The 121,896-nt window shown below is 37.4% G+C and overlaps 1 protein-coding gene across 1 annotated transcript; it reads left to right on the top strand.

The window, feature by feature from the left end:
- The first annotated feature begins 21,579 nt into the window (after positions 1-21,579).
- On the top strand, positions 21,580-121,544 carry ASXL3 (ASXL transcriptional regulator 3). Its single transcript, XM_058833632.1, has 12 exons — positions 21,580-21,638; positions 23,455-23,537; positions 54,012-54,120; positions 55,473-55,584; positions 65,204-65,325; positions 77,635-77,752; positions 78,674-78,793; positions 83,266-83,429; positions 106,937-107,033; positions 107,512-107,617; positions 113,525-115,466; positions 117,836-121,544. The coding sequence occupies exons 2-12, from the start codon at positions 23,482-23,484 to the stop codon at positions 121,517-121,519; spliced, it is 6,630 nt and encodes a 2,209-aa protein (XP_058689615.1). The 5' UTR covers positions 21,580-21,638; positions 23,455-23,481; the 3' UTR covers positions 121,520-121,544.
- Positions 121,545-121,896: the final 352 nt, after the last annotated feature.

Consider the following 121,896-nt stretch of genomic DNA (forward strand, 5'->3'; position numbering starts at 1 on the left):
GAGATACACAAGGTCCACAGTGTGGTTTTGTCCAGCCTCTTGGGGTTGCTAAGTTCTGCAGAGCTTGTCCCAAGTCTGTTATGTGAATGACATGTGCTGCTGCTCAGACCAACTACAGTCTTGCATTGGTCTTTGCTACTTGTATATAGTCACATGTTTGCAAATCACAATGAAAGATTGAAGCCGAAATTGCCGCTCCTTACAGTGTTTTATGTTAGGACCCTGATGGTTCATTATGACTTTGTTTTCTTGGGATACATCAATAATGTATTACTGCAAGGTTTGATTAAATCAATTTCTTTCCACAGATGAATAAACAATGGAATGATTGATATCTACTCACAAAAAATGACTCATGACTTACCTAGATCAATATGTTGTAAAATTGTGTACTGCTGAATTATTTTTAGGAAAAAGAGGGTGAATTAATGCATTGGGCAACTGTATGGATGTTTAAATTGTAGATTTTCTATAAACGCCTTTACATTGCAACAATATTAGACTTTCAAAGTGAAGTGCTAAAAAGTATGAATTGATACAGATAGGATTGCTGGCATTGCTTTATTGCTCCGTTGTTCATGTCCATACATTACAATGTACACTTTAAATTATGTACTTGCATGCCAGTTTCCCAACTATGTTAAGTTCACTCACTAGAGCTGCAGAATTTTAATTAAATTTTGTTTGTTTGTTGTGAGGTGCTGTACTTAATTTTTTGTACACCTTTCGAACAGTGCTGAAGCAGATTTTTATTTTGTGTTTCAATTGTACATACACAGCTATTATTAGCAGCACCCAGTAGCTTCCCAAATGCAAATGTTTCTATGCTTGCAACATGCCTATGAGGTTAAGTATTTTGACCTCTGCTTTACCCACGCAGAGTTGAGACATGGAAAGATTAAGTACCTTACTCAAAGCTGTTCAGGAAATCTGTGGGAGAGGTAGTTATGATACCAACAGCGTCTCTGTAGTAGTTCTGTTTCACAGTCGTAAAATCATCTTCCTTCTGTGGCTACACTTTTGCCTCATTCATTCTCTGTTACTACTTCTCTCACAGAAATGATGACAGAAATTGATATGGTCTTGTCTCTGTATTCAATCTATATTGAAACTCATAATGTACCATATAATAGTTATGGATATAAAGGAGCCCAAAAACTGGACTTGAGCCTGGAATTGTTTCACTGCACTCTGTTTCCCATATTCACAGTGAAAAAAGCAGAAGTACTTCAGAAAAATATATTACATGGAATCTTAAAACACATTGTAATATGTAAGTGCTGAGGATCCAGACTAACTGTCAGTGTTGTATTTACTCATTTTCAGTATTTGATTAAGGGGTCTTTGAAAACCTCCCGCAATGCAGTGTTTTTTCAAGCTGTTCTCTTAATTTCTAATGCATAAGCAGGAAAGGTTTCCCATTATATTAATCTCTTACTGTAAATACCACGTATGTGATACAGGCAATAAAGCAGGAGCCACTGGCATGCCCTCTATCAGAACTTGCATTTTATGGAAGAAGTCTCCTGCAGAGAGTCAAATCTTTCTGTCTGTGACACACTGCTTTTTTTCCTCATGCAAGTCTGCTTATCTTAGGGCAAGGCATAGCCCAGCTTACAAGCATTCCTGAGAAATGAACGCATGTGCAGGATCAATGGAATGGTGGCATACCACTAACAGTTCATGTTACAGAGCCCATTTTGTAGAACACACATTTTTATGGACAAAATTGCAACTTGTCTTTACAACCTGCCAAAGGGCATGTCTTTGATGTAGACCCGATATGTCAACTCACTTCGTACTTTGCAGCAGACTACAGCAGTGCTTATGTATGACCTGGGCATTATCTCCATGCCAGTTTTCTGCTTTTTGTGTCTGATGGACTAAGATAGAACACTTAAAGGAATGAGAACAAAAGAAAACCTTTCAAGGAAGGAGGAGAAACATCCTGTCTTTCCTTTGTCTCTTAGCCGTATTGTTGTTTTCTGATCATACATGGAACTCATTAAAATTGTATAGAAAGGTTAAACACTTGAGTAGTTAAAGCAATTTGTAGTGATTCATTTCAGATGAAAAATCTTCTATCTGTTTAGCTTCACAAGGACTCTCAAGCTATTGCTGAAAGTCCTGAAATAGTGAATTCTGCCTCTTAAAAAATTAATGTCATAAAACTCTGCATAAAAACTATTGAAATGAAAAATACTGAGAACAAAACATGCCCAAGGATACTCCGCCTCGTAAGAACTGATGACAGTTTTAAGTAGGCTGCAGTGATCTAACTTTTATCATTTGACTTCTAGAAATGATCCATTGTTATTTGTAGAACTTTGAACCAAAGGCCTGAACAGAATGAGAGGAGACTGGTCACTTTGGGAATGCAGAGCTTAGAAGCACCAGGCAGACCATCTGCCTTTGAAGGGTGATAGTTTATGGTAACATTTTAAAAATATTTTTTTTATTAATAGCTTGCCCTTATTATTGCGCTTTCCTGTAAGTGGTATTTTGAAATGTAGTTAAGCCTCTGCCACAAGCTGACAATAAAACAGAAGAAAATGCCAAGAATGAGTAGTCCTTGGTTATTTGTGTGCTGGTTCACCTCTCTAGTATTTTGCTTGTTCTTCTCCAAGTTTTATCTGAAAGAAAGGTTTTCTGGTATTACTGAAGACTTATGTACTTTACGGTTCTATGGAGAGTCCTTGTGGTTCAGGTGACATGTGCATGTCGGGTGAGTAATATTCGTATCTTAATTCATGTGTTTCTTGCAGTAGCCTCCTGACAGGATCCAGCTTTTAACTAAGAGCTGTTTGTTTCCTCTTGTAAACTTTAAGAAAATTATGCAAATTAATTAGGGAAACTGATGCTGGAAAAAAACATGAAAACCAACCATTGGAATTGTTAGCTTGCATGCTGCTGTTTAATGTGGCTGGCTGTCCAAAAGCTGATTGTTACTTCATCTGGTACGCCGAGATAGTGTAGTTGAAACAGATCATGTTGTGGGATGGAAGTATTTTTGTATTTCATCTTCATACTTTAAGACCACAAATGAAACAGAAAAGTAGAAGAGTAACTTCTGCATAGCTAGACCATTGATGATAATCTGTTTGACTTTTATGTTAACTCTTTGATTTTCTTACTATAAACAACATTTAAAAGCATTGTGCTGAAGGAGCTTCGTGTATCTTTAAAAAATGGAAAATTTGACATAACTTTGTTTTATGGTATTAAGGATTTCTTTGTTGTTGGCTTAACAGAGACCTGCTATTATTTCCATATTTGTTCTGAGTTAATTCTTTTTCAGACATGCAGAAACATTGTGGCTTTGGAAGTTCTGATGGCCTTTCCCTTTGATCCACAATCAATGCTGCTTTGAAGAGCTATATTTTAGTTTGGTTTGCTCTAGGGTTTCCTCCAGTTTGTTTTATTTAAAGTAATTCTTACAGTTATTAGACAAGATTGAACCTGCACTTTTTCTTTCCTACCTTCTGTGGTTTTAGTTGTCAATATTTTATATTGTTAGTGTGAAATACCATTAATAAGTGTGGGTTTAGTATTTTTTTTTACTTTAAAAAATAAATTAATAAAAAAATCTACAAACAATGTCATCTATTTCAGCTCACCATTTCCATTTTTCTATGAGATTCTTTATCTTGAGACAGCCCTTTAACCCTTGGCATTGCAGACCTTTAGGTAGGCAAGAACCTTACTCAGGAATGGGACCTGTTCTCAGTAATGCCACATTATTTCTGTAAAAGCAAGGTAAAATAGGAGAAAATCCTAACAGGAGCCTAAATGTGAATAATGAGCCTCAATGGTGTGAAGGTATTCTCATGCCTTAAGGTATGATTTAATGTTCCCTGTTACTGTGAATATTTCCAGTGTTTTCTGGCTTACCCTTCTCTGTAGAAGAGACAATATTTTTCTGACATACTGGATTTTCAGTTGAAGTAACTGTTCTGTCTTTTCTTCATCCAGGAGTAGATTTGGTCAGTTGCATGTGCAACCACAGCACAATGGTTTCCACTAACCACACTCAAGACCCTACCGCCCCTCACAGCTAGGTAGCTTTGGATTTTCTAGCCCAGTTCACCAATTCCCTGTATCCATATCGTGCCATTGCAGCATCTTAGTCTGGACCTGGAAGCATGCTGTTCTCCAGGTGGAAAGCCAAACTTCCTACACTTCCTGCTGGAGCTTCTTTTGTTCTTTATACTGTGATCAGCAAATTATGGTCATGTAGAGAATCATGTGCTGAGCTTGACCTCTTGACTTTGGAGTAATAGTTTTTCTTTTGTTGGGCTTTTTTTTGTTTTTGTTTTTAATGCTGTAAGCTTCAAAGTATTTTCTATTTTGCTGGGTTTGATGATTGTGGTCTTGCTATTCCCTGTAAATAGCAGTAACTAAATAGAGGCCTCCTTTTGTGCTGTCAAGACCTGGAAGAAGATGTGATTAGTAGAAAATACTTCATTATGGTTCCATGGGTTCCAGATGAAGCTGAGCAAATCCTCCTTCTAAGGAACTTGCAGCTTGAAGAAACCAAATATCTTAGCCTTCACTCTGGGTCAGCTTCCAATGCAAAGGCAGAATAAAAAGCAGCACATCCTGGTACAGGTCATTTGCTCATCCTGTGAGTTCAGCTAGTAAATCTTTGTGCTGCTCAAGCACAACAGATTGGTCATAAGTGGTTGATTTAATCACTTATCAACTTTGAATGACGATTACTGTCCCCTTCAAATTGTTGACATACTTGCCTTCTGAGGCCGTTCTCTGTTTGAGAAGTCCTGCCAGACAATTGCTGGAGTTCCTGTCCTGGGAGGAGATCTACTTGCTGGGAATGTAAAATGGTAGAGAGGTACCTACTGATTACTTGCAGCTTATCTTGGTTTGAAAGGATGACCTACAACTTTCTGAGTAGTGATAAGGCTCTAACTTATATGAATGTCAGGAGACAGATAAGCCATCTGGCAGTACATGCTGTCTTCCTGGAGCTTCTTTGATATCAGTGCACTGATTGTAGCTGGGGATGGCACTTAGTGTTGAAGGCATCTAGAGGAGCTCCACTAACTTCGGTTCAGTCAAGCTCTGGTGTTTCTGACATTGGAACAGGAACATCTGGGTGATCTGATGTTTTCATCTTTTGACTTAAGAGTTCAGCTCTGTATAACTTCTTGAGTTCAGCAGGACAAAATCTGTGGACCCTGGCATGTGACTTTCCACAATATTGGAGTGCTTTAGTTTTTTAACCTGTGGGATCCAGCTTTTGTGTTGCAGCTTGTGATTTATGTGGCCTCTTGTACCTCAGGTGTCGAAGATTTGCTTTGTAGCGTTGAGTTTTGTTGCTGTCTGATGGCATTTGCCAGGATCAGCAGCCACAGTTCAGTCTGTTGCTCTGGAACCATCAGACTCATTAGAGGATTGAGCTATAGTTCTGTGTAGAAGATATTCCAGGTCACATCCTATTGATTCACGATTTGTTCACGATTTTGGATCATCAGAAAGTAATTTATTTAGAAGGTATGTATTACATGCTGTGTTTTGACACTTGTCCTCCTATATGCATAGATAGGTCAAGACAAGCCTGTGATGAGAATCTCCTCACTGCTTGTAGTGGGTGAGCTCTGAGAATGTTATCCTGTGCATGACAGTTCCATCATATAGAACATAGTCTGACTTACAGATGACATCATTTCCTAAACCTCTACAATGTCAGGAGTGTTCCTTGAGAGACAAGATCCTGAACTACTAGGTTATTTGCTTTGGAGAACTCAAGGCTATTTTCTTTCTTTTTTGTGATTTTGCTTAGACCTTATAGACAGAATTAGGAATTTAATGAATCAGTCAGAGTTTATAATTGTTTTATTGTAGTTAGCTTCCTGTGTAACTTGACATCTAGAGAGGGAAGAGAGCCTTAGCTGAAGTATATATCAAACATTTGAAAGTCAAAATTTGATTCCATTTCAGCTGCCTCTTAGTGGCCTTGAAGAACCTCCCCGACTGTGTAGTGGTTCACATATTTGGTGAGATGCCTTGTGAAATGGTTAGAGTCTAGTAAATCACAGTCAAATTCATGTCCCATATGATTTGTTCCTACTTTTGTGACTTGAACCTTCTTTTTATATAAGATGAGCCTTTATCACTATTGTTTTGTTGCTAAAGTACTTAACTATTTTTTGTTAAGTGATACCATCTGGTTTGATTATTTATTTTTCTGTCCCATAAATTGAAACTGTCTTCTGATACCTATTTTTAGATAAATGTTAATTCTTTTTATGCCTCAAAATTCCCAGTTATCCATCACCTGCTGTCATTGCTATATTAGTAAAGCGTGTGACATTTCATGTCACTATGCCTACCTGCCAATATTACCTAGCAAGGGTGATGGGAAATTGTCCATAGCCTGCTGTCATCGTTCTGGACCAAGATTCTGGCAGCTATCTCAAAATCATTACATTCTCTGATCATACTAGCTTCTTTAATCTCATTTGGCATTTTTGTAATTTAGAAATTCTAAACTGGTAAGACCAATGAGAACCTCTTTGGAACCTGGTGTTTCAATTGAGAAAAGCATCATAATTAGAGCATTACTTTGATAATAATAGAAAGTGGAGTTAGAAAGCTCCTCAAGGTCACCTTGTCTGTTTACACTTGAAAAGAATCCTACAATTCAAGTTAGTTTTAGTTTTGTAAAATCAATAAAATTACTAACTTTTATTACTGATAGGAACTATGACTGGTCTGGCCTTTGTCAGAATCTGCTCTTTTAGTGAAAATTTAGTCTGATTTTAAAAATGGGAGAATGAAGAAAATAAATTATTAGGAAAAGTTGTCCAATGAGCATGATTTAGAATTTAGATGCATTGTGTTTTTTTTCTGACAGTGACTAGACAGAAAGCATCAATTTTCTAGTACAGATTGAGAATTTTGTATCCAGTTAATTCATATTCTCTGGGGTTTTTTTGAGGCATTTTGGGCTCAGTCTTTTGATTTTTTTGTTGAGAGTCTGATGCAGTGATGCTGCAGCAGGTTTGTACATAGAGCAGTAGTGCTTAATGCATTCTAATCTATTCCATAATTTGCTTCATTCATAATGCAGATTTTTGAGACATTTTGCAACTACACGTATTCTGTTTTAAAAATTAAAATGTAGAATAATGTAGTGAGGCTCATCATCTAGATGTGGAATAAGCTCAGATTTCACTGTGGAAGAAATCTTCAAATAATTTACTATTAAAGAGATGTTAATACCTTTTTGTTGCAGGTTTCAGGATGACCCTGGTATAGTATGCACCTTCCTGAAGATGCCCTGCTGGGCAACAGCTAAAGTGCTTTTTGCTAGAAATCCCAGGAGGAAATATTTGGTGGGAGGGAAGAATAAAGATTAAATGTTTTGATGCTGTCCCTTGAAGTCCTGACTTGCAGTCCGAATAATTCATATATATATATATATATATTTGTAGATTTTCAGGTATTGGGTTACTGGCCTGTGAAACTGACTGGGAGAATCACAGAAATAAGACTGCATGTCTGGACATTTGATCTGCCCATAATAAGCTTCAGCATCCTTTGCGTAGACAATTATCAATAGCAAGAAATCAATGCTGCTCCCAGCTCTCAGGTTGGTCCAGTTTTGTGGTTGTTTCATCTTGCAGTCATATTCTTTATGCTAAAATCCTGTTCCTCCAGTCAGTGTTCAGGGATCAACTGACTCAGTGCCAACTTCCCCCGTTGCTTTTGGAATGAGAGCTGCCCATCTGAGTGGAATGTCAGGGATAACCAACCCTATGGCTTTGTCTTGGACTGATGTCCCTTGTCTTTAGAAAAAGCCTGTTACTGAAATCTGTGGTTTTTAGAGCATGGGATTGGCTCCCAAGGAGCAAACACTGAAAGAAAATGGAATTAGTGCTTGGAGCCATCTTGAATGCTGCATTTGTCTTATGAGGAAGGATCTTTACTGCTCTTTGTAATAACAGTGTTCAAATGACAGTGAGCCCCACTAAGTGGTTGTGATGTTAAAACATGCTCTGGCTTGGATTTGTAGAAGCACTTTTAAAGTAGACGTCTGTGGCTTCTCGAGGTAGATTTGGAGATTTTTATCAGTCTGTCTGTGCAAGTTAGTGCATGCCTTTGATACATGTATCAGTGACATTTGTTGGATTTATTAGGTACCTCCACAGGAGCTTACCTGTGCTACTGATCAGCCCACTACAGTAAATGTTTGATGTACACCACAACCATTGCAGGCTGTTAATTTGGCCTCCCATCCCAGCAGCATTGGCACTTGAGGAGGAGGCTTCAGAACTCTCATCTGTCTTTCTGGGGAGTTTTCCTGTGAAAGGGAGTACAAATATGGGCAAAGTGTGAGCAAGCACTTGCATGACTGACTGAAGGATGCAGGATATGATACAAGAAAGTAACAATAATATGAGTGAGCAGAGTGAAGTGCCTTGAGAATAAAGTCAGTGTCTGCAGCAATTTTAGCCATTGTGTTTCATGAACTCCAGAAAAGTAGTCTTTCAGGTGGTCTGTGAACTACATGGTGAAAAATTCAATAAAAGATAGAAAACTATAAAAAACTTGGAGTAATGGAACAAAACAGTTGATCAAAAATGTTTTGTATGGATTTTGAAAGTTAGATCAGAAAAGTGTTATCTTACTGACTTCTAATCTGTTTAATAAAATCAACCAACCAAAGCCCAATCTAAGATACCTTAGTAAAAATAAATACAGTAGTAATAAAAATAATCTTTTTCTTCAGGGACCTGTTTTGTTTAGGTTTTCGGGGTTGGTTTTTTTTTTTTTTTTTTTTGTTTGGTTTTTTTTGTAGATTTATATTTAATTAAATAATAGCTATTTTGCATAATGGAACATTTCTGTCTTCAGCAATTCATAGGGTTAGCTACTTTGTTTGGAAATACTGTTTGACACATTATCAAACCTTTCTAATCATATAAGAAAAGGTTGCCTGGAGAAGTTGTGAATGCCCAGTCCCTGGAACTGTTCAGTGCCAGGTTGGATGTGACTTTGAACAATGTGGTCTAGTGAAAGGTGTCCCTGCCCAAGGCAGGGGTGTTGAAGCTAGATGATCTCTAAAATCCCTGTCAATCTAAACCATTCTATCATTTTATAATTCTCAGAATCTGTAACACTTCCATTAAATAAAAAAATAACATGAAAATAACATCTCTGTCATTAGTCAATTTTAACTGTCCTTGATGAGGACAGACTCAGTTTCATAGTGTAATTTTCTTGTGCTAGTTAATTTTATTAGTGTCTGAGCAGTTGGAAAATGTTTCAAGCTATTTAAAGTAATGTTAAATAGAGTGAAATAATGCTCCTGTCTTCATTTTGAGCCAGATCCACGAAAGTGGCAGCTTGGATAAGTGTGTCTGGTGTATATGCATGGTGGTTGGGAAATGCTTCTGAAAGAGCTGCAAAGAGAATAAAAGGTTTAAGAAAATTTAAAAAACACTGCACCTGTTCACTGTTATCTGCATTATTCGAGCTGATATGGCAAGAAGCTTCATGTGTGAGTTCAAGTGTTGTTAAATGTTGAAGTTAATTTTATAGAAAGATATGCATATGGAGGAAGAGGGAGGGGATCTGGGAAAAGCATTCTGAGAATTAATATTCTGAAGAAAAAATGAGGTTTTAAATGTCCCATACATACATAATAATAGTTATGAAGCTTATTACTTTTAGCACTTGCATACATTTTCTGGGATTAGTAGGAGAAAATGAAACTGGGTTTATGTATGTTGCCATGTCATGTGGTGAAAAGAGTGTGTGCCTGGGTGAGAGTTGTGTAATCCTGGGGAGAAAAACGATGGTTCTGCTTTGGGGAGCAGGGGAGAAAATAGAGGTGTTCTTGTATCAATGAGAAGTAGAATGGCAAAGATAGTTAAGGAAGTGAAAAAAAATAGGAAAAAGCCCCACTTTCTCAACTCAGTGATAAAATCACATATAATACCATTTCATTTAATTATATCATCAGCTAAAGTCCCCAAATTTTCATCTTTAAAATTTGAATTTTTCTCAGACTTTAAGGGTAAAAGAATTTCAATGAAACACCAAGATTAAAAAAAAAAAAAAGTCTGTCTTCTCCTCTTTATCTAACACAGGACCTTTGTCTTGGAAATAAAATACTATTTTTACATGATGTTACATTCAGTTTATTTTTAGAAAAAGTTGTACTATGGTCTATCTTGGCTAAATGAATGTTGTTGAAATTACAAGTAATGCCCATGAAATAATTGAAAAAGAAAACCAATTTATCATCTGAAATATTTTCTCATTCATTTGGTAGTAAGATCTCCAATTAGAATTTTCAGAATTGGTTTGAAATTACCTTGCCCCAATTAAAAAAAAAAAAAAAAATTAAAAAAAAAAATCTAAATTCTCCCATTGGAGAAATTCTCCTAGAATCTCCCACTGGAGACTCTAGGTCCAAGGCCATCTTGGGCACAGCAATCATGATATGATGGCGGTTTCACTTCTCTGCGATGTAAGGGAAGGGTTCAGCAAAACTATCTTGGACTTCTGGAGGGCAGACTTCAGCCTGTCTAGTACAGTGGTTCAGAGACTGTCTTGGAAAACGGCCCTTAAAAACAAAGGAGTCCAAGAGGGCTGGACATGTGCTTAAGAAGGAAATCTTATAGGCACAGTACCCAGCTATCTCTAGGTGTCAAACGATGAGCCATCAGAGAAGACTGGCTTGGCTGAATGGGGAGCTTTCGCTGGAACTTGGGGAGAAAAAAAAGAAAATAAAATATGACCTTGGGAAACAGGGGCAGACAACTCAAGAACATTATGAGGATGTCATCAGGTCTTGTAGAGAGAAAACTGAATTGGTGAAAGCTCAGTTAAGACTCCATGTGGTCACTGCTGTGAAAGATAATACAAAGTGTTTTTATAAATACATTGACAACAAAAAGAGGGCCAAGGAAGATCTCCATTGTTTATTGGATGTGGAGGGGAACATTGTAGCCAAAGATGAAGAAAAGGCTGAGGTACTTGATGCCTTCTTTGCCTCGGTCTTCCGCAGAAAGACCCAATATCCTCAAGGCAGCCTGAGTTGGTAGGCAGGGGCAGGGAGCAGAACAGACCCCCTGTAATCTGTGAGGGAGCAGTCTGTGCCTGCTGTCTCACTGGACACCCACACCTCTGTGGGGCCAGAGGCGATCCACACCAGGGTACTGAGGGAGCCAGAGGAAGAGCCAGGCATTTATCACTAGTCCTGCTTAACCAGGAGGGACCCAGAGAGACTGGCCAGTGTGATGTCCACCTGCAAGAAGGGTTGGAAAGAGGATCTGGGGAACTGCAGGCCTGTCAGCCTGACCTCAGCGTCTGGGATGGCACCATCTTATAGCACACACAGGACAACCGGGGATCAGGCCCAGACAGAACCGGTTTAGCAAAGTCATGTCCTGCTTGACCCAGCTGATTGCCTTTTTCTGACCAGGTGGCCAGTCTACTGGATGAGGGAAAGGCTGTCAGTGCTGTCTATGTGGATTTCAGTAAGGCCTTCTATACTGGCAACACAGCGTTCTTGTGCAGAAACTGTCTGCTCATGGCTTTGATGGGTGCACTCTTTACTGGGTAAAAACTGGCTGGATGGCTGAGCCCAGAGAGCAGTGGTGGATGGTGTTAAATTCAAATGGTGACTGGTTACCTGTGGTGTTCCCCCTGAGGCTCAGTTTTGGGGCCAGTACTGGAGCCATCCAGTTTAATATCTTTATAAATGATTTGGACAAGAGGATTGAGTCAACCTCAGTATGTTCACAGATGACAGCAAGTTGACTGGGAGTGTTGATCTGCTGGAGGGCAGGAAGGTTCTGCAGAGGGATCTGGACAGGCTGGATCAATGGCCTGAGGCCAATGGTGTGAGGTTCAACAAGGCCAAATGTCGGGTCTTGTACTTTGGTCACAACAAATCCAGGCAGCACCACAGGCTGGGAGGAAGAGTGGCTGGAAAGTGCCCCAATGGAAAAGGACCAGAGGATGCTGGTTGACAGTGACTAAACATGAGCCAGAGTGTGCCCAGGTGGCCAAAAAGGCCAATGGCATCCTGGCCTGGATCAGCAATAGTGTGGCAAGCAGGATCAGGGCAGTGATTGTGCCCCTGTGCTCAGCAGTGGTGAGGTCACACCTTGAATCCTGTGTGCAGTTCTGGGCCCCTCACTACAAGAAGGACATTGAGGGGCTGGAAAGTGTCCAGAGAAAGGCAACAGAGCTGGGGAAGGGTGTGGTGTACCAATCTGATGAGGACCAGCTGAGGGAGTTGGGGATGTTTACCCCGGAGAAAAGGAGGCTCAGGAGAGACCTTATTCTCTACAACCACCTGAAAGGAGGCTGTAACCACCCTGTATGTGGGGGATGGTCTCCCAGGACACCAGCAACAGGACAAGAGAAAATGGCCTCATGCTGCACCAGGGGATGTTCAGGTTGGACAGTGGGAAGAAATTTTTCACTGAAATGTGTTTAAGTATCAGAACAGACTGCCCAGGAAAGCGGTGGAGTCACCATCCCTAGAAGTATTAAAAAAATTCCTGAATGTGGCATTCAGTGCTGTGGTCTAATTGACAAAGTGGTGTTTGTTCAAAGGTTGTACTTGATGATCTTGGAGGTGTTTTCCAACTTCAATGATTCTGTGATTCTGATTGTTTCACAGGTAGAGTATGTTAGCAGTTACACCAGAAACCCAAGCTGAGGCACTGTAATTTTTCCTTACAGCTGAAACAGATGATTCTTCTGTACAGCTAAAATGTATTATTGTCAACTTCTAAAACAATAAATATAAAATTATGTGCCTAAACCCCATACACATTGAATTTATTTGCCAGTAGCATTTCCTAGAGCTGACAATTTTTAGTCCTACATTTGCTGATGAGATGAGACTTTGGGAAAACTCATATCTTCATGTGTACCTATGTTGTTTTTAATAGAAAAAACAAAGAACCCATAATAGAATATACTGTATAACAGCCATGGTTTACTCTCTCTTTGTTTGCTTTTCTTGGGTTATGGTTACCATCCTGTAAGGTAACAGTTCATCTGTTCAGTGTATAGTCAGGGGTCTTAGGATAAGAAATGCACAATGATGTTAGGGACCCCTAAAAATAGAAGCTTGTCTTGAACAGGAAGCCCTGCTCTATGAGAAGTCTCTGCATTTATATTCCCTTATAAAATCCTCTGTTGACTTTGCTGTGATTTTGGCATTTAGTGGTGGTAGTTGCATGATGTGTGTGGCTGATGGCTATTTCATACTGTCACCTGGTCAGTCCAGTCCAGCTTGACTTGGAGGGGTCAGCAAGTCTTGCAGCTTGAAATAATTCCTTTAGGCAGAGTCAGGAGTTTGGAACCTTCACAACAATTGCAGATTATACTGAACAGTTTCAGGTTGTACCCCCACGGGGAAAGACATGTTCTGTATTTTGTTTTGAGATCTGATTGCAAACTGTTGGTTTAACAATCAGCATTTTGCCTCTTCATGAACTCCAGCCCTTGAATTCACTGTTCACTTTTCTCCTTTATAGACTGGAGGTCCTATTGAATTTGTTCACCTGTGCCAAGTGATTGCTCCTATTGGCTTTAATCTCTAAGGAAAATCAGCATCCAGCTGGTAGACAGTTGTACTGATGAGGACCCATTGATTTTTCTCTCCTATCCACTTACCATCAATAAGAAATGTCCTTAGCTTTCACAATACTTTTTCCCTGCCATAATGTTGCCCTGTTACCTGACTGTCAATACTGGTCTCAGTTGCTGTTCACGTTGAATGTGGATGTGATTAACAGCCTGATAAAAATGTTTAAGTCAATATTTGAGAAGCCTAGATAAAGATAACACTTTATCATGAGAGCTTTTTAATAATGTGTTCTGTTTGATGTACACCAATGGTAAGGAATTGCTGTTTTTAACAAAAAAAAATTTTAATCAAGGAATTTCTTAATTAAGCAGTATTCAGAAAAGGAGATTTAAGAAAATTCAGAATGTTCATGTTCTGGTTTGGAGAAAAATAATTCTTCCATTTTTAATAGAACTTTTGCTTATCATGTTGGTGGTTTTTTTGGTTTGGTTTGTTGTTCTGTTATTCTTTTTTAACTACATTATTATTTGAAGTATTTTCTTCCATAAGAGGAAGCGAGCAGCATGTAAATAAAACATTCTGTGTGCATTTCTCCAGAGTGATAAGCTTTTGAAAAATTATTACTTTCAGTGTAGGATGGTCAGATTCTTTTACAAGGTCCTTGGGAAGAGGTGAGCACATAACTTCTCAGATCTTGAGGAAAGCTGTTTATACATCTTATACAAGCTTAGATACAGAGCCATTATATACTCTTAATAATCTGTGTGTGTTGTGACAAATATTTCTTGGTAATAGTTATTAAATAGTGTATTTTTTAAATCTTTAAACAGATGCTATGAAAAATTGATATAAACCAGCACTATGGACTTCAGTTTTACAGTAAATGATGTGTTTAAGAGGATGAGTGTGGGTGGACTTAGGTGATGAGTTGGGGGAAGGGACCGTGTGGAAACACTGCTTAGAAGGACTGAACAAATAAATGACACAAAGTGGATGTGAGTTAGTGAGCTGCAAAATATTCTCCTATTTTTGAAAATCTTAGATGACTAATTGTCACCCATGCCATATGTAAGTAATGTGGGCTTCCAAACTTGTGGCAATTAAAACTGCTTAGCATCCCACTCCAGCCCTGTATTATATTCTGTGTACAAGTCAGTACTGAAGACTAATCTCTTATGACATTAATCGTCTCACGAGGAGAGACAGAATAAATCACAGTAGCCCTTCCTCTCTTCACTCATGAAGATAAATGCCATAACACGATGGCTGATCTTCGTTATGACACTAACCATTATATATTTAACAGAGATAGCAAAATCTCACTGACAGCTAACAAAAGAATTCTCTCTTTATACATTCTTTGAGAAGGCTGTATTTCTTTAGTTCAAAAACATGACCTATCATATCTATTCTCAGAGCAATTTAAGCAGTAGATCTGGATTGTGCCAGTGAACTGTGCTCTGTACATAATGATGTCATGATTCAGAGTAATAAAACCTGATGTGAAATAATTGTGCAGGCTTTGGAAGGAAAAAAAAGGTGCATGACATGCAAGGACTCTTAACTGCTCTTTCCTATTTTCTCTTCAGACAAGAAAGAATACTCTCCTGTTTAAAACAAACAACATCGCTCCCACCTCCCCCCAAAACCAAGCCATTGCTTTTGGATCAAAATTTTTCATATTGTGGAAATTTTGATTTTCCATTTAACCTCAGTACTTAAACAAGTGGACTCAGGGAACTTAACTGAAAGTGGATTTCTATTGTATCTGTGATTGCAAGGAACTTCTATTTCTTTCAGCTTTTTCACCTGCTGTACATCTCTCAGGAATTTAATTCTGTGTTTTCCATGCATTAGACACATTGTAGTCTGTCTTTCTGGCTTACAATTATTAAGAAGGATTCTTAGTTATGTTCTGCATGTCCATTTGCTTATTATTTTGAAGGGTGTATCATCCTGTGAGTGAGGAACAGTCCAGACAAATGAGTTGTGAAGTTTATGGACTTCCCTTCTGAGGATAGGAGGATCAGTGTGACTTATCCTGGTTGTTCACCAAAGCATCAAAATGTGCTGTAAATTTCATGAGCTAGTTTCTTGCCTTCTATCCCACACAATTAAAATGGAAGTATAATTTTTATGGTTTTATGTTTGCTGTCATTAGACATTTTATAAACATAAATACATTCATGGGGCATCAATGGAATCAATATCAGTTGCAGCATTAAACTTCTCCTTTTAGTGAGTCAATTTTACCAGGATGAAACGTTTACAATGGTCAAAACTAATATGTAAGAATATTTATGTAGAATGCATAGTTTAATATATTTGTTTTCTATTTTATCTTTTTTGTTCTTTTCTTCTGTTTTCTTTTTTGCCTTCTAGAAGTCTTAGGTCTGTATCTTTAGGACACTGTCTAACAAGATAAGCTCTGCTAGTAAAGCAAAGGCAAGAAAATCAGCACAACTGTCACCTCCTGTTAAATTTGGTGCATTCAGAGAGTAGCCAGTAGGAATTTTATTTCTCACATTAAAAGTAACCCTTACATATTACGTTTGCCTGAGGAAAATAAAGTGATGAAAGCTTTTGAAACAAACATATATTCATTCTGTCTGATGATTTTTCTGTAAAGTTTTCTCTTTGTAATTATTTCTTTCATCCTACTATGCTGAAACATAAGTTATAAAGGAGACCTTTCAGTGCCTCAGAAAAAAAATCTGTATCGTCTTCCAGTAGAGAAAACGGCATACATTGAAACAAATATGTTTAAGGTATGGTGTTTCTTAGTTTTTTAGTGGATTTTTTTGTTCTTTTAATAGTGATGAATGTATTCACACTAATAGTAGTTCTTTCCTCTGTTATCTGTAATGTAAAGGAAGCTGACAGGGCACTGGTATCCATTCAGCTCCATTAGTTCCAGTCACCTAAGCAAGGTCTGTCTTTTCTTTTGTACCAAGTAGGTGCCAAAGGAGAATTTTATCCCTGCCACAACTAGAGGCATTTCAGGAAAATGGCCTGTGTGATCCCTGAATGAGTACAGATTTCAGTAACGCTTTTGGATGGTAGAGTTTTTTTTTACTCCTTGTCTCTTCTCTGAAATAATGATTTGTAGTTTTAAAAGCTTTTACCCAAGTTTTCCAGCTGTGCCAGAGCTGGTGAAACTTCTACTCTAAACTAAGTAGACAAGAGAACGTGGTCCACAATCCAGAGGAGGTCTGCATCACAATTTGTCCTGCCAGCACCTAAGAGCTATAGTGTTCAGCCAGCAAGGTACCAATGCTGATTATTACCTATGCACTTGTGTGCCTGTGTTCAGGTTTTGGGGCACCCATGGCATGAGCTGCATCTGTATGGATGCACTCACGTTTGAGGAAGTAGGGGACACAGGAATTTCCTGTAGGCTTGTACTGTGGTAAGGATTAGGGAAGAAAGGTATTTGGGTAGGGATATGGGAAGGTGGAAGGTATACAAGTTAGGGTTATTGCAAGACCTCAGAAGATGAGAATATCAGTTTAAGAGTAGGGAAGGGCTGGACACAGTGAGAGGCAATGGGGTATTGCAGCAGGAAGCAAGGAGAGGTATGGCTTGCATGGCTAAGCAGAACTGGCACTGAACGTGACACTGTCAGAACTGAGCAGTCTTTCAGGGAATCTGGGTGCTCCATTGCTTGAGCTGAAGTCGTTATTAGTAATCCTGCTGCTAATAGTGGAATCCATACTGGGAATAATAAGTTTGACACCATGCTCACTGGGGTATCTTTGATCCTGATCTTAGGAATCTGATTGGATTCTGTGTGCTCCCTGGGTTCATCCTGCAAAGTCACAGAGATCTGTCCTGACAGAGTCACATGTCACATGGATCTGTCCTGACAGAGCCTATAAGTGAAAGTTCCTGGTTGCTTGGACAGGCTGATTGCATTAGTAAAGAGAGGAATATAAAGGTTTCCATTTTTTTCAGTATGCTAGACCAGATCAATAAGTTATTATAATGAGTCAGTTGTTTAGAGCTAAAAACTTTACCCTACATTTTCTGTTGTGATGTATGAGACCATTAGCAATGGCAGGATGTCACTGCTGTTAGAGCTTGTGCCTTTTAAAGGAATAGCCCAACTGTATGTTAATTTTAACTAAATTGTAATCCAATTTCTTTTGAATTCAAAATGTCAAGAGTACAGTTTATCTGGATTTCCAAAGCTGCCTTTATATCCATTTGAAATATGACATTATAAATAAATTTTGAAAAGAACAATGAAAGTTTCAGACATCTTAGAACAAGCCTGAAATTATCCAGTTAAAGTAATGGCATGGACAAAGAAACTATTCAGCTTCTTTCTTGCTTTTTTCTTCCATTCAGTGTTTTAAGAGATGATGATAATGCCTTATGTATCTGGCAGGTTAGCAAAGCTAGATGGTTTCAGACCAACTTGCAGATTCTGTACTAGAAATTCTCTTGCAGGAAACAATTGGCCAGTTGTTCCCTATAGTTCACACTAAAGGAACAGTAAAATGCTTTTCACTGAAAGAGAGCTGCGGAAAATTACTTTATGAGTGTGCTTTAAACTGTTTGAGTTCTATTGGTCAGTAGCACTACCTCTGAACCTAAAAAAAGTGTGGACTAGCAAGTATGGACAAAACTGATGTTAAAACTTAATATATTTGATCATGTTATGGTGGTTTTTTATGTGTTCCTTTGTTATTCATGTGACATCTTTGTTCCTTTCCTTGCTTGATGTTTCATTTCTTGCTTATCTGTAGTGTCAAGTGAATTACAAAGACAAATTCATAGTATGGAGCATACTGAGAGTGACATGTCTTATGAAATGCACGTTCTTCTACTTAGTTCGTATCATTTCCTTACTGTAATTTCAACTGCTCAAAGACAAAAGTCCTACCAGGAGAATTATTACTCCTGTTTCAAGTTCTTTTAATATTTTAGGACCTGGAAACCACTATTTACCTTTCTCTTGATCACTATCAGCAAGAGTTCTCTGAATACCTGTTTGAGAACTTGTGTTAGAATAGGTCATAGTGCACCTACCCTTATAATCATCCCTCTTTTTCATGTATCATGTACCCCTTCTTGTTGTTTTCGCCTCTTTATCCATCTCTATGCACTTCCTTTCTTCCTCCCCTCTGTACCCTCCCCTCCTCTCCAAACCATTTACTCATCTTTCTTCACACAAAGGGCTTTGAACTTTTACTAAGCTGCTGCTAATTCCCCAATGACTGAAGCTGTTAATCAAAAATGAACACAAAAGATTTGAGTGGGGCATTTCCCACAATAGAAGTCAGTCCTTCTGTTAACCTCACATAAGCAGCTGTAGGAGACAATGCTGGATTTTTTCCAGGATGCTGTTATTTCTTGTACCCACTTTGATACTCCATCTTTCAATTCATTAATTTAGTAATGGATGGCTAGAAAGTAATTTATATTTTCTGCTTAGGAGAAAGAAAGTTTTTGGGGGGGTTTGTTTGGTGGTTTTGTTTGCTTGTTTGTTTGGTTGGTTTTTTTGTTCTTTTATTCACCCTGCTGTCTTTGGGCAGTAAAGATTGTCCATTGTGTAGTTCAGCCTGACTTGTCTTTTAGCTGATGAGTAGGAGCACTGGGAATAACTGTACTGTTCCCCTTTCTCCTCCTCCTCAGTTTTTTAAAATAATGTTCTAAGGAGAATTACTTCTGTTTCTGACTAGTGGCTCAGCCTATTTTGATAAAACGATGCTGATTTTTGTCAGCTACCTGACCTTCAGATGCCTGCCAGCAGCATCCAGAAGTGGAAAAAGCTCTGTCTGGTTTCAGACTGTTTGGTCATACAATCAGCAGCATCAAGCTCACTAGGCTGATCTGCTCACTGCTTTTGGACCACAATGCAGTATCAGAACACACCTGGTTCTTGTTTAGAAGAATTATTTACTGTCAGTGTGATAGGTGATAGCTGCAGGCAAAGCTTCCCACTTTCTGCAGGAATGTTTATGGATGGGAAGAGGGCCAGCTCTCTGGTTTGCCTTTCTTCACTTTGTCCCTCTGCTGTGCTCTCTTCAGAGTTGAAAATGCAAATGATTGAACAGATCTGATTCAGGTACTCATAAGCATCTGCGTATATAAATTAAATTATTAATTCCATCAATTAGAGAGAAGTCCTCTTCTGATTCTGTAGGCAAGCTGAGCATTCAGGATTTCTCTCTTATGCAAATCTGAAAGTTTTGACTCTGCACTAGTCTTCCTGCTAGACTAGTTCACTGGAAAGTTTTTTTTCTCTGGTGTGGCAACTGATTTTTTTTTGAGCAGTTATCAACACACAGATGATGATAGATGCCATGGTGAGAGAAGGAATTTGTATTTCTTCTTGTCCTGTGTAACTGACATGACTTTAACAATGAAACTGGGAGTACATGTGTTTGTGTGATTATTTAATGTCTCTGAGTTGTGAGTTGATACCTGTAGGTGACACAAATACTACAATTTGTGAGTCTGCTACCGTTTGTTGGGAGGTTTGATTTCCACTGTACTTGGTGTGATCTGAGCCTTCTCCTTGAGCTGTTAACCGGGGTTTGAATGAACACCAAGAATGTGTTCTGTGCAGTGACTACTTCTGTTCTCTTTCTGATTGTCCTGATGGGTATCACATTAAATGTCCCAGTTATTTAGCGGCTGTCCCTTTTTAAGGCTATGGTTGAATGGCAGGAATAAATAGAGCATATCTGATCCTCTGTGATAGAGGCTGCAGTCAGTGCAAACCATTCTTCTGCCATTGTCCTCCTTAACAAAATGTATTGAACCACTCATGTTCTTCATGACAGTGCTTTGATGTGCTTTAATTTCAGCATTATTAGTCACTGCCCATATATGATACGCGTGTTGGTGGATGGAGTGGGAGGAAGAAGAAAGATATTTAAAACAAAATAGAGTTTTTTCCCCTGATATGCATTACTATGTCTGACCATGAAGCCTATGACTTAACTATTCCTTCTGCATTTTAATATGTTGTTTGCCTTAAGGCACAGTTAGTTAATTCAGCTTGAATTTCTAATATTATTTTTAAAAGTCTGAGAAATGCAAAAGGAATTGCAGGCTTTAGCAGTGTTAGTGGTAAGATACAGAGGCAAGAGATACTAGAGTAATTAACAGTTCAATGTATCAATTAGCTCACAGAATCTTAAATAATACTCTGATGCTCTTTTCCATAAGTGAGGGAAGAAAATTATATTATCATTGAATGGTTTTTGCAGGTAATTATTTTTGTATTCTTATTGTGATAAATGATTAGGCTAAAACTGGGAGGAGGGGAGGAGCATCGATGAGGATGGACAGTATGGTGGGAGGGGCAGAAAAAATGCATGGTAACTAAGGTTCTCAGCTACTTAATCCTTGTTATGATAAAGAAAACTTAATCATGTACATAATAACAGGATTTTTGACTTAAGCAGTGTTTAAATTGGAGAATTTATGCTTTTCAGTTAGGGTATGAACAGTTCTTTAAATAACAGGGTTTAAAGGGTTAGATGAACAGAACTGAATCTGTGGGGTGTATGAACTGCAGCCCACGCTACCTGTCCAGTGCAAAGCAAATCCGCACAATGGGCAATTATTTACTCCAGCCTAACAGTCTGCATTTCAATTTGTCATTATACCCTGAATGTGTTCACTTCATACTGTGGTATTTGAAATCTGCCCTGTGGGTTTAATTGAAGTTTCTGTAGTGGCGTTATGCATCCTACTTGTCGGTTTCATTGTTGCTTGATGAAGATGATCTTCCGTATCCGTATGTCTGGCCATTGTTTCCACAACCAGTTCAGTGCAGCTTCCTCAGCACAAACTGCTCTCCCTTCTCCCATTGTCCAGGACAGGGTGACTTCTGATGTTTGCTTAGCTTTATTTTTTTCTTTCTCATTATTGTCAAACTCTCATGGTAATACTTGGCACTTTTACTAACTTTATAGAGTAGGATGTGATGTCGTAGAGAAGGGGACAGGGCTACCCAAATTTTCTCAATTGCAGGGAGGAGCTGCCCAGGTGTGCTGAGGGGACTGTACTCAGGAAGAGAAACAGGGAATCCTCCACAGTGAGTAACCCCGCTTTCAAGTGCACACAGTTTCCTTCATAGCCGTGTCCAGTACAGTGTAGCATCCTCTCCTGTCCTTTCCAGTTTGCCCTCTGGAATGTTCCCAGTTTGGTTCTCTTTTCCCTTTATTTTGGTGTATTCTCATTTTACCTTGTACTTTGTCTTCTTTCTGAAGGTTAAAGTTTCCATTTTTGTCTCTGCACACCATTAATCTTTTCTCATCCTAGTCTTGCTCTTTATACGCATTGTCATTTTTCCAATGTGTCATTGTTGTTCTGTCACTAATACATCATATCATTTCTCTTCCCTTGTGTGCAATGGCCCTTTTCCCAGCCCTGCACAGTTTCTTCTGTCTTTACTCATTGCTCTACTTTTACTCTTTCCAACCTTCTCTTCTTTCTCCTTTCAAATTACCTTTTGGTTTTCTTTTCCTGATGGGTCCCTTTTGAATCTTGCCTATTGATGTACACAAGATAAGCTCAGTTCAGCTCCCTGACCTTTCTAGTGCAACTTTCACCTATACCTTTTCCTTTGTGGAACTGAAAGATAAAGGATACAAAGCTCATATGTAATAAAGGATTGAAGGATTTGGTAAACTGCGTTTTGGCTGTGAAAGAGAACAGGCAGGAAATCAGAGCAGTAAAATGGCAGAAAAGGGCTGAGCTGGTCAAGATGTAGTGAATAGGTAGTCTTTGGTTTTAGGTGAGCTGCTGAATTACAGCGCTGGCCAGCACCCTTCACAGTTTGACTTGTGTGATATGATCTGGTGGTGTCTCTAGTTCCTAGTGGGCAGGTATCCACATAGTGGTAGCTGCTTTCACAATTGACATTATTTGCTAACTACTGCAGAGAAGCTCAGGATGATTTGAATTAGACCAAACTGATTTCATAGTTACAGAGGGTAGAAATGCGAGTTTTGGCTGAGATATGTTGGCAAGATGCTCTGGGAAGCTTGATTGCTGTGGCCTGTGCCGCACCTTTTACTGCTGATTGAAGGGTTTCGTTTTCCAGGGCTGTCAGTCTGGCATTTTACAGGAGCAAAAGAGTGGCTGTTTGTTTAACAGCATAAAACTGATGGGGACAAAAAGGAAGTGGAAAATCAGAAAAATTCTTACAAGATGGTTCTATCTGTAAAGAGGACTGAGTTACTTTGGGCTCAATTGGAAAAGGCAAAGGAGTGGAAAACTGAGCTGAACTGGAAAAATATACTGCACTCTGTCATGTAGCATCTTGTGTGCTGTGACTGTTCTGACTGATTCATTTTTCATCGTTTTTAGAATAAAAAGGCATTTTAAAATTTTAACCCCACTGTGTCAATTCTTACAGTAGTTCCTGGTCTACAAATGGAAGGTTTTAGCCAATTTTTCTCTGAGGTCGTGGCAAAGCAAAGTGTAGAATAGTCAAATGACCTCAAAGTATTCTAAGGTAATAAAAGTCAAAGAAAGTGCTAGTGGGTTTTTTTTATTTATTTTTTTTCCCTTTGGCTCTCGTGTTTTATGTATTTCCCCTCATGCCTGAATGAAAATCTGTTGCTGTGTCATAAAACCAGTTGTGTATTCCAACTCTTTTATTTGTAACCTGGTAAGAGTTTTCCCAGGCAGATGTAGCAGATGATGTACAAAAGCAGCAACTAAATCTTTTCCTTGCTGCAGTTTCCTGGGTTGTATCAGGCCTTCCAACAGACAGAGGACTCCAGTCTCAACAATATCATTCCCTGCCTTTTGCAAATGACTGCATAAAAACTGCATGATCATGTAACCTTTCAGATTCACAGGACAGCTGTGCCTTGTCACTTACATTTATTATTTCTTTTTAGGCGTTGGAAAAGTATCCGAACTCACCAATGACTGCCAAACAAATACTGGAAGTCATTCAGAAAGAAGGATTAAAAGAAACAAGGTCAGTGTTTATATGTTCTGTATTTCTGCTATCTCTGTGAAAACAATCGAGGAATGGTGTATAATCTACAAAACTTCAAGTGCTGGCTTCATTGATTTCCAGTGTCAAAGTGGGAAATACAGTTCACGGGTTTTGATTGTTAGATCAAGGCTTTTAAAAGGGCTGGTGACTGTCTTAACTCTGTATCTTACCAAAGAAGTCTGTGGGCCAGCTCCAGTCCAGTGGCCTGTCTTTAGAAAGACAATGTCATTTGCTCAGACAGCGCAGTGCTACGTCTCGTTTTTGCTTAAGGACTGAAGGGTCCTTCATCGGCTGGGTTGCCCCTGCCACTGAGTGCATGGAGAAAGTGCAAGATGAACTTGGTGCACTTCTCACTTGGGTTTATGGTCTGGCAATTAAATCACTTAGGACTTGCTGGTGTTGCCTGTGGTGACAGAGATTGTGCTGATGAAGGACTGGGAATAGGAGAGGGAGGTTTGGACACTGGGAGCTAGTCTGTGTCTGCAGAGCATGGATGCAGTCACTGATACAGAAACTCAACTTGCTTGATAACAGCATACTTTGGGTGTAGATTCAAGTGTTAATAATTACCCTTTTAGAGGATAGATGTGCTGTCTAGAGACTATGGAAATCAATTAGTTTTCTTCCATTGCTGTGTGGTTCAGATGTACATGCAGCTTTTTATTTCTCAAAGGTGACTGTCTACTTGCTAGGTCCTCTAGTGACCTTCAAGTGCAAACTTGGGCAGGAAGTGAAAATAAGGAAAAAATGGTTGGCTGGTGGGGGTCTCCTAGAAGATCCAATTGCCTCTTCAAAAATTATAGTAAAATTTTTTGTTTTAATAAATTAGTACTTGTTGCTATCTCAAAGCACAGGGAGATGTGCTTTTATTTTAACTATGTTCTTCCAGTGTGGAACTTAAGGTTCAGAGCAAGAGAACTTCAAAGTCCAGGTAAAGGTGAACCAGAAGTAACCATGGGACATATTTTTACTGAATTCACTGTTGTTCCTAGGAAACAGAACAGAACACAATCTGTGTGATTGTTTGCACAGCATAGCCATGCACTTCTTTTTTGGCAGCCTCATAACATGCTCATAATAGCTATATTTTGATAAAATTGCAAAAGAGATGATATGGAAAGTAAAACTGAATTTGCCATCTTTTACGGATTTAAAGTGCTTTAGTTCCTGTCGAGAAATTGCTTTGAGTATATTTGGCAATGATTCCAAGGAAACAAGGGGCTGAAAACTTTTGAAAATGAATGTCCAAACATGTGTTATACTGCAGTGATTTGCATACAACAATAACAAAAATGCAAGAAAACACAGTTTTGAAAATCTGTTCTATTAAGATACTGTTTCTCACAGCAGTGAATGAAATCCTTTCTTCTTATGTCTTGTGATATGAGACAATTGCGTGGGGGGCTCTAATGCCTGCTAATAGCATTTCTTTGTAATTTTAAAAATTCTTGTTTTTGCGATCAGTGGATGAATAAAATTTTGAGTGAAAAACATATGGAAAGGAATGAAGGCAATGTTTTATATTTAAAATATAGAAGAAGTGAAAGCCCTTTTTAATTGCTGCAGAATGAATAGTAAGAGAAAGATTCCTTTGAAGAGGTTCCAAACTAGATGATCTTTCATTTCTTCAGTTACTAGGAAACTGAGAATTACAGAGAAATAGGAAAAAAATTCAGATTCATTCTGATTGTTATTCATGGTTTTTGCAGGTGTATGTGATGGTGTACTAGGTTGCAGGATGGTGTATGTGGTCATGAGTTCTACAAAACTGAGAAGGATAAAATTCAATGTTCTTTATACTTGAAACTTTTTCATCCTTAACTCCTTAGCCTAAACATTCTAAATTGTGCAATTTTAAAATTAAATTTAAAATTTTAAAATGTTGAATCTGTATTGATTTATAAGTATCTGGATTTTCATTTAACTGCTGATTTAATGTAAAAGTTGTGTTTCTGCTGCATTTTAATATTGATTAGGGACAAACTTTCAGAGTTACCTGCGTGCCTAACTCATAATAGGATCCAATAAGGGGTTTGACTTTATACACAGATTTGTTGGTTGGGCCTCAGCATGTAAGTAATGTTTGGTTTTCATAGTACTTGAATTTAGAGTCTTCTGCTTGCTTCATCCAGCTCTGCAATTTCTTTCAGTACCTTCCTGCCAGTTGGTGCTTTTGCTGTTACTAAAGATGGTCTTTCCTGGTCTCTGCTGCAGCCAGCTAAGATGAGCAAAGGATGTAAATTTATGATGTGCAGTCACCTGGCCATAAGCAGCAGAATGGCACTACCATATTTTATTCTGTATCGATTTGTATATTCTTCCAAGTCTGAACTTGTGCCAGGAATATATTACTACTCTAATACATTTTACTTATTCCTTTATACAGATTGTCATTGTCAGTAGAACCTTGGCAATTCTACATTAAGTTCTTAAAAATCTCTCCTCTCTACTCTTCCATTTATAGATGAATGAGGTTAATTGTTTTAGTAATTTTTCATATATATTGTAGCATTAATTAATCAAAAGCTTTTTGCTGTGATAGTAAATCTGAAAGAATAATGTATGATTTTCAGCCATCTCATTGTCATTATGTGTAATCTTTAAAAAAACACCGTGACTATTCAGCCTCTTTTTCTTTTTTTTTTTTTTTTGCCATAAAGACATCAAGTTGCATGCTTATTTTTGTATTACTCATATAACTAAATACAAAAGGATTAAATTCCAAATTTACAAAGCAGATATATGTTAGAAAATAAACCAAAAAACTCTGCTGATATACCCTGTGAGAGTTTTTTACATCTTGGGGAAGAAACAACTCTTTTTTTTTTTTCTTAAATATCTTTCCTGTTATGCTGGTTGTTTGGTTGGTTGGTCAGCAGGCAGGCAGTTCTGCTACCCAGTAGGAGTAAAAAATTTAAGGCAAACCTTTCAGGGATATTGAAAATATATGGCCTTCTACTGTGCCTGATGGTGGGGAGGGAGAAGTATTTGCTTAACATTTGTGCCTTTGCTGATGGTGAAGACCAACAAACCTGGACACTGAAATCTCTTTACAAGGAAAACAGACAGCAGTTCACTTCAGGGCACAGTACGCTGGGTTTTCTGTCCTGAAAACATTTCCCCATCCTGCTGTAAATTTCAAGGCTCACCACCTGCTATCTATATACCATAACATGAGCTTTTGCTGATTTTGCTAGTGTGACACAGACTACTAGTCAGAGTATGATCCACTCTCGCCTCAGTGCTCCTTTTCCCCTGTGCTGCTGCCTCACTAGTTGTTCTCAATCTTGCATTTCTTTTGTTACTTATTCTTGTTAAGATCTAAAATTTCCCATGCTGAATTGTATTTAGGTCTTCTGCAGACTGTTTATCAAATTCAATGAAATTACTTTAACGATATACTCTTGTAATCCAGCATGCACACAGCTTTTACAAGCTTTAGTTGTCATCTGCTAAGTAGAACTTGTTTTCTTTTGTAGCATTATATTTCTCTTTGCTTATGGAAGTCTATGGGAAACAGTGACCAAAAACTTTCTAGGTTGGGCTATATGATACCTACTGCTGCTTCTCCAGCTACAGAGTCTGCTGCAATGTCACAAAGAATATTATGATAGATTGGAAGTTCTTGACATATACATTACTCAACTTCTTATACCCATAACATGTACTCAGCAGTATATATTACTGAACTTCTTATCTGCCAAATACTTCCAAAAAATTTTTATTCTGTATTTTGGGGGAATTGAAATTCAGTTGCTGTGTCTCTACTTCTTTGGACCTGTCTTTTTTTATTTTTTTTTTAAGCTAATTACTGAGTGTTTTCCATTCTTTTGGAATCACTGATATCCTCTACAAATTCTCAAAAATTATTACTGATAATTCTGAGGCTGATCCAGTCAGCTGTAATTACCTATGGTGAATGTCAGTACATTTGACTGATGTGAGAATACCTAATTTATTTAATTATCGTCTAATCAATTTTCCCATGCTTCTGGTGTTGGTTTGAGCAGCTGTCTAATCATAGTCATGTTTCTGATTGGGCATTAAAACTCCTGTGCTTTGAGTGTAAGTACTGAGTGCCAACCCCTTCTTGGAAGAGCAAGTCAGTTTCCTCTCTGCTGGTATGCTTACAGAAATTTCTTTTTGCATGTTGTGTGGGTGAGCTTGCTGAAGTTTAATTTCCTGAAGCCCTTTTTCTTCTCTTTGTATTCTTCCTTTTTTTCCTAAAAATGAAGAATCATCCCTTCATGAACACTCAGTGTTTTAGCTGCTTTTTCCCCACGGGTTCAAGTCAACCTAGTAAAGTTCCAGAAATTTGCCAGATGCTTTTCTGTCCCTGTCTCTTTTCTCTTGATTTTGTCCTTCTTTGTCATTACCTGGAAATTGCCTGTAGAACCAGCAGAAGTAAGCTATCTCTTCCATTCTGTTTGGAGCATTGCACCTTTGTGAGGAATAGGACCAATTGAAGACCACTTAAAATTATTAGGGAGATAAAAATAAGGCAGAGCTGGTATGAATTTTAGTTGTTTGGATTGAGGAAGAGAAGACTGAGTATAGCCATAGTAAATCTTCAGCAACACAAAAGATAGAAAAAGAGTGAATGAGTAAGTTATCTTGAATGTCTGTTATGGACAGAACAAGAATAAGGCCTTTAAACTGTAGAAAGAGAAGATGCCAATTAGAAAGTACAAAGTGTGTTGTTTTTTTTTTTTTTAACAGGAATCATTAATTACTGTCACGAGCCATGGAAGAGATGTTGGTAGGTCTTACCACAACCCAGTGTAGCGATGTGTCTGTCAGGAATTATATAGATTTGGTTGATCCTGCCTTGAACTACGGAAATGAACTAGTATATCCTTTGATCCAAGTTTTTCTATGAATTTTTCTAGAACAGTTTTCAGTACTTGGGCCATACACATTGTTTGAGTCCTAGGGGAGAATATCCAGCCAAACTCTGATAAATCTTTGATGCTAATAAGCCTAGATTATGTCTTGGCTTTCTGTAGTTCCCTTTCTCTTTTGCATGGTGAGGCTGGGAAATTGACTTGTCTGGATAAGATTAAAGCCAAAGGCTCTCAGTACAAGTTAAAAGCCAATAAACTTTCAAAATGGGACAAGCTGCTTAATTTCTTGGAGTACAACTTCAGCCCACAGCTATGCTAGCTATTTGCTTTCCTTCTCCATTAGACTCAGGACTGTGAATGCTGGATTGGGATAATTTCATAGTGTTTTTGCTATTCAGCTGGAGTAATTGACTTCTGTATGGTCAACTAACTTGACCATGGCATTATTCTGTTCAGGTAATTCATAGAAGAGTTTTTTTAAAAGTTGCTTTGTCTCACTCTGTTTTCCATTTTCCAGTAGGAATCTTAAACTTCTTTCTCTTGATGTTTCTTTGTGGTTCTTAATTTCAACTATGGGAATCAGAGCATCAGTCAGATCTCCTCCTCTGTTTTTTCCTCTGCATACTTTACCTTTTTCTTTGCAAGACTAAGCTATCTATTGATTTATTGTTGTGACAGTAGTCTTTCAGAAGACTAAGAGATGTTTGCCACTGGCACTGGCAATAGTGCTGTTTCTTCTGCACTCCACTGTGTTGATAATATTTATCATGAATGATATCATAACACATTAAGTCTTCTGAGCCTAGGAAAGCAGACCAAAGTATGACCCTAATAAATCTCAAAGACACTCTTACTAGATTTACAGTCTTTGTGCAAAAATATGAAACTAGTGGGTTAGCTAGAATTAAACCTACTTTGAACTGCAGAGTGGAGTCATCAATAGAATAAAACACATGATCCATGCAAGGTCTGTCTTTAGCTTTGAAGTTAGAGGGGACTCCTGAAAATATTACCATCACTTTGTGAATCCTTTGATCTTTTTGACAGTGTCTCTTTAAGCTTTTGCATACTTCATCCTTAGAGCTATTGACTTAAAAAAAAAAATCCCTTCTGAATGCTGCTGTTTCTGTAAATAAGCTAAATGAGCTGGCAACTGTCTTCTGTTGTTTATCATTTTCAGGTTCCTTGTTTTATTGTGTGCATAAAGACAGAGAATTTTTTACTTTCCTTATAAAGTCGTTTCAAGATGTCATTGTAATTCATAGTTATTAAGTCACAGTTTTTATCCTTCACTTAAGAAAGAAAAAAATGCTAACTGCCCTGCATTTACCAAAAATACTCTAAAAATTTAATTGAAAGAACCACAGTTTTTGTCTTAAGGCTGTGGTTGCCAACGGAAGAGCACAGACAGTTAGGAGGCTTCTGTGGTTGTATATGTCTGATAGAATTTATTTGGGAGCCTCTTCAGCTGAAGCGAGTGTATTGTTTTGTCTGAAAATAGTTATTCCCTGCAATGGACTGAAAGGAAACTGTGATGAGAAGAGAGGGAGAAAGCTATTCAGATTCTTTTGCCTGGCACTATTAGGTTGATTTTCATGCTTCTAAAGATGTGGCTTTTGGCTGTAGAGCAGTGAAAGAAACAAACTTTCAGTACAACCTGTCTTTCTGCATAAATTCACTTCAGACTTGTCTTTGAAATGCTGTTCTTTCCAGTGTAACAACAGACCACCTAATTTGGTAGGCAGTTCTGATAGCAACAATTTGGCAGCTGAAAATCTCAGGCTTGCTCATTCTTGCCTAGACAATTCCCAGCATTGTTGTGCGTCGTGCAGTTTAACCTGGTAAAAACCGGTGGGTTTTCTATATTGCATTCCAGCACTGGAACTGTAACTTGCATAATCACACCTCTGTCACCTCTGTAATAATTATTTTGGTTTTTGGTAGTTATGTAGCCCTAGAACAGCTAAGGTATTAACTCAAGCCCAAGATCAGGGTTGTGAATTCTTGATTGCATATTGCTGCATTGTGATTACCCTACTGTTTAAAGCTTGCCTATATCTAAGCAGTAATCCCACCTTTGTATTGATTTGGAAAACTGGTTTTGAGTGAGATGTAGAACAGATGTAAAATAATAAAACCTCAAATGTTTTCCCTCAGTAAATTGCGAAGATGGAAAAATTTTTAGTGATGGTAAGTCTTCCATTATATATAAGATATACCTATATTTCAATATAAGACATTTAGCTACATGGAATGTAATTTTTTTTTCCTGAGCCACCATTATCCTAATTTTTTCTCCATATTTTAGTAATTTAGAAATTAGCTGGAGAGTTTTATTTGTTTTAGCGCTGCTTTTCTTTCCTTCACAGGACAGTGGAGTCTCTGTCTAGGGACTTTAATAAACAGTCCAGTAAAATCAGTCTGCATGTCAGTGGTTCTTATGAAGATTATCTTTATAATTAAGGTGTGAATTTAATTTTGAGTTTCAGATGATCAATGACATAGCTTAAATTGTAAATAGCTTTTACGTATGTCACAGAATACTTTGGAGGATACTGTTCTTACTGATAAGAGTATTAATTGAGCATATGTAAAAAGACAGTGGAGACAGAAGCTAAGTAATATTTATCAAAGCTAAATGTAGAACTGAGACTATAAACTGGTCTTTGTCTCCATCACTCCCAATGTCTCATCCATTAAATTGGTGCTGCCTGTGCAGTATCTACTAGTTCCCATCTATACGCAGTTCAGTGTCCCACGAATTTCTGCAAGATGAATCTTCCTGCTTTCTCATACAGGGTCACCCACCCCATGGTCTCCAGTTACCCTGATCTGCTGTCATCCTCTCTCCCTTTCTTTGTGGACTCAAACTCCTTTCCAAGTGCCCGAAATTTTATCAAGTGTTACTTGTAAACATCCCATTATTTATTTCTTGTTCTGACTTGGGGCCAATCAAGCATTCGTCCTTAGTTTGGTTTCAGGACCGATTATGAGAAAATAGAACAGCTCTATTTTTTGCTGTGTCTGGGACCTTCAACTGATGGTTTGGAAAAGTTCATATGGTTTCCTCTTTTGTACTTAGCCCTTGATTTGTCATCATGTTGAAGTTTGTTCCTGCATTCTTGGGTTAACTGAGATTTTAGAACAGTTCATTCTCTTTTCTATAAGATTAGCATGTTGCTGTTACTTTTCCATATGCATTTTTGCCCATTTAGTGTTCAGGACTTCTGTTTTCCATTTGGTACAATATTCTTCTGTATTTGGGTGCTAAAACATACTTGGTAACCAGCTTTCCTTCCTTCATGTAAATTCTAGGAAATAGTCCTGCTTGATTTTTTTTTTAAATATTTTTTGAAGATCTGCCATAAACCTTTTTGCTTTCCATCTATTAACAGTTCTGCAAAATGTATCTGCAAAGACTGGGAAAACAGGGATCTAGTCTGTGTGACACACTTGTCTCCTAGGTGCTATTAAACTATTTTTATTTTACTTGTGCTATTTAGGTTTCTACTCCTTCCACACAAGCTTAAACTGTGTATTAAGCACTTTATGAAGCTTTTTTTTTTTTTTTTGGTTAATGCTATCCTGGTAAGGGGAGAGTGACCTGTACGATTGTTAAATATTCAAGTTATAGTAATTCAGAGGATATTTTAAAAACTTTAAAGTTTATTTTTTTTACCTGTAATAGGAAAAATTATGATAGTTAGATTTTGTGATGTGATAAGCACTTCAAGTTCTAAAGAACCAGTTACAAAAAGTTTTCATGTTTAAGCGCACCCAGGTCTTCCATATCACAGCCTAATATTCTGAAATTAAGACCTCCATTAATTTAATGTTAAAGATACTCCTTTTTTTAATACAAGTGGAAATCCAGCAACTTAAATGTAACAAATAATGTACAGGAGTGCAGATCTTAAGAGATTTACTACTTTTGTGCAGTCATGATATCACTTCCAATTAAAGGTTGTTTTATTTTGAAGTATGAGGTGTACATCAGCTGTGACTAAGTAATGTAAATTTGTCAACAATTCCTGTGTTGCTTTTTCATAGTGAAGTGATTCCTGTAGCAATGTATTTTTTATGTTTAATGCAAGAATTTAAGTTGCATTGCCTTTTTCCTATATTGTGTCTCTCAGTGTAGACTACTATGGAACAAGACTTAAAAGCAATGATGCAGTTATGGCTGATGAAAAGAGAAACCATCTATTTCTAAATTTGTGTTATCAAAAGAGTATATTGTGTCCTATCTGTCTTCTCATATTTCTCCAAGACAGTGTAACTGTACTGTATGCTACAGATCTTTTTCTCTTTAGTATTTTGATATTTTGAAGAGTAATTCTGCATTTAAAATAGTGTCTCTTTCAAAAATAGAAATTAAATAAAGATATCTAAGAGACCTAAACACAGTCAAAACAATCAGATACTCTCTGAAGTTATGTCAGGAAAGTTTCACCATATCTTCAATCCATCCTCCCAGAAGTGAAAGTTTTAGGGTTGGTTTACTTGTTTGGGGAAGAAGTTTTATTTGGTTTAGTGGTTATTTTGTTCTCTGTGTGTGTAGTATGTTTCCTATAGTGTAGTGCATTAAGCCTCAATTTTTTAAAAAAATGACTGAAGAGATGCAGTTTTTCCAATCTGCAGCCTGTTTTCTTTCCTCTTTTCAAAGTCCGACTGCAGTTGTGTAAGCCTGAATATGTGAAAGGTAGAGTTCATTGGGATTATGATAGGTAGATTAAATGCATTCCCTGATTTTACAGCCTTAATTGGATTGTTTTGCCGGCATCACTTTAAGAGAAGCAAGGACATTGAAGAGCTTTCAAATAATAGTTGTCCATTGTTGTCCAGACACAAAATTTTCAAAAATATTATAGGGAAACTGAAAGTTGAATGTGTTTTTCTTTCCAACATTGTCCTGAAGATCTACCACATAGTAACACTAAAGTACTGAGATAATAAGCCAGTGGTTTTGAAATAAAAATCAGGAGGAAGAGAGCTTAATATCAGTGCAGTTGATATAACAGATATAACTGATGCTGGCTAGGGGCAAAATGTAAGAATCTTGCTGAGTAGCCAGTAACCTTGCTCAGCTCTCTTGTGTTTGGAAAAGGCAAGACTAATCTACTGGATTTATTTCAGGTAGTTTTTGGACAAATGCAATTCAACACATAAGCTTGTCAGGACCAGCCATATATATAAAAATTGCAAACACATAAGGATACAGACAGCTAGAAGGAGTCACCTTTTGAATGTACACTCCGGTAAAATATGCTTAGGAGAAGAGTTTAATCTGTTGAAGTCTTAAAACCTGCATTGAAAATTGAAGTCTGGCTGAGAACTTGAAGACATGCCTGCATTTAATGGATTTATGAGCTTTTGTTGCACTATACAAGTAACCTAAGAAGCTGCTTTTCCTTGCAGGTGTAAAATGAATTACTCTAGGTTTCAACTTGCTAGTTGCTGATTGAGATTTATTTGTTGGGCTTGAATTTTTTTGGCATTTGTTTTGTTCTCTGTATTTCCCTTTTGCATTGAAAAGTTAGTATTTAAGCCTTTTATTTATTACTGCTTTGAATTTCATTTATCCCACAGCTGACTTTTGTCTTTATTTCTAAGCATTCTGTCTTAAGGGACATGCACAACATCCCACAAAATAGTATAATCTTCTTTATGCTATTTCTAGTATTCCATAGCAACTGAGGGGAAAAAAAAGAGACTAAACTGAACACTACAACACAGGCAATTCATTACAGATTTTCCGCTTAGTATTCAGTAAATTGTCAAGTCCTTATTTTCATCATTAGCATATTTTTCACAGAGCAGAAGCATAGCCATTTCTGGCAGACTGAATTAAATCTGTTTTACTTGAATGTGAAAGAAGAAAACATTGTCAGGCTTTCTATGAAAGCATCATTTTCTAGTAATAATTTATTTCTCTGGAACAGTTTGCTGTGGATGTCTTTATGTTTCTATAAAGATATGGGTGTGTATGTTTCAGTCTACCTGTAATTAAACCATTCCTTAGCTGTAGGGGAAAAAACAGAAAAATCTGTGAGGTATTTTTTGGGGGGTTGTATTTTTTTTGGTGGTTTTTTTTTTTTTGTTGTTGTTGTTGTTTTGGTTTTTGTTTGTTTTGGAGGGGTTAGGTTTTTTGTTTGTATTTTGTTTTGTTGGTTTGGGTTTTTGGTTGGTTTTGGTGGGATTTTTTTTGGGGGGGTTGGGTTTTTGTTTTGCTCCTCATATTGCACGAGCTGAGAAATTTACTAGTTCTCTGTTAGGAAGATTGATGTCTATGCACTGGCACATTTAATTTAAAATTTTGTAGTACATGTTTATAGAATCAATCCCCAAAAAAGCCTCAGAATTTCACTGTCAGCACAATGAAAAAGATCAGGTATAACTATCCAGAAAATTCTTTACATACATGAATTTCTTTTCTTTGTAAGGCTAACTCATAGCAATTCCATTTTATTCAAGTCTCATAGATAGTCTTAATTACTGTGAAATTAAATTACGTTCATCCTTGTAATTTCAAAACAGAATTTAAAAAGTGCCTGAACATATTTTGCTTGCTTATGTACTGTCATGTGAAGTAAAAATGTTTTATTCAAGATCTGATTTTTCTTTCAGCAGTTTAGAAAGCTGTCTTCTATTCATAATCCCAATGAACTCTGCATTTGTCATCAAGTCTGTTTTATGATAGCTGTATGCTAGAACAAGTCATTGTGTGGCTGACAGATATTTACAATATTAAAAGAGAACTGGGGACCAAAATGTATATCTCAAAGGAAAGTATAAATAAAAGAACTTAAAAACTGCATGTATGAAATTGTGTTTTATGGGCTTGAGCATATAAATAACACCTACAGACACATTACATTCACAAAATTATAATCAAATACATCCTTTGCTCAGTTATTCCAAGAGCTAAGTATGGGAAAGAGCTCAAATGATCCTCAAGAACTGTTTTGCCCTCAATAGCTAAAAGAGGACAAGTTGATTTCTCCCTCATTTCCTTTGGTTTTCATTGTATTTGTAATATGAGGAAAGGAAAATGGGTATAGTAACTCTTTTCAGTAAGTACTACCTCCCAGCAAGAAAAAAACGTGCATGTAGCTGATTTGCCCTATTTAGGATCTTGCAGCATTCATAGCTACTGCTGCATCATTAATGTTTCAGTGAGGTTCCTTAAGATACAGTTATTTGCTGTCAGAATCCACAGAGATTCACTGGCACACTTATATATTTAATTAACAAATAAAATAAAACAAGTGTGGGATCCAGACAACTATTCTCTCTTGTAAATGGCCCCTAATTCTTGCTATTCCTTCCGTTCTTTTTTTTTTTTTTTGATATTACTAATACAACTGGAGTTTTTGTTTTCTAGACTTCTAAATATTTTAGGTAAGCATCATCAAACAAGAAATCATTGTATAAAAAATAACATGTCCTCTATAGTCATTGCAAAGGAAAAAAAAAATCTATGACCCATAATTGATAGTAAGGAGGTTTTTTGAGAAGATACCTTAAAGAATATATGACAAGCAGGAGTTTTTTTTTTTCGCTTTTATTTATTACTTTGTTTTGTTTAAGACTGCTTGTTTTCTATCAGGGAATCTTTCCTTGGCCAGTGAAAATTCAGTGGTTTCAAAGTATATTTGTACTCCTAACTGTCTCTCCCCTTCATCCAAAGGCAACACCACTAAACTCAGTCCAGTCATTGACCTTTCTCTGTTTGTACTGGTAGCTGATAGAAATGTAATCTATTGCATCAAAATACCATTCAGTTAAATGATATACTGAACTATATAAACTAGGATTATTTGTGCCCAAACTACAATCCAACAATTAATGACATGATTGATACTGTCAATTAATTTAATATTCTACTTCTCATTCAATTTGTATTGAAAACAGAAAGCAATTTTGGCCTACGACTGAATTGTTTTTTGTGATCCGCATTATTTAAGTTTCTTTGGCATGTGTGGCTCGGCTCCTTCATTCAAAGGGACTTTAATAAAGACTTCAGCAAGCTTCCTTTCAGGTGGAATGATGTGGCTATCAAAAATGGCTAGTTTGAAACTTTTATTTTTGTTATCAATGCTATATTTTCGAAAAATATTTGATGGTCTCTTTTGTTATAATTTGAGAACATTGTATGTGACATTTTGAAATTAGATTGACTTCTATTTATAAGTTAAATAGAAACTTAAGTTTCCCAGTTCCAGACTTAAGGAGCTGTCTTAAGTCAAAGAATAATAAGGAAATCTACTAATAGACTAATTTGCAACAGCTGGCATAAGTTAAAACACAAAATAAAATATCTGCTTGGTCCTTTGAGGGAAGGAAAAAAAGTTTTACTATGCTGTTTTGCCAAGTTAAACTCCCTTACGTACTACAAGTATAACTTAAACATTTCACATCAATTCAAATATTTTAATTTGACACAATACAATAAATCATACATTGCTGTATTTTTAAAGGCACAGGGTGTACTATGGTTGCCCATTCTGTGTTTAGGCTTTTCTTACAGGCAAGGGCTCTTCACAAATATATTTTATGCACATAATTGGCATATATTAGTCAGCAAAGTTGTAGTAGTTATATTTATTTTAATGTTTAGGGTAAAAGTATGGTCCTACTTATACAACCATTTTTCTAGGAATAAGTATTACTAGAAAACAATAATCTGGTTCAGATCTAATTTTATTCATGATTACTCCCAGCTTCGTTACTCTTTGTATCAGTTTGATTTTTCTGCCTGTTTTGGTGATTGAGTAAAACATTCTCAAGTTTTGATTGACTCTTCAAGTACAAAAAAAGAGAAAAACCTTCTGTAAGGAAAGGAATTATTCTTTTTATTAATTTATTCTCTCACATTACATGACAGACTTTAAAATTTATTCTTTTTCAATTGAATGTGAATTGCAGGTGTAGAAATAGGTTGTTCTTTTATGTCCTAGGTTTCTCTTTTTTCTCTTTTTTTGATTGGTTGCAATGTTTTGGATGTTAAAAATAAACATGTGGCTTCTGCACAATTGTGCCAGAATTTGACATTTAGTTTTCAAGATTCTGAATTCCTTCAGTTAGAAGTTATGTCCTAATTGAAAACTGGAGAGAAGGAACAAAGAATCTGTGGCGATGTTCCTGAACTTTGGTGAACAAAAAGGCATAGGATATGGTGCACTTTTGTTGGTTTTGAATGGAAATGGACAAAACTGAAATTAAATTTAGGGATTTCAATTGTTCTTGCTTCATAAAAAAAGGTTTATTATTATTTTCTATTTCTGCTTTAAAACAAATATGATTCTTTTATCAGAACAGTAAGTTACAGGATGAAGGTACGGACAGTAGGAGAGAAAGAGAGAAGGCAGAAGAGTAAGGAATAGAGAAGAGATAGGAAGCAAAGACAGAATATGGGAAAGTAGAAAGATAAAGGTGAGAGGAAAGGGAAATAAAAGATGATGAAAAGACAGAAGTGTTCATGCCAATGCTCTGGCAATGTGGGGCTGCAGGGCCAGACACAGCCTTGTGGCTGAAGTAGTGGTGCCTCTGGGGTAACATATTTAAGAAATGCACTCAGGCAGAAGAGGAGGGTAAAAAATAGAGTGTGGAACAGTGATGTGAACACCAAGGCCAGAGAAGAAGGAAGGAAGGAAGGAGGCGCTCTGGGCACCAGAGCAGAGGATCCCTTGCAGGCTGGGAGGGCCACAGCAGGGCAGATATCTGCACTGCAGCCAGTGGAGGATGTGATGCTGGGACATTTGGCTGTTTCTTGAAGGAGATCTGCCCTCAGAGAGTCCAGGCTGGAGCAGACAAACTGTGAGGAGGAAGCAGTGGCAGAGAGTTGCTGGCAGCTGTGGACTGAGTGTAACCCCTATCCCTCAGTGTGGGAAAGGTAGAGGAATTGGGAATGAAGGAGGAAGGTTGACCCTATCAGAAAAAAGCTGTTGTTTTAATTTCTTTCTTTCTTTTTCTTGTTTTGTCTTTATTTCTCTCTACCCAAATCCATTTTAATTGGCAATAAATATATTTTCATCAAATCAATTCTGTTTTGTCTCTTACTGTAACTTTTAAGCAATCTCCATGTCTTTATCTCAACCCACAGGTTTTTCATCCCCTCTTCTCCCTGTTTCCTGTTGGGGAGGGGGAGGGAAAGGCTGGGTGGGCATTTGGCTGCTGGCCAAGCAAACTCACCGCAGGAGGAAAGAAAGGAAAAGCAAAGAAGAAAAAGTGATAAGGTAAAGAAAAGAGAAATGAGAGGAATAAAGATAGAAGGGAAAAAAAAAGTAAAGAAAGGGGAAGGAAAAGAGAAATGAAAAAGAAGAAAGAAAAATAAAACTGAAAAAAGAGAAAATAAGAAAACAAGGAGAAAAGAGGGGTGAATGAAAAGAGAAGAGAGGAAAGGAAGAAAGAAAAAGATAGAAAATAAATACAGGAAAACAAAAGAGAAAACAATGAAAAGTAAGAAAGCAAGTAGAAAAGAAAGAACAGAACACAGAAAAAGAAGGGAGTGAGAGAAGATGAAAAGGAAAGAAGAGAGAAAGGGGAATAAAAATGAACAGTGGGAGAGAGAAAAGAGAAAAAAGTGAGGAAGAAAAATAGAAGAGTGAGTAGAAAAAGATAAGGGAAAGAACTGAAGAAAAGCAGACAAAAAAGAAGATAAGAGCAAAAAGTAATGAAAAGGAATGAAGTCCAAGCAAGTTCACTTGTGGTTGAGGAATCTATAGCTGAATGCTTTTAGCAGCAAAGTTAAAATTTTTAACTGACAGAAGGAGTTCATATGTGGTAACCAAGACCCTGAAAATTATTTTCCGTCAAGTGGTAAAATCCCTGTATTAAAATAACTCAACTTTGGTTTCAGCATTGCTGTTTAATGGACAGATACATTATTTCCAGGTAAATTTTTCCAAAGAAATTGTAATAAACATTAAGAACTCTCTTACTGATTTGGACTGATTACTTGGGTGGGTGGTGTGGCTGAAATGGCATAGTAAACTCTGGCAGGCCAGCATGTTGGTATGCATCACTTTTTAAGAAGAGGCAAAGTTACTGAACCAGTTTAATTGGGATCACTGAATAGGATTTTTGATAGTAAAAAAAAAAAACAAAAAAGGAATTCAGTTTAAGTTCAGCATAACAATTTACTTAAATGCTGTTGTTTCTATTAAGGAGGAAATATTGTTTAATAAAGTAATGTCATATTACTGCCTGGTAGCTCAACATTCAGTAACATATTAAAGATTTAAAGATTTCTGATATGAAAAAATAAATCCATAATTCTCATAAAATATAAAGAACAGTTTTAAACTGTGTAGTACTTAGTAAATTTCTTTATATAGTACTTTGCTTGGCAGTACTCTTTTATTATTTCCTTAAGTGGTTAAATCTTGGCATAATTTAAACGTTTTCACTGACATACATCACATGCCTTTTAGAATTTAATTTGGGTATGTCTTAACAGCATGTTGTTCATTGCCTTTTGTGTTTTGTTTTCATTACTGGAAGAAGGTAAAAGGAGATGTATGTTCATAGGCCCATCTTCCAGTTTTACAACTTTAGTTGCAATTGGTTTTAGTGGCAGCAACTGGGAAATTGCACCAAAATCAGGTGAGAGAGCCAGGAACATGACAAAAGGCTCCAGCGGAGGAACATGTTGGCGTGTGGGGCTCCATCAAGCTTGGTAATTCTGCTTTCCCTCAGCAGGGTGGTACTCCCGCCTCTCCCCTCCTCTGCGTCCTCTGGCGCCAGATGCAGCAGCCCAAGGGGTTACGGCTGAGGCGAGCCAGCTGCATCTGGCGCATAGGTTGGGGAGCGGCTGGAGGGAGCGCGGTGCCGTAGCTGACAAAAGGTGAAATACAGGCCTTGCTCTGAGGAGTCTGAAATGGGAACCACTTGTGTCAGTCTGAGGCCATCCTTCTCCAGTTACTGTAAACCAATATTGTAGCCGAAAGAATAATCCTGTTTCTCTCCAAGCTGCTTTTCCTGTTCTGGGCTGCCCACCTCCCTGGATGCTGGCACAAGCATTCACATGGCTTTTGGGAGAAATAATCAAGTTTTAAATAAAGAAAAAAGGGGTTTGGGAGGATGAACATGTCATGGAGATAGGAAAATGTGGTCTGCCTTATAGGGAAGCCATTCAAGCTGCTATTTTGAGTGGCAGAGCTGATAGAACGTGACATGAGTCCAGTGTTAGTCCTGGTGTAAACCTTGCTGGTGAAAGCAGAAACTGCTCTATGGCCTTACAAAAAGGCACAGAAATGCACTATTGCTGCCATAACTGCAGGGTGGTGTCTTGTAACCATTACAGCTGTGGTAACAGAAGTCCCTGCTGTGGATGATAAGAAAGGCTGGAAATTCTTCTAATCAATCAGGGGAGGAGTACGGCTGGAAGCTGTGACTTGCATCAGGATTATGGTCCTGGTATAGCATGATAAAGCAGGAATCCTACTCAGTCTTCTGAACTAGGCCTGGCTCACAGTGGTTTTCTGGCAACACTTTGTTCTTCCTTTTTTCCCCTTTTTCATTGTGCAACTGAGTTAATGAAGCCACTGTCAGATGCTGCATGGGCTTCCTCTGTGGGTGGTGCAGCAGCTCAGAAGTCCTGTTGTTCTTTTGCAGTATATTTTGTCACTTTGTTGCAGATCTCCAGCAGAGGCAGCTAATCAGAGAAGGAGCAGTTGCTGCAGTTTCCAGGCTTCTTGAGCGAGCTTCAGGGAAATGCTCAGGTGACAGAGGACACATCCATCAAGTCCAAGTCTGGCTGCATGGCTGGTGTCAGAGGCAAAGCTGTAGCATCCCCTTTGAGGAAAAACAAATACTGAATAGGGACAGGATTCATGAGATGGAGCGTGGCAAAGGCATCTTTGCTAACAATCTGTCTTCTTTTCTGGAGGGCTTTGAAGCAGCTACTTAATGTGAAGGTTGCTGGAATTTGAAGAGAAGTAAAGGCATGGGGAGCATCATGGAAGGGTCTGGGGAAAAATATAATCAGAGAAATGTACTTTCTTTATGCAGTCTCCGCACACTTTCAGAGCACCTTAGGGTTACGAACACAGGTAGAGCTAATGCGCACAGTAGGATGCTCCTGTGCATAGATGCAGGGTTGCAGGCTGACAAAGAAGGGCAGTGCATGCAGGGAGGGTTGGGAGTGCACAGTACTTTGCCCTGGAATGAGTACTGAGCCTGAGGCAGAACAACACAGCTAGTGCTGGGGTAAACATCTGCTGCTGACCATCTGGCCAAGAAGTAGATGGGGCCTTAAAGTAACTGCTGGGTGCCGTGCAATTATTGCAGACCATGGTAGTTGTGGGGGATGCAAGCAAGTCAGGATGTTCCTGAAATACAATTTCTTGATGCAGGTGGTGGACTTGTTACATGTGAGCAAGGAAGGTCTGGTTGAATGTATGAAGCTTGGTGTTCACCTTGGCCAAACTATGGACAAAAGGGTCCAGCAAGGCTATTTTATCTTCCTTAGGGAATGAGAATGGTTCATTATAATGCACAAAAAACCTAGCAGGTGTGGCAGAAAGCCGGTAGGAGTGAGAAGAGGCAAATCATGCCCAGCCAGCCTCTTCACCTTCTATGTTCAGATGACTGGTTCTGTGCATGAGACAACAGCAGTGGATATCTTTTACACTGACTTCAGCAAGACATTTGGCATAATTTCCCATAATATCTTAACAGCAAATCGGTGACATAGGAACTTGATAAGTGGACAATAAGGTAGATGGAAATTTGCTTTGACTTCAAGCCCCAAAGTGTTTTGATCAAAGGTGCTAACTCCAGTTGGTGACTGGTTACTAAGTGGTGTTCACACATTGATACTGAGGCTGTTACTGGTAATGCGGCTGTTAAACACCTAGAATATGGGACAGAGTGCACATTTAGCAGGTTTAGAGAAAGCAGTCGGTACACTGAAGACTGGGCTGTTGTTCAGAGAGATCTAGACAGCAAAGAACTGTGCTAACAGGAGCCTTGTGAAATTCAACACAGGCAAGAGCAAACTTCTTCATCTGGAACACAGTAATCTCTGGTGGTGTAGGCTGGGGGCTAATAGGGCAGGAATCAGCTTTGCAGAAAATTACCTGGGTGTCCTGGTGGTTAACAAGGCAGCTATTAGTCCATCAGTGTGCCCTTGCATCAAAGCAGGGCAAGCCCATGTTGGGCTGTGTTAGCAGGACTGTGGCCAGCAGGCCAGGCGAACTGGTCCTTCCCCTCTGTTCAGCACTTGTGAGACCACATTTGGAGAGCTGTGTCTGGGCCCGCTATTCCAGGAAAGAGGTTGATACATCAGAGTCCAGTGTGGGTTCACCAAGGTGGCTGGAGGCTGGGGGATATGGCATATGAGGAGAAGCTTGTTCACACAGCAGAATAGAAGGCTCAGGGTGATCCTGTGGCACTCGTCTGCTAACTGATGGAAGCGTGTAGGAAAGACAGATCCACACTTTTCTTGGAGATTGCATAGTGACAGCACGAGAAGCAAAGAATGAGAGGCAGCAGACAAAATGGAACATGAAATATCCTGATTTGATACTAAGAAAAATACTTTCCCAGTTAGAGCAGATAAGCACGGGAGGGAGGAAGGTTGTCCAGGGAAGTCTCCATTCTTGGAGATTGCACAAAACTTGAGTGGACAAGGCTGAGATCCAAGTGGCCCTGCTTGGAGCAGAAGGTTGGAACTTCTGGAACTTCTGGAAGTTCCTACCAGTGTAAATTATCTGTGGGCATGAAACTTGGTGGGACTGAATGTTCTTAAAAATAGCTGTAACTTTTTTTGGGGGGGTGAGGAGGTGTGGGTGGGGTGGGGTGGGTTGGCATGTATTTTTTATTTTGCATTTGACTAACCAGTTGTATATCAGTAACACATACACACACACAAGATATTCTTAAAACAGGGAAAGTTATGGAGACTGGCCAATTAAAAAGCCAAATTAAACAAGAAAACTTGGGATAATTTCGTACAGGTCCCTTGTGTAGAGTGATTAAGTTTTAGAGGCCAAAAGGCATTCAGTGATTATTGACTATGTCTTGTTCAGCATAGTCACTTTACTTTCCACCTTAACAATTTTTTTTTCCTTGGGGAGTAAGCTTCACCCACCTTGAAGCCAAGAATATTTAGAAGGGTGGGGTGTTTTTTTTCATTTTATACATTGCACATTTTGTGGCAATGTTTTTCTTGGGTTTAGTACATTTTTGACTGTAGCACAGTCATTACTTCATTTTTCTAAACATATGTATTTAAAGCCCACAAGGGTCTGTGAAATCGGATACTAAAATAAGACATCGTATATATAAAAACCATGGTTTCTTTAAGAAAGCCATTTTTTAACCTCTACTCCAGAATTCTTTTAATGTGGTAGGAATTAATTTTTTTCCTTTATTTATAGTTTTGTCCTTCATGGTGATTATTGATATTGGAGTAGAAAATGAAAAATGTACTACTGCATTTTAATGAAATCAGTGAAAACTATTAAAAGGAAATATTTTATTAAAAGAGAAAAGGACAAAAGAATACATTCTTTAATAGGAAATGGCTGTCAGAGAGAACTGTGTTATTTAACCAGTAGAAAAAATTTGTTACACAAAAAAAAATCAAATAGTTTCTTTTAAGTGGTGTTGAATGAGGAGGGTGTTTTCAACCTAGCTAAGGGACACCTTAGCTGTCGTGACTCCCACTGACACATGCTGATTTCTTGTTCTTTTGGATGATTTTCTTTCTGAAACACTTTTCTTTCAGAATGATTTTAAGGGGTACTCTTTAATATTTGCCTGTGTCTTTCAACAACACGTTCAAAGTGCCCTTTTTTGTTAGCATTGCTTTTTTTCTTGTATTATTTGTACTACATCTAATGAAATGTTAAGGATTCAAAGTGCAGAGATGCATTTACATATATCCTCTCTTTGAGATTTTTCTTCACAAAGAAGAAAAACCTGGGGTTTTCCCAGGTGTTAAAGAGCACAGAGAAGTGTAAGCATTTCTCTATAAAACTTGTATTCTCATTTCCTTTCTGGTTGAGGAATGCTTGTTGCCATATGTGAATATCATTTAAAGAGGTGTCATGGTTTTCAAACATACTTTACAGAACATTCAAAGTATTCAAGGAGACCTACTCAAAGGCAAGGCTGGCAATGGGTAATCAGCAAAACTAATGGCTAGGGGTATTTGAATTTCAGAAAAATTCTTAATATCCTTCAGTCTGTAGTATATAATGTGACATTGGTAAGATGGGTTTTTGTGCTTTTTATTTTCTCTTCTCAAGTTTACCTGCTATACTGAGAGTATCTTGTTTTCAGATACATTACAAATGTTTTCAGGGGAAAATTGTAACAGTAGCTCTATAAAATTCTTTTCAGGAACGCTTAAATTTTACTCAGGTTCTGGAACTTTTATAAATAAAGGCTTTCTTGTGACAGAAAATTATTAAAAAAAAAAAAAAAAAGGGAAAAAGCCTGGCTTGCTTAAGGAGTACTGAGATTTGCACTGAACTTTAGTTCACAGGGCTTTTCATTTTATTGTTTTAGTAGAGTCAGAATAAAGCTCCACTTTCAGCATGGATGAACTCCATTTGCTGTTTTCTTCTGAAACATTACTGTGGCTATTGTCACTAAGTTTGACATCATCAGTTTTCTCAGGCTGCCAGAACCATGAGATAAAATAGATTTTGCTCTAGATGACAAAAAGATTCATTACCAGTGTTGTACAGTATCAGAACTTCATCTACCTTGGCCTCAGACCACAGAGTGCTCAAAAGGTAAGGTTGGAAATGCCAAACCTGATTGAAATGTCTGTGAAAGGCCATTGCACAGAGCAGAGGGCAGGATCAGATGTGTTTTTAGTAATCTTTACCCCTGAGGAAAAAAAACAAAACACCAGAAATACGATAGTACTGCAGTAAAGCTAAAAGGTGAAAATATGCCTAAGTCAATGCCATCATTTGTAAAAGTGAGCCAAACTCTTAGCTACTGAGAGTGAATTACAATTAAAATATATGTGTAGCCATACAGGAGAACTTTGCTTTCCATGAAACATCTTTGACTTTGTGGTCATTTAGTCACTTGTGACTGACTGTGGGTGAATGCAGCCAGTCTGGCAAACTCCTAAAGAAAAAAGCCACCTTTTCTTACCAGTATCCCCTGTCTTTCTGTCCTGTTTGCCTTCAGCTAGCAGTTTCACTCACTTGTCCACCTTAGTTTTGATATGATGATGTATGTCTAGAGGTTTATTAAGTTTGTGCTTTATTGTACATGTTAATGCCCTGTAATCACTGCACACAATGACTGTATCTAGATGTACAAAAGGCCCAGAGGGAGATTGCTTCATGCAAGAGGATCCCAGGATTAGTAGAAATAGGTCCTAAGGGTAGTGGCATAAGCTCCAGTATTTGTTTATTATGTGTATTCTTCACAGAAGTACAAATAATATTTGTACATCTCCCTTTCAAGGAGAGACGTTTAATGCTTCAAAGGCATTTTGGTAATAAGAGTGAAGAAACCTGTTCTGTGAAAGCATCTTCACTTCTTACTCCTTCCCTGATTCAAGTTTGGGTTAATTCAAAATGTAAAACTAGACTTAGGTGAGTTTGTAAATGAGATTTCCTGCTAAGAATGCAAAAAAACCCAAAAACCTTTTCGTAATACCTAGCTTGAATTTAGGATCCGGATTGAGTTTTTATACATTATTGCTACAGATCATTTCCTATTTGAAGGATATTGATATGGTTCAGTTTCTTGGTGATGTATCACTTTAGTTAACTGTGACTCCAGCTGCTTCTAACTCCCTCAAAGCTGCAAAGGGCATGGTTCAAGTTCATTGCTAGATTCATCTGGTTTAGAATTTGGGGGTCAGCACTTTGGTGTAACTTCAGTGAAAACTGATAGGTAAATTCTGCTAGTTTGTGAGACAGACATGGGGTATCTATGACAGATGTGTTACATCTGTGTACGTCTGGACTGGTCCTTGTTTTTTCCATTGTGCTACCAATAATTGTTCCTCTGTCTCCATCTGATATAGAAAAACAAGAAATCTGTATGACAGTTGAGGATGAGGCAATGTCAGTAGTAAAAATAATAGGTCTGTTTTTCTAGCATGTTATGGTAGTTATTTGCAGTCTGTGAGGCTGTGGACAAATGAGCTGTACTGCTTTGCCTTGTTGCCTGATAGCCTGGCTTATTTGCTACACCCAAGAGTAGTAGCCCTGTTGGTGATAGTCAAAGGCTAAAAGTCAGGTACCATGAGTGAAGCATAAGTAGGACGAGAGATGTAAAAACTTTCTTCAGGGTGCTGCCCAAATGAGAACAAAACTGGTGTTAATTCTGGTTAATGTGGGAAAAAATGATTGAAAATAAATATTGAAAATATTTTAAGATTTGTCTTTTAATCCTTTAAAAGACATTTAAATATTCAAGTGGGAGAGCTTATGTTAGGAGTAAACTTGAAGTATGATTTATTCAGACTGTATAAATAGTGTTCAAACTGAATGTACTTCAATTCCTATAAAACCTAAGTAAATAACTTAAGGCTTAAGATTTTATTTATTATGACTTTATTATTTAAATGGTTAAGACTTTAGAACATAAACAGTTTTGACAGTCATGTCGACTGTTCATATTGAGTATTCTCTGTAGTTCTCATTAGTAGTCTCTTTAAAATTAAAAAAGCCAATTGGAAGCTCAAAAAGAAAAATGCTTTTTTTATTGCTCCAATTTATGAATAAGAACTTTGTGTGAGAGGCTGAGATCTTCCAGCTCTACAGTTTCACTAGACTGTATATATAAAAATAGTAGATGGTTCCCTAGCTACCTACTACCCACATATTAAGAGATGGTTTTATTGTTTAATAAATCATGTTGGATATGTGATATTTTGGAAAGTCTCTTCTTTTTTTCCTTTTATATCCCACACATCTAGTGTACTTTCATTCAGCATTTAAAAGTCAATCTCTTAATCAAATCAAGGTTCTTTCCAGAAATTATTTGATAGAAATAAGTACACTTGTAATGATTTAGTAAATATGGTGTCATTGCTGTTTTAACATTGGAAAATATGACATGGATTAATTTCAGTACAATAAGTTAGATAATTGATGAATGCATTTATAGTCTCTGAATAAATAAAAAGTGAGATTACATTAAAGCTCTTTTTATTGGCTGATTGGGGTATTTTAATCATTTCAAGCAATGAATAAATTAACCTTGCAGTAGGAAAATAAATGGCAAAATTCAAAAGCAAGATTTTAATTTATCGTTCAAATCAAGTTTTCTGTTTGATAATTTAAATTGGTTTAGTTTGGATTATCATGTTTAGTCTTAGGATTTTGCTACTGAAATAAGGATGGCAGAGTGCAATTGTACCTGGAATCCATAGTCTGTCGATAACATTGGCTGAGAAAGCAAATATACTGCTTGCAGTCTTCCTGTGTGTTTTAGGTTTTCATGGCCAGGTTTTGATAGTGGGGCGTACAGGGGTGGCTTCTGTGAGCAGCGTCCCTCATGTCCGATGGAGCCAATGCCAGCGGCTCCAAAACAGCCCCACTGCTGCCCCAGGCCAAGCCCATCAGCTGTGATGGTGATGGCCCTGGGGTAACAGAGCCAAGGAGGGGGGAAAACCCCTGCACAACAGCAACTGCAGCTGCAGAGAGGAGTGAGAACATGTGAGAGCAACAACTGTGCAGACACCTGGGTCGGTGAAGAAGGAGGGAGAGGAGGTGCTCCAGGTGCTGGAGCAGAGATTGCCCTGCAGTCTGTGGTGAAGATGGTGGTCCTGAAGGACTGCACCCTGTGGAAGGGACCCACCCCAGGGCAGAGAGAGAGTGTGAGGGGTTCCCACCCTAAAGGGATGAGCATCAAAGACAATGTGTCATGAACTGACTGCAACTGCCATTCCCCATTCCCCTATGCTGCTGGGGAGGAGGTAGAGAAAATCATGAGTGAAATTAAGCCAGGAAGGAGGGAAGGGAGGAGAGAAGGAAGGTGTTTTAAGGTTTGGTTTTATTTCTCATTTTCCTAATATGATTTGATTGGTAATAAACTCAATTCTTACTTCCCCAAGTCAAGTCTGTTTTGCCCATGGTGATTATTGCTGAGTGATCTTTCCCTGTCCTTACCTCGTGATCCTCTCCTTGTATTTTCTCTTCACAGCCAGCTGAGAAGGGGAGTGATAAAGCAGCTTTGGTGGGCAAGTGATGTCCAGCCAGGGACAAGTGGTTGGTTTGTTTAGACTAACTTGATGCATTTATTGCTGAAAAAGTTGTAGGTGGTTGGCAGGAAATCTTGCACTCAACAACAGCTTTGTTTTCTACTATTTACATGTGCTCTCTGCTTCCCTCTATGCCAAGGGAAGGAACCTGTGCTGTTTAAATATATTAAAATATCTGGGTCTTTTAGTCAGTGTTCAATTCACTGGACATCTCCTGGTTGTTTCTCCTGTGCCCAGTCTGGTAGAATGTGCCTTGTCCCCAGCACTAACTGCTACTGCAGCCCTGTCTGCTTAGTCAAGCCTGGCTGTGGGAGGAGAACAGCTTTAGACCAGTCAGCAGCAGTTTGCCTGTCATCTTCTTAAATAGCACAGCTGTCTTCTCATCTTGGTCTAGCTGCTTAGGTTCCTGGTGGTTTTCTGTGTCACTCCTGAGCTAGGTCACAGGCACAATCTTGTGAGGCAGGTTGGGACATTTTGCTGACACTTGACAGCAGGACTGTAGGAACATGGATCCTTGAAGATTGTGGGAGAGCTTTTAAGAGGAAGCCAAAGGGCTTCGTCACACCAGGCATGCAGTGCTGCGTGGAACACTTCAGCAAACAATGCACACCTAGACATCAAGTCAATTTTACAGCATTTCTAGCTGCTGTATATGTTGGAACAAATATACTTAGGGCATGTGATTAACCTCAGCCTTAACCAAAATTTTGATTTATTGAAGAGATAAAGAATCACAGGTTACAGTGCTGGATGGATGCTCAAGAGAACATTCAATACAAACACTGGGACAGGTTTCAGTCTGTGTATCAGCTGGGACTGGTGTGTGTATTATCTTCTGATGAAGGTCATTTTACAATCTGCCCTGCTCTGTTCTGGTGTTGATTAAAACATCAGCAGCTACATTCACACTTTTAGGCTATCCATGAACTTTCTTTTTCTTCCTCCAGTGGCCATGAAGAACATTCATCTCCACTGACATTTTATATATTTCAGGAAAATTACAATTATGCCTTCTTTTACTTTTCTGTTTACTGTACCATACATGTGGGTTTTCTGCAGCCTTCCCTCATAAGTTTTATTTTCTTTATCTGTCATCACTCTAAAATTGGTGTAACTTACATGCATTATGGACATATTGTATTCTGTGTGACTTCAAATCATGCCTAGAAATTAGTTCTTAAGCCTTTTGGTTTTACTTTGTTTCTAGTAGTGAGTAAAATTTGTTGCTCCCTCGTGACTGTTTTGGATGTGCATAGAAAGAGCAGATGATTTCAAACAAATAAATACTGAACAAATTAATGACACCTAGGTGCTCCTCTTGTGGCAGTCATCATTAGATTTGGGGGCATGTCAGGAAGAGGAGGGGGTTACACCATGTACAGTGGTACTGAGTGGCTGCCGTGTCAGGGAACTTTCACTGTCTGCTACCCTACATTGCATGGTCAAGGCAGTGTTGATTTATTTTCCATATTTAAGACATCTCTCTCTTTTTTTTTTTTTTTTTTTTTTTTTTTTTTTGCCAAGATCAATTTTTGTCTCTTGGCGAGCAGTCTAGCAAAGACCATTAGAATTATATGTATAACCACAGAAGTTTTCTGGGTTTTCTGACAGAACCAAGTGTTTGAGAAGTTTACAACATAAAAATACGTAACGTGTTTTCTGATTTTTTTACAAATTTTTAATAGGATTTTGTGGAGGGTGACAGAGGAGGAAGTAACTGAAATCTGTACTTCCCCTACATGTTTTAGCAGAGATTGGTGTGTGTAAAGTCTGGCATTTCGATTTAGGTAACACCGGCTGCGTGACCAGTAGAGGGAGCCCAGAATCACAAAATGTTGGAGATATTTTTGACTGGGGGAGTTTGGGGTGCAAAATTTGATTTGATGATGTACAAGAATTTTGAAGGGATGCACTGAGTACTACCAGCTTCTAGTGATTTTGGGGAAGAGAATTTATGAAATAAGAAAATGCCTGATGTCCTATAAATGATCAAGTTGTATTAGCAGCCTTTGTACTGGAAGGTTAATGAGTGTTTTCTTTTCTTTTCTTTCCTATGTTGCTGGTTGTTGTAACATCATAACATCACTTTTACAGAAAGTAAGTAACTTTTCACCTTTTAAACGTTTTTTAAAGTGTGTGGGGGTGTATATATTTCTTGTATATGTGTATAGATGTATACATATATAAAATAAACACACAAGCAGAAAATTACCAATCTTAAAGATATATTGCTACAGATTGTAACTTCCATATATGAATGACTTCTAGAATACCACAATGGTTTAAAGCAGTCTCACCCAAATGATGATAAATAGTATGAAAGTTCTTCATCTGAAGACTGTAAATGGTAAACATATTTCTTGTGTGCAGACTATGGCAATAAAACTTGCAGTATATTGATTTTAAATATATTATGGCTCTAAAAATTCACAGATATCAAGTTACAAAGTAGAATATTATTGTATCCAATTTCATTTAACTGAATCAAAGTTGAACTGATTTGGAGTGTTTCAAGAACTTAGGTCAAACTGTGCCATTTTTGATATTCAGAGATACTCAGTCTTATATTGGCAGGCCTTGACTACTGTATTAATACATTCCAGGGGCTCTGAGCAGAAGGAACATGTCCTCAGGCTGTAGGAGAATTTAGAAAGCATGAAATAAGTAGTACAGATCCCTCAGAAAGTGCTCTATGATTCAGACATCAGTCTGCATCACGGGATCTTAGACTGCTGGCTTTTTGAACCACACTCCCATGTGTTGCAAGCATTTCCAGCGTCAGTTGTGTGTAACATTTGGGATTTTTAATACAGTGTTTTAAGGATGTCAGTGCTGACAGAAGAATAGGCAAGCCATTGGTTGACATGGGTCAAAGCAGCACTGACAAAGGACACCATGGAACTTCAGTTATCTCTTAGCTCAAAATAAATCCCACCCCTCAGTGTTCCCAGATTATTTTCATTTGCAGCTTAAGTGTGTTCTGTGTGGTTTGTTTTGTGCTCCTTATGGACACACCCACGTCCACTTTTCAAGAGGGGTGGATATGACCCTTAGGCTGCATGCCATTAGGAGTTGCAGATATCTGTAAGAAACAAGCATAGTGGTAGTTAAAGTGCTTCTTGGCTCAGTAGCCAATACGGATTTCTTTCTAAGTCAGAGAGTAGTTTCTGTTGTCCACCTGCCAGTTGTCTAGACTTTGAAGATTAAGATATCTGCTGTGAGCACAGTAGTGATCATGAGATGTTGCCAAATCCTCTATTTTGGGTTCATTCATCCTGTATCATTTTAATTGGTTAATGATATCTAAAAATAAGTGTGGAGTCCAGAGTATTTCCATCAGAATAGGAGAAGAATACAAATTGTGCATACCTGCACACACAGTTTTGTTTCTTGTTGACATACCAAGTTTGTGTTCTGCTGCAGAGTCAGCAAGTTCTTTCTGTCTTGCAGAGAAAGCCTTAATCGGTGATAATGTTTCACTGAAAAGATCCAAGTCTGAGAGAGTTGAAATTGCTTCACGTTATGTATGTTAACATATGGAAGAAATTACACAGCCATAACTGCTGTATTTAATGCTTTCTGTCTTTGCTTGTCAAGCATTAATACAGTACGGACAATGTGTAAAGAGAAGTATCCTACATCTTAAAAAAGTGTTTAAATAATCGTTAAACTCAATGAACTCTCTTAATGTCTTCTGCCCCACTGCTAGCAGTATCATTTTATTTCCAACATATTTCAGTTTGTATTTTGTTAAAGTATTATATGAAAACCAAATGTAGAGCTAGTTTTATTTGCAGGGAAGCAAAAGAAACAACAAAAACTTGTCAGAATTTTCATATTGCGTGATCGTGTTTAGAATACCCATAAAATAAGTACCTATTGACTAACTGATGTGTTTATCAACAAGGAGCATTTTTACCTGCAGTTTTTTTATTTTACATGTAGTAATATGGTACATTAGGTGACCTGTAGTAAATAAATTATAATAGACAGGACTTCCTGGCCTGAGGACACTTTATAGTGTCTTCAAGCCAGGTTTAATTTATACCAGAATTTTTAATTACCACATTATCAAGGTTGCCATTAAAATAGTGATACATGTACAGTAAGGATGAATTTTGTAGTAACAGAGCCATGGAAATCAACAGAAAGCATAACCATATGAAGTACAACAATTTAAATCCAGTTTCACGTCTTTAAAAAAAATCAGACATGCAATTTTCAGCCAAGATTGGATGTTGTGTTTTAATGCCACAGAATAAAGAAGAGTAGTTTCTGATGAACTTTAAAGCCCTGTTCCTGGTTTATAGTTGAGTATATAATTAATCCTGAAATACTTTGCAACACATTTAATTTAATGCACAGGCATTGTTCCACTTAACCAAGTGGAATTTATTTACGTGGCTAAAGATAAGCGTGCGTGCAGACTGGGGACCCCAGGGAAGAAGCACAGTTTCAGATTCAGTCCCTGAGTACACCGTGTACAGTAGCCAGCAAATGGGGGCAAAGATGTGATAGTATATCTACAGATCTTGTACTTCAGTTTTCAAATTAAAATTAAATAAAATAACTTACAACTGCCTTCTTCCCCACCTTTTTTTAGATCAACTTTTCAGATTAGTATACATCTAGCTAGGGTAGAAATCTTTGCTCTTTTTCTGATGTAAACATGTATATGCTACAAAGATATCCCTGTCCAAATACTCATTTTTTTCTTAATGTGTTGTGTTTCTTTTTAAATAGTCCTTTAACATGCATTCCACAGTGGTGTTAAAATTATTGCCTTGAGGAGGTCAGTCTCATAATCTCTAAAACAATCCTAATTAGAAAAGATAGTGCTTCATAAAAGGCACAAATGTGCTTATATTTTTCGTATAATAATGCATGCTGACCATGTTGAGCCAGAAGAAGGCTTTACTATATATCACTTTTAATTTTAAATGTGTTCTTTCTGGGCTCTTTATTATTCTTTTGTTGCCTTTCATCCTATGGGATGCAGCTGCCCTTGAACTTGGTACTGTTTTGATCATTCATGTGCAGCAGCCACATTGTCTGTAACATTTTAAAAATGAGGCTTCATGGTGTTATTTATGAAGTAATTTCACATAAATATTTGGACTTTGGTTCTTTCAGAATGTGGAGCTGGTTGCTGTATGAAGAAAAGCATAATTATAATTCACAGACTTTTTGCCTCAAGCCTAGGGGACAGATGCATATGATTAAGTTTGAAACTGGCCTGTTATTGTAATGTAGATGTTTTCAGGGTTGAGAGAATTAAAAAAAAAAAAGGGGGGGGGGGGGCAAAAAAAAAAAAAAAAAAAGCCAGGCAAGCATGAGTTTTTTTTAAAAAAATAGACCAAGGGAATAGTTTTACAAGAGGCACTCAATCTTAGACTGCACAATTTTATTTTTCAGTGGAACCTCTCCATTAGCTTGCCTGAATGCAATGCTTCATACTAACACTCGTGTAGGTGATGGAACATTCTTCAAAATCCCTGGGAAATCAGGACTCTATGCTCTCAAAGTAAGTTTAAATTTTGTATATGGATTGTACGTGCAGCTATTAATCCATTTTATGAATGTCTCAATAGATATAAAGGTAAACAGATTAGATTCTTTGGCAAGGAAATGACCTGATAGTCCTTCTAACTGCTTTCAGATGTCTTTTAAAAGGATTTATAATGAAAGTAAACATAGACTGTTTTATCCTAGAAAGCATATACGTATTCTTGAATTTGGCACATGGCATAAAAACCACGTAGCTTAGTTAAAATGCTGCTTTTTTGGAGTTGTTCACAGTAAGGCCTTTGTTTTATGAGTAGTGAGCTCAAGGGGATCACTGACTTTCTAATTAAGTAATTGTACTAATGTTTGATTTTTGAATAGTGAAAAATTATTTGCAAGTCTAATATAAATCATCTTTTAATTCAAAGGTTGCATCATTGCTTTTGAGAAGCAATATAATTATAATGATAGAATTTTGCCTTTATTCTATTTATATTCCTTTTTCTTTTTTTTTGTTTTGGTATGAGAATAATGTTTACTGTGGGTGGAAATTTTTTCTTGTACATGATCAAACTTAGAGGGCTTTCACAATAGAAATGAAATAATGTGAAGCAGAGATGAGAAAATAGAAAGTGAGATTATCTGCTTGGCAGTGTAAATGTAGTCAACTAAAATTTTGGGCTGGGGGGAGGATCTTTTGTAATTTATGACAGATGTATTTGATGTAAGTGTATTAAAACATAAAAGTATATAGATTTGTCTTGTCCTGCTAACTAAAAATCCTTTACTTGAAATTGAATTAATAGTTTTCAGAAGCTGTCTTTCCTAATTTACTAGAACAAATGCTGTTGTTTTTCTTTAAATCGGGAGATATTCTTGGCACAATTCCAGGAATTCACAATCACTCCCATGCTTGTGAGCTCCAGGTTGCTTCAGCTATTTGAATTCAGGAAACAGGCAAAGGCAGAAAAGAAACATTAAAGGATTTGTGTTTTGCTGCAGTGTTGTAGACACTCAACTGGAAAACTAGGATTTTTAACAGCCACACAAGTCTGGTTTTGTTAAAAAAAAAAGAAAGAAGAAAAAGTGGAAGATCTTGCATTTTATGTGACTTTTTTGGTTTTAAAAAGAGCATGTTATGACCTCACAGAACAGCTTTTTTGCTTTTAGTTTGCAAGTTTTTTCATGAAAGTCTGTTTTTTTTATGGGTGTCTCTAGAGTAACTCACAAGCATATTTTATTTTGTTCTTGTTTTTTCTGAAATGTAAGTATGAGAGTACATTGCAGTAATCTATTTTCGGAGATGCAGCAGGATCATGATTGATTTTTTTTCTTATTAATTTTATTTTTATTTTTATTTTGTATCTGTAGAAAGAAGAATCAACATGCCCTACTGATGGAACATTGGATTTAGGATGTGAATCTGAGTTAGATGGCACTGAAATGGCTGAGACAAACAATAATAATGGAGAAGAAAATGGTGGTAGGTGATTTAATCTCAATATTACAGGGCATGTTTTGGGAAAAGAAAAAGTATTGTTTTCTTCAGATTTTCAGATTTTTTGGTGTGATTTCTAAACAGTATAAATAATATTTTGTGGAATATTGAATATTTGAGTTCCACTCAGTGGAACTATTTTGAGTGACTCCCTCTTTTTTTTGGCCTTATGAAGGAATCAGAAACACTGAGTGTCTTTATTTGACTTAGGGTTTTAAAAGACAAAGAACAGTGCTGTTTGGGTGTGTTTTCAGTAGGTAATTTTTTGGCTTACAGTTTTTTTGTTTAGGGCCCAGAGCTAAAGAATAATTTGCCTTTACCAGGCTTCAGACTTGGCAGTTGTCAGATTCAGACATCTCATTGATTTCAGTGTGGACATGCGGGGTTGGTCCCTCAGTAGAGTTCTGGGTAGAGGACAAAGGTTTGTATTTTTTTTTCTTTCAGGCAGAAGGGCTCCTGTTTGCCATTGTGGCATAATGACATCTTGAAATATCAAATGCTGTGCATTTTTTTTCCTCTGAGATAATGGCAAACTGAAACATAGAAATAACTCTAAAATGGCAACCTTAGAAATATTTTTTTTCCTTCTTGAGACTTAATAGTTAGTCATAAAGAGAACATCAGTCACCTGAAATTACTTTGCAAGTAACAGGAGTGAATATTACTATAACTACATTCATGTAATGATTATAAAGGAAATGCTTTATTTAAAAAAAAAAATAAAAAATCTGACTTTCCAGGACTCCTGAAATAAACCTTTCCTTGATCAGTTCTCTTCTGCTGCCTCATCACAACCTGTCCCACTGCTGGACTGCAGCCTGCTGTTTTGACTTGGTATATGGTGAGACGATGTCCTGTTTACAACTAGGACTAGCTCAGCTCATGTTGTTGTTCTGCTACAGACTTCCTTTTTTAACTTGAGCAACTTACTTAGCTCCCAGGCTGCACCTTTACAGGATTGATGCTGCAATTTCTGTATTGCTCTCCAGCAGCACTGAAAAATCATAAAGTGTTCAGTGATAGGAGTAACAGAGCTCTCCAAGACATGTTGTAAGTCTGTCTAGGACTGAAGTTTTGGAGCTGTGTGGAAACAGAAGTCCAGAGTTATTAAATGCTTCTTCATTTGCTTCTTCATTTTCTTTGATAAGTCTCTAAGTTAACATACTCTGCATGTGCAATGGTTTGATGTGTATGTAGTATATGCTGTGTATGTAAATGAACTTACGTGCTTGTAGTTCTTTAACAATTCCTGTTAGATACTCAGAAAATTTGTTGATGCGCAATACCTGAAACTGCAGGAAGAACAGAGCAGTAAAAAGCAGTGTAAATACAGTTACAAATACAAAGTTGATGTTACTTGTTATAAACAAATAAAAATAATGGCAAAAAACCACGGGCAATTATTTAGGAGTGTTAGGATGCAAATAGGATATTACAGAATGTAAATAGGATGTCATAATTCCAGAAGTAGAAAATTGCTGGGTTTTGACTGGGAGCAGGCTATATACTATTTTCACAGTAATAAAAATAATTATAGCACTTGTGGTGACATAAAAGGGAAGCTGCAAAAATTTAACATTTTGAAATAAAGCATTAAATTACACCTAGGTTGATTTTAAAGCTGAGAATTTTCTGTCATTTATCATCTTTAAAAAATCTTGGATAACTGCAATATATTTAACGTCTTGGCAAAAAGACATTTTAATTATTTTTTGTCCTGCAATGGATGTCAATGGATATATTAAAAAAAAGTAAATGGGATGGCAGTGGTGAGTCTCTATAGCATATAGAATGGCGAATGCTGGATATGATCAATTAAGAATTAAATTCAGCTTGTATTTCATAAATAGCATGTCAGCATATTAGCATATCACCTAATACAGAACATAATTTTCCCAAACATGTTTGATAATAGATTTTCTTGAGGCTGCAAGTTTGTTGTTAAAGATACCATTTATATACACTTAGAAATCTGGTTTTGTTAACAGTATAGAAGACTTGCCTTAAAAATAGGACCATGCCCAAAAAATACATCCAATTTTTGGTGGATTGAAGTTACAAATTATTTAATCTGCAAAGGCATAGGAATCACTATCCACAGTAGGCATTTTGCTCTGAAGGGTGTGATTTGACCATCTTCGTTCAATATTTTTTTTTGTCAATACTTTTTGAAAACTATGAAATCTTTTTAGCTTAAATGTATTGGTAATAAATCATCATTTTGAGACTTCTTTTGATTGCCATGTAAATTATTTGAGTTGAACAGCATGAATTTTTTTAGACTTTCAAGCAAAGAAAAATGGTCATATTTATGCAGAAGAAATATATATTCAATAAATCAGTATATCTGAAAAGCATTTAAGGATCACAACAGAAAATAAATTGAACATGAATGAGATGCTTTTGCTAATTAGTCCAGTGCAGTTCTTAGACTATAATTCTGATAGTACTGATTAAAGAATATAGGCACAGATTTTCCTTTGGGTATAGCACTAGCTAAATGATTACCAGTGTATTGCATTCATTATAGCTGTAAGAAGGAATTAAGGTAAACAGGAAAGGATTTAGAAAAGATACATAAGAAGTCCTGAGTGAACAAATACCTCCTTTGTTCTAGGAGATTTAATAGGGCTGGTCTCATTATGTTTATGAAAGGTGAGGTGGTGACTTGATCGGTTTGTAAATATTTGAGTAAAGTTATTTCTGTAGAACATATTTGGTCTAACAGACCAATTACATTTTTCACACTAAAGCTGGGGTGTTTTTTTTTTTCTTTCCAGGAAACCATTCTGTGGCATAAAAGTAGCATTTAGTTCAGTGCAAAAAATGCTTTATTAAATTCTCTGACTTGTGTTTTAGAATATGTGCAATACATGAGGATGGGCGTTGCTTGTACACTGAATTCTTAATTGCCCAATTAATTGCATTTTTATTTGCTCTTTTCCACTCTGATGGAAAATTCTGACCCAATTCTGACAGAGTGATCCGAAGTTGTTTAGCAAGAGTTTAAAAAATGCCTCTTTAAATGTAGCTGGAGGCAAAAGGATGAAACTGTGAGCAGCAGCCTCAGCCCATTTGTGCGCTTTTACACCATAGTCTTTTGGAATAAAAAGTACCAGCTGACACTCTGACAGAGAAGAATCACATCATTCCTCAGCAGGCACATTTTTTGCAGTATAAATGCAGGCTACTGAACAATTTTATTCGCATAATAATATAAAAATTCGTAACCATTATAAACACATGACTTGGCAAAAACCATTACACCACATCAGTATTACTAAGTGGACAAGTAGAATGGTCACACCTCAGGATTTTGCAGATGCTGTGGAGAATTCTTCTTTCCCCACCTGCTCCAAAGGCATATGTTAAAGAAACTCTTTATGCTACAGTTGATTTTGTTTGGAATGGGATTTCTAATAGAAGCTCTGTAGCAGTCCCATATCTTTAAAATTCCATTTTCCTCAAATACAGGGGTAGCATGTAAAGATGTGGTGGGTAAAAGAATTAAAATCCCAATTACTGTTGCCTGGGAAAATGATGACTATAATATCCTTTTGCCCATCAATAGGATATTCAGTTCTCAAAAAGCATTTGTCCCTAGGGTTTCTGAAGCCGGGGCTAATCCATCAGCCACAGAGCGCAGTTGATTGAAATTTGTCTTCGTGCAATCCAATGGAATGCACAATGATGTAAGTGTGGAGGAGACAGCAATTCCTGCTATAGCATGACTTCCCTCCCCACCTCAGCCCAACGAGGGCTTCTGATGTGTGCCCAAAGTCAAGCAACGTATGTCTCCTGAGACACTTTGGTTTTCAGCACTTCCTAGAAGTGTATGTTCTTCATCTATGAGCATGAGTTCATAGCTGAGTTAGCAGAGCTAATAGCAGAGTTAATTCCTTGGGCCATTTTCGTAGACATAGTTGACAAAATGAGGGACAGCAGAGGATCACATTCATGATGAATCCTGAAATTTTGCTTTGTAGTTACTGTGTTTTTGAGCACCTTGTGCTTTTTAGACTAGGAAACCCTAGGATAACTCTGTAACAAGGAGTGTATATTCACCACTGTTTGAAACCTGAGTCCACATTTGGATATTCAATTCCTTTCCAGGAATGGAATTCCTGGCAATTCAGTGAAACCTGTTACTATTAGCATCTTGTCTCTTGGGAATAATATTGGATGATTCTACTGAAATGTTTGTCACACGTGGCAACATCTGGATGTGAGATAGATTCCTCTAAAAGCAGAAGAGCATCAATGGAGTAGCAGCTCAAACATAGAGTTTTGGGTGACACATCATCAAGAGGTAGTTTTTCACTTTGCTTAGATTTTTTTGTGGTTTTTTCTTTCATCTTCCTGCAGCTATAAAATAAAAATATGGTACCTGGGATTGAGCTTAACTTCTTTTGTTTCATTATTGTTTGAAGGGAGTCATAAGAATAAGAGAAGATACTGTGACGCTTGAGGATGTTTCTCATCTGTTTGCTTTTTTTTTCCTGTACTTTTTTTTCCAGTAGTTAATGAGGTCTAAGAAATTGGTGTCTTAGTGATGACAGGCTGTATATTTTTAGTGGAAAATGTTGACTTACTTTGGAATAAGGATTCACAGTTTTCTAAGCTTTGTGAAATGTTTGGGCTCAAAAACAGGCTGTTAATATAATGGGATTCAGTGCAAGCTACAAAGCTGATGTGTTACTTGATGTATTTTTCCAAAAAATACTATTCAATACTATTTATTAATTTACAATGCTAGTATTGCTTTTTAGAAAGAATATTGCAGTCACTGTAGTACCATTGATGTATACATCTGTTTTTGCTTGCTTTGGCAAACTCATACAATTAACTAACTCCCAAACTGGTTTTCATTTTCAAGAGCTGATGGCAACAGCAGAGTTCTGAATTATTCACTTTTGGCAAGTTGGGCTCTAGAGATCAAAGAGTGACAGAGGTGAATTGCTCGATACATCTGTGTTGGCAAAGTGAAACTATTTATGTCAATACAAGTATAGATCTGTGTCACCCAAAGAAAATATTGAATTTTATGGATATTTTAGAGAGAGAGATTGTGTGTATGTTTTCCTAAGGGAGTTCTCTGAAATTTCATATCTCCAGAGTGTGTGCATACATTTTATGCTTGAGGTAGACTCTAGTCTTTAGCATATGGTAACAATATTAATTTATGTTTTGTAATGTGGCCGTTAGTAAACAATCTTTCTCATCTATTGCTGTTTCTTTAAAAAAAAAGGGAAGTGGACTGCTGTTGATTTTGCTAATTTGATTTTAAATCAATATGATCTGACTGAAATCAAAATTGATTGTGCTGTTGATTTTGGGAAAATAAGCCCTTTACTGGACAGGAATTTCTCTGTCCATCTAGTTATATAAATCTGTTTACAGTTACTCCTAATAACTTTCGGTGGCAAGGAGACAGAATAATTTTTTGCCGTATTCCTCCAAAAATTGTTTCTTTGAAGAAACATGTCTTCCAATATGTTTTACATGGATGGGGAAGGTAAAAGGTAATAAAAAATAACAGAGATATCTTGTAAAATTTGAAATTCAAAGACAGCATTGCTGATTTTTATAAATTATAACCTTTCATAATAATTAACAAAACTAGTTTTGGACAAATGGAAGAGAGGAAGTTATTTTAAATGGAGTTTGCCGAAAACATTTTTAATATACTCCTTTTGCTAAGTAATTCTAATTCTGTGGTTCATGTTAACAGTCTCTGAACACTCACTGAGGAGGTCTTATCTCCAGAAACCCAGCTGTTCTTCCAGCTCATAACCTAACAGTTTACGGCTTAATAGTTGCTTTTTCTTTATTCCTTCACGTGGTCCTGGCCCTTGCAGAAGCTGATTTAAAGAATGGAGCCTAATTATTCTCCACTAAATGAAGATGCCTCCTGTAGGCTTAAAACCACTCTTGTTTCCTTTTTCCACTGTAGCAATAATGGTGAATCCTCTTTATTTGTTACCCAAATATTTTCCCTTTATCTGTCACATTCTCCCAGGGCTTTTTTTTTTTTCCTTCCCCAGTACCCAGTTTATTTTTAGCATTCTTTTCTGATACAATTTTCAAGTGAACATGGATCTGATAATATTCATGGATCTTCAGTGTTTATGGAAAAAGTGGTTGCAGCTTTCCAGAGTTGTATATACATGTACAAAGAACATTAAATTTGTTTTTCTGTTACTGTGATCTTTAGTTTCCATAGGAGAAATGCCTGTTTTGTTCTTAAGGCATTGTTTTTCTCAGTAGGATCATCAATGGTGACTTCACTTATATATCTTTCTGTCTTATTTTTCCCTTTTTTATGTCTGGCTCATTCAGAGAAAAGCAGTTGGACTTCATCCATAGAAATTAAGAAATCTATCATGACAATTTTATGTGGTCACATGCATCTTAATACAGTCACACTTTGTTACAGATTGATTTGAGTTACTAATAGCAGAACATGTTTTAAGAATTAAGTTTTTTCATTGCCTCATATTTGTATTTAATTTCCTATAGAAAAGACAATTCATTTTGTTTTTAAACAAAATCTTGATTATCCTCTAAATAAAGCCTGTATGTCAATTTTATTATTATTTTTTGCTAATAAAATGAGTAGACTGTATAAGTTATTAAGCAACTGTATAATTTATCACATTGTATTTAGATTTTTAATGCTTGTATCTTCTGCTTTTGGAAAATAGTCAATGACATCTCTTATTTACTAGATGGTTAGGTTCATAGCCATATTTTGTATCATGCTGGTTTTAAATGGAAATGTAATTAAAACAAAAAGTAACATTTAAAATATTATCCTACTATCTTACTATTTTAAGCTACAAGATATATGAAGAAAAAATATAATGTACAAAATAAGTTTTAGAAAGGGACTATCATTTATTCTAAATAAATTAGGCTGAGTTTCTCTAATCACAGTGTCATTTTAAGCAGCAGATTTCAACCTCATGTATCCATTTCTTTAATCATGGACTACAGGAAAAGTCAGAGGTTTTTTCAAAACTCTGAATAAACTAGGTTTGGGTTGCACTAAAGAACCAGCCTGAAGTGAGGTATTTTTTCTGTATCTGTAGGACAAATTACAGTGATGGAAAGCTATTTATTGTCTCAGTGGCTTTCAGTTCAAGTTGTTTCACCCACTGGAACTGTCCCTATTTCTTGAGCAACTTTATTGTAAAAGATTCAAAGGAACAGAAGCAAAATAAACTGATAATGTTTTATGCAAAATTAAAGAAATGATAGAAATAAAATGTATGGCCTCTTATAAATTCTGTCACAACTCCAGGTTTATTTTTAAAAGAGAAATTAATGAAAGTACAAAATTAATACAGAGCTATGCTTATTTTTATTCCTGCTGTATCATGACCTTGATATTAATGGCTGTATTGTTGAGTATCATCAGATAGTTGTCAAACCTCTTCAGAATGAACTTTATCATCAAAATAAATAAGGGTGTAATAATATCCTAGATCACCATAAAGAAAATCTGAATTTCCCATTTCAACAAGAAGGTAATAGGAGTTGCAGTCATTCTTGGTAAGAGGAATAGGTTTATCATGACAGTTATGTTGTATCTATCCTGTTTTAGGAGGGGCACTTAAGTTTATCAATTTCCACTCTAGGGATTTTTGAATGTGTTCTCTTCTCCTCTTGTTACCTTTGGGGTTTGTGTGCACATGCAGTTTCTGGGTTTTTCTTCAATTCTTTGACTCTCAAAATTTGCCAGAACACTATAAAATAAAAAAAGTTTCTCTGAAGGGGAAGACAAAATCTGGGCAATTTGAAATGTCAGGTTTTTATTTTGGTGTAGGTGTTCTTTGTCTCAGGAGCTTAGCTGTTGCAGTGATTTGGATTATATAAACCAGGTATTGTTTGTTTTCTGCTGACACTTTGCAGCCCCTTTATGTTGTCTTATTTGATAGTAAGCTTTGCTGATCATGTGGAAAAGATTGATCCAAACCAGGTGATTCTGTCAACTCAGAACCTGTTTTGTGTTGCAAGTTCTTTTTTGAAGAAAAAAGAATATTTTTAGAATATAAAAGTATATTTTGACAAATCCTGCAACTATACGGAGGTGGAAAAACAAATAAAAAAATAAAAATCAGTTATAAATCTTGTGACAAAATATCATTTCTCTTACTTGGTAATGAAAAATTTTAATCTAATATGCCAGTTATCTTGGTATAACAAGAGTGACATAGAGTGTATTCTCTCTTAATGAGGTAAGTATTAATCACTTTTTCTTCCAGTGCAAAAAAAAAGTTTACTATCATGTACATCTTATGATGGCCATTAATTATTAATAGCTAAATTGTCTGTGTCGCTTTTGCTTACAAACGCAAATTAAAAAAAATTACAATGTTTAATCTAAGAAACATTGCTAGAGGCACGGGACTTCAGGTGTCTGCTCATCCCACTGAAGGATGGGCAGAGGAAATAGATGAACACTGGGCTACATTATTTCTGGCACATGTCTGTGCAGCTTCTTTGAGTGTCTTCAGACTATTCTGGTGTTGTGCAAAGTATGGAAAATCTTGGAAAACCATTTACTGCCACAAAACTTTATAAAGAAGGTATGCCAACACACAAACCAGCTTTCAACACTGCTGGAAGGCAGACTTGAACTGAGTCAGCAGAGGAGAATGGAAGAAAAGCTGCTTTACTTCTGGATCCGTGCTAACAATGGTTTAGCTGGGTAGTCTTAGGTTACTAGTGAGAGTAATAGTAATGCAAGGCATTAAGAGTGGAAAGCTTTCTACAGCCCTTTTTAGTTGAGTTTGCTGACCACCAAGACTAATAGGATCCTTCAGCTATTCTCACAGCTTTCATATCTGTTTAATAAAGCTGCTTTTAAAAAAACAAAATAAATCATATTTTCAATTATTTTTAACCAGAAGACTTTTTCTGTGTCACACAGAACATTTGTTCAAGAGGCTGTTTAATGCAAGTGCTGTAGTATTTGTTTATTAAAGCATGTATTATTTAGAAAGCTGACAAGCATAGCAACATGTATTACCTGACAGACCAGAATTCATCTTGCAGGTTATTCCAGTCTCCTCATTAAGCAGCAAAGTCTGTTCTTAGCTTTACCAAGAAGTACTTGTAAAATAGGTGAGTCTGGCTCCTAAGAAGACATTACAATCTGGTATGAAGTAACATATGTATGAATCTTTCTAGATCCAGGGGTCATCATTGTCTCTTGTATAAATGCTCATTTAGATATCTTATAATCCATTAAAATGTGTTGATGAGGAAGATAGTTTTTATCTAGCTTCCATGTGAAATCTGTTGTTAAACAATTTCAGTTGCCTTTTAGAACCTGAAAGGCAAAATATGCAAGGCCTCCTGAACTGCATAGAAAGGGTGTGATGAGGTACAAATATTGGTGAAGCGGTGCATTTACTTAGAATATGGCTGCATTTTCAGCTGATGTGGACCTCAAGATGAGCTGAATTTTCTACAGCAAGCTTTTTCATTTTAAGGCATTTCCTTGTATTGGTTTATTTTTCCATCCTTTTGACTCCTAGAGAAATAGGAAAGATAACCCCCATAACAGTATTCTGATTTTTTATTTCTTTTTATAAAGTTTGCCCAAAGCAGACATCTGAGGAAATGTCTTCCAATCGTGATTCAAGCCTTACTAATGCACCGGTGCAAAGCAAGCTAGTATCTTCCTTCCAGCAGCACACAAAGAAAGCACTTAAACAGGTAAGATTGTATTGACTGATCATCAGTTGGCTTCCCTTTAGCATCTCTGTCATTCCTATGTGAATGGGATGTCAGCAGAATTTAAGGAGTCTTCTAAAGGTTTTTAGTGCTATGTTTAGTGGCATTTTATTGGGGGTTTTCCTATGTTTTTAGCAAGGGTGCAGTCCTACTTTTAGTGAGTTTAAAGGGGTTCTAAGTGCAGTAAGCACTTAAGTCAATTTCAAGTAAGCAGAATTCTTTATATGATATTATATTATCACACCCCTATGTGAGCATTTGTGTTGAAAACTTTATGTGAAGTTAAAAATAAATTTTAAAACATTTTGAAAGAAGTGCTGCAGATATGAAAGAATCTAGGTATACTTTTTCGGTTTTTCTTTATGATCTATTAAATATTTTTTTTTCGTAATATATTTGCTACTACAGGGTATAAAAATGGAGTAGAGTTATTTTTAGAAAAGAACCTTATGATTTGGATGATTTAGGTTCCATGATAAGTATTAAAGCTTGCAAAAGCAACTGATTATTCGGTCACCTATTAGCTGAAAGCATGATGATGTGAAAATTATTTTCCAGCATTGACAAATTAATTCAGCTTACAGCCAGAAAAATGAAAAAGAAAAGCTAAAAAACTAGAATTCAAAAAAACCCCAATCATTAATTCTTCTCCATTTCAAGTTGTGACTTTTCTAAAGTATTAGGATAGTGAGATGATTTTTTAATTTTTCTCACAACTGCTCTCCTAGCTGTGGTTAATGGAGATCTTGTATTTCAAGGGGTGGTTTATTGCTGAGCTCTTTGTTAAGGCTTACATTAAGCAAAACCTGTCCACATCTCCTCTAAACACTTTAGTTTTTCATGAAGGCTAAGTTTAAATCCAGTAAAATTAATAGATGTTTATCATTCACATAAGGTTATGTTAGGCTTTGAGAACTGAAAAGGATTATTAGATTGAGGTCTTACATGTGTTTGTTCTTGAACAGTGGGAACAAAACAGCTCATTAAACATTAGGATAGTTGTGAAAATTTACACTTTTTGGAAACTTCTCTTTTGTGATCTGTGGACTTCCTGAGGGGTGGAGAGACTGGGTGAAGGGAAAGGCGAAGGGGAAAGAAGGGAAAAAAGTGCAAAGCCACAAATATTTGAACTTCTGTAATTGTTTAAACTCTACCACTTGTCACTTAGCAGATATGCAGCATTGAGAATAATTTTAAAAGGACAAATTAATCAGAATAGCTTAATTAATATAAAAAGTCATAACATTGATGTGAATCTTTGAAAACATTCCCTAAGGCAGTAGGGTTAAAGCAACATCAGAAAGTTAAGTAATCGATAAAAAGGAATTAGTTTTAATTAAGTTCATGGTAATTAGGACCTGTACTTCAAAGTATAAGAGTAGCATTACAGCTATCAGCAGAATGTTTTCTCTATGCACAATGGGAGACAAATGGGCATTTTTATGATGAAACAGTAGATTTTTGCTTTGTTTTCTCTTAAAGTTTCAGATGTTGGCTACTGCCATATATACACACTGCAGGTTTGATTTGGTATTGTAGCAGAGGTGAATAAACCTTAACAGTGATTTTATTTATAAAATTGCTGGTTTATATTTATTATTTGCCTTCCAATCTTTCAATTGCTTTTATGGATGCATAGTACCTAAAATTCATAGAAAGAACCTGTCAGACCTTTGAATACAGAAGAATCTTTTAGATACACTATGCAACACTCTTACAACTCATACAAACTTACTGATTCCATGCTAAAGTAACAGAGGATGAGCCATCATGATACTCACAGCAACTGCTTATAATATATAAATGTATATATACTGTATATAATATATTGTAATGGGGTCCTCCTTAGCTATTGCTTTTTATCTAGTGTGAAACAGTCTTCAAAGAATGAAAACCTACAAGATAGTTTTCAGTTTCCTACTCAATTTATTTAAAAGCAGTGGGTTCTTTACATTACTTTGATCTTGTGTGTATTTGTTTTGTAACCTCTAAAAATAAAGTGAGAGGGAAGTTGATAATGTGCAATTCTGCTTGAAGATCTGAGCTGGAAATAGAAGATTTTCTCTACTGTTTATCTACTTATTAACCACTCATATGTAATTCTCTTTAAATTATTATGTGCTGGATTTACATATTATTTGCTTTTTAATGAATTCTGGAGATATATTTGTGGGTTTAGATTGCAATCTCATATTTGGCTTGTAGCAGCCAGCATTTTAGGATATTCTTATGAATCAAATTAGTCAAAATGCAGCATTTCTTGAGCTCTGCAAGGAGTGTGGAGAAAAGGACATTTTTTGAGCCCTGGCTCTTGGTTTTGATTTCTCTCAGGTAACAGTGGATTTGGGGTGCTCTGCAGGGACTAAGAAGGTTTGCAGTTGCAGTGGATTTTCATAAGGTCTGTGTCACAGATCAGCCCTTATGTCCTCACCTTTCAAAGGCTGGGCTGCCATTTTGGTCAGATTTCACCTTCCATGGTGTCCTTGTTGGGAAAGAGATTTTGGGAGTTTTACCACTGGGTATGTTTCGTTCTTCCCTTTGGTTTCTGACAGAGTTTCAGTTTCTTGTAAAATGCTTACACTTTGCTCTGAATTTCAAGTCCCACAAACCAGTTCCTGTTCATGAGGGTATAGACAAAAGAGCCTATGGTATAGAGCTGCCTTTTATGCTTGGCTTTCTGATGGCAGATTTTACAGATTTCTGTTTCCCTTGTGCTGTTGGAGGTGCTTGGACATGTGTGCCCAGCTGTTGATCTTGTACCTTTGAAAAGAAGGCTTATGGCACGCTGTCACATGCTGATTTCCTATCAGTACTGATCAGTTCCATACTGGTTTACTTCATTTTCACACTCGAGAGTTTTGGCATACAGACCCATGTAAGGACTTCTTCCTGGGAAAGTACTGAACTACACCTGCATCTGCTAGCAGTGGTACATGGTCACACTACTGTGTGCATTATTCTTGCTCTGGACAAGGCTAACTCCAGTATGGACATCAAGTCATGGCATAGTATCTACATGCTTCTGTCTGGTCCAGTTTCTGTTCCATTTACTTGAGGTGATACTTTTTTGTGGAAGTCTTCGCTGTATACAGATTTATCTGTATCTATCAAGATGTTCTTGGAACATTTCTCAGAAGAAACGATCATACCTGCAAACTGGCCTCATATAGGTAACACTGAGAATGTGTGAATATCCAGGACATTGAGGTGGTGTTAGTGTCTGTTGGACTCTGATAGCCAAGTGTAAGAGCACTTTGCCCGTCAGTGTACCAGGTGTTCCCTGGTTCAGTACCAAGAGAGGAGAAAGAACTTGAAGATGCGCTATAATGGTGTCTGGGATGATAATAGACTTCCCAGACATGGAAGAAAATCCTGCCTCCCTTTTGGCACTTTGGAATCAGCACCAAGAAGGGTACCCATAAATTTTCTGTTGGGAGAAGAGAAGGATACTCCATTCAGACTCAGGATCTGAATACAGAACCAGGACATGTCTGAGACTGTGCTGGGCATCCAGATCTCTTTGTAGAGACAGAAACTCCAGAGACAGCAGCCAAGTGGGTTTGGGAGGAGAGAAGCTCAGGAAATAAGGGAATCAACACAAGGTATGTCACTGCCATGGTTTGTTTTGTTTTCCTTAACTTTGGGCTTTGTCTGCATGCTTGGTGGCTGGGTTCATATATGTGCCACTATTTAATTCATAACGTGGGTAGATGCAGTTTATTAATGAGAAGGAAGGCACCCATTTGTAGGATTTGTTCTTACAATAGAAATGGCAACTCCACCCTTTTTATTTTATGTTTTGTTTTTTTCCTGTGGATGCTGTCATGCCCCAAGCAGTAATAGAGCTATGGGGAAATTATGCTTTAGCTCATGTGTTGCTTCTGAATTGTAGGACATTAGACCTATGCAATTCCAAATAACATTTCAGGCTGACATTTCTACCACAACTGTAATTCTTATTAGAAACAAACCTACAAGAGACTAAATTTCAAGATGGTTAACACTGTAATTTAGACCTGATTTACCCAAATTCTTAGACCTAGTTTATCAAGATCTCTATGTTTGTTTCTTTTTTTTATTTTGGACACAGGTGTCCAAGTGCCTAGGTTGGCACTGAAGGTAGAATCCTGATCTCCCATGATGCTGGTGTGAATTTGCTTTCCTGTCTTCAGTTCACATTGCTTACCTTTCTTTAAGAGAAGAGCAAACTCACCAGTCTTGCTCCCTCCACACTCATTCCATTAGGACTTCTTTCCTTGACTACAGCCAGATGCAGGTTATCTTGAAGCATTTTACTGTCCATAGGAAGTAATCCAGTATGAGTCTGTCTGTCGTGTCTCTCCTTTGACTCATTTGAGCAACTGCTCCCTCACATGCTCCAATATAAGCCTGATGTATTTGCCTGCCCTTCTTTCCCTTCCTCACCCCAAAGAAGCAAAGGTGAAAGAGGAGATTGTTATGATTTTGTCCTAATCACTTAGAATTTAAGTGCAGGGTGTCTTCCTGAAAGGCTCTGAAAATCCACTGTGAACTGAAAGGTATTTTTTGTACTGTATTCCTCATTATAGAGAGTTTGCTGTGGTTTCTCAGTGTCTCTGTTAACCACCTTCTTATGTTTCATTTCAGATGCAACAAATGTACCAATGCCACAGTTGGAGAATTCTGGCTCCCTAGCTGAAGCATTTGATCAGATGTCTGGCAACATAAGTGATGATTCTTGACAAATTTTCCTGACAACAAATGGAAAAGAAGGAAAACATGTTGCTTTTTGACTTCTAGAAAGACATGGGAAGGGACACTGGAGTTTACAAAATGCATTCCGGAAAATGGAAGTTTGAAGATGATAAACTAAACTGATTTTCTGATTGCCAAGACAAGTCTAGGGAAGAGGACAGAGAAACTATGGCAGGGAAACTGCATAATGGGGAAAAGAAGCTGGGAGAGCAAGAGTTCCAGCAGAAGCTGTTCAGGGAATACATGCATTGCCCGAAGGCTGGCTGCACGGTATGTCCCTCTAAAGGTCCCTATGCATGGGCAGCATGTACCAGCTGCTCAACACAGTGCTTTGGTAAGACGCAAGACTATGTTTATGAGACTCTCTTCTGGGTCATCCCCATGGTCCTCAGCCCTTACCTGTGATGGAAAGAAAGGGAAAGGAATCCTCACAATCCCTGCTTTCTTTTTGTACTGCTTTTTAATACCTACATCCCAGCTGCTGGAGCGTTCTGCTTGTTTCTCCTCTGGAGTTGTTTGCACAGCATGCTTTTTACAGCGCTCCTACACCTTTTCTGTTTTAATAAATTTGTTTCACAGAATTTCTTAGTCTGAAAAAGAATTTTAAAGCAATTTTAAGTGTTGAAGCATAGTTGCCCCTCTTCCTCAGTGTAGGACAGTATTCCTCATTTAAAATATGTCCTGGCATGAGCATTACCTTTGTTTAAACTTACCACTGCAACATAGTGGAATCTTCTTCCCAAATATAGGTTGGAAGTTCTCTTTCTTCTGTTCTGTCGATGCAGTTTCTTTTTCCAAGTTTCAGGTAATCAAGCTGAAGATAGCAGCCTATTTCTAAGCATAGCATTTGTCTGATAATGTATTTATTTAAGTAGCCTGTCTCTTAAGTAGCCTGGGGAACCATTTCAGATGGATTGGTCATTGCTATTGCATTAATGAAAATATAATCGCTAGAGACTGGAGTCCCAGTTAAGCTTTTCCAGTGGAGTTACGTGATTTTTCCTTATAGTGGCACTGAATATCTGAATATCTTTGGGCCATGTTAAAAGAACAGCTTTTGATTTGAATAGTTTGTAACATGAAATTATAGCCAGTTCACAATGAATCATGCCTTGATTTTGAAGTGCATCCTAGAAAGTGTTGGCCTTTTCAGGGAAAAGTAGGATTTGGAACAGCTCACAACTCTTCAGAGCTCTAGGAAGCCTCCTACAAAATGTTGACAAGCAGTTATCTACAAATGGTATTCCAGGAGCTGCTGGGTAGGTCCCCAAAGTGTGCTCAGGATGTGTGGGAAAGTGGAAGTACACAGGCTGAAACAGAATGTCAGGCAGAAAGACATTACACTGATTACACTGGTGCAGTGTAAATTCTCTGAGTGGTAATATGAGAAGATTTTTTTGTATGGGGAGTCTAGCCATGAAGCCACTGCTGTATGCATTGGCCCCTGTGCAGAGTGTGTTTGAAAATTTGACCCCATGGAAAGTGTTGATTACTGTTTTAAGATTTTGTATTGACACTGCTGTCTTTATATTAATTTGTTCTTAAACTGCTTTCTACAAATGTTTCCTTACCTATATGTGCTTTGTTGTGCCAAAGAACAGATTTCCCCATAAAACACTTTTTAGCTGATGGATGTTGTTAATTTAATACTAAACAAACCATTAAAAAACCACAATTCTTCTCTTTGTAAAAAAGCTTTCACTGAGTTGAGGCATATGCCATCATCATTCCCAGTCACATGCAAGTCAAAACAGACATTGAACACGTCACATGTGTTTTTTGTCCTTTTTTTCTGTGCTTGGGAAAGCACCAAAAACATTTACTTTGCAGTCTGTCATGATCTGCAGCAACTGTAGCTGTGACTGGATTATTGTAATCCCGTAGAAAGTGGTGCTGGCTCGCAGGTGTACAGACACACATGTGAGCAGACAAATCTCCTTGCCTCTGTCCCACAAAGGTCCAAGCCCTTCAGTTCAGTCTTGGTCGGTACACAGGTAAAAGTTCATTGTTAATGTGTGCTGTAGTCCTAGAGAAAGACCCTGAGCCCTACTGAGACCTAAAGAACAAATCTGCAGCAAGACAAAAATTTTATTCCAAATACATCACGAGGTAGGAGGATGGCATGGGACAAGAGCAGATACTTATTTGAGAAGGTATTAGCATTTGTTTGAAAATAAATCCCAGGTTTCCAAATTTCCATCCTGCTGATTCTGACACTACTCTTCATCTCCAGATGACCAATTGTGTACACTTGGCACCATACTGACATGTTTAGTGTTCTAGTCTGGTTGGAAGTAAATTAATTTCCTTTGGAAACAGTACTGTGTGCTTTGTAGTTGTTTCCATAGGACATCTTTATTGTGTTTTAATCGTATGATTGCATGCTTATAACGGAGTGCTTTGTTTATGTTTCATGTAAGAATTAGTGGCAACCAGGAAATAATAATGGGTTTACTCTTCGTGATTTGTGGTGCTTACTGTTTTAGTTTAACTGCTCTGTCTATCCGTGAAACAGGTAGCCACTGAGAAATTTTAATTTAACCAAGACGTGGGAATTAAAGGCTCTTAGTTTTACTAACAAAATGAGGGTGAGAGAGAAGACAAAGACTGAATTTTATGGTGGTGTTAAGTGAATCAGTGATAAACCATAAACCTGTTTCATCTTTGTCATTTTGGGATCCATAATCATGATGTAGAGTTGTTATTTTATTTTGTGCAAGACACTTTGCTCAGTGTATCATAGCTTGTGTTTTCACATGGCAGAATGGAGGAATTCCATAGCTTTACTTTTCTGATCCATAATGTGTGAAATTTCAAAGGTTATGTTTCATTACATGAGTTTCAGAATGTAGACTTGACATTTATGGAACAAGTAGAAATCTGGGACGATGTTGCTTAATGCAACGAAGTGTTACATGTCTTTGTTGATAATAACTTAATTTTTAACATTCTCAGCTTGTCACGCATTTAAGCTCAAATGAAAGTGGTTTTCTGCATTAATGGTTTATCTGTGTGCTCCATTTTTTCATTCTGAGTTGAAAAGATGTGTGGAAGAAAAATAAAAAAAATTGCTGAGCAGCAGTAAAATCAGAGCACAGAAGCTGACATTTTGCTTCTGGTGCTCTTTTGGGGGAGGTATTTTGCCCCCATCTCCAGTTAATTCTTAATTTATATTGTTTCCTTTCATTCTTGCTCGAAAGATGACTTTATGAGTTTTTACTGAAGACAGTCAACCATTGTGTCACATGGGTGAAAAAGTCTTTCCTGTGTTAAGATCAACTAAACATAAAATTATCATTCCTGAGAGCATATAATGGCATTCATGAAACCTCCAAAATACTGCTATACTCCAGTAGGGATAAAAACTCACTGAAAAAAAGAAGGAACCTTGCTCTTGTCACCTCTTTATTAAAAGAAAAGAAGAAAAGCTTGGAATTAGAAATTCACTGGTAATTTCATGGTGTTTTTCTTTTGCCATTTATTTTCAGAGTTTGCTTTCTTAATTCTCATCTTTTTATTTTATTTTGAATTCTTTGGATGAAAATGGATGGATAGTTTACTTAAAGATTTTGGCAATAAAAATAACTTCATTAAACCAAATAATTATGCCAAGCACTGTATAATGACCATGGCAGTGTTATTCAACAGATGGTCACAGGTTCATTTTTATGAATGGGAATACTGGGAATTCTCCATACTCATTATGTGCGAGAGATTCACAGATGTCCTTTGCAAATCTGCTTGTGAAAGGCTGGATGTAAGTATTATATTTTGGTAGTAATTTTAAGAGAGCTTGTAATGTTTTAACTTGTATATTACATGAACTTTCATTTCCTTTCATTTTTTTTTTTTTACTTATTTTTTGTACAAACAGGATGGTAGTAACGTCTTACAGAATACTTCAACAGTGATCAGTTCTAGGTATTTAAAATGTGCAGCTTTTTTAACTCAAGCATTTAGCATGAAGTGATTGAATGCATTTCAAATGTAAACATAGAGAAAAAGATATTTTCTTATTACAGAAAAATAATCTTTACGTAAGCTATCATATGTGCTACATGTGTTTTTCTCTAATTTTCTATAGCGAAAATGACACCTTACTACTTGATAAAATCATCATCTGTTTCTTGTAGTTCTGTAGGAAGTCCAGCTAGGAGGTTATATATCTCTAAATATGGATGAGATGCAAAAGGCTGTGTCGGTAAAAGATGACAATGCAGTATGTGTTAGTTACTGTTTCCGTATCTACAGTGATAGCTGGAACCATTTTTCCGTGGAATAAGTTGCAACATTTCTCATTTTCTTCAGTGCTAGTTATAAATTTGATTTATTTGGTCGTGATGACTAGGAAAGCACTAAATTAGCTTGGCACACTAAAAGCTCAGTATAGCAGGCATTTGGTGCATGTTTCACTTGGAGTAATCTCATTGACTTCCCAGCTAAGTAGAATTAATCTTGGGTTACAAGATTCTTGTCTTATCCTACAGTAGTCTTGTATTCTAAAATGAATATCCCTCAGGCTAGGTGTAGAGAAGTTATATATTTGTCCTCAGCGGAGACTAAAGAGATTGTCCTTCGTTTAAACTTAACTCGTTCTAATGTTTGGCTTCCCTTGGAACTGGATGTCAGTCAGCAGTTTCTCCCACTGCTGGATTGCTCCTAGGGTTGTCTTGCAAAGCCTTGCTGTCCAAAATTTCAGATCCTGCAGCTTTCAAATTCAGAGGAGAGTTTAACACCAAATTTTTGTTATTAGGTGGGCATATCACAAGAAGAATGTCTGTGCAGAATCTCAGCCATCTCTTTACCCTGTAAATCATATGTTAGATTATTTACCTGATATCTTTGTACCCTCTTCCCCTGTCTCATATCTTTCATTTGACAAATGAAAAGACAGAGAGGCATGGGGAAGATTGTGTGTCTATTCTCTGTACACAGGGTAATTAATTGGTAATTTTTTAACTTTGTGTTAAAAGTTTTACTTAGATTTAATGTCCACATTGTGGGGGGGTTGGGTTTTAGGGGAATGTTGGGGTTGTATTTTTTTATTTATTTTACAGCCTGTCCCTCAGGTGTGTGTAGCTTTACTATCAGCTTGATTTTCAGACTTGGGCCCTTATTGGTGATCAGTTCCTTGCGCTGTGAAACTGAGGGACTGGCAGTGAATGCATGTTAGGGAAAAAGAAACCCTGAAAAGCAAATGTTTGTCAAGGAGAAATGGTGTCTTTAAGGTTTGTGCTTGACCCTCACATATAGAGGTGCTTAGCCTGTAGCTTGAGAAGTGTGCTGTGCCTTAAAGGAAATAGTTCTGGTAGCTTTGTCTGCTCCCAGCTGTATTTCCTCATCTAACTGTCCAGGGAGTGTCTTGCGTTAGTGCCCCATGGGCATGAGTTGGCCTGTGTTTTTACAAATGCCCGATCAGTTGCATAAATGTGTGCTTAAGGATCACAGGGGGCCTGCCAGTAACAGAAAAGAAGGTAAGTGGTGCTTCTGACAAATACTGGGTACGGCTGCCCTCGCTCCAGCAGCACGCGTGTCACCTGAGGTGTACAAGCACTGCATGCCTGTCACTGGTGGTGGATACACCACTGCTTCCTTCCTCTCCTTCATGGGATTTCAGTCTAAGCATTGAGAATCAACTGCAAGGCTCGACAAGAGTCTGCCTTTGCCACAGTGGCTGTATAAATCGTTAAAATAGTATTTCTGTATGGATGCTGGCAGCAAGGCTATGGACCCTTGGTAGAGGTAGACATTTTCTTGGAAAGTCAGAAGGAGGCAGGAGGAGAACATGGAGCGTTGTTTGGGCTCTAACTATTTGCTTTGGGTGGAGGAAATGAGGATGACATGAGGTAAATTGACTGTGGGGTACCATGATACAAAGTTTGGGTTGTGGTCATATGGGTGTATTGGTAGTGCAGACATTGCCAATCTTTTCAGTTAATTTTTGTGAACTATTTACCACTGTCTCAGGAGTATTAGTGTTAACTAAGAATCACCTGATTTGACGCTTAGGTTTGCAGGGTCATTTTTGGAAATTTGAGGGATTTCTGAGAAATGTTAACACTTCAGAATTTTCTGTCCACTAGTCTGGCTGTGCTTGCTCGATACCAGTATGAATTTTCTGTCTCAAAAATGTTTGAGGTATAGGCTGTACTTCATGGTTTTCTGCTGCATCTTTGGTTCAGTGCAGATCTGACCATCTTCCTCTCTTTGTCTGATTTCAAGTGTTCTCATTTGCTTTTCATTGCACAGTGCTTATGTGTCTTTTAAGAAGTACAATAAAATGGGTTAATCCATGAAATAGCTTCTATGTGGCCTGGTGTATTTTACATTGTGTAGAGTGTTATTTAGAGGAATAGACCAATATCGATTTCTTTCTTCTCAGAGGCTTTTTTTCCTATTATTTAGCCATGTGAACAATTTGGAGAGTTATTACAATCCATTAAAGTTAGAGACTCAAACCTTATAGGGTATCAGTCATTCATGCTCATAAACCTATAGGGATAATTCATATAAAATATGTTCCTTGTTGATATGGTATTACTTTAATAAATCCCCCAAGTTCAGAACACAAATCACAATTGTAAAAACAGAGTGCACAGTAAGAATGGAGAAAAATAGACAGGAGGCTAGGAGAGATCTGTATTAAGCCCAGCCCATTCTGATTAATTTCAGGATTTTAATGCTTGCAGATGTATTAAGTGGCAGGTATTCATATTTGTATGTTTTAAGACCTTTTGAATGAGATATCATTTTCCATATAAAACAGTCTGATGGGTATTTGCTGTTTCTAATCTGTAGATATTTTATATTACATTATCAGCCCTGTATTCAATACATTTATGAAACACAAAGCACTACCATTTGTAGAGATTTATTCGTGTATCATTTTTCCCCAGATTTGCCAGAACACCATCATGTTCGTGTTCTGAAGGTTAATGCCCAAAGTCAAACAGACAGAAGCCAAATGCTGCAAGGTTTCCAAGATTAGGACTGATTCCCTTCACGAAAATAAATGATTCCTGCCATGTTCAGTGATTTTGTGCAGCACTACTCACGGCTGAGTGAGTGCATCAATACTGTAGTCCTTACATGCTGTACATACTGATGACACTCTGTGTTAACTTGATTGACTGAGCAGTATACTGGAGAGGATGCACCTGCGAGAGATGTGCAGACATATATGTTTTTGTTCTGGTTTTGAAACAGTTTGGGTTTACTTTTTTTTTTTGGAAATCTCAGTTTCACATTTCATGGGTTATCACGTTGTGCTGTTAAGGTAGAGAAAACAGTTATGTGCTTCTTTGTTGTCAAAACTGGATTGGAAAATGATCTAAGGTGCATCTTCTTTCTCTATAAAAAAAAGGAAAAAAAAGCCTGATTTTGTATTTTAAAAGAAAATGACATAAAGAGGACGAGTGTGAAGTCTGGCAAGTCAGTAGCTGTGTAAATTACGCTTATTTTAAGGGATTCAGTTTAATGGTAGAGAAATGTCATGTGTAATTCACTTACAAGCATTGTTTTTTGCTACAGTTTTATGTTTTGTTATCGTTTTTGTAGGCTTTGAGGCAACAGCAGAAAAGAAGAAATGGAGTCTCAATGATGGTAAACAAGACTGTTCCTCGTGTTGTTTTGACACCATTAAAGGTGTCCGATGAGCAGTCGGATTCACCTTCAGGTAAATAGCTAAAGAATTGTTTGCAAGATCAGCTCTAGTCACAGAGCCTTCCACTGAATCAGATGTGTAGCATAAAGAATTCGGAATTGCTGAAATAATATTTCCACTGGGTGGCTTTGTTTAATGTCTTTATTTCCTTACCAAGACTTGTGTCTCAAGGATGGAGATTTTTCTTTAATAAAGAACTGAAGGCACACAGTAAAATGACAATTGGTAATAGCAGCAGCTTTAAAGGAATGCAAAGTAACATTTTGTTTGGCTCTGGAGCTCTAATGGAGGACCACATGCTGGTATTCAATGCCATAAAAAGAGGCGAGGGGGGGAAGGCAAGCTTCTCTCTGAATGTGGATTTGTGTCTCAGTTCTGCATTGCAATACTCAAATCCTTTTGTTAGCTTTTCTTCTTCTTATACCATGCTTATCACTGCAGCATAACCTTGACCTTTATCTCTGGTGGTTAAGTTGCTTCATTTTAAGAGATTTCTGTGACTATGTTTAACACAAATTGACAATTGTATTTCCAAACATATCTTTTCTTTAAATGTTTCTTCAAAAAGAAATTATCTTTTTTCAGCCTTAGGTTGCTTTACTGCCTCATAACTTAAGGTTAAAATATTTTTAAAAATAGCTCCTGGGCATTATAGAACTATGTTATTTTTATTAGATCACTGAACAGTTTTATTGACTTCAGTGTTCAGTAAACTTTAGTTTTCAGCACTTAATTGATTTATTGAGCTTTTACTTCCAGTTCCTCTGTTGAGGAGGAATTGTATTGTGACCAGAAAAGTATATTGCCTTTCAGCAAGAAGATGTCAATTTTTTTTAATCCTATTTTTGTTTTGTTTATGGTGTAGGGGGTGCTGAGGGGATTGTTAGTAAAAGTGCAAAAGCATCATATTTGAGGGATTTTACTTTTTCAAAGGATCGGAATCTAAAAATGGTGAAGCAGATGGTTCTGATAAAGAGATGAAACATGGGCAAAAGTCTCCAACTGGAAAGCAAACAAGCCAGCACTTAAAGAGGTTAAAAAAATCTGGTTTAGGTGAGTAGGAGTGAAATAAATATCTTACTTGTAATATTGATATTTTTCTAAACTCTGTGTTCTTTTGGAAAGTTTTATTTTTCTGTTTACCTCTCCGTTTTTCAAACTCAACAGCTGACCCTTTCTCAAGAAGACATCTTTCTGTCTAACTGAAAAATCCATGGTCAATTTTTTTCCATCCTCAGTGGTTGCTTTTTAAAGTCTCACAGACCTAAGCAACCACAGTCAGAAAGGTGATTTAGCAATTAGATTCTGATTGTTATGTAATGACTTTTGGGGGGATGGGGGTGGTGTGTAACAGATATTCTTTCTTCATGGTGAATTTGCTTGCCTAATGTGCATTTATTCCCAGATATAATAGCATATTTGCTTACATGCTTGCCCAATTACAGGTTAACATTCTCTTTTCTTCATTTGCATTATTGCATGTCATATATATAGAGGGAGAGATTTAGATTATAGAGGCATAAAAGTTTTGTTTGGTTCTCCTCCTTTGATTGATTTAGCTCTTCAGTTGGATCTGTAACTATTTTGAAACTACATCTCTTGAAGATAGATAGATAGATAGAGTTTCTGGTTTTATTTTCTATTGGTTCTTTAGTGATGGTCATGGATCATGTTCTGTAATTAACAAAGAATTTTCTCTGAAGAGATGCTAAGAGTAAATTCTCAGTCTCCATGTGATAGGCAGATTTTCCTGCTCTGCATGAAATTTAATTCAAAAAGTTCCCTAGGGAGAACAAAATGTAGTGTTCACTAAGACTCCTCTCTGCTTAACTGAAGTCAAATAATGACATAACTGTTTCTTTATCTTTAGAAAGTACTTTTTTCATTCAGCAGAATGCTGAATCATTTAAAGAAGTATTTTGCAATGTGGCCATGTTGGAAAAGATAACAAATGAGCTTTTTGTAGTGGCTAAATCCTGGAAGTTATTTTATGTCTATCTTTGTGGGGATAAGATTGTTCTTCTTTATTAATCATCCAGCCTAGTCCTATTTTTATATATAATGATCCTGTAAAATAGCTCCAAGGCACTTTACTTCCTAAATGCCATAGGAGAGTTGTTAAATGTGCTATTGCCGGTTCCTGGCAGTGTAACCTATAAGCCTTGTAACCTATAAACCATGAAAGTGTACTTTGGTTTCATACATGATCATTCTGCAGATTATCAACCAGTCCCATGTGGATAGCTAGTTCTCTGTGTTGATCCAACATCATTATTCAAAATAGACAATGTTCCTTCAGCATTGCAGTATTTGCTGTGTGAAGTTACGTTCAATGTTAAATGATTTCCTGTAATTTTTCTCTACATTTAAGACTGAGATATATCATTTCAAGTACACATTCCTTCCCATCTTCAGATATGACATCAACTGTTGGCTGATGATATCAAATTAATTCATTAGGCATTCTTTGGTGGATTTTGGAAAATAAATCTAGTGTCCTTCTGGGACACCACACATGGAATGCGGGGAACTTTGTATAAGGTTTAGGGGTTTCTGTTCTTGTACCTGCTGAAATGTTTCTCTCATGACACAACATTTCTTGGGATGCTAAAAGTGCAGTTGTAAAGCAGCTTTAAGAAAGGTCCAGGGTCCTGTAGAGTGCATGATTCAGGTCCAGATAGTGTTTGATTGACTGAAACACTGCTGATCTGCCCAGCATTCACTACATGTCATGTTTGGTAGACTTTCTGAGCTCTGATTAAATATGATTATTTGTTTTCCCTTTTAGTTAACAGATTCTGCCAACTGTGTGATTTCTGTCCTTTTTCTGTTTTCATTTTTGTACCTTGCTGTAGAACCATGGTGCTCCCATCTCCTTATGATTAATTCTATATGTTGAAGACTAAACTCTTATTTTTCCAAGGCTGCAAGCCTGAGTTTCTCTCTTGTCTTACAGCTTCTATTTCTGATCTGGAGAGTGATACCCCTGAACTATATAAGGATTCAAAATGTCTTTCTCTGTGGAAAACAACATAAAAAGCATTGACACATGTTTTGTCCTAAACTATTCCCAGAGCTATGATTAGTGATGCACTAGTGTCATATTTCCGTGCTGCTCCCAAATACTTCACTAAATCTTATTACAAACTTGGGACCTGCTACAAAGATACTAAGTTAGCCATAGGAAGGGTGCAGGAGAGAAAATTCTTCTGAGCAGATTTGGAGGCCTTTTTTTAAGTAGGACTGATGGTGGTGGGCATCACCAAGAAGCAATACACACATCTCTTCCACAATCTGATAAACCTACATAGTATTCTGTAAGTGAAAGCAGGTCAAATAGATCAGAAAATGGAGGTTTGACTCTTTGTCTTAGGCTTTTCATGCTATGAGAATACCTGCCACTGGAGGATGTTGCTGATTTTGCAGTCATTTTTGCAGTATCATATTTCAGTTTGGATTATCTCTGTGTGTTATGCCTTCCCATAGGATATGACGAGCTAGCTGGGGAAAATGCTACCCTAATTTGGAGTCACTTAGAAGATAGGGATATGTATTTTGTATTGATTAAAGAAGAGAATATACATACAGGCATTAAAATTCAATACATCATACAACTTGTGTTATGCTCAGGGACTGTGTTCTTTTTACATTTATATTTAGTGGATGGAACAGATGGTGAGGATAGTTTATTGTGATGCATTCATGAAAATGGGCACTTCTTCCATGCAATCGTCCTGTATAACAGGGCATTCATTTGTTGGTAATGGAGTCTTTGCTGTACTGAAATAGAGTATGTTAGAAATATGTTACCCTGTGCTGGGTGCAAAGTAGTCCTTGTCTCTTTCAGTTACTATGGGCTGCTGAAAAATAAAATTTATTTTATGGGAGGCTGTGACTGAAGTGGAGTTTTTAGAATTTACAAATCTCCCTGTAAATTTACGAATTTTCTTGGGTATGTATATTTTGTAGTTACAGACTTTCAGGGAAGAGACCACCATAGGTCCTCTAAGGAATATAAAGCATAAGTGCATTCCATCTATTAATGTTGTTGTTAAGTGGCTCATAGCTTTTGAGATATTCCTAATAATCTGTATGCCCAAATTTTCTCATTTTTGAAACATACTTTTTCTTCTTAACATGTCAGTTTTAATTGTTGCTGAGAAGTCCTGTGTAAATGCCGAAAGCTATCATTCATCATAGCAGTGGAATAATCTTCTAATCACTTTTTAAGAGATTCTTATGGGGTTTGTGTTTTATATCGTTCAGGCCCCACTTACACCATTTTTGAAACATTTAAAAGTACAAGAGACTGAAACCTGAAGAAGTTTCCTGGGAGGGGTTAGAAGCTTTTGAGTTTTTCCAGCCACCTGGACTTTGATATGTCAAGACTTAGAGGAAGAAAAAAGATTGGAGCAGTATATAAATACCTTGAAGCAGATATCTCTTTAAGAAGCTTTAAAAAGTATCTTCTAAATATTATCCTAGAAATACTAACAAAATCAGACCAGACAGGATCTCCAGAGGTTATCTAATTTGTTCATCAAATAGGTCAAAATCAGATATGCATCTGTCATTACTGACAGGTATTTTTCTAACATATTCTTAAAAGATTTTCACTGATGGAGACTAATACCTCCGTATAGATCTAATCCAGCATTTCCTTGTTCTTGGCGGTGGAAAGCTTTCTTTTCCCAGTATCTTAACAGATATTTCTTACTGTGCAAGAGTTTAAGCTGATAGCCTTTCTGTCCACTGTGTAAAGTAAGAAGACTTTATTCTGTAGTGCTGTGCATGAGCAGAATGTGTATTTCCCTTTCCCTCTGCTGAGTCTTTATCTTAGTCCCGGGTTTGTATCATTCCTCATACCCTGTTTACTAATCTCACAATTCCTGCTGCTGCCTTCTCTGTGTTGGTCATTTTAGGTCATGAGTTCTTAGGAAAATTCTGAAAAATGCTTTTGTTTTTTGTGGTTAATGTTTTCAGACATTAACATATTAAATATTCTCATCTCTTTGATCACTCTATTCACACAGGTAGTTTTAGCAGGTGTGATGGGACAAGTGTAGGCCCTAGGGCACTGCTGATGTCAAAAGAGAAGCTATTCATGATTGATTCACATCAGCCTCATCAAGCAGCCTTTTGCTTGAAAATAGATGCTTATATAATTATTGTTGATGACATGACAGGATTATTTTCTGTGGCTGTTGGGTTGGTCTTGAGCTGGAAGTAAGAATATGTCAGCTGTGATGTTGACTGGAATATAAGAGGTCAAGAGACAAATACATTTTGTCTCTTGGATATAAAATAAAAATATTTTATATTCAAGAGACAAATATAAAGTATTTGTTATTATTATACAAATATAAAATCTGTTAAGACACCTAGAAAAGGCTATGTTACTCTTCTCAGAGCACCATTTCTCTAGAGCTTATTGTATTATAAAATAAAAGCTAAAAACTTAAAAAGAAGACTTGTTCCTACTCTCTTTATTTATGTTTAAAGTTATTTCTGTTTATTTACTCCAGGACATTTGAAATGGACCAAAGCTGAGGATATTGACATAGAAACACCGGGATCTATTCTAGTGAACACTAACCTGAGGGCTTTAATAAATAAACACACCTTTGCTTCTTTACCTCAACATTTCCAACAATACCTCCTGCTTTTGCTCCCAGAAGTAGACAGGCAGGTAAGTAGCATCATACAATATTTCTATTTTTAATGAGAGTTTTTTACAGTGTGTTTGCATAGGCTGATTTGACTGACTAGGAATTGTTCCAGGAAAGAATTAGAAAATCTCCGTACTTTTTTAGGTAAAACTGTTAGATGTAGAATGACTGTAAAGTTTATCTATGAAAACCAGCTCCTGCTTCTTTGATTCTTCAAAACTCTGCAGCTCCCTGATTTTTCTGAGTGGAAACTGGGCAGCAAATCTTTCAAACTTGCCAAGTCACTTAATTAGCTTTTTTACCTGAAAAGAAGTGTTGAAGATAAACCTCTCATTCTTAAGACTTTCTTTATTTTGAGCCTCTTTTCACCTGTGACCTTCCTTGGTGCTCCGCCAGCAATGTCCAAGTCAATATTAGTTCTGTTTGTTCTCCTGCTCTTCACCTTTTACACAAGCCTGTGCATGTTCTCTCAGCTCCAGTGCACTGAATCCGCTCATTCACACCTTTTATAATGAATATCTTCTCCAGAGCTTATGGCTATGTGCTCAGATCTGTTGAGGAGACTGATTTGTAGAGTAACAGGCTGGAAATAAAATTTCAGTTTCATAATCTTTCCTACAATGCCTGGTCCTTCCTGCATTTGTTGGTCAGATTGCAGGGCCTTTCCAGCATGTCTAGTAGTTCAAATAGAAAAGAGATTTCATTTACTCACTTGCCTCACTTAGGGATTCAAACAATCTTACCAGTTTCAATGGGGAATACTCATGCACTTAATTCAGACTCATTAACTTACCCAAATAGGGCATCATATTTTTTTCAGATAGTCCCTCTTTTATATAGTAACTAGAGAATGCAGATCACTTAAATGAGTAATTATAACCTGCATCTTAAATCAGTATTTCATTTCAGTATTGAAGGTTTTATTTCTTAAACTGTTAGTAGTTAATCTACTGCTAAAGCAGGGAGAAGTGCAATATGACACAAAAAGAGAAAGAAAAATTGTATTGATGTATGTTTACTCAGCCTCTTATCAAATTAGATACTGTATGTTGTGAACCATAATTCTGGATTTAATAACAAAATGCTTGTGAAAGAACTTCAGAAAAAGATCCATAGGAGAAACAATATAAATGTATTTATTCTCAAGCTCCCACAATGCAGTCAAAATCAATATTGACAAGTTTTCTTAAAACTTTTTTCCCTGCTCTCAAACAGATTTTAACTTAGTGCTCAGCAAATATTTTTCTCATAGTTTTGATTTTTTGTTCTCTTTCTAGTTAATTCATCAGAAAAGATTAAAAAAATATGCTAGGTAAAATCATGTTTTCTCTCCAACAATCAAAGTTCATAAATTACATTTTAAGTATGGGGTCTTTATTTAGAGGTTTTTTTTCTTTAAAATTTATTTTTTAAAATAGAGTATCTACAACTGACAGGACACTTACCTTCTTATCAGTCTTCTTACAGCAGAGTTTTTTGGCAAGAAATTCAAGAGAATATTTGTTGAATTTATACATGCCTCACTAGTTAAAAGCAGAGCATTTTTTTTAACTTGAACTTCTAAAAGCATTCATATGCATATAATATGTTATTTCAAGCCAATGTTATGATGAGACATTTTCAGGTGTTCTTCTCTCTGTCATCTTCTCGCAGAATTTTGTGGATTTGTGTAGCATGCCAGATTTTCACCTGTATTTGGAAGGCAGGAGTCATCAGTCATCTCTGGAAGTTTAATGGAAATGTTTGTCCCCTAAGTGTGAAAGTTTGAAAATTGTTTTCGGATGGAGAGTGGTGTAGCCCTGAGCCCTCACTTTGCCAAAGTCTTAGCAGGGAAAGAAAGGGGTCTCTTTTCTTGATATCTGAGAATATGTCCTCGGCTATGCCTGAAGTGTGGCATCCCAGATACAGACTGATGAAAACAATTGAACTGATGTTCTTTTCCTTCCTGTGGCAAGTGGAAATTGCCAGTGTAGTGATCAAGGATCAAATAAAAGGAAAGAGAATTTTAGCCAGGGACCTCTGGTGGGAGCTTCTGCTGTTGGTCATTTTGGCTGAACAAGGCAAGGGTATTCAGTTTTCCTCTTTTATTTCTACTTTCTGAATCAAATGGGGCATCAGGCAAGCAAAAATGGTGCAACACTATTCTTTGAGTTAGCTGCACATCTCTGGGGTTTCAGTTTTATTGTTTTATATTGTTCTTTCCTTGATTCCTCTGAAAATTCTTATTTCTGCTCTTCTGGCTCAGAAGTGTTTCCTCTCTGTATGCTGCTCTGCAGTTGGCTGCTGTTGTCTTCCCCAGAGAAAGCTGCATTTCTGTGTTGCCATGTGGATATAGTATGTGAAGTACTGTAATAAATGGCACTATAAAAATGTAATAGAGTTATGCTATTTGTGTATATATAGTGATCTATGAAATAAATTACTAATGAAGTGCAGTCTCATTTAGGCTTTATTACTGCTCCACATAGAAAAACCCCATGATGAATGATTCTTTGTCATTTCTGTCATAAACACCATTTTTCTGGGTGGTATAACTCCTCCTCCTTAAATCGCACTCAGCCAAAACTTGTCATGCATGTGTCAGTTTGAATAAGCATTTTTAGAAACCATTAGTTAAGGGAGTTGAGGTTTTCTGGTTTTTTGTGTGCAAGTGTTTATTATAAATGAATGACTTATGTCTCAACCTTGGCTAGTCTAATGCATTCAAGAAAGGTTCAGGGACAAGTTAGGAGCTTGTTGGGATGTGTTTTCTGTTCTTTCTTTTGTTTTCAAGTTTTGTGGTTGCTATCAGGGAGCTATTGGAGCCCATGGAACAGAAAGCCTTAGGAAAGATGTCCCAGAATGGAAGAAGTTGAGAACAACTCTTCTGATGTTCATTCTCTCATTTCTCCTACTCCAACTAGATTTTTGACTAAGTGGAAGAATAGGATCATTGCTTTTTTTTCCCCCTTGGGGAAAGATAAACTGTATCATGATTTATAATAATAATTTAAATTGATTTCAGCCTGCATTCTAGTTTAAATTTTATTTCAGTAGCAATGAGGCCTTGTGTAATTTTCTGTATTCAAAAAGCCTATAAAAAAAATTGGAGCAAGTTGGCAGTTATGGTGGATGCATTTTATCAAGGATTTTATTGGTTTTGATTTGGGTTAAGAGGGAATAAGTGTGTAGACATTGTTCAAATCATAGAAACATAGAATATCCTGAGTTGAAAGGGACCCATGAGGATTATCCAGTCAAGCTTCTCACCCTGCACAGGACAGCCCCAAGAATCACACCATATGCATTGTCCGAACACTTCTTGAACTCTGTCAGTCTTGGTGCTGTGAGCACTGTCCTGAGGAGCCTGATCCAGTGCCCAGCCACCCTCTGGGTGAAGAACCTTTTTCAAATGTCCAGCCTAAACTTCCCCTGACATGACTTCAGGCCATTCCCTCGGGTCCTGTCACTGGACACCACAGAGAAGAGATCAGAGCCTGAGAAGCAGCCATGTCCCAGACTTGTCTCTTTAGCAGACTGCTCCAAAATCTTGCATCACTGGATACCAAGAACCTCATGACTGAAATTTGAACATCCAGATTTTCAGCTCTTCATTAATCTGTATGGATTCAAAGACTCAAAATCCTTGAAGCTCAGCTGATACAGAAGCCTGTTGGGTGATTCCCTGGGAGACCTGTCGTGGTTTTGAACCAGTAATTAACAAAAAGGGGAAAAAAAAGAATTATTTATTTCTTGCTGTGAGATATGGATTAAAATAAGAGCAAACCAGGCATAAAACTTAAAAGGAATAAAGAAAGTTTATTGACAAACTACAAGAATAAGAACATGTCGTGGTTTTAAGCTAGTAACAAAAACTACTTATTTCTTGCTAGAGATATGGATTAAAATAAGAGCAAAACAGGCTTAAAACTTAAAAGGAATAAAGACAGTTTATTAACAAACTACTAGAATAAGAATACCAAAATAAACTTTCAGAGAACCCTTTTACTTTTCACTACTTGATTATTTCTTTGTATGCATAACAACATAGAGACAAAAAATTTAGAATCTTGGTGGTCAAAAACAGTCTCAATTTTAGAGTCTTTTCATCAGTCTCCGCAGAGAAACAGAAGTCTCTTTCTGCTAATCCATGGAGTTTCTAGAGTCTACTCCTCCCATTGTACACTCTTCCGAAGTATGCAGGGGTCATTTTAAGTCTTGGGATGCCATTTTTAAGGATAAGTAATTCAAAGGTAGAAATCTTCTTCATTTCTCTCTGTGAGCCCTCCTGGAAAACAGCCATCTCTCTGGCTCTTTTAAAGCTTCAAAATCTTCACTTCACTCCTAAGTTCCAGCAACTCACAGTTATCACAACTACTTTTCTCTAAAGTCCACACTTTGAATACTCTATTCCTCCCATACTCTAGTCATGAATTAAAGGAGTCTTTAAACTACTGTCCATCTCCATAGCTGTAACAGAAAGACTTTTCAGCAACAAGCATCTCCTTTTCTCTCTTTCTTATTTAAACTTAACTCTTCTCTTCACTGTTTTTGGTGGTTTTATGATGTCTTACATGTTAATTGTCTCTCTCTGTCTTTTCTAAGAAAAAAGAGTAATCTGTTTGTTTATTCAGGTAATAAAAGAATTAAAAGTTTAAGAAAGCTGCAAAAGTTCATAGTGTCAGGTTTCAGTCTAACAGCAGACCTTGAAAACTAAACTAAAGTGTTAAGCTCGGCTTTTTCTCTACTCCTCCCCCCCCATCCCTGCGGCCTTGTCCCGGGCCTGGGAGGGGTGGGGGAAACCAACACAGAGCTTGTTACCTCTCAAACGCCGGAAACCAGAAAGAGAGAGAAAGCTCCGAGTATACTTCTTAAGGGGGTGTTTACAAGTTGAATTCACTTTTTAATGGTCAGATTTGCTGCCAGTTCTTGGAAATGGCTGATAATTGGTCAGGAAGAAAAACTCCCATCAGTCCATCAGTAGCTTCAACTTCCTCTTTTTTTCACTCGGTCTTAAAGGTGAAGCTAACCCATGACAGAACACCAGAATAAACTTCCAGAAAAAACTTTTTCATTTCTCACTGCCCACCATTCTTTTGTTCACATGACAACAGAGACAAAAACTTAATAATTTTGATGGTTTAAACAATTTCAATTCTTTCTACAGTCTTTCCATCAGTTTCTGTAAAGAAACAGAAGTTCCTTTCTGTTAATTTATGGAGTTTCTCACAAGAAAACTATTTTTGTTATAGTTTTCTGTTTCTTTGATATCAGCTGCCCAGAGCTGCTGTTATCAAAGCTCACTCCTCCCATTCCACGTCACTCTGAAATGTGTTATGGGTCATGATGTTTAGGGATAGTATTTTTAAGGATAAGTTAGTCAAAGGCAAAAAGTATTCTTCATCTGTTTTTGTGAGCTTCACTAGAAAACAGTTTTCTCATTGCCTCTCAAGGCTTCAAATCTCCCAGCACTTCACTATACCACAATTACTCTACTTTTTACTCAAATTTACACTTTGAACACTCTATTCCTCCCTATACTCCATCATGAATTAAAGGAGTTCTTTTCAAGACTTCATTGTCCATCCCCATAGTTTTAACAGAAAGATATTTCCGCTTAATTAAAGCATCTTCTTAATTCTCTACCTTTCTTGAAGTTTCTTTTCTTTCTTGCCACTAGTAGTTTATAAAGTCTCTTTTCATGTTGATCACTGTCTTTTTCTCTCTCTGGATAAAAAGATTAATCCGCAAGTCTCATCTGGATAAGAAAGAGTTAAAATCTTGCCCAAGCTTTTGTAGATGGTTCGGTGATCTCTGCTGAACAGGAGCTGGAGCTGTCTGCGATGAAAAGTTCCTCATAGCTGCTCTGGAGAGCATAGTCACCGTCTCTGCTTGCAGCAGGCTTAGAGCTCTTCTCCTTCTTTACTTGACAGTTTTCTGGTAAATTCCATCACGGCAAAACCTGCAGCCAAGCCAGGAACCGGCCTGGCCTGGCTTAGCTCGGAGCAAGCTCCTGCAGGCCCCATCTCCCGGCCGGGAGACGGAAGATGCGGCAGGCCCGGCCCGGCCCCCGCCCGGCCACCTGTGGCCGGGCAGAGCCCGAGAAGCCAAAGCTCTACTACCTTTCACAGCCAGAAAACAAAGAGAACCACAGACTTCTGGTTGTACACTTTAAGGTGGGGTTCACAAGTTGATCTCACTTTTCAATGGCTAAAACTGCTGTCAATTCTCAGCAATGACCGATAATTGGTCATGAGAAAAGATTCCCGGCAGTCCCCAGCAACTTTAACTTTCTTAAAGGTAAAGTAACCCCATGACAGACCTATAGGACTGAGCTGGAAATATAGAAAATATACAGGTATAGAAATTATATGGAAACAAAAGTCTTTGCCCAAGAAATTTCAGTTATTGCAAATTCCAGCAAAGTATTTTGCTTTACCGCTCTAATTAGAACATTCTACAGCTAAAGAACAATGAATTTTTCATCAAATACCTACTTTTACCATTGATATATCTAGCTGATAATTACATGTAACAGGAGCCTTCTTGACCACCTCTCAGCAAATACATTCAAAGCAGGAAGTTTCTCTCCATATCTAGATTGATGTATGGCATCAGTGACTCTTTAAATATTAATTGAACAATGTATATTGTGCAAGGATGAGTAACAGGTCTGTACAACAGGTTGCTGAAAATGAATGGCAATTAGCAATGTGGTGTCTACACCAGCTTTCCTTGTTGGTGCTGCTGGGAAGTCAAATTCTTGCTCTTAGCACTGGGGTATGGGCAAAAAGAAGGGAAACACACCCACCTACTTAGCTTGCAAGACAAGAAATGTAACATTATCTGAAAAGTAGCCAAAGGCTGAAGTGATTTTACTAATCCTTAGGCAGCTAAACAAAATGTTCTTTTCTGAATGCTCTGAAAAAAGTGTGTCCTTCCAAATTCTATGACTGCTTAACATCTTTCTGATCTTTGAGAACTTAACTCTGTCTTTTATTTTCTCTTCTGGTAATTCTCTTCTCTTCTTGGGCTCTTTTGAGTCACTTGTGATTTGCCCCTGCCCCACCCTTTCACGTAGGATTTGAATTTCTTCCTGCAAAAATTCTTCAAAGCCACCTCAGATGTGTGTTTTAGGTAGCACTGCCATTTTATCAGACAAATTCTATTCAGGAAGAACATTTAAAAAGTTATATCTTGTCTCAGGTTTACTTGTTTAATGAAGGAATTTTAGCAATTAACTAACTTTTAGTTACAGTTTATAAGTAGTCAAGTCAGTTATTTAAATTAAAAACTTGAGTATTCTTGAAGAATTACTGAAGTCATGCAGTGTTGCAGAAGGGCCTGTGAATATTTCAGGTCTGTAGCAGACCTACAGTCTACTAAAAAGAAAATCATGATGTACAAATCAAAAGATTCTAAAATGCATCTTATTCTCTTTCTTTTGATTTTTAAATCAGAAAAACCCAAAATAATTACTGTCTCTTGGGTCAGTGCTAGTATTGCTATACATTCACATCACAGCATCCTTTTAAGGTCTGTGCAGGTTCTGTGTTTCTGTCTTGGCCTGTTCATTTTAGGTTGGTGCAGTTTGAATCTATCACCTTGTAAAGATTCCTTCTCACCTCACATTGAGAAAAGGCACAGGGTGATGTGAGTTAGTGATTTACTCTGTTCTGTTTAAAATAATAAGAAGTAATTTTGGGGAAGGTTATCTACAGAATTCCAATTCAAACCTCTTTGTTTCCATGCAGTATGAATCAGCTTAATATCTGTTCCTACAATTTGAGCAGTGATAGCAAAAAGTAACCATTGTTTTTGATGTGCACAAATTACTCCTACTCCAAAGCACATCAGTTATAATTCTGTGGTGGAGAGTGGGTAATGAATAATACAAAATATTCTTTTACTTGTGAAAGACAAGAAGAGAAGTCTGGTATCTGCCATTCTGAACACTTAATGTTTAGTATGTATCTTACTGTATATTGGTTTTTATTAGAAGAGAGTAAGTGAAGCTTCATTTTCACAGTTTGTTTCTTGTAGCAATGTGACCATCTCCTTGCTTGTTTTATTAACTTCATCAGTGCTTGAGGATTATGTTTGCCATTGCATTTTTGTAGAATTGCCTTTATAAAAAGACCAACTGCAGAAATTAGTGCTGTGTATATTATTTGCTTCCAGGTTTATTTTATGTTTCTCTGCATGGAATCATTGTGTAGTGGTAGTTAAATTGTTACCTTATCTTACTTAGCTGCCTTTTTGCTGATATTACGACATTATAGCTGTGTCCTTTTCCATTCTCTATCATCAGTAGCTTTCAAATATTTATTATTATGTCCCTGTAAATGTTTTACACTGAAATAGTTTTAGGGTTATGACAAAAGCATTTAGTTCAAAGGAGAACATTTGCAATTGAAGGTTAAATGTAACATATGTCATCTGCACCTAAGCAGATTTAAAAAGCTGTTAAATTGGCACCCCTGTGTGTGCAGTAATTGAAGGTCATTTTATGTCACATTTTTCCCTTTAGCTGACATTTTTTCTTCCATTTTACTGGTTGATGTGGACAGCATGGTGTCATTGTAATGTGCGTTATTTGTACAGCTTTATTAAGGTAGTTTTAATGCAGGTATCTTACAGACTAGATGTATGAAGAAAATCCAAAGGTTTACACTGCCTTTTCACTAAGATTCTGGGTCTGATTCCTGAGCTGAGCTAGCCAGGGGTTTTCAGACAGGGGACTACCCCCAGCTGGCCTTCTGTCCATATGCAGGAAGTTAATATCTATTTTATCTAACACACCTGTATGGATGGCGTATGTGTGTATTTCACGGTCATGTATTAACAACAAACATCAGTTTCACTTTACGTGAGTTGAAAGCTGAAGCACTTTACTTCAAAATCCCAGTTGTCTTTAGCTACAAGAAAGCTACTCTTTCAGCTTCCCTAGGCAGTCCAGAAAGGCTCACTGCAATTGCATCGCAATCTGGCTGCTCTGATTGATGTGGTAATGGAATTCTTGTTTGCTTGTTTGCAGTAATCCCTAGAGGTCCTCCTCAGTATCAGTAGGTCTACATATGTGAATAGGAAGCTTTACATTTTTGATTAAGTGTCATGGTTCTATATTTCTGCAGGCTTGGTCACTGGATTTCAGAAGTGTGAATCAGTGTTTTCCACCCTGCCACATCCATGTTGTGGAAGTTCGGGGTTTTTTTTATTTCTAAAGCCTAGTTACAAGCTCTTGTCACACTTAAAACATCTCACCTTTAAAAACACGTTTTGCAGATGTGTTAGCAGAACTATTGCATTTGCTTTTGTCTGTAGCAAGGCTAAACTCAGTTGGAACATCTCATAGGACACAGCAATGGTGCTGTGCCCCCTGAAAGCTAAAAAATACAAGATCCACAGCTGTCTCTGCAGCATCCTTTCCCATAAGTCCTGATGTGTGAGGGGCCCTTCACTCAAGGTTGTTCTTCTTATGCAGACTAGTGAAGCTTATGTTCCCTTCAAGTAAGTTTTTTAAAGTACAGTGCACAGCTGTTAGTGCTTAAAAAAAAAAAAGACTTTGTATGCAATACAAGTTCCATTTACATTTGACAGAATTATTAGTACTTTAAAAAGAGAACTGGTAAAGCACCTCCCTTCCAGTGGGAAAGTAAGTGCCTCACATAAGTGCCTTTTTGAAAGAGTGTGCTAGGAGCTGTGTTAGGAGAGTATAACTAATGTGTGGACATAAGTGGTAATGTTTATGGGCACAAGAGACTGATATGCTCCAAGTTACGGAGCTGTTAGGGATGCACTGCAGTGTGTAGTGCTCCAACTGCGCCTCCCTTGCAACGTGCTGATAATTAAGTGATATGAGTCAGTCTGCAGTGCCTCCAGTGTTGCCACTGTAGGGCTGCACTGGAATTAGATGGAGAGCAGAACATTCCTTATCGTTCTGAATCTGAAGACAGACGAAGGCTTGAAGCAGGATGTTGGGTGCAGGTGTGGCAAAAGGAAGAGCAAACAGAAGTGATCCATCCATGCTTCTGCAGCACTCTACCCCTCTTCACCCATACTCCCACCCTCTCTCTGCTTCTTTCCTCACCTTTCCCTCCCCTCACCCTTTTCCAACAGATTTGTTTGGCTTAAATACAAAAGTGGAAAAAAAGAAATTGAGACTTGCTTCCTAATTATTTCAGAACATTACTGTTCTTTGAATTATTTAATCTCAGATTTCATTTAGTTCGTTCTCTCTTTGGTTAAGGATGTGCAGCCATTTTTTTTGCTACAATAGAAAGGAAGTTTACTAATGTCTAGAGGAAAGGGATTAGATGCAGGATTTTCATTTTTGACAGTCATCAAAAATGACTGACTAATTTTAGATGCTTGCATGTAATTTCCCCTCACCTTCTGCTTCTTGGGCTCAAAGGTATATGTCTGTAATTTTATTACTAAAAGCTTAAGTGCATAGACCCTGGTTGTTTATATGCTTTTTTCCTGCACTCCACAAAATATGAGCATTCTTGGATAATTTAATAATGTTTAACTTTCTCAGACTCTCTAGTCAATTTTCCTTAAACAAGTTCCATACATGCTTGCCTTGATCACAATCCATATATGCTTTTGTGCCTATTTTTCCCCCTGTTTTTCCCCCTTATGTGCCTTTCCTAGTACCTTTATTAATACTTGTTTTTTCATGTGTGTTCTGACATGCTTGGGTTCACTAATTACATGAACTATGTGTTAGAAAAAAGAGGTTTTAATTGCTAGTTCTAGAATTTGAATGCAGTTAGACATTTGCTGCATGTTCTAGGGTTGTTTGGGTTTTTTTTTTGTATTTTGCATGGGTTTTGTTTCATTTTAAAGCATGCTTTATCTTTTCATTTTGTCAGATTTATTACTCGCCTAAAATTCTTCATCTAATTTCTTGCATCTGAGCTCAAACAGATTGGATTCTATTGTCTTTTTTGACACTACAGTGTATTGGAATGAATATAGCTATCCCACTTGTCTTCTTGATTTAGACAAGGTCTAAATTAACAAGTCACATTTCATTTTGAAAACATATGTTTACAATTCTTCAGTCTTACATGGCATATTTCCCACTTTAGTGAAGATGGAAAAGGTCTTTGTTTCTTTCTCAAAAAGATGTTTCTTGCTTTTCTCCTCATATCTGAAGCAATTATTCCTATAGACGTAGGTATTTTCTTTTTCATCCTTTGATGTTTTAGTTCTAGGTTTAAACTGGTTATTTTTTATAGGACTAAAGTAATACTCAGAATCACTTTCACCATCTGTCTTCAAAATCTGTCTTTTCATTTTGTATTTGGAGGCAGATTGTTCATGTTATGTCAGTGATCAGGTGGGAATGACAGAGAACTTTTCTTATAAGGATTGATAACTTCATAATCAGAACTAAAGAAAGTTAGCTGTATTCCGGGTGATGTTACCCTTTACTGTCAAAAGGTGAGATCCATGGAAGAGAGCTTCTACAGAGTGAACATGAACATCCAAGCTGGTGTACATTAGAATTGCTGAGAGAGCCATAGGGTGAGTTGCTACCAATCCATGTCACCTACCCAGACCTGAAGTTGTGGTGGCTGACTTTGTTGTTCTTTCAGCAGCTCTTGAGTCAGACCATGTATTTCTGTCTGCTACATTAATGTATGTATATAGTGTTGGATGCATCTCTTACCATTCATGTATTATGACTCATAATACGTCTCAGTGTTACTGTAGATTTTTTGTGGTCACAACAGCAAAAAGGTCCTGGTAATTGCATCTCATTAGAAGTATTTTTCTTATATTCCTGCTTATATACTTCTTACTCAGCAACTCCTCCACTGTTGGCTTTAAATGCATGGTAGCTGGTTTAAGAAAGGATAGATTTTTCATCAGCCATGGCACTGTGTAAATGTGTGCATTTTTCTGTTTGAGATGAGCCTCTGAGTGTTCCTTACCTTCAGGCAAAGAAGCAGTTGTTGTCCTATTGTGTCTGTGGGTTTTTTCAATTTTTGAAATGTTAAATTTAAATGTTAAATTTTAAATGTTAAAATTTTAACTTTTTTTTTAAATGTTCTGCTTCTTCAGCTGCATTACTTTTTCCACATTGCTAACATCTGTGTCTTCAAGATCTGAAATTATAAATGTTTTTTACTAAACTTGGTAATTTCCAACTCCTTAACTATTCACTCCCCTCCTTTTTTTGCTTCTCTCCAGTATTATACCATGACTTTCTCTGCATGTTTCTCTTTCCCTTTTTTTTGTGTGTAACAGAACTGTTGACAAGCTTTTGCCTCTCTTGAAATAGAAGACAGGCAGAGAAGTAAAGGGAAGTGGTTGTTGCCTTCAAGGGGATGACCATGTGTGTGGACCACTTCTATAGGGTGGATTACAGTCTGGTTCAGATTTTAGGGGTTGGGGTCAGAGAAAAGGCAGTGGCATGAATGCCATTGTGATGTGAATTTAACAGACCATCCCATCTAACTCAGCACTCTTAAGGCCACATCTAGAGTACCTTGTCCAGTTCTAGGACTTTGCCTAGATGGGAGTAGGGCCCGGGGAGTTTTACCAATGTGTATAAAAGGATGTGGCACTACCGGAGGTAGTAGGTACAAACCAAAAGCCAGGAGCTTTCATACAGACATCAAGTAAAACTTTTTCTAGTGAGGGCACAGGCTGCCTAGAAACATTGTGAGTTCTCCATCCTTGGACATATTAAAAACTAATTGACTTTTATTTCCATCTGAAGTGTACTATTATAGTTCAATAACGCAAACATGTTAGTACTTTCTGTGTGGTTCTCTCAGGTCTGGGAGATGAATGAAGGGCTTGTGCCTTAACTTGATAGGTTATCTGTCACATGCACAGGTATTTCCTGTGGATGGGGTTTTGTGCAGCCTGGCCTAGTAGAAAGTGTCTCAGGCCATGGCAGGGGTTTGGAGCTAGATGATCACTTAAGGTCCTTTCCAACCTCTTTGATTTAGTGTAGGAAAGCATACACCATTTTGTACTGGAAATTATGTGGATTGTTCCATTTCTAGTTTCTAAATCAAATTTGAAAAGAAAATACAGTCATGATTATGGACAGCTCAGCAGAAACATATGTTCAGTCAGCCTTTGAGCACCAACCACACCAGGGAGGCTGCACTAAACAAAATATCCTTTTCATTAAATAAATACTATTAAGTCATCATCTTCAATATGAAGCGTGGCCAGTTCAGAAGCTGTAGAAATAACCCAGAGGAGGGCACTAAAATTTGCACAAGCCATAAAAAAGTCTGAAGAAAAATAACTGGACTTGAGCTTTTTAATCTACCAGTACAAAATTAAAAGTGAAGAGCATCAAATCTAATACAATCAACTACTGTATTTCATGCAATAGACAACTAACCCACGGAAGTCTTTTGTATACCAAAAGTTAATATTGATTGCTTACACAGCAATCAATATTAACTTCTATTCTATTTATTCAACTGATATAAATAGAAGATGGTGGATGCATACACATAATTAGTGGCCACAGTTCTATCAAATAGACTGAAATATTTATGGACATTAAAATTTCCTTTTTCAGTCTTATGCCAGCTAAACTAAATAGAAATAGAAAACATTTATTTGACAGCTTTCCTAGTAATTGGCTATTATGTGGTGTTTCACACATGTTATCTACATGATCTGTTCCTTGCAATTATCAAGGGTTAGTTCAACCTCTGCTTTGATCTGATATTGTTACCATATGGTACCACTCAGATATGACTAAATGCTGAAAAATACAGCATCTTCGCTTAGCATTGAGTTGTGTAGCAGAAACACTACCGTCAGAAATGCAGTCATTGTTTAACAGAACTTACAGATTTTTTGTGACAACTACAGCTGCTTTTCCTTTTGACCCAAGTGCATTCACACTCATTCTCTATTATAGACTTGCCAACTCTTAGAGCATCCTTTTAGTTTGGTCCCATTTATCACAATCTCTTTTGAATAGTAGTTGTGTAAGTGGAAAAATGACTTTTAGATAGGGAATGGCATACTTGAGCAGTCAGCAGTATTCTATAGGAAATGGAGAAACTTACTCAATTATTTTCATACTAGAAATAGATGCAAGTTCACTTAAAAGTATTTTGCAGATGGATAGAAGTTAAGTTTATAATTGCCATCTATTATTTAACAAGGAGAGCTCTAGCTGTGGATAACTCCTTGACATAATTGGTTCCCAGGTCATTAGCCAAAGTAGTGAACAGGATAATGATTGTTTTGCATTACTGTAGAGAATTTAGGCTTTTATAAGTGCAAGTAGATCTTGTTAGTTTCTGAAGAATGTGTCAGTCAGAACATGAACAGTCCAGAGAGTAACAGGAGCACATATAAATTCTGTTTATCTTTTTAGTACCTTGTACTAAAATATCAGTATGGACAAAGTATATGGCCTTATAATACTAGTCTCTGCAGCCATTCAGTATTTCCCAGTGAGAATTTCTGTCTCTTGGGTTTAATGAGAAATCTCTTCCATAGGGTTGCCACACTTAGCCTCAAGGCAGAAATATCTACCTTGACTTTTAACATGGCTCAAGCTATCAACTGCTAGTAAAAAAGTTATTTGTGAATCAGGATCTGTCCAGGCATCATGAAGCATAACTGGTAGCAGATACAATGAGTTTGTGTTTGAGAATGTTGGTTCCAGAAACTGAGTGTAATCTAAAGTTTTAATTGCATGCAGGCAAGCAAAGCCATTATCTTATGAAATCACAGTGTTTCTGAAGGTCACTGTGTCCAAATGAGGGTCTCTTTCAGATATGAATCATGAGCTGTGGTCAGTTACATTAGACTGCACAGAGTGACTCCACTGGAAGGGCATTAAGAGGTTAGAAGCCATGAAGCCAGAATGCAAGGACTGACTCTTTAAGTACCTTTCTTTGAAATTTGAGGTTGGCAATTGGTCAGAAGTTAAATATATGCAAGAGCACTTTTAGTTTTCTTTTTAATGATGTTGTAATAGATGGCAATTTGTTATACCATCTTGATGTAGAAAACATGGCAAAAAAGGAAAATTTATCTTGTCTTCTCTACACTAAGGCAAAATCAACAATGTCTGCTTTTCTTTATATTGGCTAAAACTTTTCTTGGCTGTTCAGTGGTGGAGAATTCACAGCCTCTCCCAAAGGAATCTAGTGCTTCATTGTTTTCACTGATAGAAAGCTATTTCCTCGGGGATCTGATCTGAATCTCTCTTGCTGCAATTCTGACTGTTACTCTCTGTTCTTTTTGGCATCTACATGTAGAGTGTCAAGATTGCTGTGTCTCTGTTTCTTTTTCTTGAGAAACAGACCATAATAATGCAGTCTTTGTAGATCCAGGACCTTAAGTCAATTCTTAGCTTCATTTATCTCCTTTGCATTTTTTACGGGCTCTGAGTTGTATCATTCAGAATTGAATGTATTATTCCAACTCAACTGGTAAGTAGCACCAAGGAGAGCAAAACTCATTTCTCTGCTTTTACACAGTATTCCTGTTTGTAACTTAGTGTTGTGCTCACCTTCTTTGCAAGGTTGGCTTATATTCAGTTTGTGAACAGTCCATCAATACAGGTACTTTTATACAGAACCATTGCATAGCCACTTTGTTTCATCATTTTGCATTTCTCTAGCTCCGTATTATACAAGAGTGTCAAACTTTGCATTTGCCACTATTGCAGTGCCCTGCTTATCCCCTGTTGTTTCCAAAGTAATTCACAAAACCATCAAGAGGATTCTGATGCTCTCTGTACATGCTCTCTGACTGATAGTATTTTTAAATTACTTCCATCTTTTTATCATGTCTCTGAATACACAGACTCCCAGTTGATAATAAATAAACAATAGTTCCCTAAGTAAAGAGTTCCGAGTAGCTCTTTTGTGACCTAATTGCAATTTATATATCCTGGCTTTGCCTAGGAAAATGTTAAGCAACACTGTTACGATCAAGATACACAACTTGTGCTGATTCTCTTCTATCACAAGGCCTTTTATGCTGTCAGAGAGAAAATAGACTGATCTGATGTAACCTACTCTGACAAATCTGTGTTGGCCGTTGCTCAACTCCTGGTTAATTTTCAGGCACTTGTGTATGGTGTGATACCTTACATGGGTTAGTGGTGGCCTTGGCAGTGCTGGGTTAATGGTTGGACTAGATGGTGTTAAAGGTCTTTTCCAACCTAAATGATCCTATGATTCTATCTTGTGCTTTAACCATTGCACATATTTTCTGGAGCATGAAGACAGGGGGAAGAAGCAAGGTATTTAAGCATGGGTTTCTCAGGTCAACTGAGAGGCGAGCACCTAACTTCTTCAAAATACTAAATCTCCCATGTAGATTCTGTGTTGTGTCTGCTCAGAATGTGCCCATATCAGTGTCTAAGGACAGCCTAGAGTATCACAAAAAAGAATGGGTTGTCTGTGCATAGACCATGGAATTCTGAAGCTGGCTAAGTCTGTAAGTCCTTAGCTCTTCCTATTCCTTTCTGTAGACACAGGTGATATATATGTGCTATATATGTATAACTGGCATGTATAATTTGCATTTGTACTTATCATTTCTTCAAAATCCATCTTTTAACAGTTCTGAAATAGATTCATATCTGGGCATTTAACAAGATAGACTATCAAGCTCAGATGACTTGAATGCATTTAAGTAATATTTGTTGAGCTCCTTGCCTGTTCAAGGTCAGTTCTGACCATTTGCCTTTTGTTGCTGGTATTCATTGTATTAAGCACCTCAACTAGATTTCGCAAAAAAAAAAAAAGGAAGTTTTAATATTAATTTTGTATTCCTCTAGTTTTCCCCCAGTGTTGCACAGTGGACTTTTTCTTTCATCATCTTCTTGCTTTTAAAGTACTTACAGAATTATTTCTTCTGGAGTTTGATGTGTCCCCTTCCAACTGTGTCTAATTTTGGCCCATTATATTATGTTCTCCTGTGGTATTCTTGCTTAGTAAGTTGACCTCGTTTCCGTTCCCTACATGCTGTGAGATCAACAGTGAGATCCTAACAAAGACAATGTGGTCTTATTGTACAATCTCCATTACTCCTTTGCAGGAGGCTTTGCACTCCATGTGGTCAGCATTGTTTATTTAAAGAACTGTGACAGTTTTTTTAACTCCTTTTTCACTAGCACTGTGTTCTTCAGGATTCTTCCAACTAATTCTGCATTTATGAAAGTATGCCTAGTTAAATCGCACTTTTAAAATTCTTTTGTCTCTCTTTTCTTCTTTTTTCACAAACAAGCATAATCTTTTATATTACTATCAGTCATGAATTATCAGATCATCCTTTTGCAAGTTAAGCCAAAAATGTCGATTGTCAGCCAAATCTTCCAAGTCCTCCTACGTACCATTTGCAGTTCTTGCATTAGTGTTCAGCCATTAAAGACTGAAATAAATGTACCACTTCCATCACATTATCCTCTTCAACCCTTCCTTTTATAAAATTTACTTTGGCAGTGGATCACAGAACAGGATTTATTTGAATTTGATTTTCCCATTGGGCTCTGTATATAAATACGGCGTTCAAATTTTAAAGAAATAAGCAAGTCTGTCTATAGAGCATGTTCCTTTCCTCCACAAAAGCTGTTTTCAATCATTACTTATCTATTGCCATATCTCTAAACCTTTTTGGGGCATCATCACGTGTTGAAGATGACAAAGCCATTCTTCCCATAGTATCTATTAAACCACTACTTCATTATCAGTATACATCTATTGCTGCTGGCAAAAATATCAACAGATCCCTAGGTTCTGATGCTGATGATTCCTACAGCCTCCTTGTCCCTTCTGATCAACTCAGTCTCATTTCAGGCAATATTCTTAGGGTGGAGGTGGAGGAACATCATGAACTGTGAAAATGGTAGGTTTTGCAGGTATCATACCTACCAACACCTTCCTGAGGTTCATCACACAGTCTCTGTTGTCCTTGTTCCCTCATTTCAGATGATGTAGATCAAGTCAATACTTGAGCATAAAGCACTCTAAACTGTCTGCCTTCAGAATGTCAGTCACTAAAGCTGCTGCCTCTTCAGATGCTCCATCTACACTGTACAATAATCACAGGTCAATGGAATGTTGGTGTCCAGCACCAGAGAATCTAATTTGCTACAAATTTGCATTACAAAACAGTAGTCTGTCTGCACACATAAATAGAATATAATGTTTCCTGAGTGTGACATAATTGCTCCTAAATTTTTCATTTGTAGTATTTTGGAAGCTTTAAAGCAAAAGAGTCAAAATGTATTTTCTCATATCTACCGTCTTTTGTAGATAATTTCTTTTACATATCTTTGGGAAAGGATGTGAATTATAGGATTGTACTTCACCTGAGATAAAATATAGAGTTAGCAGCAATTTTTAGAAAGGGTATAAAAAATGAGTGGTACTGCACCCTTCATTTGGATGAGTCTTCACTTCCTTTGCTGATTTTTTTGATTGCGTTTGTATTTTTGGTTGGTTGGTTTTGGTTTTGTTTGGTGTTTTTGTTGTAAGGCTGAGAGAATTGGAATAGCTGGGTCTGTAAAAAGATGTGGAAAAACTTCTTTGCAGGGCCTGTTGCTGTGGGACTGAGGGGTAATGGTTTTAAACTGAAGGACGGTGATGCAGATTAGATATAAGGAAGAAAGGCTTTTATGAAGAGGGTGATAAAACACTGGAAAAGGTTGCCCACGGATGTGGTAGGTGCCTCATGCTGGAAACTTTCAAGGTCAGTCTGGATGAGGCTCTGAGACACCTGATGGTGAATGTGTCCCTCTGATAGTTCAGTGTGTCCCTGCTCATTGCAGAGGAGTTGGACTAGATGACCTTGAAAAGATCTCATCCAACTCAAAATATTCTATATTCTAGTCAAGTGGCACAATATTCACACATAAGTTTTCATGTAAGAAATATGGTGTACTACACGAGAACTGTGTACTGTGGATCATTAGAAATTTTGTAAATACATTAGGAGGATTTTGAGTCATTTGAAAGAGATATGGAAATAATAGATTGACTGGTTCCTTGTCTTTCAAGATGCTAGCCAAAATCAGATAACCTACCAGGACACACCTATGCAGTAATTGCTGTATGCTCATGAAACACCAATGTGCATCTTCAGGTTGAGCTAAAAAAATAGTCCCTTCCTTATTTCAGAAGAGAATTTTCAGTGAAATTTGGAGGAAAATAATTGAAGTAGTCGTTCTAGAAAGGTTACTCAGTTTGTTCTGATAAGCGTGTTTGACATTTGCTTTGTAATGCAAATAGATGCTGGGTTTTAACAGAAATGTTTTGGGGTTGAGTGGTTTTTTGTTTGCTTTCAATAAAACTTTCAAAAGCCATTGTGAATTCTGCATGAAAGTATTAATTAGAAAACATAATTCTAGCATTGTGCTTAATCAGAAAAACCCAGAAATGTAGAGCCCAACAGAATAAAACATAAACTTTCCAAGAAATGTTTATTGTTCCAGCTCATTAACACAGTCTCTGTTGGACAGCATTTTTTAAATACCATAAAAATTAACAGTGTATTTAAGAACTGCTTTATTGGCATGTTTCTCCAAATTCTAATTTAAAGCTAGTGGTTAATTGTGCTGTCTCTATCATCAGAGCTTAGAGAAATGAATGCACTCCATGGCTTCAAAATTTCCACTTTAACTTGTTGATTCAGGTGAGAGTGCATTCTCCAGGTGAAGTAAGAAAATATTTCAGTAGAGGTTGTTAACTAACACTATAGAAGGATAACCTCCTAGTTCTTCAAAGTTTAACAGAGCGTAAAAGATGTTAGCCTGATTTCTCATGGCTAGGGTATTGAGAAAAAGCATAAAAGGTATTTTTTAGTTTTGTTGTTTCTAAACAACTAGATATAAAATTACTTGGGTTTTGTCTGTTCCAATTTATTCAATCTGTTTTTCACTGTGTAGAAATCTTTAAATGAACTGAAAATGGCTAAACAATTGAACTTTTTGTTAATTTAGTTTGGGTAGTGATATCAATTTTCTGCATAGTGCTTTATTCTTTATGTAACATTTCCAAAATTTCTGTTTAATTTGCTTTATCTCTTTGGCCGTTATGAGTTTCTTTAGCGTTTTTGTCGTCATCCTTTTCTCTCTGAGCTTTTTCTGATTGAATAAATCCTTCCTGTTCCATTCCCAGCAAACGTTCTCTTTGATTTCAAATTCATAGAGCAAGTTGGGCAAAGTAAATGGGGCTGCACAACTCTGTATTTCTTCCATTTTTAACATTAGTATCCATAGGTGTACCAAGTCTAGATAATGATGTCTACTTTCACACATCACTCTATAATGTTAAAGCCTGAAATTATTCTTTCATGTCATGTTAAAATATATCATTGTAAGCTTCTCCTCTAATTAATTAGTGTGTTTCCACCTTCTGTATCATCAGATGCTCCTGTGGTTAGATTTTGGTTGTTCTAGCTATATAAATCTTGCATGAATTATGTGGACCCATGAACGCACATCTCTGGAAAGACCCTTCTCTGCCAGTTCATCACTGGCAATGACTATCATGCAGTCTGTCAGTGACTTCGTTTAGTTTGTTGTTCTTACATTTCTTAACCTAAGCATCTTAAACATCATCTTTTCAGTCATCTGGAACTAGTTCCCTGGTATTTGTAAGCTGCTGCAGTTCATACCTAAAGTGTGTGAAGTGAAGTACACATCCATTTTTTGATACAGTTCACAAATGGGCTGTTATTCCATCATTAGTTGACCTATAATATTTTTTCTTCTTAGGTAAGCAATATAGTTCTCCCTTTTTGCTATTTTTGATATTCTTTCAGGAGACTGTTTCCCCTTCCTTTTTTTCTTTTACAGATACTTACTATTTGGCATTTTTTTCTGGTCCACAGGAACTAATGACCTTTACCCATGACCTTGCTAACATTTGCTTTCTTTTCTGAATTTCCAGCCTGTGCTTTTTTCTCAGGTGAACTAGATCACATTTGAATTTGTTTGGACCTTTTCCTAGCATTTAGCTTGGGGTTCACAGTTTCTTTTTGAAACTTTGTTAAGAAATTTGCACCCAGAAGCATGGAATTTTTTTCTGAAGTATATTAGCCAACAAAAATAAAAGGTGGGGTAACTCTTCCTGCAAAGCTTGCTTTTCTCCTGTCCTTATAAAAACAGAGCTACAATAAAGCTAATACTCTTCTTCTTGTATTCACATGGTAATATAACTTGGCAGTTTTTATAAAGCTCTTCATTTATGCAGCCCGGTGAAATAGCTCAATCACACTTGGCTGCAGTTTCACATTATGTTTAATGCAATCTGATAGTGGATTGCTGCTGACAAGTGGCAATCTCTTTCCACCTATTGTGGTACATTCCAGCTTTGCATGAAATCTAATAGAGGTGTAACCTTAGAACAAGTTGAATAATTTTGGTCATTTAACAGAAAATTATTGTCCACAAATCATTACTTTCCAATGAGATCTTTTGATCTGGCTGGTGATATGGCTACACTGTTTGTCATCAGCTGAGCCATGGAGTTTCAGGAAGTCCATACCTTTCAGACACAGCCTGCAGTTAAATGTGGTTAAATATTATTAGAATTTAATGTCTGTATGACTCTTTTTTGCAAAACACTGCTTAGAGAAAAAGCTGTTGAATTTAATGAAGGTTGGAGTAGAACATATGTTGGCAAGTGAGTGTTTCCATTTCATCTCCTTTTATGTTGAAGTTTAAGGTAGCTTCAGCACCTTTCTTAGAGGAACAAAGAGTTGTTTGTTGTGTAAGTTGTAATTCTTTTCTTTGTGACTTTGCATCTGACCTTTCTAGAAAATTGTGTAAGTGGTGGTTTTGACAGTATACTGGTTTGTTTGTTAAGTGCAAGAGGGGACTGGTATTTAAAAATCCTTCTTTAATGTATTAATTGTGGAATTTAAGTATTTCTGGCAAAATTAATTTGTGCAGGAAGAAGATAATGTGTCATAGTAGTTTGATTTGTACAATAGGTACATGTTCTTTATCACCTTTCTCACCTCACTGTTTTATTATCTTGCTGCTTCTGCTGCATGTTTCACTGTTTCTTTCCAGTTTTCCTCTAGTCTCAGCATTAGTCATAGCCTACCTGCAATTAATATGCATGAGTTCCATAACCCACATCATGAGATGTATAGAAACGTTACATATCCAACCCACTTAAATCCAACTTCTATGACATGTTGGCAAAACAATGCCATATAGCAGGAAAGCACAGGCAGCAGTTCTGTAGGTTCATATTCTGCTAAGGAACTCTGTACCACGCACGTATTATTTTCTTACTGTAATCAAATGCCTTTAGCAATGCCTGTTTTTCAGACTCCATGCTAATTGCTGTTTCTCTGGATACTACTTCACATTTTTCTGGTTTGCTCCTCTGAGATAATTGTGGGACAAGATGTCAACTAGGCAACAAGTAAATTAGCAAAGACTTCTCGAAATAGGGCTGGTATTGCCATTGAAATATGGAGCTCCATGAGGTAACATCAAAGTATCATTCAGTGTTTCTGGCACGCCTGTGTGTTTCTGGCTCTTGTTTGAAACAGGCACTGAGAACTAGGGGATATTACTTAGCTAAAACATCTGTTAATATGCTGGAAAATGTGCTGGATTTTACTTCTAGATTACAAATAGTATTGTCAAACATTTATCTCTTACTTACCTGGAAGGATTCAAAATAGTGAGAGTGTTTGTTCTAGCAACATTATCTTTACTGCTGTTTCCTCACTTTTTAATTTGCTAATTTTTTTTACTGTCTATTTATTATGCTAGAGGTGATACCCACTGCTAATTTATTTCATATAATTACTTTTTTCAATTATTAGATTTCCTTTGGAAATAGAAATATCCTCACAAACCTGAAAATATATATTATGTTTTATGGTAAAAGACAGCTCAATAGTTGGATTGCTTTTAAAAATTATTGTAGAAAATACTGTGATTAAGATTTTTAATGTTGTCCTATCATTGAATATTTGGCACGTGTTGAAAATACCAATAATTCTTATGTTCTTCCACAGATTTCATTTTTGATGCCTATAAAATTATAACTAGAGCTGTTTTCAGTTTCAGTGCTGAGTTTACACCAGTTCTTTTGTTAAGGACGCCTGTCATCCACACTTTGGCCAATACAGCTTATTAGCTAACATGAGTATTAGGTTTATTTAGAAACAGCAAAGTTACTGTCTTTATTGCATTTAATTAATTTGTTTTGTACCATATTACAGGCAGATGCACAACTACAATAATGATCTTGATTTTTGATTGCATACAATGCCCCTAGACATAGTCTCGAGACAGGGCTGTGATTAAAGCACATCAATCAGCTGTGAACTGAGTTATCATCAGTAACACTTATGACTGGAGAGAGCACATTGATGCTGGATTAGTTCACTTCCATTTACAGTAACGACTATTGTGAAAATGCTGTTCTAGTAGTAGTCATTTTGTTCTTCCCACTGCCTACACTTCCCCCATTTCCCCTAATTGAAACTCTGTTTTGATGTGATCTTAGCTGACGCTGTTTCTGACACTATCTTCTGCTACCATCGGCTTATTTTCTAGATGGGGAGCGATGGAGTTTTGCGCCTCAGTAGCTCCGCTCTAAATAACGAGTTCTTCGCATATGCAGCGCAAGGGTGGAAACAGCGGCTGGCAGAAGGTAACTCTCTGCTTGCTCTCAGGTTTGCCCAAGGTTAATTGTTTTTATGACGAATGTCTCTTTTTCTACATTTGAGAAATACTTTTAGAATAGAAACCGTAATAGACCGGTAATTCAGCGAAAGAGAAATTGCTGATTCCATTTTGAATTTAGAGTACATTTTTGCAGCTTGCTGTGGCAGCTTATTTTGACAGTTAACAAAAAAAAAAGCCACAAGTATTTTCATCACTGTCAGCCTTGAAAACATGAATGCATGCAACTAAACCCTTCCAATATCCCTTTCAAATACTGGTGGTATATGGTAAATTAAATCTTTCTATGTCACTCTCCCTTTCGGTTTTCATTATTTTCATTTGGCATTGTTGGATGACTGTATCAGAAGTCACTGGACGTCATCATTGTATCCGCAATTTATAATTGCCCGTATTGAATTAATCCTCGACAACTTTTATTCAATATGTTAGTATTTGTTTTTTAGGAGAATTTACACCAGAAATGCAGTTGCGCATCAGACAAGAGATTGAAAAGGAAAAGAAAACGGAACCTTGGAAAGAAAAATTCTTTGAAAGGTTTTATGGTGAAAAGTAAGTACTGAAGCAAATAAAAGGAGGGTTTTTTTATATTTTCTTTTAGGTGGAAATGAAAATATAATTCTATGCTTCACATAGCATGGCCATATGCTGTAAAACTTAATAAAGCAGTTATAAAGAGCAGTCATTCCCCAGTATAAGACGTTGTGGGTAGAATTATAGTTGCGTGTCTGCAATTGCATTACAATTGCATTTTTAAGGAGTCATAACTCATGCTTAAAAATTCATTCCAAAGAGAGCTTAAGACACAAGCATGTGAATATTTTTTAATTATCTTTTAAAAGATGGCATTAGGGTAATTCCTCCCTCCTGCAAAATATAAATACAGCTTCTACAGATGAGAACACCAGTAGCAATATTTCTGCAATATGTTTTAATTTGTTTTATTTTTTCTAAGCTACTTGCAAAGTTACTAAAAACAAATAGTTTTTTAGTTTTTGATTGAGATGGCCCTTGGCCTGAGAAGAATATATGACATAGAAGAAGTATTAGTTAGAGACAAACGGAAGCGACAATGACTAATCTAATTTAGGAGTGAGATGCAAAGAATAAATAAATACCATTAACTGACTAAAATTAAATATAGTATCACTCCAGGTGCACAACTGGGGTGAGTCAGCACAATTTCATTGATGAGGGTGATACAGAGATGGCATTCTTCAGCAGCTGAAGATTTAGTGCTTATCTTCCGTATTTAAAAAAAAAAACAACAAAATTTAAGGAGATTCATGTCGTATCTAAATCCAATAATTTTCATTTTAGAAATCATTTTTAAAAGGAAATTCATCAGTACTTAGAATTATACATCTTATTTTAAAAATACTAAGAATTTATTATAAAATATAAACTAGCTACTTAAGAATTACTGATTTTTTCTTTTTATTTTAAAGTATTCTTTAATCATATCACAGAACCACAGAATGGGTAAGGTTGGAAAGGACCACAGTCACTCATCTGGTCCAAGCTCCCTGCTCAAACAGGGTCATTCTTGAGCACATGACACAGGATTGCATTCAAGCAGTTTTTCAGTGAGGGAGACTCTACACCCTCTCTGGTCAATCTGTTCCAGTGCTGAGTCGCTGCATAGTCAAGTTCTTCCTCACATTCAGATGGAACTTCCTGCACCTCAGTTACTGCCTGTTGCCTCTTGTCCTATTGCCTGGCATCACTGAGAAGAGCCTGGCTCCATCCTCTTGACATTCTCCCTTTAGGTACTTACAGAAATTGATGAGGTCTCCTTTCAGTTGCCTCTTCTCAAAACTGAACAGGCCCAGCTTCCTCAGCTTGTCCTCCTGAGACAGATGCTCCAGCCCCTTAATCATCTTTGTTGCCCTCTACTGGACCATCTCTAGAAGTTCCATGTCTGTCTTGTACCAAGGAGCCAGAACTGGACACAGCACTCCACCTGGGCACAACAGAGAGGCAGGAACACCTCCCTCAACCTGCTGGAATGCTCTTCCTAATGTTTCCAGGATCCCATTGGCCATCTTGGCCACAGGGGCACTGCTGGCTCGTGGACAGCTCGTTGTCCACCAGGACCCCCATGTCCTCTGCAGAGCTGCTTCCCAACAGGTCAGCCCCCAGCCTGTGCTGGTGCCTGGAATTATTCCTTCCCAGGTGCAGGACTTTGCACTTGGATTTGCTGAATTTCAGACAGTTCTCTGCCCATCTCTCCCACCTGTCAATGTCCTTCTGAAGGGCTGCACAGGCTCTGGTGTATTGGCCACTTGTCCCAGCTTTGTGTTGTCAGTGAACTTGCTAAGGAGGCATCTATCCCTTCATCCAAGTCATTGATGAGTAAGTTTAACTATATTGGGCCCAGTATTGAACCTTGGGGAACACCACTTGTAATGGGCCTCCAAATACACCCTGAGTCACTGATTGCAGCTCTCTGGGATCTGACATTCAGTCAGTTCTCAATCTACCTCACTGTCTACTAATCAAATGCATAATACTTGGCAGAAAAATTGTTCCGTGAGAACCATCGTTACGTAAGTTGTCTTAGTTTTGCTGTCAGATGTTCTTCACTTAAGAAATCCAGGGCACAGGGAACCCTTCATATAACTGATTATCTTTAAAATGTTTCTGTAGTAACACTACTGCTTCTCACAATCCACTGCCTTGGACCACTGGGAAATGTAGTGAAAACAAGCCAAGAAATGGACAGATCCGTTTCAGTGTTTTATTTTGTACACCCTTGCTAGATGCTTTCCCCCAGTGTATTTTTTTCTACAGCACCTTTATATCTTTATCTTTAAGATAGCTAAAAATATATATTTAAAGATACCTATATCTTTACATATAAGGGAAATTCTAGGCTCTTAATGTGTCAGACTCTCTTGTTGTAAAGTGCTTAATTTCTTAGTAAATAGCTTTGAGACTTCAGTTTAGTCCAGGTGTTGATCCTTTTAGTATAAAAAAAAATACTAGTTAGGTTTTCAGATGAAGAACCATTAGCCATTCAGATAATGGCTTTTCGTTATGCAAATAAAGAGAAGAGTCGGTGACTAACCTTTCGTAGAGGAAAGGGCTGTGTAAGATGCTGGTATATAGGGCCTTCCACAAGAAGTTTATTACCAGCAATGCAGGAGTTCCTCAATCAAAAATGACTGTCACATGCACTGAGAATGGTGCTCAAAATTCTGTGGAGCTGGCAGTCCTGCTGTGCTGGCTGAATGCTGGATACCATAGTGCTTGGCAGATAATTGCTCAGTCTGTGATGATACATGTCATTTGGTTTCATAGGGTTCTGACATCAACATTGTTATACAAAATGTCATATTCCACATAATTTCCATTTTGTCTGAAGTATTGAATCTGGTCCCCCCTGCCCTTTCCCCTGCTTGCATTGTTTCGCTTGCATTCTTCTGCCTGGCTGTTATGTAGGGAGATGCACTTTCTTGACTTTAGTGCTTTTCCTCTTTGTTTACTGACTGAATGACAGCTTTTGCTGTAGCTTCCACCTTATGTTGGTTCATGGGGCAGTCCTGTGCAGGCACAGGAGTTGGACTCAGTGATCTTGTGCATCCTTTTCAACTCAGGTTATCCTGGGATTCTGTGATTCTCTTACCTTTTTTTGCTTTGGTTTTTAAACTAGCTTTCAGTATGGTTTGGCTTTGTCTCTTTTTAGCTATGTTGATTTGACTGAACTATCAGAATCTGTAAGCTTCCCTGAGCTGTTTCTCACATGTGTTGCCTGCAAAATGAATGTCTTGCAGGCTAACTTGCTCACTTTACAATCAGAGTAGTATTTTTGCTGTGACTTAAGCGAATTTGATCTTCTAATATTCCATACGTAAATACAATTCTCACCTTCTGCTTAAAGAAGGACCATTAATAGATGCAGAATCTCTGTAAACATTTTTATACACTCCACAGCTGATGGCAATCAAAGACTTTAGTGTGCTTTTTCCCTGTTAGCTCTAAACATTGCATCTTGTGTTTGCTCTTATCTGTACCCAGACTGTTTATCGGGCACTGTCAGTTGCAGTTTACTTCCATCCATTTTTGTTCTTTTTCCACTTCCTCGTGTTTGTTCATTTTTCCTCTCTCTGACTTTCTTCAAAATACAAGATCTTATTCTTCAGTCATTTATCCAAGATCAGTTGATGCATGTTGCTAGAAATCCACATTCTTCTGGCTTGTTGCCCCAAGATTGCAAGGGCTATACTCTATTATGTCAATATAGTATTTATTTTCTCACTTTTGAGAGTTACATGTCAGGATAATACTTATCAGCTAGATCAAAGCTTTAATTTTTGGTAGACCACCTCCAAATTTTATTGCTGATTTAATCCTTTCCTTACTTCGGTTTTATTTCCCTTTAGTACTACTTATCACAGCACTAGAATATCAGCATTCATATATCCTTTCTTAGCTTTTTTGGGTTTTTTCACTAGATGACTGAGTGCCCTTACTTTACCAGTTGAATCCTATCCTTAGCACATTCATAGAAATCTGCTTGCTGCTGCAGTTATATTTTTGTGCTGTTTTGTGAACTTTGGGGGATTTTTCTCTAAGGGAGAAGACAGATCAGCTGTTTATTTCGCAATCTTAGATTGCCTTAAACATGCTGATCTTGAGCCTTCTTCTTTAGAAAGCCTTTTTCTTTACTTCAGTTTCTTCTTCAACATAGAAGTATTTCCAATATTGAAAAAAACTATTAAGATTCAGTCCATGTTCTGCTGGCCTTAATCTGCTTTATCTTATTTACCTTACAGTTCTTTATCTTCAATATGTTACTAGAATGTGTGTATTTGTGTAGTGTCTGTGTGACACTTTCATTCACCTTTATCCTGTCCTTCATTCCTTTGCTGATTTTCAATCCATAAAGATAACCATCGAGCAATATCTTTTCATGATGTAACCCAGCTAGAGAAAATAGACCATTGATTCAGTTTTTGGTAATGGAGTGGAATTTTTTCCCTTCTCATTTTCCTGAGACAACTTTAAACAATTTTAGAGGAAGTTACTCACCAAAACCTTGGTAAACTAAACTTTGCTCACCTAAACTTATAACCTATACTTAGAGTGTATTGGGAACTTATAGTCTGCACAGAAGAAAGACACATCTTCTGAAATGCATTCAACATAGGAATTGTGAATTTGCTGCTCTGAATTGCTCTCTAGAGGATCCTTCCTCAGTGTATTGATAGCATAGGGAGACTTTGTTCATTATCAGTGTCTAGTGGTAGGCAATACTAATAATTAAGCGTGCTTTTTGGGATGCCAGTTCCAGGCTGGGCTGGTTTGGGGGGATTTTTTGTGTTTACAGCTCTCACTGTAATACATCTGTTCAGTAATTTTAAAATGCTCAACCGCAGATTTTGGTTTTTTTACATGTTCTGTGCTTTCATCTGAATAAGCCTTTGTATCTCTGTATCCTCTGGCTACACACTGACAAGCAATTTTTACTTCCATAGCTTCTGAATATCTTTTATGCTTGCTTGTTTCCATTTTATTCTTTATTTTCTGATTAAAATGATAACAGAGATCTGTTTAGGACATTAGAAGATCCTTAAGACCATGAAATTTCTTCTAAGGCCTCCCACCAAGCTTTTGTGTATTTTCTACTATTATGGAATTGCTGAGGCGTAAAGTCTGCTAGGAAAATCTAACCAAAGATGCTGAACGTCTGTACTCCCACTGGCCATAGAAGGAAATGAGGATGTCAGAGCATATACATTTTTTTTAAAAAAAACCTTTTTTTGTCATCTCTTGGCCTTAGTTTTGTTTTGGGGTTTTTTATAGATTTTTTTAATTCCGCTGAAGTAATACAACTTTATTTAAACTAGTATGTTCAGGATCAAAGGTAAGAAAATCTTCAGAAGCATGCATAGCATACATGGTTATTTTGCACTTCATGCCTGAGAAGGAATGCATAGATTGTAAATGTGTATCTTTTAGCTCCTTGAGAATGTTAAACTTCTGCCATATTGCTGTCTGTGTTGGCCCTAAAAGCAGGTGAAGGAGGGAAAAAGGGATTTCCTTTATTACTGTTCCCACTAGAAGAAGATGGAGTTGCGCATTTCTTCTGCAATGGATGCTGTAACAGTGTTGCAATATTGTGCTGGTATTTCAAAAAAAACCAAACAAACAAAAAACAAAACAAAATAACCCCTCTCCCCCCCAAAAAACCCAAAAAACCAAGAATGTAAACAGAGAGATTACTTACATTAAAAATATTCATGGTTTTTAACACTTGTAAGAAAATCTCAGTAGTTAGGTTTCCAAAATACATAAAACTGTATATAAATTATTTAGGCACCACTTAAGCAAGCCGCTATTTTAAACTAGAAAATATGTATTGTTTTGAAATAAAAGAAGTGGGTCAGAAAGGTTAGCCTATTCCCTTATCCTTAATGTGATGGAAATACCTATTTTATTTTTGTTTTTCTTTAGGTTGGGAATGTCAAGAGGAGAATCAACGAAGCTCACTGCAGTGCAGAACAATGACGAAGATGAAAGCAATTCTTTGTGCGGATCTTCTGGCGCACCTGCTCCTTCTAAGCAAGCAAATTTTGAGGATCAAGAGGAGAAAAGTGATAAAGTTCCACCTTTACCAGACAGAGATTACAGTCCATCTCATTGTAGTATGGAACAGGTTCCTGTCAAGGATCTAACAGCAGATTCTGAGGATATACTGATACCTGAGGAATCAGTCATTCAGGAGGAAATTGCTGAAGAGGTCGAGACAAGTATTTGCGAATGCCAAGAGGAGAACCATAAGCCAGAACATGAGTTTTCTGAGGAATCTGTAAGTCCAGCTGGCACAAATGAGGAGACAGAGGCAGTACAGCTTGCAGACAGCACTGAGTCCTGTGTCATTATGAATGATGTAACTGATACTGTATCTCGCATTGAAATTAAAGTAGAGTTGAAGTCAGAATGCCCTCAGGAGGAGATGTCAGTTGTGATAGATCAGCTGGAGGATTGCATATCACCAGCACAATCAGCTTCATCCACAAACTCTGTCAGCGGTACAGCTGAGAAGGATTCTGAGTCTGCAAAAGAGTTAATTGTGCCAGAAATGCAAAGTGCTGCTCTGGAAGGCTCCTTGTTCACTGGTGGAGGCATTGCAGTGGATATGGAGCTTCATAGCGACCCTGAGGAACCGTTGTGTGAAAATGCTTGCATTTCTGAAACTTCCTTTTCCTCTGGAAGTCCAGAAGTTTGTATTGCCTCTCCTGGAGGAGACACTCAGTCGACTTCAGAGGAACCCTGTACTCCAGCATCTCTTGAAACAGCTTGCTCATCTGAAGTGTCCAGTTCTGAAAACATTGAAGGTGATATTCAGCAAAAGGCCAGTGATGAAAACTTGCACACACCCTTAATGTCAGAAATCTCTCCGATGTCCACCTCACCTGTAACCTCAGAAGCATCTTTGATGTCAAATTTACCTTTAACATCAGAGGCATCACCAGCTTCTAATTTACCTTTAACATCAGAAACATCTCCAATGTCTGATTTGCCTTTAACATCAGAAACATCTTCAGTATCCTCTGTTCATCTAACTTCTGAAACATTTGTGACAAATAGTTTGCCTCTTCCGTCAGAGATTTCTCCAGTTTCTAATTCCCCAGGCAGCGAAAGACTTACTCTGCAACAAAGGAAATCACCTTGTTTGTTGGAAGACTCCCTTCCCACTCTGAAAGAAGAAAGCTCTGTCATTCCTAAGGTGGTTCAAGAAGAGAATCTTGTTCAGCCAAAACAGCTTCAGAGTGCCCCTGAAAATATTAAAGTTGGTCCACTAAAAATTATATCTGATACTTCAGTATTGGAAGAGTCCCAAAGCAAAAACCTCAGTCATCAGCCATCTAAGTCACATTCCGAAATTGAGAAATCCTACATTGCATCCATCCCAGAACACACTCCTCCAGAGGTGATCAAAAATAAAAATCACAGTGTTCAGCAAAGAGGTGACAAGAAAGGTACACTCTTGCCCTCAGAGGTATCTGTTTTATCAGAAGGATCACTTGGCAAAAATATCGAATTGCTTCCATCAAAGCCACATGATAAACTATATACCTCATCTCTAGAGAAAGCTACATTCTCTGAAGTGTGCAGAAGTAAATCTCACAAGCTAACAGGCAGCACCCAAAGTCGTCTAGAGAGTTCACATTCTTCCAAGTCTTTAGAACCCACAAAATCACCAGAAGCAAGAAATGAAAGTAGAGACCCAGAGATCCCAAAGAGGAAAACAGCAGAACAGCATGGTTTTGGAATCTGTAAAGAGAAGAGAGCTAGAATAGATGATGATCTACCTAATCGTAATGCTTCATCAACAAGTCCATCTGATAAAGAACAGCCACCCAGAGAGGAACCCCGAGTTCCACCCCTTAAGGTAAAGTAATGGATAAACAGGGTGGCTTGGAAACAAAAGGTTTATTATGTCCCTCTATGAACTGCATCCAGGCACAGTGCATGGTGTACTTTTTAGGGATGTGTAAGGGCTGTTAGTACCGATGGTTTTGCTGTACTATGACATTTCCACCACACCAAATTACTTCTGATACAGATATATCTACAGTTGTTTGGTAGGGGTCTTTGCTAAAAAATTTATTTTGTGTGTGGGAGAGCTCTTCAGGATCCATGGCCTAATCTAATTCAAGATCTTCCCCATCAGTCACATGCAGCACTTGTTTTTCTAATTGCCCATCTGTATTTTGTCCTTCTGTGGATGTCTTCTCCAGCAAGCATGACTAATAAATGTTACCATAACCAGCACTTAGAAAAAACAACCAGCACCTTAATCCAACAAGAGAACCAAGAGTCGGAATAGTTCCTTTTGCAAGATCCTTTTGCAAGCCCAAGGCTTGGGATAGGCTGCAAAGTAAGATTTCCCTGTAGAATTAACTGGAAACAGAGACCTATCTGATCTGATCTGGAAGTATCTAATTTATATATGTATAGACACCTTTGTTAATGGCAAAGCAAAAGGTAAAAAATAATACACCACCTAAGCAAACACTTTTATGTGTATTATTCTGCTATGTAAGAAAGTATATTTCAGTTGAAAAGGGTCTTTTTCATAACAGACAGTTCTGTAGATTCAGTTATATATAGGCTCCATGATTTGACCCTTTTAATTTCATACTTGATGACATCAGCCAAATTTAAGATCCAATTTACTGCATTTAAGCCATTGACTTTGCAATACTAGTTCCTGATTATTCAGAAATGCCCTTTCCTGCATTTATTTTTAACTGCTGCAGTCATTGAACGTTGTTAATATGGCCGGGAGGGCAAATAGACTAACTGCTTTAATCACTAGTGCAGAAGCATATTTCAGCTAATTTATTTTTAAGAGCAGTGATGCAATTGGAAGTTCGCCCCGTCCTGAGTTTAGTGATATTCTTTCATATTTGGAAGGTGTCTATCTAGCCTAATAAATTCTAATAACTCTCTAAGTATAAAGGAAAATAGATCACTAGGGAATAGAAAAAGGTCATTACTATAATAATAAGAAGAAAAATAACCAAGCACTTAGAGCTCTAGAAGTTCTGGTAATGCAAAGTGGAAACTGAAAAGACTTGCTCCTGAAAGCAAAAGCAGAATGTGTTTAAGAATTGTGGGCAGTCAATTCTAGTATAGCAAATATTTGGCTTTTGTATCATCTCACCAACAAAGTCCTATCCTTTGGAATTAAGGGAGGAAAAAGAACCCCAGTTCTTCTAAGTCATTTTGCTACATGTCTGTCCCTTCCCATCATGTCTTATAACTAGTTTTTCCACAAATGCTACCTAGTTTTCTTCTCAGTTCCTTTCAGAAGATAAGTCATGGCACTAACAACTAAGTCCTATTGCTAGGGATAGCCAATAAACATATGTCCATTTTAAGAAATTTAATTTGCTTTTTGCCAGCCTTGGGGTATCCTGAGAGAGTGTATGAGTTACAAAGTGGTTCAAAGTTTCTTAATCCTGAAAAACTATATGCCTAATTGGAAACATCCTAATAATTCCAGTGATTTTACAGGTTATTATTTTGCTTAAAGTGCTAGGTATTTAATTTTTTATTATCTGTGAGTTTATTATTTATAGTCTTGAGGATTTAATTTTTGAAGTGCAGTAATGTAAGAGTTACCCAGGGGTGTACTAGAATCTCTTAAAAGTGCAAGTGAGGAAAGGAAAAGCGTATCCTTTAGTGACTCACTTTGTTTACTCTTAAATACTCCATCATGGAATTTGAAAACAGGCTCCATGGAGATACCGCTACATCCTATCTAATGGCAAGATTTGTTGTCTGGTTTATAAGCAAAACACAGGCAGTTCCTGATGTCTTAATGACTAGTGACCAAAGAGAAAGATTCACTACATGAACATTACTTTTTCATGTAATGTTTGAGGAAGGGGTTGGTTGCAGGTTCTTGTCCAGTATCACTGCAGGAGGCTTGTTGATCATCTCAGGTAGATGCACTGAATATAAAACAGGTCTGACAAATTGTGTCTGATAAGCATCATGTTGTCGTCCAGTTCAATCTTTCTTCCTGTCAGAAGGATCAGTGTGAGTGGGCTAATACAGGTGTCAGTTATTCATGCTGGAGGATGATAAAATATTGAAGCATAAGTATCATTAAGTTTTAGCAGTTTTCTGTCCACCTGCATTAACAGTAATTTCTTTCATTACCTTTCGCTGACCCTTAAAGAGACAGCTAGTTAATTTAATGAGTTGATGATCTCAATAAAATTTACTGGTTTTTTTCTTTTTCTTTAGATTCAGCTTTCAAAAATTGGACCACCTTTTATCATCAAGAGCCAACCTGTTTCCAAACCAGAACCTCGAGCTTCCCCAAGTACTTCAGTCAGCAGTGGGAGAAACACTGGGGCTAGAACTCTTGCAGATATCAAAGCAAGAGCTCAGCAAGCAAGAGCCCAAAGAGAAGCTGCAGCTGCAGCAGCCGTGGCAGCAGCTGCCAGCATAGTCTCTGGCGCAATGGGGACCCCATGCGAAGGTGGAAAGACAAGAACACTGGCACACATCAAGGAGCAAACAAAGGCCAAGCTATTTGCAAAGCATCAAGCCAGAGCTCATTTACTCCAGACTAATAAAGAATCAAAGTCACAGTTCAGCTCAAAGGAAAGTAGTGCCTCATCTCTGGAGATACCAACGACTACTGACACAAAGATTGAAGGTTCTACTGGTGTCATTATAGTTAATCCTAACTGCAGGTCCCCTAGCAACAAGTCTTCTCATCACCGTGAGACCACCACTTTATTGCAGCAGTCCCTTAACACAGCTACATTACCAGAAACTGCTACTGAGATATCTGTGCACAGTTCTGATGAAAATATACCTGTGCCACAATTGTGTGAGAAAATTATTTCATCTACCTCTACTGAAAGTAACAGTGTGCCAGTGCTTTATAATAAAAGTTCAGTCTCTGTGTGTGTTTGCAGCACTGCTATGTCTGGAGCAATTAAAGAACTTTCTTTTGCAAGTTCTGTTGATAAATCCTCTGTGTTAATGTCTGTTGACAGCGCAAACACAGCGATTTCAGCCTGTAATATAAATATGCTGAAAACCATCCAAGGGGCTGATACTCCATGCATAACTGTTGGACCAAAATGTATTGATAACAGTAATGTACCGGTCTCCATAGACAACACAGTCTTATCAAACGCCATCGATGACAAAAGATTGCCAGTACCCAGTAGCAATGTGAATAACGCAGTCTCCGGTCATTATGCCACTGTGCCAGCTTCATCTATTGCAAGTAACTTGCCAAATCATCTCTCTGGTAGTTCTGTACTAATTCCCCCAGTGGGGACTACCAACAGATTTCCTCCTGATAAGATAGCCATAACCGGGTGTAGCGAGCAGAGCACTGTCTCCATCCACACTACCGTCAGGTCAGCTTTAAGTTGCAGTGAGGCCCTTGCAGCAGCAGATTCTGTTGCAAGGCCACCCATTTCAATGTTTACTGGTAACATGGTGACAATAAGCTCTTATGATAACACTACTAAATTGAATGCTGATCTTTTAGAAAAAAGCTCTGGGGCACGAAGCCGGATGGATCTCTCTAGTAAATCTCATCCACTGAGCTTTACGCAAACTGCCATGAATAGGTCTATACCTTGTAAAGTCATTGTTGACCACACTACAAACCAGAATTCCAGTCTGTCACTTTCTTCCTCTATTGAAAACGCAGAGAGCAGCGTTGACCTGCAGAGCAGACCTGTAAGGACAGAAGCTGCCTTACAAAGTATAGCCTGTCCTCAGGTGTCTGTCATAAGCAGGCCTGAAGTGGTCGCTAATGAAAACCTTGAGCACAGTTCCAGCTTTATCGCCATTACAGCAAAGCAAGACAGCAAAAACTTGCAGGCAGGTTGTTCAAGTCTTCGAGAAGTGCCTCTTGCTCCTCAAGATAAATTAATTGAGGTGGTGAATACCAGCCAAGGCTTTGCTGAGCAACTAAGAGGTCCTTCAGCACTGAAAAATGAAGCCAATGCTGCCTGTGCCAATCAGTACCACACTAACAATAGAATTTGTTGGCGTGATGAGGAGGCAATGAATACAGACCAGCCAGTGGTCAGCCATCTTACTTCTGGTAAGCATAAGGAATACGCAGAGCAAAACTGTTTGAAAAATGTCAAAAGTGAACCTTCCAGTTACACACAAATGTCAGAACTGCAATCTAGGAGTCTTTTGACAAGCATTGCTGTTCCTGTTAAATCGGAAACTAATGAGTCTGACAAGTGCTTCAGGATGGACACCGAGGATTTTACAGGACCTGAAATGCCTGCCCAGACTGCAGAAATAGCCACGAGTGTGCAGCCACCACAGACCTCCAAGACATCCATCGCAGACTCCATGGAAGACTCCCTGTCCCTGACAACGGAAACCCTAAAGAGAGTTACGAGTGCCGGGGGCTCTAGCTGTCGCTTGTCGTCAGTGGAGGCCAACAATCCCTTAGTGACACAGTTACTGCAAGGCAATCTGCCTTTAGAAAAAGTGCTGCCACAGCCCAGATCAGGAGCCAAACTAGAAATTAACAGGCTTCCCTTGCCTTTGCAAACTACCTCAGTATGTAAAACAGTAGTGGCCGAGAGAAATATTGTTGAACATGCTTCCAACTCTCCTAATCCAGATGGTAAAGGATTCACAGCAGGCAGCATAGCCCCGCTACAAATCAGAAAGCGTGAAAACCATCCGAAAAAGAGGATGGCCAGGACTATAGGGGAACATGCTCAAATTAAATGTGAGCCTGGGAAGGTGTCAATGGACACAGATGTTAAAGTGGCTCCTTGTGTAATTAGTTCCAGCATGAATCAGCTAGGGCACGGACAGCCATTTAAGCAGGAGTGGCTTAACAAACACGCCATTCAGAGCCGGATCGCTCACAGCCCAGAGATCAAGCAGCAGAAGAGACCGTTGCCTTCATGCAGTTTCCAGCAGAGCTTATTTCACATTGATAAAAATGGCAGCTTTCACGCAGAAGCCAGTACCTCACACAGACAGCATTTTTACCAAATGTCCATGGCTGCAAGAGGCCCCATTCCTACGGCAGCTTTGTTGCAAACTACTTCAAAAGGCCCACCTGGCTGCAATGCATTTGCTTTTAGCAGACACCTGGAACAGAAGGGTTTGGGAGACATGAATATTTCTACAGCAGCTAACCAGCTGAGGCTAGGAAGTGTGTTTTCCCCTAATATTCAAATTAAGGAAGGTGATGACATTGCCAGTGCCTCTCAAACTCTGCAGAGTAAAACATTAGCGCATCCCCCTGCTCCCCCTCCGCCCCTGCCACCTCCTCCCCCTCCTCACCCAAATGCAGAAGTCCCCTCTGATCAAAAACAACCGACAGTTACTATGGAAACCACTAAAAGACTTAGTTGGCCTCAGCCAGCAAGCATCTGTAGCAATATAAAATCTGAACCTATTTCTTTTGAGGAAGGTTTAAGCAGCAGCTGCGAACTGGGCATGAAACAAGCTTCCTATGATCAGAACGAAGTGAAAGAACAGTTAAAAGCGTTTGCATTAAAAAATGCAGATTTCTCTTCCTATTTACTTTCTGAGCCACAGAAGCCTTTTACCCAACTTGCTGCTCAGAAAATACAGACGCAGCACCCACAGCAGCAGCAGCAGCAGCAGCAGCAGCTCTGTGGAAATTATCCAACAATACACTTTGGTAGCACAAGTTTCAAAAGGGCAGCATCTGCAATTGAGAAGTCGATTGGGATTTTAGGAAGTGGTTCAAACACTGCCACAGGCCTGTCTAACCAGAACGCGCAGATCCCGGTTCAGAAATTTGCTGACAGCAGCAATGCCGATGAGCTGGAACTGAAATGCTCCTGCAGGCTGAAAGCCATGATCGTGTGCAAAGGCTGCGGAGCCTTCTGTCATGATGACTGCATAGGGCCTTCCAAACTGTGTGTAGCTTGTCTGGTGGTGCGGTAGGAGCTGAGTCAAAGATGCAGTATCCCTTATCAACGTGGGAGAACAGGACAAAGGAACAGAGAAATTGGAACAGTTTAGGCCACTAATGGTTTGCAATTAGTGGATTGATTTTTTTAAAAAAAACTTTTTTTTTTTTTTTCTTCTACGTGGTGCTTTCAGAACTTAGTTATTCTGCCTGAGTGCCATTTTCTGGGAAGAAGAGGAAACCTGTAGAAGTAGTGTAAAAAAAATATAACCTTGTTACTGAAGCATCTATGAGCTCTGTTGCTGTGCTAAAAAAAAAAAAAAAAAAAAAAATGCATTAATGCATGTCATTCGTAGCTTCTATTTATTTGCACAAAGTGCAGCACATTTTTTCTCCACTGTTTGATAGTTGA

This window comes from Poecile atricapillus, chromosome 2 (genome assembly GCF_030490865.1).
Source record: "Poecile atricapillus isolate bPoeAtr1 chromosome 2, bPoeAtr1.hap1, whole genome shotgun sequence".
NCBI classification, from domain to species: Eukaryota; Metazoa; Chordata; class Aves; order Passeriformes; family Paridae; genus Poecile; species Poecile atricapillus.

Bases quoted from the DNA above. Each gene is read 5' to 3' on its own strand.
- ASXL3 (XM_058833632.1), top strand. From the start codon at position 23,482: ATGACTGCCAAACAAATACTGGAAGTCATTCAGAAAGAAGGATTAAAA. The intron at 77,753-78,673 runs GTAAATAGCTAA...ACTTTTTCAAAG, and splicing joins GCAGTCGGATTCACCTTCAG to GATCGGAATCTAAAAATGGT. The intron at 83,430-106,936 runs GTAAGTAGCATC...CTTATTTTCTAG, and splicing joins TCCCAGAAGTAGACAGGCAG to ATGGGGAGCGATGGAGTTTT.